This window comes from Mustela nigripes, chromosome 12 (genome assembly GCF_022355385.1).
Source record: "Mustela nigripes isolate SB6536 chromosome 12, MUSNIG.SB6536, whole genome shotgun sequence".
Taxonomy (NCBI): Eukaryota; Metazoa; Chordata; class Mammalia; order Carnivora; family Mustelidae; genus Mustela; species Mustela nigripes.
Genome location: NC_081568.1, coordinates 40,478,435 through 40,622,613, shown reverse-complemented (window position 1 = coordinate 40,622,613; position 144,179 = coordinate 40,478,435). Strand labels below are relative to the sequence as shown.

Below are 144,179 nucleotides of genomic sequence, written 5' to 3'. Positions count from 1 at the left end.
CATGAACTATATAACCCAAGTGCTTATCTCATTACTCCAACCAAATAGTGCATTCTCCAAGAGGAATAATTAGCATTTATACCTGAGATTGCAAGGCAGAAACCCTTAGGCTGGATTTAGCCTACAGGCAAGTTTACTTAAAGTATTGGCGCACACCATGTTTCAAGTACTATTTTGATTTATCTTTCCAAATTAAGATATGGGGGATATTTCACTTGAAGATGCGGATTCCTGGTTTCTATGCAAAAACAGAAGTTCTGGTCATATTTTACATCATGTTTCTCATTCTTTAACAGCTGAACAGGGCCTTTCCCCTTAGACTGGGAATGTCCTCTCCTATACCTTCAGGGCTATACCTCTTCCTAGTGTTTCCTTGACCTCTTCTAAAGCTGGTGTTATTCAGCAGCTCCACTAAGCTCTTGTAAACAAAGAAGTCTGCAGTCTCTTGTGGTCAACTATATACCAGGGAGACAATAAATGTTTGATAATGATGATGTACTAATGATGATGTAGAAAGGAGTAAAATTTCCATTTCATCTACTCTTTTCTTTGACAACTTCTCTTCATTTACTTGTTCTATCAATTAGTGTTGATGCCTCCAAATATAATTATGGATATGTCTTTTTCTTTCTTTCTTTCTTTTTTTTTTAGTTACATCACTTCACTTTATGTATTCTCAAATTCTATTATTAAGTGCATACATATTTTTGATTGTGTCACTCCTAAAGGTCAAGGCCTGAAATGTATCAGAAGAACTGAAGGACACTGAGGACATGATCAACCAACTTGTGGTTGATGAGCTGAAAGGTGCTATCTGTCAACCTGACTTAATTAACATATATAGAACCTGATGGCAAAGTTAAAAAAAAAAAAAAAAGCAAAATAAGCATTCTTATCAGATATACATGGGAACATTTACTAAGGTAATTTATATTCTGGGCCAGAAAACTAATCTCTACAAATTTATAAGAACTTAAATAATACAAAACATGTTCTTTGATAATAATAAGATTAAACTATAAGTGAGTAAAAGAAAGATATAGCAAAAAGCTCTAAATAATTAGAAATTTAAAAAATACACTTCTAAATAACCCATGGATCAAAGAAGGAACCATGAAGAAAATTCTAATGTATTTTAAGTTAAACAAATGGAAACACAACATATTTAAAAAAATGTGATGTAGCTAAAGAAATGCTCAGGGGAAGATGTATAGAATTAATTACTTATGAAGAAGGAAAGTCTCACAACAATGATCTTCACTACTACCTTAAGAAATTATAAAAGGAAAGCAGGTTAAACACAAAGGAAGCCAAAGGAAGGAAACAACGGAAATCAATGAAGTAAAAAATAGAAAAACAATAGAGAAAAGTCAATGGAACCATAATTTATAAATTTCTAGCAGTCTAATCAAGGAAAAAGAAGAGAGAATATGCCAGTTAGCGACATCATAAATGAAAGAAAGGACTTTATTATAGATCCTACAGAAATTAAAAGGTTAGTGACAGAATATTATGACCAACTTCATGTTGATGAACTTGAGAACTTACATGAAGTGGAAAAATTGCCCGAAAGACCGAAATTTCCAAAGCTCACTCAAGAGGAAACAAATAGGGATGCATGGGTGGTGCAGTCAGTTAAGCAGCCGACTTTTGATTTCAGCTCAGCTTATGGGCTCAGGGTCCTGGGATCCAGCCCTGCTTCGGGCTCTGTGTTCAACGGGGAGTCTGCTTGAGGAATCTCTTTCTCTCTCTGCCCCTCCCCAACTTGTGCTCTTGCATGCACATCCTCTCTTTTTCTCTCTCGAATCAATCAATCTTAAAAAAAAAAAAAAAAAAAAAAACCCAACAAAAAAACCCCAAAGAAATATAGGCTGAGTAGTGCTATATGTATTTAAAAAATTAAATTTGTAGCTATAAGATTTCCAAAGGAGAAAACTCCTAGGCCATGTAAGTTTGGTGGTGAATTTTGGCAAATACTAAAGGAAGAAATAATACCATTCTAGAGAAATTTTTCCAAAAAAAAAAAAAAAAAATGGAAGAGGGTAGAATATTTTCCAATTTATTTATGAAGCCAATATTAACCTGACACCAAAATCAGACAAAGACATTACATGAAAAGAAATCTAAATCCCAAATATACCTCATGGACAGAGATGCAAAAGTCCTCGGCAACATGTTAGCAAATCAAATCCAGCAACGTATTAAAAGGCTAACACTTAATGAACAAGTGGGGGATGCAAGGTTGGTTCAACATCTGAAAATCAATCAATGTAATTTACCATATCAGCAGATGAGAAAAGAAAAACAACTATTTCAATGATGCAGATGAAGTATTTTAGCAAAATTCAACACCCATTCATCATAAAATCTCTAAAGAAACAAGAAGCTATGAAACAGAAATCTGATCACAACATCCCTTTGCTGAAAACCCTATACCATTTCTATTGTTCCTGTCCCCTATAACTCAAGTACTTTGCCAGCTTCCTACACCAGCATTCACTCATTCATTCAAGATCTCTCAGTATCTACTGTGTGGGAGTCGCTGGGGGACACAGCAGTGGGCAAAATAATAAAAATTCTCTACCTTCACGGAGCTTACATTCTAGCAGGTTAATGCGGCTCTTCCTGGCTCCTCGCCCAGTGCTCAGTGGCCTTTCATTCCCTCACACTTGTCGTTTCCCTCCAGGCACAAGACCTCTAAGGAACATGCTGGTCCCTCTGGAATTCTTTTCCTTCCCTCCTTTTTTTTTTTTTTTAAAGATTTTACTTACTTATTTTAAGGGGTGGGGCACAAGCAAGGGGAAAGGGCAGAGGGAGAGATTTGCAGGCTCTCCACTGAGCAGGGAGCCTGATGGACGTGGGGCTCGATCCCAGGACCTTGGGATCATGACCTGATCCAAAGGCTGATGCTTAACAGACTGAACGACCCAGGCGCCCCTCCCTCCCATCTTTGTCTGTGTAACTCTTACTTATTGTTCAGATGTTAGTTGGAGTCACTTCTGTGGGGAAGTCCTCCCTGATACCCTAGCCTAGATGCCTCCTCTTTTATATACTCTTACTGTGCCTTCCTTCCCCCTCATTATAGCCCTTATTATATAATTATTTATGAGACACTCTGACCTCTAGGTTTCCGATGGATTACGGGTTCTGTGAAGGCAGGGGCTCTGTTTTCACTTACTAGCACCCAGTACAGAGTAGGTGCTCATTCAATATTGTTTAAAAGCCTGAACTTGTGCCAAAACTTCATTCAACTTTTTATTCAACTTTGGCCTGGAATGGGATAAGAACTGGTCTAAGAATGTACTCAGGAAATAGCATCCAAGATGTGGAGAAAGGGGAATCCTGATTCATGGTGGTGGGAATGTACACTGGTGCAGTCACCGTGGGAAACTGTGGAGTTTCCTCAAAATATTAAAACTAGAAATACTATGTGGTCTAGAAATTCCACTGCTGGGTACTTCCCCAAAGAAAAGGAACACAAAACACCGATTTAAAAAGATATGCACCCCTATGTTGCTTGCAGCATTATTTACAATGGCCAGGATATGGAATCAGCTTGTGCCCATCGATCGATAAATGGGTACAGAAGTGGTATTTACATACAACGGAATATTATTCATCCATAGAAAGGATGAAATCTTCTCATTTCTGACAATATGAATGAACTTGGATTGTATGATGCTAAGTGAAATAAGTCAGACAGAGAAAGACAAATACCATATGATTTCACTGATCCGTGGAATCTAAAAGGTAGAACAAATGAACACACATATAAACATACACCATAGAAACAGCTCTTAAATACAGAGAATGAACTGGTGGTGGCCAGGGGGCGTAGGGGATAGCAAAATAGATGAAGGGGATTAAGAGGTATAAACTTCCAGAAGAAGTCAGAGGGATGAAAAGTACAGCATAAGAAATATGTCAATAATATTTAATAACGTTATACGGTGACAGACGGTATCTACGCTTACCCTGGTGAGCACTGCAAAATGTATAAAATGGTTGAGTCTTTACGTTGTATCCTTGAAACAAACATAACATTGTATGTCAACTACACATCAATTAAAAAAAAAAAAAAAGAAAGAAAGAAAGCCGCGCCCAAGGAAGCATTAAGTAATTTATTAGTGGTCTTTAAATTAGTCATCCACCTGTCTAACCTTGTTTGGATTCAGCGCGTACTTTTTCCGCTTCCTTTGTGAGATCTCACGGGAGGCTTCTGAAGTTCAGCTCCTACGTCAGCTGCATTCTTCTGCTCTTCTGACTTATCCACAAGGCAAATGAGGCTCGTTTTGTGCAAGTAGATTTGCACATGCTCTTCCCAGACGGGGATGCTCCATCTCTAAGGCGCTGGGCTCCATCAGGGCCATTTCCCAGATCCCTTCCGACCAAAGCTTTGGGAGGAGAGGTGGGGCCCCCCACACTCACCAGTGAGGAGTCGCTCCCGGGTGCTGCTGGGGTTCACAGCCCCACCTTCACTCAGAGAGCCCAGAGAGGTGTGCCCAGAGAGACGCTGGGTGGGAATGGCTTTCTCATTGGCAGGCGAGTCAGTGTGGGCCCAGTCAGTCCGAGGGGAACAAGAACAGCAGCCTGGATGTCTGGGATGGTCTCTGCCCTCCTCCCTGACCCTGGCCTCCCCCGCATGAACCTGTGTATCTCAGTCCTAGAATGTGAGGAATGTGCCAGAGCCTGATAGGCCTGAAGCGATCTGCAGAGAGGCAGGGAGGAGCACTGCTCCTCAGTCAGAGGCCTGAGATGGTAAGGACTCTGGGTCCTGAGGGCTGGGCTGCCCCTCTCCTCCTCCTTGGGCCTCTTGCAGCAGCCGGATCTCAAAGGCTCCATTGTGCACTGAGCTGGCTTTGGGTCCCTCCCGTGTCTGCTAGGCGGTTGGAGAAGAGGCACTGTTAGAAAAGTGCCCCCACCAGCCTGTTCAAGCTCATGTCCCTTGGTCTCTCACCCCTGAAGGATGGTGTAGACACAGACAGTTGTTTCTGCCTCCCAGGAAGCAGTCTGTCCTCTGTCCGTTGGCTTTTACTATTTTTTTTCTTTTTTTCTTAAAGATTTTATTTATTTGACAGACAGATCACAAGTAGGCAGAGAGGCAGGCAGAGAGAGAGAGGGGGAGGCAGGCTCCCCCCTGAGCAGAGAGGCCGATGCTGGGCTCCATCTCAGGACCAAGGGATTATGACATGAGCTGAAGCCAGAAGCTTCAACCCACTGAGCCACCCGAGCACCCCTGTTTGTTTGTTTGTTTGTTTGTTTTCAAATAAGCAGCTGTGTAGTTTTATTGGTCTTCTCGATTTTTTCCCAGTTTTACTGAGATATAATTGACATACAGCATTGTAGAAGATGAAGATATATAACACAAGGATTTGACTTATTATCAAATCACAATAAATTTAAATTAAATGTCCATGTGTTTGTTCAGTTTCTGTGATTCCTGCCCTTCCTTATCTTTACTATTTTCTTTCCTCCTTCGCCTTCCTTGTTTTGTTGTGTTGCTTAAATAACTGATTTGAAACTGTCTTCTATTCTCATATAAGCATGTAATGTTCTGAAGTTCCCTTTAAGTACTGTTTTTGCTGTATCCCCCAAATTTTCATAGGTTGACTTCATTGCAAACTATTTTTTAATTTCCCTTGTGATTTCTCCCTCATCCCTTGAGTTATTTAGGAGTGTTTTGTTTAATTTGCACATATCTGGGGATTTTGCTGATATTTCTCTTTTATTGGTTTCCAATTCAATTCCTTTGTGTTCAGAGAACATTCTTGAATGATTTCAATTTTTAAAATTTCTTGGCATTTGTTTTTTTGTCTCAGAATATGTTCTTCTTGGTGAATGTTCTGTCTGAGCTTGAAAAGACTGTCTTTTCCAACTTTGGGGGGGGGCATTGTTATATAAGTGTCAATTGGACCAAGTTGATCAAAAGTGTTGTTCAAGTCTTCTGTATGCTTACTGATTTTTGGTGGTGGTGGTAGTTTTTTTTTTTTTTTTTTAAGATTTCATTTTTATGTAATCTCTGTACTTAACGTGGGGCTCAAACTCACAACCTGGAGATCAAGAGTCACACACCCTACTGACTGACCCACTCAAGTGCCCCAGTACATATACTTTTTTTTTCTTTTTAAGCAGGCCTCATACCCAGCATGGAGTCTAATGCAGGGCCTAACTAATGTCCCTGAGATCAAGACCTGAGCTGAGATCAAGAGTCAGATGCTTAAATGACTGAGCAACCGAATGTCCCAACTTTGAAGACTGATATGTTTTTAAAATAAATTAACCCCTTTATTCATGTTCCCTGGTCATGTTCCTTGTTTTGAAATTCACTTTAATTGATATGAGGCATTTCCTTTGATTGTCTTTTTTTTTTTGATGTGTTTTAGTATTTTTTTAATTGCTGTTTGAATGGCATTTATATTTTTATCCTCTTATTTTTAACCTAGTTTGTCTTTATATTTATATATTTGATTCCCTTTATCCACTCTGGCAATCTCTGAATTTTAAGTGGAGCGTTTAGGCCATTTTCATTTAATGTAATTATTATTTGTTTGGGTCTACTTGTTATTGTTGTTGTTAATATTTAGAGAGAGAGAGAGAGAAAGCACATGTACACACCCATAAGCATTTGGGGGAGGGGCAGAAAGAGAATCTTTTTTTTTTTTTTTAAAGATTTTATTTGTTTATTTGACAGAGATCCCAAGTAGGCAGAGAGGCAGGCAGAGAGAAAGGAAGGGAAGAAGGCTCCCTGCTGAGCACAGAGCCCGATGTGGGGCTCAATCCCAGGACCCTGGGATCATGACTTGAGCTGAAGGCAGAGGCTTTAACCCACTGAGCCACCCAGGTGCCCCAGGGAGAGAGAATCTTAAACAGGCTCCACACTCAGCACAGAGCCCAAATCAGGATTTGATCTCAAGACCCTGAGATCATGACCTAAGTGGAAATCAAGAGTTGATGCTTAACTGAATGAGTCACCCAGATGCCCCAATTATTATTTCTTTGGTTCCATTTGTTCTTTGTTCCTTTTTCCTTTTTTCCCACCTTCTTTTGGTTTGACTATTTTTTAATGATTATATTTAACATTAGGAATACTTCTAAAAATTTTAAAACACACCTTAGCAAATTTAAGAGAATCATACAATTTCTGCTGTCACACTACCATCAAATTAATCTAAAAATTAATAATAGAAAGATAACTGAAAAATCCCAGCATATGTGGAGATTAAACAACACAATTTTAAATAATACATGGATTATAGAAGAAATCTCAAGAAAAATTCAAGAGAAATTTAAAAAATATTTTGAACTCAATGAAATTGAAATCATAACTTATCAAAATTTGTGGGATGCAGTGAATGCAGGATTAGAGAGAAATTTATAACACTGAATGTTTAAAAAAAAAAAAAGGAAAGACTAAAATTGATATCTAAGTTTCCACTTTAGGAAACTAGAAAAAGAAGAGCAAATAAAATCCAAAGTAAGTAGAGGAAAAGGAATAATAATAATTAGAGCTGAGATCAGTGAAATGGAAAACAGGAGGTCAATAGAGAAAAAACAATGAAACCAAACACTGGCCTTTGAAAAGATCATTAAACAAATAAAAAGTAAAATAGATGAAAAAAAGAAGGAGGACACAAATCACTAATGTCAGAAATGAAAAGGGGTCATTTTTACAGATCCCATGGAAATTAAAGGATAATAAAGGAATACCATGAATAACACTATGCCCACAAATCTGATAATGCAGACAAAATGGACCAATTCTTTGAAATGAACAATCTGTCCAAAGTCACACAAGAAGAAATAGATGATTCAAATAGGACCATATCTATTAAAGAAATTGAAGCAATAATTAAGAACCTTCCAAAACAGCAAGAACCAGACCCAGATGAGTTCATGGGTGAATTGTACCAGATGTTTAGGTTAGAAATTATACCAAAGCTCTAAAATCTTTTAGAAGATAGAAGCAGAGGAAATACCTCCTAATTCAATCTATGATGCCAGCATTACCTCAATACCCAAACCGTACAAAAACAGGCCAATATCTTACATGGGCATAGATGCAGAAGTTCTCAACAAAATATTAACAAATTGAATCAAAATAGTATAGAAAGATATTTTTATCATGACCAACTGCGATTTTTCCCAGATATGGAAACAGATTTAATATTCAAAATCAATTAATGTAATCTATCCTACAGAAAAATCACATGATCATGTGAATAGATGCAGAAAACACATTTAATAAAATCTAACACTCATGCATGAGAAAAACTCTTAGTAAGCTAAGAATAGAGGGAAACTGCCTCAGCTTGATAAAAACTACATGAAACCTACAGCTAACATCATACTTAACTGTGAGAAACTCAAGACTTTCCTTCTAAGATCAGGTACAAGGTAAGCATACCACTTACTCACAATTCTGTTTCAACATTATACTGGAAGTCTTTGCTAATGAGTAAGGCAAGAAAAGGAAACCAAAAGTATACAGGTTGGGAAGGAATACTTAAAACTGTCATTCATCACCAATATATAATAAGTGATTATATCAAGGTTGTAAGATACAAGGTTAACATATAAAGTCAATTGCTTTTCTAAATACTAACAGTAAACAAATGGAATTCGAATTAAAAACACAATACCGTTTACATTAGCACCCACCAGAAGGAAATACTTGAGTTTAAATTTAACAAAATATGTACAAGTTCTTTATGAGGAAATGTGATAAATGAAATCATTTATCTGACTCTGATAAATGAAATCAAAGAAGAACTACATAAATGGAGATATATTCCGTGTTCATGAATAGGAAGACTCAATATTGTTAAGCTGTTCAGCTGTTCTTCCTAGTTTGATCTATAGATTCAATGCGATCTCAATTAAAATCCCAGCAAGTTATTTTATGGATATTGATAAACTGATTCTAAAACTTTTTGAAGAGTCAAATGACTCAGAATAGCTGACAAAATATAGAAAGAGAAGAACAAAATTGGAGGACTGATGTTACCTGATTTCAAGACTTACTATAAAGCTTCAGTAATCAAGACAGTGTGGAATTGGCAAAAGACAAATAGATTAATGGAGCAGAATAGAAAGCCCAGGAAATAGACTTGTATAAATATAGTCAACTGTTCTTTGATAAAGGGGCAAAGGCAAAAGAATGGAACAAAGATAGTCTTCTCAACAAATGGTGCTGGAATAACTAGACACCTAGACCTGTGTCTGGTGTAGACACAGACCTTACACCCTTCCTAATAATTAATCAAAATGGATGACAACCCTAAGTGTAAAACATGAAACTATAAAACTCCTAGATGATAACATAGGAGAAAGCCTAGATGACCTTGGGTATAGTGATGCCTTCTTAGATACTACACCAAAGACATGATCCATGGAAGAAATAATTGATAAACTGGACTATATTAAAGTTAAAAACAAAATGAAACAACTGATTTTGGGAAAGACAATGTCAAGAGAATGAGAAGACAAGCCACAGACTGGGAGAACACATTTGCAAAGAATGTATCTGATAAAGGTCTGGTGTCCAAAATACGCAAAGAACTATTAAAACTCAACAATAAGAAAACAGCCCAATTAAAGAATTGGCCAAAGACCTTAACAGACACCTCACCAAATAAGGCATGCAGAAGGAAACAGGCATATGAAAAGATGTTCTTCATCATTTGTCATTAGGGAAATGCAAATTAATACCACTACATATGTAGTAGAATGACTAACATCTAGAACACTAACACCACCAAATGCTGGTGTGGAGGAACAGGAAATCTCATTCATTGTTAGTGGAAATGCAAATGGTACCAACAATTTGGAATACAGTTTAGTGGCTTCTTAGAAAACTAAATATACTCTTATCATAAGATCCAGTAATTATACCTCTTGGTGTAAAGGTAGTTGGTCTAGGTAGTTGAAATTTTGTGTTCCAGTAAAAAATTGCACATAGCTGTTTATAATAGGTTTATAATTGCCAAAAGTTGGAAGCAACCAAGATGTTCCTCAGTAGGTAAAAGGATAAATAAACGGTGGCTCATCCAGACAAGAGAATATTGTTCAATGCTAAAAAGAAATAAGTTATCAAGCCATAGAAAGATTGAGGAAACTTAAGTGCGTATCACTAAGTGAAAGAAGTCACTCTGAAGTCTATGTACTGTATGATTCCAACTATATGACACTCTGGAACAGGCGAAACTATGGAGACAGTGAAATGATCTGTGGTTATGGAGGAGGAGGGTTGTGATGAATAAGCAGAACACAGAGGATTTTTAAAACAGTGAAAATATTTTATATGATGTTATATTGATGGCTCTGTGTCATTATACATTGTTGAAAGCCATAACATATCCAACACCAAGAATGAGTTCTGGGGCACCTGGATGGCTCAGTGGGTTAAGCTTCTGCCTTTGGCTTGGGTCATGATCTCAGGGTCCTGGCATTGAGCCCCGCATCGGGCTTTCTGCTAAGTAGGGAGCCTGCTTCTGCCTGCCTCTCTCCTTACTTGTGATCTCACTTTCTTTGTCAAATAAATAATAAGATATTTTAAAAAAGAGAATGAATCCTAAAACTATGACTTAGGGTGATTATGCTGTGTCAGTGTGGGTTCATCCTTGGTAAGAATTGTACCATTCTGGTTGAGTCATGTTAACAACAGAGGCCATGCATGTGGGGGTGGGTAGTGGGTATATTGGAAATCTCTGTGTCATCTTCTCAACTTTGTTGTAAACCTGAAACTCTTCCAAAAAATTTTTAAAAAATCAACAGAGCCTCACGGACATGGAAGACGATATAGAAAGGTGTAACACTATAGACTCCCTGCATAACTGGACTCCTCAAATAAGAGGAGAGAGAGAATGGGGCAGAAATCTTCTCAAAGGTATAAATTCAAGAAGCTCCACAAGATAAATTAGAATAAAACTATATCTAGTCATATTATAGTAAAAGCATTACAAACCTAATGTAAAATGAAAATATTGAAAGAGCTAGGGGAAAAGGCACAGGACATACGGGGGAATATGACAAACTCTACTTTGACCAAACTTGAGTCAAGCTCCTCTGAGTCTTCTTTCTGATTAGGTTCCAACCTTAGGCTCTGTCCTTGGTCCACCTACCTAGTCTAGGGTTAAGAAGAATCCTGCTGATTGGCTAACAGACACATGAGAAAATGTTCCTCATCACTAGCCATCAGGGAAATTAAAATCAAAACCACACTGAGATACCATCCTACACCAGATAGAATGGCAAAAATTAACAAGGCAAGAAGCAACAAATGTTGGTGAGGCTGTGGAGAAAGGGGAACCCTTTTACACTGTTGGTGGGAATGCAAGTTGGTGCAGCCAGTTTGGAAGACAGTGTGAAGATCCCTCAAAAAATTAAAAATAGAGCTACCTTATGACCCTGCAATTGCACTACTTGGTATTTACCCCAAAGATACAGATGTAGTGAAAAGAAGCGCCATCTGTACTCCAATGTTCATAGCAGCAATGGACACAGTCGCCAAACTGTGTCGAAAGAGCCAAGATGCCCTTCAACGGACAAATAGATAAAGAAGATATGGTCCATATATACAATGGAATAATATGCCTCCATCAGAAAGGATGAATACCTAGCTTTTGTATCAACATGGATGGAACTGGAGGAGATTATGCTGAGTGAAATAAGTCAAGCAGAGAAAGTTAATTATCATATGGTTGCCCTTACTTGTGGTACGTAAGGAATAATATGAAGATGTTAGGAAAAGGAAGGGAAAAGTGAAGGGAGGGGAATCGGAGGGGGAGATGAACCATGAAAGGCTGCGGATTCCAAGAAACAAACAGGGTTTTATAGGAGAGGGTGGAGGGGGATGGGTGAGCCCAGTGATGGGTCTTAAGGAAGGCACATAATGCATGGAGCACTGGGTGTTATACATAAACAATTCCTGGAACACTATATAAAAAACTAATCATGTACTGTTTGGTAACTAACATAACATAATCATAATAATAATAATAAAAAGAAGAATCCTGCTGTGTCAGTTTAGCAAAAATTTTTTACTTAGTATCTGATCGTCTGATCAAATTCCTTATCTACCCTCAATATCTTATCACTCTGGCTTGCCTTCAGCAAGAACTCTGTTGAGCAAGCTTAGCGAGAATCCTATTCCTGATGTTTTGTCTCAGTAATTTTCCACTTACTTCCCCCATCCTACCACTTGGCTGTAAGTTTTCACTTTTCTTTGTTGTATTTGGGATTGAGGCTGACCTCTCTTCCCTACTGCAAAACCCCATTATAATAGTCCCTTCTTGAATAGACCATTTCTTATCATGTTTAACAAGTGTCATGAATACTTTTTCATTACAAAATAATTCCAAAGACATCTGACTTCTCATCACAAAACATGGGGGCCAGAACCCTGTAAAACAACACTCTGAATCATAGGGAGTGATTGTCAGAACTAAAGAAAAAGTTGAGACCTAACAAATACTCTTCATGAGATATACACTTTAAACATAAAAACAGATTAAAAGCAAACGGATTGGAAAAGATATGTAAACCGTAAGCAGCAACAAGGCTGGAGTGGCCGTGGTAATGAAAAGATATGTCATCATTACTGTGTGGGCACAGTAATAGATCCTTGAAGTCCAAAGAAGCAATTGGGAGAATTCAAGGGAGGAATAGAAATTCTACATTCGCAGTTGGTGGTCTTAACACCCTTAGTAATGAAAAGAACAACAACAACAAAAATCTCACACAATTGAAAGAACACAAAAATATCAGTAAAAGGAAAGGTCATCCGAAAAACAATCATCTTGACATAATCAATGTTTAGAGAACACTATATCTTATCACCATAGATTTTTTTTTCCTCCTGCACTTGGTACTTTATAGAGAAAGACAAAATGTGTGGAAGAATATGACCCATACTCAAACTCATACTTCATCTGCATACAGTCTAGACACCACAACCAAATACATCATTGTAATTAATTTTGGCTATGACATTTACTTGTTTATAAATCTTCCATCACTTACCATTGCCTACAAGGTTAATTTAAATCTCTTCAGGCTGACATGAGAAATGCAGCCCAATCTGCCTGCCATGTTCCACCCCCTACCATCATGACTCATGATACTCCCATATAATTTTTTTTTGGCCGTAGCTCATATGGACTCTGTACTATCTGCTAAGCATACATTGCGTATTTGACTGCCAAGTCTTCATCCATTTCTTTCCCACTACTTTTGATACCCTTTGTCATGTTTTCACCTGGGATCATCTACATCTCCCAAGGTTCAGACTGCCTCAAAGGTATTTGGGGGCCATGTGAGAACGTCATGTGTTTCCATCAGTTCGCCAGCTGTATGACTTAGGACACATTGATTTCTCTGCCTATGCCTCAGTTTTCTCATCTGTAAAATGTGTATAATATTAATACTTGCCTAATAGGATTGTCATGAATCTATATGAGCTAATGTGTGAGACCCTTAGTGTGGTTCCTGGCCCAGTGTGTATGTGTATGATCAATACGTGCTAGTTCTTATTTTGTGGTTATTATTGGTGGTAACTTGAGAGACCATCCTAATTGGATGGTGGGACAGGTGTCAGATTTTATAATTTTCTTATGAGCTTTTGCATCTCGGACAGCATTTCCTTAGCATAATCTCCAAGCTGGCTGTTGCTCAAGAGTTTAGAAACATACCCACAGCTCTCTTTGCAGAAATGAGTTGGATCTAACCAGGTCTAATTTCATCAAGTCTTTTTTGTGATAAAATAGATTGTCTATACTGGCCCTCCAATATCTTATACCCCTCCCTGAACTTCAGTAAGTTAGTGCCACTCAATTAATTTATTACATTTTAGCCGGCTTAGTTGTAGAGGCTCCACTCTCGCCATGAACATTGCCTCCTGTACTGCAGTGGTGGCGTGAGAACTTCTCCTTATTTTTACAGTGTCTTCTGTTGCCTTCTCCACCTGGTCACCTGCGGCATCCCATCCCCAGAGACTGCACATTGCCTAGGGAAAGGGAGGGTGAGCCAGGAGATGGGGAGAGGTGGAAGAAGGAGGGGACAGGGAAACTGGCTCATTCCCCCACCCAAACATGCTCTAGATCACAGACCTCCCCAAAACACAGCAATAAGAGAAAAAGCCCACAAACCACATGACCACAAAGCCGCAGCCAGGGTGTAAAGGTTCTGGGAATCATCCTGTGGGCTATGCAGGTGGTCTGACCACTGGGTGTCACTGTTAGTCTGCGTTCCTTTGATTTGGTATCTGGTTTCTGGCATTTGCTGGTCTCCTTCCACTTCCCACAGGCTCCCTCCCTGTGCTGGTCTATCTCCCTAAGCAACTTTACTGACTGCATAGACAGTTCACTGAGAGTGAAATGACCCAGAAGTGGATTTCTGATCTGCACATGGGAAACTAGTCTGTCACAGAAGCAAGCAGTATCTAGTTTTACAATAAGGAAGTGAACTCTAAAAACACAGAACTATCTCATTGATTTTATCATTTATCGCTATTCTTTCCTCCTTTATATAGTATTTGTTTTTATCTTATTAATCTATAGTTCTTATACTTTTCTTTAGTTCTTTCATTCAATAAAATTGAACATTTAGATGAAGTAGAAATTAAACCCAGAAAGAAGGATTAGGAGGAAAGACCTGAACACATAAAGCCTTTAAAGAAATAGAAATCATATTTAACAAGACGTGTTATTTTTACTTACCCTCTTTAGAACTTGGTGTGCATTTTCAATCTGAAGATTCATGTCTTCAATTCTGGAATATTCTCCATCATTTTCCTTGTGAATACTGACTCATGAGTCCCTCCTGTGGAAGTTTTAGTAGATTATGCTGGACATCTCATTCTATCTTCCATCTTTCTTGGTTAATTCTTCCATTTACTTGTTTCCCCATGCTACATTCTGAGTGGTTTCTGCAGATCTGTGCTCGGGTTCATGAATTTTTTCCTCTGCTATGCTGAATCTTTTGTTTGACTTATCCAGTGAGTCCTTAATTGAAGGGCCTTTGTTTTTTGTTTCCAGGAGTTGAATTTTGCTATTTATCAAATCTGTCTCTTTCCCTTTCATAATAGTCTATTCTTTCATTATGGTTCCTAAGTTTAAACATATATATATATGTGTATATATATATATATATATATATAATTATATATAATATTTAAGTAGGCCATGCCGAGTGTGGAGTCAAACATAGGGCTTGAACTCATAACCCTGAGATTGAGATCTGAGCCAAGATCAAGAGTCAGACATTTAACCACTGAGCCATCTGTGTGCCCCAGTTTAAAAATCTTTTAAATTGCTTTGACCTGCTTATTCTTTCATTTCCAACTCTATTATTTCCCATTCTTGCAATGCTGATATATGGGCTGGATGCATTTGCTGGTTTTCTGTCTCAGCAGTTAATTTCCTTGTGTGATTTGTATCTCTCTGTGATCTATGGTTGACCCTTGAACAATGCAGGGGTTAAGAATGCTGACCCATTGCACAGTTGAAAATCTGTGTGTAACTTTTATATTCCCCAAACTTAACTATTAATTCCTACTATTGACCAGAACCTTTACTGATAACATAAACAGTTGATTAACCCATATTTTGTATGTTTTATGTATTATATACTGTATTCTTACAATAAAGTAAGCTTGAGAAAAAAAAAAACGTAGTTAAGACAATCATCAGGAAGGAGAAATGGTAACCCTAGGAAAGAGCGGGTCTCCTGCTAGGAGAAGGAGCCCTGAGGAAGCATTTATGACCTTCTACAATGAAGTAAAACGAATAGAGAAGAGAGACTTAGTTCTAACATCCAAAAATCAGCTTGAAAGACTGACCTGTTCTGGCTCCTCTAACTTCACTTTGAACCCATTTGAGGTTCTTCAGATGGATCCTGAAGTGACAGATGAAGGAATAAAAAAGAAGTTTCGACAGAGTTTCATATTAGTGTATCTTGACTGGAATCAAGATGATGTTGAGAGCACAAAAGTCTTTTGAGGCTGTGGACAAAGCTTACAAGTTGCTCCCGGGTCAGGAACCAAAGAAAAGGGCTGTGAATCTCATTCAAGCAGTAAAAGAATACACAAATCACACAGTGAGAGTGAAAGAAGCAATGAAGGACGAAGGAAACCCCACGAAGGTGGGGTAGGATTATTCTGAGTTGTTCAAACAAGCAGTAGATAAGAACAGATCAGGGGCGCGCCTGCCTTTTGGCTCAGGTCACAATTCCAAGGACCTGGGATTGAACCTCTGACAGGCTCCCTGCTCAGTGGGGAGTCTGCTTCTCCCTCTCCCTCTGCCCCTCCCCTCCGTGCGTGCACGCACATGGGTGCTCTCTCTGTCTCAAATAAATGAATAAAATCTTAAAAAAAAAAAAAAAAGAACAGACCATAAAACTCTTTGCTGACCTGGAAACTAAAAGGAAAGAGAAGTCAAAGAGATGCATGAAAGGAAGCAACAAAGGGAAAAAGAGATAGAAGCTGGAGAAGAAGCCAAATGAGAAAGGGAGTGGCAGAAAAACTTTGGGGGGAAAGTCGAGATGATCGTGTGGGCAGCTGGTGAACCTTCCACGCATATCCAAAGGCGTAGAAAGAGAAGAACTGACCCTTCCTAAGACCACCGAAAGTAGAAATGAAGCAGCGTGAACCACAGAACCTTCCCCCAACTGTCTCCCTCCTGCTTTGAAGGACTCGTGCTTTCTTCCTATTTCCACCCCAACATAGAGTAGTCTTTGCTTTTTAATTAGTCCACTTGTTTTCAATACAATTTAATAGAGATCAAAGTAAGTTCTTTGCACACTGAAATGAGGAGTTCGGTTTAAAAAAATAACTTTCCCCCACTCCTACCCTTGGACCAGCCACCACGATTGCTTGCCTTCCCTTCCTGCAGCCTAAAATGTACCATTTTGTACTTCACTGAATTGTGATGGTTAGAAATGTCATGTACAGCTTGTGAAAATCAACCAATTAAATGTTTTGAGTTAAAAAAAAAAAAGAGAGAGAGAAGGGGGCACCTGGGTGGCTCAGTGGGTTAAGCCTCTCTGCCTTTGGCTCAGGTCATGATCTCAGGGTCCTGGGATCGAGCCCCGCATCGGGCTCTCTGCTCGGCAGGGAGTCTGCTCCCTTTCCCCTGCCCCCCCACCTGCCTCTCTGACTACTTGTGATCTCTGTCAAATAAATAAATAAAATCTTTAAAAAGAAAAAAAAAAAAAAGAGAAGGGTGCCTGGGGGGCTCAGATGGTTAAGCATCTGCCTCTGGCTTAGGTCATGATCCCGGCATCTTGGGATTGAGTCCCACATTGGACTCCTTGCTCAGTGGGGAGTCTGCTTCTCCCTCTGCCTCTCTGTCTCTGTCTCTCATGAATAAATAAATAAATAATCTTTAAAAAAGAGAAAATCATAAGGAAGAGAAAATACATTTACAGTACTCTATTTATCAAAAATACACTTAAGTGTACCCATGCAGTTCAAACTTGTGTTATTCAAGGGTCAACCATACTCTGAGCAATCTTTAACATTAAAAAAAATTGGGTTTCTCATGAATCCTACACTGTGGAAGAGTAGGTTTTGTGATTTTGTCTGTTGTCTCTCTAGAGAATTAACATCCAGGGGCTAGTTTTTGCCCTTGACTGGCATACCTAGAGCCTTTAGGGTAAATTCAGATCTCATACCTTCTCAAGGAGCTGGACTGGGTTTTGATTTTTCCACACAAGTCCTCAGGCAGATGCATAGCTCCTCTGGGGGGGTCCTTGGAAGGTGGAAGGAAGTTTTCAAATCCCTTTTTGATGGAATAGCAACACTTCCAGACTTCAGGCTGTATGCAAGTAGCAATCTTCCAGCTATGCTGCTTGACCTAATCCCAAAGTCATCTCTAGGAAGGAGGAAGGGGAATTAGAATTCCAGCCCTAGCTCCGACTCATCTGACTGAGAACCCCCAGGGTTCCCATGGAATCTGCTCCCATTTATTCATAGGCCTTCAATTTCTATGCTTGTTTCTGGATCCTAAGGATTTCCCTTTCTTTCCTTAAAAGTAAGTATGTATTTTTAAAAAAAAGTACTGACTTTCCTTAAAAGTATGTATTAAAATATTTATCTTTGTCACATTTTTATCCTTCCTTGACCTTTAGTAACTCAGATTATCTTCTGGTTTTCTTTCCTTCTTCTTTTATTTTTTTCTTCCCCAGTAGAACAATCTAGGTTATTTATTTAAGCCATCTCCTGCCATAAGCAATGGGATGGAAGCTCAGTGTATGGGTCATAACTTGATACAAGTGAGGAAGTGAGCTTAAGGTCCCGTATACTTTACTGGTCCGTGGGCAGAGTAATGGTCCAAACCAGTGCTGTGGTCCCCACTGGGTAGTAGTCTGGGTTCTCCTTATTCATCTCCTCATAGCCAGTCAGAAGTGGATTCTCATGAGGGTTAAGAATAGAGTCTGATTACCATCTCCCCAGGGAAAGAGCTTGGCTCTCCTATGGAGACAGGGTAAGTGACGCACTGGGGTCTTTCCTGCTCTCCGTGATGTGACTTCAGGAAGACGTTCAGCACGCTCACCCCCATGCTGGAGAGTGTCACAGTGTAGGTGAGGGCCTTCTCCTGTGAGCTGACTCCTCCTCGCCGTGACTACCTGAGACACAGGAGCCCTAGCTGTGCCCTGGACTGACCTAGCAGCCCAGAAAGTTGGGACCCAGCTGCCGCTGCAATTTTCTACTTCCATCTCCCAGTTTTCTTATCAGAGGTCTTCAAACAGGGTCATGTGAGCTGTGGGGCGAGCAGGATGAGCTGCGGGGATTTCCTCACTCTGAACCCTGCCCTCTACCCTGCTTCCAACAGGGAAGCTCTTCTTGTGACGTACTCTATAGCAACCAAGCTGTGTGACCCTGGCAAGTATTTCATCCTTGTGTACCTCTGTTTCTTCATCTGTAAAAAAGGAACAATTACAGTGCTGACTTGCTGGACAGTTGTGGGAACAAATGAGATATACACAAAGCACTCCATGCCTGGTTCAAAATAAGCATGCAGTAAGTGAACTTTGTTGTTACTTATTGAGCTCCAAGTTATATCTCTTCTAAAAAAAAAAAATGATTCAAATCTAAAAGAAAAGTCTTTTCAGATAGATGGGGCTTTAAAAGCTAGATAGATATGTTCTAGACTGGGTCTTTCCTAAAAGAACTTCTAGTTCAAAATTTCTTTATTTCTATGCTAACTCTACCAGCAGGAAAGCTAATTTGAGCCCAGCTTGGCTAGCAAAGTTACTTTTAGCCAAGCTTGGCTTGTGCCTAGCAGGGCGGCATAAAGATCTCTATTGTTTATGATAATTTTCTTCCAGCCCCCTGACATTCCTTCAACCCCACTTCCCATCCCATAGTAATTCTTTCTTTCCTTAATGTTGCACAATGAACTTGTTGTAACAGCTGTACAAGCTTCCTTCTGACTTGAGTCAGCCTTGCTTTATGGTTTGTCAATGTTGTGTCACCCGTCCCTTGATTTTTTGCTGAAATTGCCGAAGTATAAAGAAATTGCATCTAATGGACCTTTTCTAACCTTTGCATATATGGTAACCTTTTCTCTATTTCTTATGAAAGTGGGGGCCATGTAGTCTCAAAAAGATAGGGTTAGGGAAAGGGCTTTGTTCTGTTTTCTAAGAGAAAGTGCTAGCGGGAGGGACATTTTCATTCTGACTTCAACCTACTTGGCAAATGTTCCGATGAGCTAGTGACAGTGCTACTTACTTGTGAGCATAATTATATTATGAATCAATGAGATGATGAGTCAGGATTCAGCCATGAAGAGTGAGGGTTGATGGTCTTCTACCACCTCCCATTGTGAAGGGTGAGAAGTCACAGGTCTGAGGCCTTGCAGTGACTCCCCCTTTTCTCCCCACCTTCCTTGAGCCTTAATTCAGGTGCAAGAAATGCTAGCATTTTCAGTGATGATGTGAGATGTTCTCTTCAGATTTTAGAAAATGACAGAAAATTGGAGAGTGGGCCTGCTTCTCTGTAGGTTGCCCATATTGATATAACATCTGCTACCAGCTGATTGTATGTTTCTAGTATCTTCTGAAGGCCAAGCTCTTCGAGATCAACAGGATCTTTTTAACTGTAAGTAGGGTTGTTCTAGTCCTATCCATGAATTTGGAGAGATGGTCACAATTTAGTCGATAACGTGGATAATAGTTGTTTGGTATAATTGTTACAAAAAAAACCAGGGTTACATAGAGCATGTTGTTTATACTTAGTGGAAGCCGGGTGAATAGGAAGCCAGGCCTGACCAACCTCTTAACTCTACTGAGGTTTGAGGATATAATGTGGCTGAGGGATCCCTCAGAAATGGAAGACTTGAATTACTTTAGCTCGGTTAGAGGGGTTGGTGACCACCTTAGCTTACCCTGGAGGGTCACAAGGAAAATGTGGGCTCTTTTATCCCAGGCCTTTTGAGGGCCAAAATTTGACACTTTCTTCAGAAGGCCAAAAACTGCCTCATTATCAAAATGAACCAATTTCATTAGTTAAAGGCAATGCTCTGTTTCCATTACTGTGAGTTAATTTATATATACAGTGTGAGGTAGGGATCCAGCTTCATTCTTTTGCAATTCTCCCAGCACCATTTGTTGAAAGACTATTTTTTTCCTCCATTGATTTGGTACCCTTGTGGAAAATCAGTTGATGTGGGCTCAATTCTATTAAAATGATCTATCCTTATATTAGTACTTTACTGTCTTGATTACCATTGCTCTACAGTAACTTTTGAGATCAAGAAGCACAAAATTGAGAACTTTGCCTTTTGTCTTCAAGACTGTTTTTGCCATTCTGAGTTCCTAAGTCTCTATATGAATTTTAGTGTCAGCTTGTCAATTTCCAGTGAAGAAGCTGCTGGGATTTTGATAGAGATTATGTTGAATCTATAGATTAATTTGGGGAGTCCTGCCATCTTAACAAAATTTAGTCTTCCAGATTCATGAACATAGATGTTTTTCCTTCACTGAGATCTTTAATTTCTTTCAATGATGTTTTGTAGCTTCCAGAGTATAAGTTTTGTACTTGAGTTTTCTTCAAATGTAAAAGGTGGTGGCTGGACAAGTGGATGGAGAAATCAGGGGTTTCCCAAGCCTGTGATGTTATATCCTGGCATTTTCTGCACTTTACCTGTCCCCCTTCCACTTCTGTTGCTAATTAATTTGTTGCTTATTTGTTATCTTTCTCCTCCAATGAAATGTTAGCTCCATGAAAGAAGTTACCCTGTCTGTTGACTCTACCACTGGGCTACTCTCCCCACCCAACCTAGATCCCAACCTAGTGCCTGCCCATAGCTTGTGCTTAATCAAACTCTTTTGAATGAAATCCTCAGGTCATCTTCAGGATTTCTTCCACTCTTCCTACTCCGGGTCTCTACAAATGTAGATTGTATTATTGTTTGCCAGATGAAAGATTAGGAATACTCAGTGGTGTCCCAGTCAAGAACCCAGCTCTGGATTCAGTCCACTGAGTTCTGAATCCTGACTCTACCACTTGCCAACTATGCAACTTTTGGAAATCTACTTGGCTTCCTAGACCCTCAAGTTCTTCATCTTTAGATGGAGACAATGACAGGACCTGCCCCTCTGGGTGGTTGTGTGTGTTAAATGAGTAAATCCTTTAAAATACTCATGTGGTGCAACTGTATGAAGTTGTCCATGTATGTTAACTTGCATTATCATTATTCACATATACCTACCCATGTGACAAGCCCGTCATCTCTCTTTTCATGCAGGCCTGCTGGACCTTCCTACAGTTTGTTTCTGTCAGCCTTTCCCTGCCTGGGAATGTTCCGAGAGCTCTGTTGTCCTGTGGATTGCAGGGCGTGGTCCTTCTCGGCCAATTACAAGGATGCTAAATGAAGCTGGTCTTTGTCCCCAGTTTCCTTCTCCTTGCAGAGAAGCACTCATGTAGGGACCTGGCTGAGGAGAGCAGGCCAGGCCTCCTTCTCAGTCTCCAACCCTTCTCTTGCAAATGCAATAAGCATTTCATCCTGCCTCTTCCTTTCACAGGCTTATGAGGATCTGAATGAAAGGGATTTCAAAGCAGCCTAACTTCATAGAGGAAGGCAACCTGGTCTTGAATTCTTTCCCTTTATTCCAGGATGAGATGAATTTCCCTCTCTTTGACCAAATGTTTCCCCCAGTTGTGTGGACTCAGTTTAATGAAACACACGCCATGCTTCCCAGTGCTTCAAATTAACAAAATGGTTTCAGGGATCTTTCTAGTTTTCTCTTCACAGCCACTATGGAAAACCATTATGTCAGGAGTTCCTTTCCCATTTGACAGCTGATGAACCCCACCCTCAATCCACCACAAAGCCTCTCAGTCTCCCGCTGAGGCAGGCACAGCATCAGGCTTGGATGTGGGGCCCCTCACCTTGGTCTACACTCTTTTTCACCTTGCTCAGCTGGATGCTGATAGATCAGGCTTTTAGGGGAGACCATTGAACTGTGGGCCATCTAAAAGCCCCGAATAATTGCTATTAAGAAAACAATCTTTTCCTTGCATCATTATGAGGATGTGAAGAAAGGGGTTAAGAGGAATAAAAATCTAACCTCATGAGGATGTTCACAATTGGACCAGGAAGGTGCAGGAGGAAGGCCTGGGGCTCTGCTGGGAAAATCATCAGAGGAGGAGTATCTTGGCTCTCTCTTCTCAGGGAATGGACTCGAGATCTGGGGAAGCAGAGGATCCCTTTGTTTGGAATTTTGTTTTGAACCTTGTTTAGATTCCAGGAAGCAAGGCTAACAGCTCTCATCCAGAAATAGGAAAATGTTAACCATCCACATGGCTAATCCATTGGGGCTCACTTGTTCTGACTTTGTGCAGGGGAAAGAGGAGCCCTTTCTGGGACAGCTTTGTCCATGCCTGTTGCTGGGGCTGCCCTCCTGAAGCCTCTCTTTCCCACAGGAGTTCCCATCTTTCTAACTTGTGGCTCCAGCCATGAGTCAAGCGAAACAGGCCAGGTCAGAATTGTCATTTTCACAATGGGGGCTAAGTTCAGGCCAAGAGTCAAGCAGGAGCCCATTAAGATATATGATAATATATATAAGATGATCCTCTAGGGGAATAAACTTATTATATATATAAACCATGTGTATTGAATCCACGTATATATAATTTTACCTGCAGAGATGGGATCAGACATGTGTTGTCTAGAATGCAGAACCAGACTTCGGAAGGATACTGCAAATTGCCTGTGGTTGCCTTTGGGGAGAGGACCGGGCTTTGGTTAGGAGCCAAGTGGTTTGAAAGTGGACTCACCTTTTTATTCAATACGCAGTCTGAACTTTTGCACACATACATGACTGTGCCTGTGATGACACTGTTTTAAACTGAGTACCTGACCTTCCTGCAGGACATCACTCCTTGCCACGCCCTGCATGGGCTCCTCTTCCTCCTCCACCGCTACAGACATGATCTCTGAATTTCCCCTTGGCAGCTCCCACCTTTTGGTTCACCCGCTCCCCCAAATCGTCCAAGCTGCTGGACGGTCCCTTAGGACTTTGTGACTTGGTCTGTCTGATCTCCTATCTTTGTCCGTCCCCCTGGGTCTCCTCATTGAGCTTGACTCCAAGGTGGCCTGTTTCAGTCACCATCTCACCAGTGCCCCGGATTCTCGCATGCTAGTGCCCCCTTACACCCTTGCTTTGCCAGCTCTGAACTATTGTGTGCTGTCCCTGCTCCATTTTGAGGCTCCTGGAAGAGAGACATAAAACCCCATGACTGGATGCCAGCGACCCACCCATTCTTTTCTGGTAAGTTTCTTATTATGCTTACCCCCCTGTGGACCCCCTTGTTCTCCTTCTCCCTGGTTACATTGTGGCCTTCGCCCATGACCTGCTCCAAACACACACCTCACTCCTCCATACTCTTGACGCCTCACCACATGTCCCACTTCAGAGGAACCCTACCTCCAAGACAGGCTCTGCGCCCACCCTCAAGGCCATCCCAATTTCCCTCCTTCTGGACTCTTCCACATCAGTGTTCTTCTCTCTGCATCTCTATTCCTCTCTAGTTCATACTGGTGTGACACAGAGCTCTATTCCGGGCTTTGCTTGATTTAATAGTCTCTTTCCCCCAATGCCTGAGGAAACAGAAGGCATGCGTGGTGAAGTTTGTGGAGTCTGGAGCGCCACCTATCATGACTGGCCCACTCCTTCCCCTGTTGCTGGAAGCTTTCAAGGTCGACAGCTCTCAGCCGATCCCTCTCTGGGGCTCACCTCGAAGAGAAGAGCACCATCTCCAGTCCATGTTCCCCTGGGGGGCAGCTGCCCTCAATGACTGGCCATTACGAGGGTGTAGCCAGTTCAGTGACTGGTTGTTAATCAGGAGACCTTGGCCCAGGATGACTCTGCAGGACCCACCGACCCCTGAGCTCCCTGTGGGAACCAGCTGGGGACTCTCTTGAGTCTTCTGTTATCCATACCGCCACCCCTAGGGGTCCTGTGAGCACAATTCCAGAAGCTTCCTACCTGCCAGTCTTCCCTTCAGGGTCTGCTTCTTGGGAATGGACCACAAGGCTTTTCAGGATTGGGGGAGTAATCTTGAACAGGGGTGGGAAAGATCAGTATTCAGATTGATTTCATCTGCTTGGAACATAGAGGTCAGGCTCAGAAAATTAAGAAAAAAGAACTAAGAGCTCTCTTAATTTTTTTTAGTTTGTTCATTCATTCGTTCTTCCTTCCTTCATATAAGAGGGCCTATTCTATGTCAGGCACTGTGTCGCAGCATGGTGGAAATAGGGCAGCAGAAATGTGAGGGGGAGATGATAAATGAACACCCGGACTTAGAACTATTAGTTCTTTTTTCAAGTAGATGCCTGGCCATATCTCTCACAACTTGTATTTGTACAACTGAGTTTTTTTTTTTTTTTTTTAAGCTACCAATCCAAAAGTTTACACTGATCCAAGGAGCTTAATTAATCTCGTAGTTCCAAATGTCAGAAGTCTGAAGTGGGTCTCACTGGGCTAAAATCAATGTGTAGGCAGGGCTGTGTTTCTCTTGGAAGTTCTAGAGGAGAATCCATTCTGCACCTTTTCTGGCTTTTAGAGGCTTCCCACACTCCTTGCCTTGTGGCCCCACATTCAGTCTAAAACCAACATTGTAGCAACATCTTCAGATTGCTTTCTCTGATTCTGACCTCCAGCTTCTAGTTTTCTTGTCCTGTCTTCTTCTGACTCTGACCTTCCCACTGTCCTTGCGGTCACATCTAGATGATCCAAACAATGTTCCTTTCTCAAGTTCCTTCACTTAATCCTATCATCAAAGTCCCTTGAGCTGGGTAAGGTAACATATTCACAGGGTCTGGGGGTATAGACATCTTTGGGGAGCATTATTCTGCCTGTCATGCCAGATAATTAATATCCATATTAAAGTTTGAGAAGCACTGGTCCATTGTATTTGAATGGTTTTCCTTTCCTACTTTCCCTACATGTTCACATATTGTTGAAACCTTTTTAAATTAAGAGCATGCATGATAAACCTGTTTTTCTCATTTGCTTGACCTCTGTACATATGTGGTTCTGTGGAGGTTAAGACAATTCTGATCTTTATTGCTAGACAGATGTTGCTGGAGGGAGGGGATGGGGGCTGGGATGCTGTGTATATGTGTCTGGTTATTTACTCCTGGCTGTCTTAAGTGGTGAAGCCTACTGTGTATACTGATGCTGGCTGAAATGTTTGAGAAAGCTATTTCTGTCAATTACTAGCAGTAAGACCTTGGAGAAGTCACATGACTGCCCTCACACAACTCTTTCATCACTTACAAAATGGCGGGTCATTAACATTAGTAACTCATGTTACTGATACAAGTGTGAGGATATAGTAAGATGGAAGATTGCATCAACAAGGAACTCTTGAATGATTATGTCTTTTTTTTTTTTTTTTTTGGTTGTTTGTGGATGCTGAACCTTGACAATGAGAGGGACTCTCTCACCTCACATTCTTTCCTTTCTTTCTTTCTTTTTTTTTTTAATCTGTTTTTTAAAGATCTACTTATTCATCTGAGGGAGAGAGAGAACATAGTGGGGAGGGAAAGAGGGGGAGGGAGAGAGAGAATCTCAAGCAGACTCTATGTTGAGCATGGAATCCAACTTGGGGCTCAGTCCCATGACCCTGAGATCATGACCTGAGCTGAAACCAAGAGTCCATGGCCCAAGTGACTGGGCCACCCAGTTGCCCCCTCACATTTTTTTCTTTGAGAGAGCCAGAGTCCCTGCATGTGGTCCCCCCTTATGGTTAAGGCTTTTAACTAACTTTGCCGTAGATCGGGGGTTCCTGGGTGGCTCAGTTGGCTAAGTGTCTGCCTTCAGCTCAGGTCATGATTCTAGGGTCCTGGCATCAAGTCCCACATGGGGTTCCTTGCTCAATGGGGAGCCTGCTTCTCCCTCTGCCTGCCACTCCCCCTCCTTGTGCATCCTTGCTCTCTCTCTCTCTCTGATAAATAAATAAATAAAAATTTTTAAAGGAAAAAAAAAGTTTGGCTTAGATCAGAAGATTAAGAAAAGGAGAGCTAGATGGACATTAAGACCCCCTGAAGTCTACACCTGGGCCTGTCCTTCATCTGTGTAAAAGAAACCCCTGGGGCATTATTTGCTGAAATCTGGATGCACATTAGAATTACATGGAATGGATCTAATCGGTGTTTCTGTTTCACTGGGCCTCGGTAAGATCTAGGAACCTGAATCTTGATAAATCTCTCCAAGTGGATAGAATGTGATCTCTATCTCCTGACTCCCGTAGGCTAATGTAAGCTTGGGATCCATTAGCAGAAGAACAATACATGAAACAAAGGAGGGGATAGTGCCTCAGAGCTGTGTACAGAACACACAGTTTTGCTGCACAGTAGGATGGAGATCTGGGGACCCCACTGCCAGAGGAACTTGAACAAAGTCATCACTGGAACAAGACCTGAATGGGTGGGGACACAAAATGACTTTACGTAAGGAAAGCCCAGGAGGGCAAATGGTTCACTTTCCCAAGGTCACCCAGTGAAATTTATCAATGAAAACACCTGCAAAAGAGACATATATTTCCTTTTGCTTGAAATTGATTTACTAAATCACAAAAACCCAATACCATAGTGATGAAAACAGTTGGGTATGTGGATTCATTTTTCTTTCCTAACTAAACGGCTTGCAGAACTTGTGTCTGTCAAAAACAATGGCCAGTCAAGAAGTAAGGAAAGAAATGCAGCTAGGGTGGCTAGGCTGGTTGCCTTTGCCTGAGGTAGTGAAAGGAATCTTCCTGATTATCTGAGGACAGGAAGACCTGGTTTTACTTGGATGCATTTCCTTGTAGGCTTTCTGATAGGAACTGAGATTTTGTCTCTGTTGTGGCTGATAGGTACATTCTACTCACCAATGATGTCCCTTCTTCCTCAGAGTCCAGACGCATGGACAACATTCCAAAGACTGATATAACAGTCATCACACACACACACACACACACAAGATTTGCACAAGTGAAAAACCAACACCTATAAACACCTTTTAAATCCTTACAATTGTTTTGTGAGACAGAACTTTTTTTGTGATCTCGCCCTGACTATCGTCATTGTTATTTGCAAAAGAGACTCCACACAAAACAGCATACAACTTGGAAATGGCAGAGCCAGGATTTGAACTTCAGTCTTCTGGCCACAAATTTAATGCCCAAACTGACCTCTGAGTGGTAACAGCACAGGAGTGTGGAGTTTCCTGGGGCTATCCTAAGAAACTGCCTGAAATTGGGGGGGGGGGGCTTCAAACAACAGAAATATATTGTCTCATGTCTATTGGGGGCTGGATCCCAACTCAAGGTGTCTGCATGACTCTGCTCCCTTTGAAAGCATCAGGGAGAAGCCTCCCTTGCTTCTTCCTGACTTCCGGTGGTTTGCTGGCAATCCCAGCACTCCTTGGCTTGTGGATGTGTAACTCTACTCCCCTCATTGTTTCTAGGGCTTCTGCTTCTGTGTCTGTGTCCTTAGAGAGATTTCTTTTTATAAGGACACCAGTTATTTTGGATTAGGGGCCCTCCCCACTCCAGTATGACCCCAACTTAAATAATTATATCCTCAACAATCCTATTTTCAAATAAAGTCACATTCTGGGGGTTAAGTCCTCCACATATCATTTTTGGAGGGGACAGAATTCCACCCATGACATTGTCTTCCAGCTTTCCCCTTGAGTTATAGTTCTACAGTGCATATTTTATTATCACAACTAGATTGTGAACTTCCCAGGGAAGAAAATTCAATTTTATATCCAAAGAGTCCAGCTGGCTGCTCTTGGGCTGGATCTGGACTATAGGCATGTTTGTCTGCTCTGAAATATTGACCTACACAGTGCTGTGGGAGATTTTCTGAATTAGTCTGTAAGGATTCATTTTTTAATTCTTATTGTTCTTACTGAAGTATAATTAACATACAGTAAAATATTAGTTTCCAGTGAAAAACATACTGATTCCACAGTTCTATACAATGCTCAAAATGGCGGATGCTTCATGAATGTGCATGTCTTCCTTGCATAGAAGCCATGTTGGTCTCTGTATTGTTCCAATTTTAGTGTATGTGCTGCTGAAGAGAGACTAGTCTATGACTATTAAAAAGTTTGGGAGCTTCACATGCAAATCTTGATGTTAGGTTTCCGTGACAAACCAGAATGTCTGGCTACTTATCAGAGCAACATGGCACCATAGTCTTCAGTGCCTGAAGCCTAGCAGGGGCTTCTTAGTTGGGGCAGTGACCTTCTTGTACCACAGATATATTTAAACCCGACTGATTCTGCTTCTCTGCAGAAGAGTCTCAGTTTACACACTCTTCACTCAGAAATATGTCTAATATCTAAGCCCCTTTTACGACATCCACTGCTGTCACTCTGGTGCAGGCCATCATTATCTCTCAACTGACCTAGCCTCCCAGGCACCTCCAACCTATTTTCCAAGTAGCAGCAAGGGTGACCCTTTAAAGCCATAAGTCTATTTATGATAAAACTTTACTTAGTAACCTCCATTGTCTTCCATCCCACTCACAGGAGAAGCTGAAGTCCTTAGATGGCCTTCAAGGTCTTATGCAATCTGGCCTACGGTTGCTTTCTCCAACCACATCTCTATACCCTGCCCTGCTGCATAGCCTCCAACCACACATGCTTTTCCTTTCACTTTCCACCCATGGTCCAGCCTCAGGGTCTTGGAACCTGCTGCTCTCTCTGCAAGGAAAGCCCTTTGTGCAGGCTAATCCATCTGAGTTACCCATATGTAAGACAGCACTAGTTTTCTTGCATCTCAAGAGAAGCAATGACTTTATCCAGAATGAACTTGCCACAAATGTGTGTCTCAGCCAACTGCCTCAGGGCGTCATCAGGGACAGATGGGCTTCTTTTCATTGGTCTTGGTCACATGCAATTTTGGCCTATGTTGCTGCACCTGTGTAAGAACGGTGTGTAGGCTACTCAAGGAGAAATGATGTGAGTATTGGTCATCATGTGCACATTAAACCATGCTTTCTCTTCATTGTCTGATTCTCATGAACCTCCCAAAATTTTGAGTGACTATTTTCTCAAGAAACTCTTGCTCTTTTATCTTAAGTCTGAGAAAATATCCTAAAACACTGCTTTGTGAGGGAAAAGGCATGAGGCATTATGGGAAGTAGATGTTTTAGGCAGATGTGCGCAGAACAAACATCCTCCACATGATCCCCATGTGATCGGAGAGAACCTGTCCGTCCTTCCCCCAACCCCCCGCCCCAGCCCACCTCTCCTGGGTCTTCCGTTGCGGTCAGCTCTGAGGGTTCACTTCAGATCATCTACTTGTTTTCATCATGGTCACAGAAAAGCTTGTATGTCGGAAGAGTAAAGCTCCTGATCTGTGGAATCAATGAAACGGGGCTCCAGCCCCAAATGTGACATCCTAGATAGTGGGGCTCTGGACAAGTTATATGCCTCTCTTTGTAAGTTTCCTCACTTAGGATAGAGCTGCTAGGGCCTTCATTATGGGGCTGTTGCGGGATTTAAATGCAGTCGTGTATAGTGAGTGCCTGGCCCGTGGCAAGCATTCAGTGCCCGGGAGTCAAGATGAGTCAGCACTGAAACTGAAGACGGACTCTGTCACCTGAGGCTGAGCTGCTGTGTGCGGTGGACACTCGTGACTGCTCCAGGGAGACTGACCCCTGGGCCATCCTTCACACCATCACCCCAGTGCTCCTCCCAGAATATAAACATGGCCAGGCCACCCCCCTCCTTAAAATGTGTGTGACACTGACCTCCAGTCCAGCCTGCACGGAGCCTGCACGCCAGCCCTTAAGATCCTGCATCTTTTGGCTGCCCCTCCTCCCTCCTTGGTTCACTCACCACCGATCTTTGCTCTAGGCATTAAGAAAATAAGTAATTAGTGACCCGTGAGCTTGGTCACTAAATCAGTCATGTCTCTGCTCTCAGTCTTGTGGACATTCAGCCATATTTTCTCTACCTCCTTTGAAAGATGTCACGGGAGGTTTTCTGTACTGTGTCCGCTGTATTCTCTGGCTCAGCTCCTTGGCCACAATGGGAAAGAGGCTGGTCTGGGGTGGCCAGGTTTTTGTGCATACTCAGAGCCTTACCAGACGTGGTCCTCCATCTTCTCATCTGGAAAGGTGCTGGGCTCCATCGGGGCCATTTCCCAGATCCCTTCTGACCAAAGCTTTGAGAGGAAGGGTGGGGCCCCACACACTTACCAGTGAGGAGTTGCTCCCAGTGCTGCTGGGGTTCACAGCCCCACCTTCACCCAGAGAGCCCAGGGAGGTGTGCCCAGAGAGACGCTGGGTGGGGTTGGCTTTCTCATTGGCAGGCGAGTCAGTGTGGGCCCAGTCAGTCCGGGGAGAATGAGAACAGCAGCCTGGATGTCTGGGATGGTCTCTGCCCTCCTCCCTGACCCTGGCCTCCCCCGCAGCAACCTAACTGTGTATCTCAGTCCTAGAATGTGAGGAATGTGCCAGAGCCTGATAGGCCTGAAGCGATCTGCAGAGAGTCAGGGAGGAGCGCTGCTCCTCAGTCAGAGGCCCGAGAGTGTAAGGACTCTGGGTCCTGAGGGCTGGGCTGCCCCTCCCCTCCTCCTTGGGCCTCCTGCAGCAGCCGGATCTCAAAGGCTCCATTGTGCATTGAGCTGGATTTTGGTCCCTAGTGTGCCAGGAAGGAGGCGGGAGGAGGGACACTGTCAGGAGGCTGTCCCCTCCCAGTGCTCTTCTGGCTGGTGTTCCCAGGGGCTTTGGCCTGGGGAGAATGATACACACATGGGTGGCTGCTTCTGCATTCCCGGGGAGCCGAGTCTGTCCTGGAGCCCAGGTGAGTTTCCTGAGGGGGAGGGGTGGGTTGGGTTTGGCCTGTGGCTTCGCTTGTGGTGGTTGGTCCAGTGAAGACTCAGGGATCTGCTGGGTAAGGAAAGTGACTTTTCTAAAGATGCCTCTGCTTTCTGACTCCCTCTCCTCCTTCCCTCATTCAGTATTTGTCATTCTGGCTTTGTAAAAACGGAGTAGACCCTGGGAAACTTCTACTTTTCCTGAAGAGAGACTTTGAGCTCACTCTGTGAGGAGCTGGTGCTGCTCTTGGCTGCCGCTCGCAGGGTGTGACTAACCCTTCCGTCTTTTCTTCCCAGGATTCCCTAGGTCAGGAAGGAACCTCGGGCAGGGAGGGCCTCTGGGGCCCATAGGTGGTCATAAATTTGGCCTCTGTCACTCAAACCTATTTTCATCAGGGTTGCTGTCACTAGAGAGAAACGGGCAATTTCCTACCTCCTACCTATTATAGTGTAATTTTTTTTTTTTTTTTGGTACGTCAACTTGAAGCCATGGAGACCTGTCGCCTTAAGAAATTGTCAAGTCATCTGGGACTTGACATCAGGTGATCCGCCATTCCAGTTTGCCTGGACCCAAAGACTTTCTCAGGGTGTAGTTACTGCTAAAACCAGAAGAGTCCCCACCAACTGAGGTGGTTAGTCACCCTAATGGAAGCTCCTTGCTTCTTTTAGGAGCAGGACCAAGGTGGGGTCCTGCCATCTTGAGTAGGGAATTTATCAGGATGTGTGGCAGCTTTGCGGGAAGGTGGCAGTCAGGGAGGACTTCTTGGAAGATAGGAGAGCATCACGCCAAGGAATCATTGCTAACCCTTGTTAGGATTCCATGTCTTCCTAGAGTACCATGTGGTTCCTTGGTCAGGGAACCCAGGAGAACCCCTAGCCAAGGCAAACGGATTTGCAAATGATGCCCTTGGCACAAAAGGCACAACCTCTACCTATGAAAACGTTTTGCTTCTCCAGATTTCTAAGATTTAGAAACTTTTAAGATCCTTTCGCTAAATCCTGTTGCCATTGTACCTCACAGGAGCAGATGCCTAATGGAGTGTGGGGGAACATGAGGGATCCCTGGTCTGCCAGCCAGGGACTTGAGTTCTAGATCTGTCTCAGTCTACCCACATTTGGGCAGGCATCATCATGGTGAATCACCGGGTCTTTAAGGCCACAGTGTCTGGCTTGATCGTGGTTCTTAGACTTGACTTGAGCAATTTACTTACCCTCTCTGTTTTAGTTCCCCTATCTGTGGATTTGAGATATCATTATGCATTCTTCATAGAGTTGTGGTAGGGATTAAGTCTATGTGTGAAACACTTAAAATGACCTGACACACAGTGAATTAAGCACAAGAAATGTCAAGCGTATTTATACTTCTATGACCCTAGCACATCAAGCTCTCTCTTAAGCCTTTGTTTGCTCATCTATAAGAGGAGGGATTGTAGGCGTGGCCTGCAGAGGTGCCCTCGGGAGCTCTGCTCCTGCTCTCTGAGCCCCAGGTGCAGATCTGCTTCTGTCTGACATCCTGTCCTCAGCCCAAGATTTCATGTACAAGAATTCTGTGGCTCAAAACCAACCAGCCAACCAACCAACACCAAAGAAAGCATCCTCAGAGTTCTTATGACATTATCATCCAGTGACTTCATGGTTTCACCTGGTTTGTGGCATCAATAGATGGTTGGCATCTCGAATCCACTATTTCTCTGAGTCAACTTGCCATTTCCTTTATCGAGGCTTCTCATGCCATGTCCCCAAACTGTTTTCTGCACTTGTCGGGGCCTTTCCCTAGGGAGGATGATAGGGGTGTTGTAGGTCTGAGGACCGTTGATATAAACACCCCCTGTTGCGCTCCCCTATTTATCCTAGAGAAATGGAACAAAGTATGAGATATCCTGGAGTGACTCCATAGTTCTGTGACTTTGGGCAAATCTCTTACATTCTTCAAACCTCAGTTTTCCTGTCTGTAAACTGGATTGAATGGTACTATCTGTCACATGGAGTTTTGGGTGAGGATTACATCAGATAATTCATCTCATGGATTTGGTGAACAGTTTGGCTTCTGATTACCCCTCAGTACTTGTGGGCTGTTTTATTGTTCCCTAGTAAAGACTATTCCTACAACCCTTCTCCCTATTCTGGCTCCACTGTGCTCCTGTTTCCGGCTGCTTCTGCCATTACATTACATTACATTTAAGGGGGAGTCAACAGCAGTCCTGAACCAGCAGTCCTGAGAACCAGCAGTCCTCAGAGGAAGGGGGGAAGGAAAGGAGGAGGTCCTTGGTAACACTGAGCCCTGGACAGATGCCTAGCTGGTTTGCTGCGGTGTCACACGATGATGAATGTTGGCTCTGGCCACTCAAGCCAGACACAGGTGACCTGCATTCCCACACGTGGGCTCTGCCTGTGGCATCTGTTCCCGGTAATGCTTCTCATTGGCTCACATAAATCTCCCCAGTGCACATGGTGAGAGGTGCTGGTTCTGGTCAATTGCCGTCATGTCTGTCTTTCTGGAACCTTGGAGAGTCTGGCTGCTGTTTAATAAAGTATAGTTGCTCATAGAGGATTGCAAAGTAAGTCATGTCAAAGTTCATTGACCTAAAAGCTTCTAGCACTGCCCCATAATCGTCAACACTTTCTTAAAGAAATTTGGCAGACCTACACTCCTAAACAGGGGATGTGAGAGAGAACATTTGCCTATATTGATCGCTGGTGTTTTTAACTTTCAACACTTTTGGTAAATGTGAATCATGAGTATAATAATAGGGAATTGAGGGAAAATGCTGGTAATAGTGAATGATGCCTCATATTTGAACTTTAGAAAGCTTGTGAGGCATTTTGAACTTACTGATAATAGAGAATTTCAGAACAATAAACCCACCATCTAACTCTAACACCTTTCTACATTACACCATATCCACTTCAGAATATTTTTATTTCATTCTCTTACTTAAAAAAAAAAATCAGGGGTGCCTGGGTGGCTCAGTGGGTTAAGCCTCTGCCTTCTGCTCAGATCATGGTCTCAGGGTCCTGGGATCGAGCTCCGTATTGGGCTCTCTGCTCAGTGAGGAGCCTGCTTCTTCCCTTTCTCTCTGCCTTCCTCTCTGTCTACTTGTGCTCTCTCTCTCTCTGTCAAATAAATAAATAAATTTAAAAAAAAAATCTTTGCAGGGGCAAGGAGGGTCTTCTGGTAGTTCTCCCCAGTCTCAGTTCCCTCCCTCCCTTCCTAGTGTTAATCACTTTTATGAATTCAGTGATTTTGTTCTTCTAGTACATGTCCATGTGCCCAGAATCACTGCAAATAATTTTTTTCTGAAGATTTTGATAGTGAAACAAAATGATACAGTTACGCATCTTGCTTCCCCCCCCCCCCACATGGTGATCGGAGAGACATCCATGTAGGGAGATGGAGCCATGGCTGTGATTAGCATCTGTCCTAACAAGGACAGTGTAGGTTTACATATTAAAACCTGCCGATGGTATGACCATCAGGACGAAGAAGGAAAAAAAAAAATGCATGCAGGGAAACCCTTCTTCAAGTTTTCTTCTTAAAGTTGGGGTGGAAGGTGGGGGCTCACATCCAGCAAGTTGCTGAGAGAGTGAGATGTTTCCAGATTAGCGACTTCGGACTTCAGAGATCGGAGGTCCGGTTAACGTTGTGATGGCAGCACGGTCTGACCCCCGGGGATCTGGAGGGCCTCTGACACAAACTTGCTGTGTGACCTTGGTAGAATCACTACTCCTTTGTTTCTTTGCAGTAAAATGAGGAGTAGAATGAAATGATCTCTTAAATCCCTTTTATCTCTTCATTTTCTCTAAGTATTGCCTCTTCCTTATTTTTATCCCTCACCCTCGATATGTCAAGATGCTTTCTCTTTTCTATCTTTAAAATACCACGTCGTTCACGATATCCCCTCCCCTCTCATTTGCCAAAATCGCAGCACACAGTCTCACACATACACTCCTGGATTGCCGTACAGATTTTAGCTGGCCTTCCTCCCTCTCGTCTTTCCTTCTCCCCTGTGCTTCTCGTGCCACCCCAGGTAGAATTTCCACTGTTATTATGGTATTCCCATGCTCAAGAATGCTTCATGCCTCCCTATTGCTGGCTGTATCTGTTCTAAATTCCTCTGCTTGCTTTGAAATGCCGTCCCTATCCTGACTTTGCCTTATTTACCAATTTTAGCCCTATGATCCCTGACCTCTCTGGTATGTACAGACTGGCTTCTGCTGTCTCTGTGTATGCAAAGTTCATTCCCCCTTATCTTGCTGATCTCTGTGCCAGTAATTTTGCTCCCTTCCCCATATAAATCTACCAAGAAAATGAAAAGGAAGCTACAGACTCAGGTATAATACATGAAAACCACACATCTGATACTTGTATCCAGAACACTAAAAACAAACAAACAAACAAACAAACAAACAAAAACCACCCTGGGATACCTGGGTGTTTTAGTCAGTTAAGCAGCTGCCTTCGGCTCGGCTCATGATCCCAGGGTCCTTGGATTGAGTCCCACATAGGGCTCCTCGCTCAGTGGGGAGTCTCCTTCTCCCTCTGCCTGCTCGGCCTTCTGCTCTCTCTCTCTCCCTCTCTCTGGCAAATAAATAAGATCTAAAAAACCCACCCTTATAACTCAATAATGAGAAGGTAAATAACCTAATGCAATGGAGCAAAATGTTTGTAAAGACACTTTCATTCAGAAAAATGTATGTATGGTAAATAAGCACATGAAAGAAAGGCTCAATATCATTAGTTATTAAGGAAATGTCAACTGAAACAGTGAGATAAAGCTACACACCCACAGAATGGCTGAAATTAAAAGGCCTGATACTTTCAGAGGTTGGTGGGGGATACGGAGTAACCAGAAACCAGAACTCTCTTACATTGCTGATGGGAATGCAAAACAGTATGTCTGTTTTGGAAAGGAGTTTGGCAGTTTTTAACTAAATGTCAATTTTTAAAACAATTTGTACCTTTTTCTCACCCATAATAATAATAAGAACAAAAATGAAACTAGCCTATACCAAAAGTAATTTGTTGATTCATAAATGAAAAGTCCAGGGGTTGTTGGCTTTAGGTATGGTCAGATCAAGATAGCCAAATTATATTATTAGAAAGTTAGCTTTCCTAAACTCCTAAAGTTTAACTGGGTTTGGCCTCAACCTCAGGCGCACCTTCCCTGGGGAGTAGGCCCCACAGAGCTGGCATAGCCACAGCTCCAGGTGCAATGGAAAGAAATCTCTTCCTGCAGAGTGATCCTGATGTGGGTCTGAGGACTAGTTCTCATCGGCTCCACTTTGGTTATGTGGCCATGGGATAACATAATGTGATCGGCTTATGCTTGAGTCCGGTGCCCACTTTTGGAGATGAGAATGGAGTCAGCCCCGCTTGAACTCCATGGACTGGGTTTACGGGGCTCATCTGGCTAATGAGGAAGCTCAAGGTTGAGTCTGGGACTGTGTCATGGCCATCTTAGCTCTTAGTCACTTCTCCACCTGCCTCCAGTGTTAGAAAACAAATGTGCGTTTATTACAGAATATTTGGAAAGTAGACAAAAGTAGACAGATAATGAAAAATGACCCAGCACTAGCCTCTATGGACCTTTTGGTCTCTTTCCTTTCAGTCATTAAAAAAATCATACATCTTTTTAAACATACTGTATTCTATATGATAGCTTTTTGCCTTGATTTGTCTCTAGTCCCTTTTTAAGACCCAGCTAAGTCTTCATATTCTTTCATGTTGAAATACAGTCCATGTGCCAAAAAGCTCCATAAACTGTGAATCCCTGTGCAGCCATTAGCTGTTCTTCCTATTATGTGGCTCACCCAAATTTTCCAGATTCCTTCTTGTCTCTCAAATGGCCGCCCTCTGGCTCATGGGTCCCCAGGCAGCTGGCACACAGGCTCTCTCTACTCTAGAGATTCTCACACTTTAAAGGACAAGAGAAATCCTCAAAATGCTCATTGAAAATGCGCATCTCCAGATCTACCCCTAGAAATTCGGAGGTGAAGTAGGTAGAGAAGAGCTCAAGGAATATTTCTAAAAGTTTCTTCTATTAAAATTTACCGTTTATACAGAACTATCCTCAAAAATCACATGTGTACCGCTCAGTGAATTTTCACAAGGTGAATATATCCATCTCTGCTGCTTCCTGGGGTTGCCGTTCATTTATTGTACTTAATGGTATAGACTGGCACTTACTTACCCATTCTCGTGTAGAGGGACATTTGGGCTGTTGCCAGGTTCTGCGTATTATCCATATTGCTGCTGTGAATATTTTAGTAGATGTGTTTTGGTGAACACATATACGTATTCTTTTGAGTATATGCCTGGGAATGGAATTTCTGGATCTTACCGCTTGCATATATCCAACTTGAACTGATAAGTCAGTTTCTCCCAAGCAAAAAATCTTCAAGCCTTACTCTCACACTTGCTGTATATGGGATGGGAGTTTTATCTGTCTTTTTTATTTTAGCCGGTCTGTGTGGAGGTGTTCCATCATAGTTTTAATTTTCATGTCCCTCATGAGTTTGAGAAAATTTTCATAAATTTATTGGCCATTTGGATATTGCCTTTGGTAAGTTTATTTGTGCCTTTAGTCCATTTTTTTCAAAGGTCTTATTTATTTATTTGACAGAGAGAGAGATCACAAGTAGGCAGAGAGGCAGGTGGAGGTGGCGGAAGCAGGCTCCCCGCTGAGCAGAGAGCCTGATGTGTGGCTTCATGTGGGGCTCGATGCAGGTCTTGATCCCAGGACAATGAGATCATGACCTGAGCCGAAGGCAGAGGCTTAACCCACTGAACCACCCAGGCGCCCCACCTTTAGTCCATTTTTCTAGTGGGTTGCCCATCTGTTTCTGAAAGCTGCTTAGAATTCTTCATATATTCTGGATTTGAGTTCTTTACATTCTATACATTCTATTATACTTTCTTCGACTCCCCTCACTTACCTTTCACCCTATTATTTGCATCTTTTTATTAACAGAAGTTCTTCATTTTATTTATTATTTGTATGTTTTGCTTGTATTTGTATGTATTTTTTTTTATTATGTGTATTTGTATGTATTATTTATTTATTATTTGTATGTGTGTGTGTGGAGGGGGTGGGTAAAGCTTTCCCATCCAGTTTAGGAAAGAGCTGGTTACTTCAAGTCATGCAGATATTCTTCTTTCTTTTTCTTTTTTCTTTTTAAGATTGTATTTATTTATTTGTTAGCTAGAGAGCGTGCGCATGAGCAGGAGGAAGGGCAGAGGGAGAGGAAGAAGCAGGCTCCCTGCTGAGCAGGGAACCCGATGTGGGGCTCCATCCCAGGACCTTGAGATCATGATCACTTTAGCCCAAAGCAGATGCTTCACTGACGGAGCCATCCAGGCATCCCTCTTCTCTATTCTTCTACCAGTTGGCTTGGACAGACAACTCTTTAAAAACCAGCACCTAGGTAATTCTGATGCAGTCTATAAATTATGGCTTGTGAAACCTTCCATTTTCTGCTCTAAACCTCACACATCTTTTCAGAGCTTTCTGCCCTGCCCTCTCCCTCAAAGCAGGGTGCCATGAACGTCCTTCTTCAAGGTGGGCATACAGGGTGGGCATTCACCATCCTTAAGCCATTGTTTCTTTCCATGCAGTCTTGCGATAGGGACTCTTTCTCAAAGCTCAAGGGGGCCAGATGGGAATGGGTAAATTTGACGGTGTGCAGATTGTGGTGGTCAGAGAAGAATGAATGACTGCAGAGGGACAGCAAATGCTTGGCTCCAGCCGACTGGGGCCACATGAGACCGAGGGTCCCAAACTACAGATCTTCCTGCTTTCAAAGCCAAGCCAAGCATCTGGGTTATGTAAAATATCCCAATTTCTGATTGATGTTGAGCAATTCAAATTCAAGCTTTGAAAATTCACTGGGTGGGGAAAAGAAAGAAAGAATAACAAAAAAGAACAAAAGAAAAGAAAAGAAAAGAAAAGAAAAGAAAAGAAAAATGTTGTTTGTGATGGCCTCTGGCCCCTTGTCTATCTAACTTTTCAAATTGTCATAGAGTAGAGAAGCAGGCAGCCACTCCAAGTGCGATCCTGGGACCAGCAGTAGACAACCCCATCACCCCCCCGACTCCAGGAGCACATTAGACATGCAGAACCTTAGGCTTTCAACCTATTGAGGCAGAATCTAAATTTTACCAATACTCTCAGGCCTTTCACACACACATGAAAGTTCGAGAAGCACCAGTCTAGATGTATCATTCCAAACACTGGCTCAAATTAGAATCGTTTGGGGAACTTAGAAGAATTTCTATGGCTGGGCTGCACTATGGACCACGTCAATCAGCCTTCCTGGAGATGTGGCTCAGGCGCTGCTATTTTTAAAAAGCAATCTGAGTGATTCAAACAGGCAGTCAGAGTTGAGAACCACTAACTCAGATCCATCTGTCATTTGCGAGTGGGAAAAACCCCTCAGAAAACGGATAGATGAAATGTCTTGCCCAAGGTCATTAACTAACGTATGGAAGAATCTGATTTGTGCTCAACCTCTTATCTCATGATTCCCAAGCCAGTGCCTTTTTGCTACAGTTACCTTTGGTTCCTGGGGGGCAGAAGTACAAAATGATCTAGTTCAATGATAGCTCATTACTCTCAGCTTTCCCGCTAAGCTGCTTTCAACACTGAACCCCTAATAAGACGAGAAGCTGTGAGCTGACAGGTCCTTCCTTCTGCCTGTTCAAGCCCAAGTCCATTTCATTCTCCCTATACATCACCCCAAAAGTGCTAACCGCTCTGACTGTGAAGAAATGGAAGGTCCTCCACTTGGGTGTCAAAACGGGTGACACTTGGTGTCAAAAATCTCGCTGCATAGGCCTGGAGCAGGGAGCAGAGGCCCAGACTCCTGGCAGCCGTGTGAGGATCTGGTGTCAGCATTCATCAGCAGTGAGTGGATGGAGTGGGATGGCTGGTCCCTTATCCGTCTTGGGCTGCATCAGTAGAAGAACAGGTCCACAGTGCAACATGGGTAGGTCTGCTGGACTCCGATCCAGCACAATTTTACGATCAAAGAAACTGAGAGAAGTGAGGGGCTTGCAAACAGTGGTAGAGCCAAGATTCCTAATCCCTCTTTCGAGGTCCAGGCAGTGCTTATAGTATTCTGACCACTCCCCCAACCCTGGTATAGTCCTTGAACAGTCTCATGGTCAAAGGAAAAGAGTAAATAAAAGTAATGTGTTACAGACTTGAGTTCTCTTGTATCTTGGGGATACCACGAGGGAGGCCCACATTTCATAGTGGTGCTTATGAAATTTCCCTTTATTCGTTTATATCCACTGCCTCATGCTTTACAGCTATACTCACTTCTCTTTTCAACTCTCTGCTGTCAAAAGTGCCTCCTTCCTAAGCCTCTTCTTCCTTCCCCTTTCTGCTCCAATTCGACAGCAGCAAAGACAGGAACATTTTGGAGATCTGAGGAGAGGCCCCATACAGGACTCCAGTGGGCAAACACTCTGGGGGCCATCAATACATTTCAAGTCCATTACAAGCATGTCCCGCCATCTCCTGCATGATGCCACCTTCCCTGGCTCTGCTCCAGCACTTCCATTATCCACCCATTACCTTAAACCTTGTTGCAGTCAAATCTTTAATGACCTTGTAGCTCCAGCATATATTGAGCATTTCAGTGTCCTCAGTCCTCAGCCGTGATACTCAGTCTGACCTGTGGGTAGGGATCTGTTTTATTTATTTACCTTAAATAAAACAGGGATACTCAGGCTACTGAAGAATTGAGATGAGGGGCATGACTGTTGAGTACTGAGTAATTATTAGGAAAGGGTGTTAGCAAGGAGAATTCTTCCAGGCCACCTGCCCTGGAGAAAAGATGGTCACTTGACAATGATTTGCAGTCCATGCTTATAACTTGCTTACACTCACACGAATGCTTTTTCATTTGCTTTCCTCCAGGTAAAGAAACTCCTTCCAAAGATCCAACCGTATCAAGTGAGTTTATAGCCTCATCTGAAGACAAGGAAAGATGTTGCCTGCCACAGAATATGAATCCAGGTATCTAAGCTCCTGAAGAGAAGTCCCATTTTTAAAAAAAATTTTTTAATTTTTTTTTTTTTTTAGTATTTTCCATGTAGAATACCACAGTACCCTCCTTATCTCTCATTTGCAGGCTCCCTTCCTTTTATCCTTTCTAGGCACCATCACCAAATGCATCTTTGTAGGCACAACCTTGACCATGGTATCCACTTGCTTTCAAACTTTCCAATGCTCTCCATTGTCTGCAAGATGAAAGCTTTTCGGGTGAACACTCAAAGACCTTCACAATCTGGGCCATATTAGGAGCTCCAGACAGATTTGCTCTACAAAAAAAGAAAATCAGCAATTAAATTTTAAGGTGCCAGAGGACAGTGTTAATTTTGGGGGATACTTCTATATTTATTTTACATGGTATCCTAAGGAGTTATTTATACATGGCTGGTTTTTCAGAACATGTTTGGTAAATAAATACACAAAGGGTTGAGTAAATATTTGCAGGTCATGTTTGTAGTCTATATACAGTACCTTATACATAGCAGGTTCTCGATAATCGCTTGTTGAATAAATGCGTAAGTGAATAAAGGGTTGAATATACGGGGTGAGAGGCGACCAGCAGAAGAGCCCCTGTATGAATCTTTCAGAAGCAGTACAAGATTTTGAAATTAACGTGAAGGAAATCTTATTCTCAAGACATGTCTTTCACAAGGTTCCGGGTTAGAGACCTCAGCAGAACTGGCGGGAAGTTGGCAGCAGAAGGCTCTATACCCGGGTTGAACTTTGTGCCAGAAGCTCTGGGGATCAACCTGTGGAAAACCCAGCATCTGTCCTACAGTAACAGGGGCCATTTTGGGGGGCAAGTCGTGTGCCAAGTAGGTGCTAAATGACCGCCTCTCATTCTCACGTGCACACGTCTAAGAGGTGCCCCCAAATACCCCATGTCTAAGGTGCCAGAGTCTTAGAGAGAAAGGCAACCTTCCCATTGCCACAAACAGGGCAGGTCTGTGATGAGACACGGGTTCAAGCCCCCGTCCTTGTTCATAGCCACCATGTTTCATTACCCCTCCAAACACGTACTTCTCTTGGGCAGACAAACAATTGATTTGTGAAAAAGATTTACATTAAGAACCGTTCAAAGGACAGAAACCAGGTAAATAGATGGTGTGTCCATGTCCTACCAGGTTCCTTCCTTCCCCAGTTGCAAATTCAGTCAAACTGCTGGGCTGGCCATGAGAAAAACCTTGCCCTTTCTTGTTCTTGTATCAATCTGCTTCTTTGCCTGTTAGCTTGGGCTGTCCTTGACAAAAGGTGACGTGCCACCTTTTGTTTCCAGAAAGCAGTACAGTCAGCATTTTGCCTTATCAGTGCATGAAGCCCAATGAACAAATGAGAGGCTGAACTTGTCTGTCTTTTAGCATTTTCCACTGTGATGCTGTTTCCCGGAAAGTCACTGAGTGAGACGGGGACATTCTACCCCAGCCTCCAACCTCTCCTTCATGCGGAAGAGTCACGGACAAAATCAATCAGATACATTAGCATGATTAAACCACCGGTATTCAGAAGGACTTAAAAAAATGGCAAAGTGTATTTCATACTAACGCTGGAGTGAGCTTGATTTATTTCCCTGTCTGGTCATGCTGAGGGGACCACTGGATTCCATAGTGGGCCCAGACGGCAGGCTCTGAGTGGCAACTCTTACATGTCGAGATCTCAAAGGCAGTTTGCTTATTTAAATTCAGGTCTTTTGAGTGACATATCCGTGGATTCATATTCAGGGCAAGGAGATCCACTCTGAAGGCTGTCATTCACTGGGGACTATTGTGAGAGATTCTAGAAGGGAGTTTGGATCAGGCTTCAGAAGGACAGGAAAGATGGATTTGGTGAAAAGAAGTCACAGTCAGAGTCAGGGTTGATTACAGGTATGACAAGATGAGGGCAGAGGGACAGTAATCCCTGCAGAGCTGGGGTGGGGGAGTTTGTGAGAGTCAACAGCTAACTCTTAATGTGTTAATTGAATATTTATTATGTAGGAGGCACTGAACAAAAAGCTTTATACGCATAATCTCCTTTGTAAGCCTCTTAAAAGCCCTGTGAAATAGATACTTGGCAAGTCATTTTGCTAATGGGAAAAGTCAAGTGTAGAGAGATAATTAACTGTTTAGCACGGGCACAGTGAGCGAGGGCAGAGCCAAGCCTTGAGCCCAGGTCTGTGTGACTCCACCTCCCTGGCTTCGCCTCCTCTGTAGAGGTCGGTGTGCTGATCCGTGAGGCTACCAGAGAGAGGGCTGGGTGGGACGGCTGAAGATGGACGGCTTGGCTGAGGTTAGAACACAGGCCAGGGAGAAGCAGAGTGGAAGACTTCTGCCCGCAGTTTGCACCCATGCCAGGCCAGTTGCGGATGTCCTATTGGAGTTGGATGGCAGCCACAGCATTTTTAGGACTTCTAGGTTAAAAATGGGCTTTTTAAACATAGGAGTCCAGGCTGCTTTGTGTTACCCAGGGCAGCATGAAAAGGACTGTCTTTAATCTCAGGGATCGGCAAAGTCCCTGGCAAGTTAAGGCTTGAAGAGAGACCTCCATTATCCAGTCCAATGACTTTTTGGTTCATTGTGTTTGATTATTAACAAGATTGCTACTTATTGTCCAAGAAGATGTGGCAAAGTGCAGTTATAAGATGAACCTCCTCAGGGTGGCCTTTTCCAACAGCACCGTCCGAGGTGCACCCCTGCCCCTTGCAACCACTGCATCATGCTGTTTACCTGATTACATTGCTTTCCTAGCACTTTTTTCTATCTGAATGTATTGTGTTCATAGAATCAGTTACTTGCAAAGAATACGAGCTCCATGAGAACAGGGACCATGTCAATTTTGTTTCCTGCTGTATCCCAGAACCTGAGACAGCTTTTGCTCATAGTATTGGTTGAATAAATGTGCATTTCAAAGAAATTAAACATAGACTTTAGTACATTAAGCAACTATCCTGGAAAACATTAATGGACTCATCATTAGAAACAGTTTAGAGAAAATTTATGGTGTATACATAATGCACAAAGTATAGACCATCTATTACATATCATAGATTTGACATATAAATGATTTCCACATATATAAATAAATTAGTATTTATAGTATTTATTAGTATTAGTATTTATAAATAAATTAGTATTTGTTCAAAACTTTCACAAATCATCCACAGGAAGGTGTATATGTCTAGCTCTTTTTGTTGGCACTGTCACCTTGGTGCCAGGCAGCCTAGAAATATACCTTGTTCAAAGCAGAAATAACAACAGCAACTCCTGGGATTCCAGAACATTCTCAGGCTTCAGCCTCTTCTTTCTTTCTTTTTTTGCCCTTGGAGGTCATTTTAAAGGAGGTGCTCAGGAGATCGTGAAGATTACTTATAATCTCTAAATAATGAGGGCACCAATTTAAGATTTAGGTGTGGGAAACATTGGATGTCTAATTCTTTTTTCCCTTTTGTTGCATTTCCAGCCTGCCCTGATTGGCATTCCTGTCTTTTCTCTTTAAGATCTGACGCTCTCCTTCAGTGTGAAGAGCCGCTCCCAGCGGTGTGTAAATGGCCTCCTGCAGGAAGCGGCCAGGAGGCGGCTCTGGGCGCTGGAGAATGAGGACCAGGAGGTGCGTGCCCTGTTTCAGGTGAGCTGGGGTGGCCCCATGAGGCGCTGACCCTGCCTTGTGTCCGTCTGCGGCAAGGCTCTCCAGCACCTAGGACAGCGCCGGGAACAGAGTAGGCTCTCAAGAAAACAGCTAAAGGAAGGAAAGAATGAATGAAATCTACACATTTGCTGCTCGGCAAGAATAGGCACTACTCAGAAGGGGGCAATCTCTGGGGTTGCAGAGTCAGAGAAAAAACGGTTTAAAATCTGCCACTCATGGCTCTTTGACCTTCTATAAGTGACTCACATGTCTAGGACGAGAATTGTTAGGATATTTACCTCATGAAGTATAACTCTTAAAAAATGTGATAAATTTGAATTTTGTTGTTTTTTTCATTGTGATAAAACAGACGTAATGTAAATTTTCAGTGTTAATTATTTTCTGTGTACATTTCAATGGCATCAATGTACTCACATTGCTAAGTACCCGTCACCACTATTCATTCCAGAACTTTTTCATCGTCCCAAACTGAAACTCTCTATCTACTAAATAGTAACCCCTTCCATCCCCTTTCCTCACCACGGGTAACCACTAAGTATACTTTTTTCCCCCTGAGGTACCAAAATTGCCAATCAAAAATTAATAACTATGTATTTTAGAATGAGAGGAGAAAAAGGCAATAAAGTAAATAAACCAGTCCTTCCTCTTTCATAGTGGGTAGCTAGTACCTTCAGTTGTTTAACCAAGGAAGAAGGATATGACCAAATTATTTACAGTTTAGGAGGAACTTTTTTTTTTTTTTAATTTAAGAACTTATTCATTTATTTGACAGGGAGAGCACAAGCAGGAAGAGCAGCAGAAAGAGGGAGAGAGAGAATCAGACTTTCTGCTGAGTAAGGAGCCCAACACGGGGCTGGATCCCAGGACCCTGGGATCAAGACCTAAGCTGAAAGCAGACACTTAACTGACTGAGCCACCCAGGTGTCCCCTAGGAGGGACTTACAAAGAAAACCAAACTCAGAAATGGTTAAAAGTTGTTGCAACTAGAGATGGGAGAAAAAGAACATTACTTCATGTAATAAACTAGTATGTTCTAGTTATTTTTATAGTCTCTGAATTAATTTGATACAAATTAAAAAGGGAAACATGTTCTATTAATCTGTCATGTTAAAAAAAAAAAAAAAGACTGGTTTGTTGGGAGGAGCCAGTGAGTCAGTATCTGGAGAGAGCTTGGCACTTTGCTTGGGTGGTGGCATGTTCTCCCTAAACAGCAGAGAAATTATAAATAGTAGGTTTTTTTTTTTTAATTTCCAGAATTCAGAAAGTTGGAGGCATGAGCTGCTAACTGGCACCATAGTTCTTTTAAAAATTTGAGTCACTTTTGGTGTGGGCCAGGGCTGGGTTTGATTGAGTCAGGTGATCTGTTGGGCTGAAGGTTGATCTGGGCCAGCTTGTGCAAAGGAGCAGAGACCTGGAGCCAGCTGGATCTAGGCTCCTGTCAGGGGTCACCTAAGTACAGGTGACCTGGGGCAACTGCTTAACCTGTCCGTGCCAGGGCTTCCTTGGCTATAACACACGGATAATGCCATTTTCTATTAAATCTGAGATGCTGCTTGATTATAAAATGCAGCAATATTTTCTATAACTTGAAGAAGGGGAAATAAATACTGTCAATTAAGTATGATGTCACACTTCTTTATCTTTAATTTCAGAAATGATTAAGTGTGGTAAAAGTGCATCTTGAATGGATTAAGTAGTGTAATTGTACTCTTTGCTGCAGTAGGGTTATTGTGAGTTAAATGAGGCATTGTTGGTAGAGGAGTGAAGTGCATAACAATGGATGAATCTCCGGGAAATGAGTATTTATCCAGAATCCCTTCCCTTATCAACAGGATCTGGGGACTCCTGGGGCCTGGTATGGGTTCTCTTCCTTCCTCTCTTTCCATCTTCTTCTTCTTTTCAAAGGGTTCCCCCACAACAGTGTTCCAGGGGTTGATCTTTGATGGCAGGACCTGGAGGAAGGATGTTCTGACCATCACTCATGATAGTCAACTCTAGAAGCTTGGATAAGCAACAGAGAAAGATTTTAGGGGAAAACCAAGTCTGTACAGTAGGTCAGGTCTATTTTCTCAGGTACTTAAAAAAAAAAAAAGGGAGGGGGAGCATGCAAATTGACACAGTACAGCCTTTCTAGAGGGCATTTTAGGATGGAAAACATGAATATCCACATTCCCAACTGCACATCTCAGAATTACTTGTGTCAAAACCTCAAAGATGTGTACAAACATTTAGCTATAGGATGTTTCTCACCGTACTGTTCAGGATGGTAAAAAAAATGAAAACATCTCAATTGTCTCACCCTAAGGAAATGCTAATAACTTTGTTAATGTAATAATGGCATGAGTAACTGTTACAAATACTGTAAATTGATTAATGATGTGGGAGATGGTTCATTTCCAAAGATTACAAAACAATTTATAGAACGTGATTCTATTTATATAAATAGAATCATGCATAGGAAAAAGGATTCAAAGTTAATACACTGAAGTGTTAACCAAGATGAGCTCCCGGAGGAGGGACTGTGGATGATTTTTGTTTTTTTGTGTAATTCTCTTTTTCCGTTTGTCAACTTTATAAAAATAATCATTAGACATAGATTCACGGTCAAACTTGCTTCCAATGTGCCTTCTCTTATTTCTTCTTCACCTTCCCCCATCCTCCTTTTTTTTTTTTTTTTTTTTTTTAAACATGAAAGGTAGAATTCTTTGCACATAGTTCTGAATCCTGGTTCCTTCTGTTGCTGCTATTGTTCTGTGTAGCTGGGTATTTTTGGAGGCTGCTTCAGAGCACAAAGAATTTCCTCACTCTCTTTTACGGCTGCATAGTATCATAATATTCTATTGCATGGGTGAATCAGAATTCATTTTATCCAGTCTCCTATTGATGGACTTTAAGGTTATTTCCATTTTTTTCTTTTTCTATTTTGTGTGTGTGTGTGTGGTATAAGAAAACTTCAGCGCTACAATCAAGAAATTTATATGAAGCATTTTGCACTTGTCTGAGTTTGTTAACAGGAGACGGTCATCCCAGGCTGATTCACTCTTCTCTTTACCCAGGACCTCTCAGCCAGGCTGGTGGGCATCCAGTCCCAGAGGGCTCAATTCCTCATCACCTTCAAGACCATGGAGGAAATCTGGAAGTTTTCCACCTACTTGAACTTAGGTATGACACGGAGTAGGCAGGTGGAAGAGAACCTACATCTTGGTTCCACCCATCAGGAGGGATTGACATTAGGGATTGACATTAGGTCTGGATCTGATAATTAAAAGAGGTAAAGCCCTGACACAGATGGTTAAATTCTGAAATATCACAAACTGCCTGGAACTAAATCTAAAGCAAATATTAACTATTACTCTCAAATGCTAGCAAATCTAGATTCTGTTAGATTTGCTAGCATTTGAGAGTAATACTAGCTACTCTCAAATTACTCTCAAATTACTTTGTTTTCAGGGACAGACTACTTTCTTCAACAGTCAATCCATTGGTAAACTGTTCTTGGTGATCACTAAATTTGATGGATGAACTGAAAGGCAGATTGATGGTTAAAAAAAAAAAAAAAAAGGAACCAGTCTTGAGTCAGATCAAAGTAGCTGCTCAAAATAGTAAAGTTGTGGATACTTTAGCCTATGTTTTTGGACAAGAGTTAAAGAAAGGGATGGGCGAGTTATCTGCTAAAGGGGACTCAGATTGCAGGATTTTCTAGAAAATGACGACATGGGGTGGAGGGTCAAGATGGCTCTTGGCTATAAGGTAGAACTTCTCTCATAGTCATATTGATTTCCTGCCCACCACACTGTGTGTCTCCTTCCGTGATCATTTAGAGACCTGTCTTTAATTCAAAGTGTGCTCCATGGACCAGCACTTTTGGCATTGCATGGAGTTTGTTAGAAAAGTAGAATCCCAGGCCCCACCTCAGACCTACTGAACCAGCATCTGTATTTTAATAAGATCCCCAGGAGATTTGTGTGCACAATGATAGAAAACACACAAGGCCTAATCACAACAGTCAGAATGGAAAGAAACAGGTTTTTGCATCTTAAGAAAGAGGATGTCTCAAAGGAAGCAAAATGTTAACACAAATAACTCGCATTCGTAAGAATGCTTAAAATACTATCCGTAATTGCAATTTGCTTAGTATCTAGTTTGGTTTTAACAAGGGAGCACACGCTGGGCATTAATGATGGAAAGAATCACAGAAGGGATGATAAAGCCAATCCTGACTCCTTTGTGGGTCATGGACAACCCTCTAGCCACTGCATCGTTAGGGGTTCAGGAATTTTTTTTTTTAATCAACATATAATGTATTATTTGTTTCAGGGATACAGATCTGTGACTCATCAGTCTTAAACAATTCACAGCACTTACCAAAGCACATACCCTCCCCAATGTCCATCATCCAAGCACCCCATCTCTCCCACCTTCTTCCCCTCCAGCAATCCTCGATTTGTTTCCTGAGATTAAGAATCTCTTATGGTTTGTCTCCCTTTCTGGTTTCATCTTGTTTCATTTTTCCCTCCCTTTCCCTATGATCCTCTGTCTTGTTTCTCAAATTCCTCATATCAGTGAGATCATATGATAATTGCCTTTCTCTGACTCCCTTATTTAACTTAGAATAATACAGTCTAGTTCTATCCACATGGTTGCAAATGGCAAAATTTCATTTCTTTTGATGGCTGCATGGTATTCCATTGTATATATATACACACCATATCTTCTTTATCCTTTCATCTGCTGATGGACATTTGGGCTCTTTCCATAGTTTGGCTATTGTGGACATTGCTGCTATAAACATTGGGGTGCATGTGTCCCTTTGGATCACTACTACATTTGTATCTTCAGGATAAATACCCAGTAGTGCAATTCCTGGGTAATAGGGTAGCTCTATTTTCAACTGTTTGAGGAACCTCCATCCTGTTTTCCAGAGTGGCTGCACGAGCTTGCATTCCCACCAAGAGTGTAGGAGGAAAGGTACAGGAATTTGAACCTCAGTCAGGAAAGGGAACCAGGACCCCCCAGAGCTCAAACTAGAATCTCAAAATTCCTCTATGGATGTATTAGAAGAAGGTAATTAGGTTTGGTCATCTTATTATCCATTATGGAGACCCATAATGTGTTGAAAGGAGTAAATGTCATTTAAAAATGACTTGTGTTTCCCAACAGATGCTGAGAAGAATCAATTTACTCTAGAAATTTTCTAGCTACCTCTCTATGCTCTTCTAATTTCAGTTAAATGGGATCAGGTTGGGGACGAAGGTCTGGGAGGGACCTTCAGAAAGGAGCTTCCTCACCCTTTTCTGTGCTCAGTTTGTGGCAGAAATCATACTGTTCAGGAATCATGTTGACTTGACCTCTTAGGCTATGTGTCTGCATGTCTGGAACATCTCCTCTTTGACCATAAGTACTGGCTCAGCTGCAGATTGGTGGAAGATACAGAGATCCAAGTGTCAGTGGATGAGAAACATCTGGAAACAATATACCTGGGCCTCCTGATACAGGAAGGTGAGCATGGGGGACGGGTGGGGTGGGGTTTTATCTGGGTATTTATTATCAGAGCCCCTGAAATAATTAGGATACAAAAGGAGGCAAAAAAATGTTTCCAAGGTGAGAATATTCATAAATGGACCCACCTGTTACAATATTACCCCAAACATCTCTGTCTGTTGGACACTGATATTACATGAACAGGTGTGGGTGAGGCTCTCTGATTGTCTGATGTGAGACCCCCTTGTGGAGTTTGGAGAAGATGCTCCATGCCAAGTTTCCACCCGGGGCCAATTAGATCTCCAGAGATGGGGACCTAGGCTCTCGTATTTTCTAAAAGTTGCCCAGATAATTCTAACGTGCATCCACGAGTAAGAATCTCTTTTTATAATAGAATATGATTGTGAAATAAAATTGCAAATCTTGCAAAACCTGCAAGATTTCCTGAGATGGAGGAAAACAGTGTTGGAGAACTTCTTGGAGCATAGGCCAATCTCTTTACAAGGAAGGATCCGACTGGGGCTACAACCAACCAGCTAAGGACCCATGACATCGCAGGCACAATGAAAGAGTCAGATTTGCTTAGAATGTTTTGCATTCTAGATTCTAGATTTGCAGTGCAATCTAGATTTGCATCTTAGATTCTGTTTGTGATCATGTTGAACAGATCACAATCGAAGGAAAGAATGTCATACTGTGCTACTATAAAACCTGGTTAGAGAAACATCAACCAAATTTATTCTTTTTTTTTTATTTTTTTTGGCCCTAAGACTAAGCAGAAGGTTATAGTTGTAACTAAGTTTCTGTTAATTTTTGTTTCTCCCCCCACCTTTATTTCTTTTTTGGTTCAAGGTAAAGTTCCAATTCAACCTTACTCTCACAAACCACTCTGAGCTTATGGTGTCTAATTTAAGAGAATTCCCTTCCAGTGGCTTTTTTGTCCCCCCACACCCCTGGTCCAGTTTTTCTGGGATCACAAAGATTTCCTGTGGTGCTTCTCCCTTGGCCATGTCCTTTACTCCTAGGAAGAAAAGTAGCCGGGCTTCTGGTTAGAAATGTTACGTTGTGTGATAATCCCTTTTTACCTAGTGCTACTCCTTGGAGGGGCTTTTCTCATTATGTACAGGCCACTTCTTCTGCAGAGCCATGTGCTCCGTGGCTCCGCCAGCTGAGAAGGAAGGAGAGTATTTGACGCTGTGCAAGAAGGAGTTAATCTCCGTGAAGATCACTGACAGCGAATCCGAGTGGGAGGGCATATCTTTGGTGACTGGTCAGCGTGGTCTGGTGCCCCTGTCAGCTCTGGAACCTCTGCCCCTGCCTTTCCACCAGTGAGTAACCAACTACATCTTGGGAGTGGGTCCCAGAGTAGACTGAGATCTGCACAGTGCATGGGAGATAGGTTTATAGACACGGGCATCTATGGTCCTACGGAAGGAACAAAATCTGGGTGGGTTTTTTTTTTTTCCTTTTGTCATTCCTTTATTTTTTTAACAGTCAAAATTTGTACAATTTGGTGAAGTATGAGACAACTCAAAATTTCAGATGGACATTGTACCTACTGCCTGGTCTTCAAATGCATTGTTTCTCAGTATGGGGACTGGGGACCATTTGTATCAGAATCACTTGGGGATTGACTACAAGTTCAGCCTGCCTGGCCATCATCAGGCTCTTTTGGGATCAGATTCAGGAATTTGCCTTTTCTATAAGCTCCCCTTGAATCTAAGGGGATGTATTCCACACTTAAGTTTGAGAATCTGGACCTGAAGGCTTTGTAACCTCAAACTTCCAGAGGGGCCATACACATGATCCCAGGCTGTGGACCCTGTGGTTGGCCATGGCAGAGAATCTGACAGTGAGAATGGAAAGAGATCCTCTGTCAGTCATTTAACTGGCAAACTAATTTAGAGCCAGAAAACATCGTAGGCCTGCTGGACTCTCCTTTTCACAGCACCTGATACAAAGGAAGTTCTCAATAAATGTTTGTCATAGTTTTAATAAGAGTACTAACCATGATACTTATGATCATGGCCATTGTTGTTATGCTAATGAACTATTCTGCTCGCTGGTATCATTTTTTGAAATCCATCTTTGCAAACCCCGTGTTTCCATTGGCAGATGGTTCCTAAAAAATTATCCGGGAAGCTGTGGCCTTTCCAGGAAGAGGGATTGGACAGGCTCCTATCAGATCGGTATGACTGAGTTGAAGACAGTATCTTCAGGAAGATAATACCGTCCGGCCTCCTAATTTTATCTGCAAGTTTGGAGTCATTTGGTGTGAATTCCTGCCTAGCTTGTGCTGCTGGCTGGACGTGGAGAAGCCAGTTGCTGCTTCTAACACAGGTTTCCTTGCCTGTGACGTGAGAGGTCTCAATCCAGGGCTGCTGGTACAAAGGTTCACAGACAGACAGACATGCGTGGCAGACAGAACACACACATGCGTGAGAGCCTGGGTGGGAGATGTTAGCGAGTGGTGGGGACCATGGGGATTTAATGATAGGTCAGGTGAATAAAAAGCCCAGTGTGAGCCAAACGTGGCTGCAGACTGCCTATTTTCGATCTCGGGTCAAAATGTTTTCAATTTCCTTAAAATTTTGTGAAATTGGTCTTGAATTTTGGAAGAGTACGAATGCCTGGCCCATGATGGATAGACTCAGTTAATATTTGTTGAATAAATAAGTGAAAGAGATATATAAAGGTATGCATTATATAAACATGCATGTATTTTGGGTAATCTCCATGGCAATGTATATGTTTATGTGTACAGAGGCACATACATACATATGCATGTGCTTCTGTAAGGACATACGTATCTACGGAGATGAACTTCAATGTTCTCTAGTATCTGGAACATATATTCCTTTCATCTTCATCCTTAGAGCCCCTCCTACCACCAACCAGCCTAGCTCAAGTGCGATTTTGTAAGCTGTGAGCCCAAATAACACTTATTAAAAAAAGAAATAGAGGGAGGGGCACTTGGGTGGCTCAGTCTGTTGGGTGTCTGACTCTTGGATTTCGGCTCAGGTCATGATCTCAGGTCCCAAGATCGAGGCCTGTGTTGGGCTCCATGTTCAGCCAGGAGTTGCTTCAGATTCCTTCTCTCCCTCTCCCTCAGGCCCTCCCCCTGCTCATGCACTCTCTGTCTGTCTCTCTCTCTCTGTCTCTCTAAAATAAATAAATAAATCTTAAAAAAAAAAAAAAAAGAAATGGAGGGATTAATGGAACCCAGATAGGGCTAATAAGTTAACTCACCGTAAACAAGATTTTTGGCTATCTGCGGTAAGATAGCATTCCTTGGAATTATGAATACAGGGCTGTGAAATTTGTTCTTGGTTCGAATTCTGGCTCCACACCTGAAAACCAGTGTGACCTCGGCCACGTGAGCTCTCACTATGCTACAAGTTTCTCATGAGTAAAACATTACCATAAAACTGGCTTTGAATGCTGTGAAAAATCGATTGAGTGACATCTGAAAATCACTCAGTACAGTTTTCTCACACTGCAAGGGTTCAATGCTATTTGCCCACAAAGTGTAGAAGTTTCTGCTCTTGAGGACATGATCCATAGAAGCTTGGTCAAAAATGTCAGGGGGGGAAACAAAGCCAGTAGCTACAGCAGAGAAGTTAAAGGAAACATGGAAACCAAGACACATAAGAGCCATTATCTCCAGGAAAGCAACATTAGTGGAAAGAAGGGTTAACCGGCAGTTGGTTAACCCAGCTCCTTGGACAAATCACAGATCTTCTCTGTTCTTCCACTTTTTTAACCTATAAGAAGGAGAGTGTGATGACAGCTCTACCTACTCTTTAGGACCTTGGAAAGATTTTAAAAAATGGGCTTACAAGTACTTTGTAGGCTGGACAGCACAGAGCTTGTAAATATGTCATTACTAGATCTTAGCTGGCCAGCTCACCACGTTGAGTCATGACCATAGTCAGAGGGCGAGTCTTCCAAATCCTTCTGGGACCTGAGAAGTTTTCCGTTTACCAGTAATAGGAGGCTAACATTTACTGAAGGTTGGTTAGGTACCAGGCATGGTGCACTTAATCACTTTGACTTTTCCTAATATCTATGAGACGAGTATTCTTACTGTTCCCGTTTTACAGTTGGGGAGACTGAGGGTCATAGTTGCCAAAGGACTGGAAGGAAATGGAGAGATCTCACACTGTTTCTCCCTCTGGTCTGTGGATTTGTGCTAACCATGATGAAGTATTTACATAATAATGGCAAATCAGACACAGTAAGGCAATATAGTAAGCTTTCCAGGTCTCCAGGAGTGAACTTTATTCAGTTTTAGGTATTCTGAGGTGAGCTTTCCTCCATTGGTTAACACATCTTTTCTTTTGTAAAGTGTTGGTGAACGTGGATGGTGGTTCCTTTCTTTGAATGTCCCTGTTTGGCAAAATTAAAAGCCAGTTACCCTATGCCGATTTCTTCTTTTTTGTGGGAGGGGGTGATGATACTGATCCTCAAAATTCTGAATTCTGGGACTCCATTTCCTATTACACCAGGAGCAGTTTCTGCCTTATTTGGTTGACGATGTTATTTCTCCACAGGCAGAGGAAAATGTAAGGCCTGGAAGGAATACGAGAGGGAAGAAAAGGATGAGCTGAATTTTCGCCGGGGAGAAAGCATCGAGATCATCGGCTTTGTCATACCCGGGCTTCAGTGGTTCATTGGGAAGTCGACACGCTCAGGAGAAGTGGGCTTTGTTCCCACCAGGAACATAGATCCTGAGTCGTATTCCCCGATGTGAGTATGGCGGAGGGGTCCTCTGGGCTGCCCTGGGGTGGGGCGCCTTCCCCAGGGGCCCCGCCCCATGCTGAGCGGGGCTGCAGATGTGCTTCAGGGTTTCCCAGCAAGATGGGAGTCAGAGGAGCACGTCCTGACTGCCAAGGCTGCCGCAAGGGGTGCTGGGAAGGAGAGGATGAGTGATCCGGGAATGAGTCAGTTCAGTTCTAACCAGCAGATGGTCCCTGAGGCCTTCTTGTATGTGAGGAGAGAGGCACAACCCCAAGCCACAGGGCCTGCTGTTATCCCTGCAGGCGTGGTATCAGTACTTGTATTCTGCCTCTCACCACAGCCAATCAAGGGGCTCCATTAAGGGAAGGGCACACACAGCGGCCTATAGATTACAGCTTAGTGAGAGGAGACACCCACCCATGGAGGTCTGAGGAAAGCTTAATGTATGGCGACAGTGTGGGCCAGGATGATAGAGGGCATCCTTTCCTCTTTTCTGCCTGGGGTCTGGAAGGGCTAGTTCTGAGGAGCAGACCCATCCATGGGACCAGTGAGGAGCAGATGGCCAGCTTGGGCCGCCCACCCCTCATGGAGGAGCAGAGCTCAGGAATATTGACGGTGTCTCTGGGGTGGGCTTCCTGCATGAGGATAGGAAGTTAAGAAGAAACCTGTGCCGTGTAAGTACCAGACAGAACACAGACTTGGCTGCTAGCATGGAGACGCTGGGAAAATATGGCCCCAGAATTGTCTAAGGCCTTGCACACCCAGATTAGAATGTCTTCCCTTGTACAAAAGAGCCACCGAAGAGAGTGGGCCAAGGGCAGAAGCTCCCTCGAAGCCTTGTCCTTTGTAGAGGGAGGAGACAGGTCATTTTCCCTACACAGAAATGTGGGAACTCAAGTGACCTTAAGCAAGGAAGAGCGCTCACTGAGCCCCTAGAGGATTATGGAATGAATGGGAGATTATAAGCAGGAAAAGGGTGTCAGGAGAACTTTCATGAAATAGACAATATTTGAGTTCAACTTTGTAGGATGCATTTCAACAGATGGAAATGGGGAAAAGTGGTTACAGGTGGGAAAGCGAGGGGCTGTGTGACGAATGACTGGTGTTGGTTGAGAGGCAGGTTACCAGGAGGCCATTGGTGTGACAAAGGTCGGTGGGGCCGAGACGAGACGTGGCAGACAGAGAATTCCTGTTCAGGGCCTGGCAGAGAATGAGGAGCCACTGAGTGGAACCTTGGCTTTGAGTAAGGCGTGCAAGAGCAGGGGAGAACCTGGAGGTAGGAGACCAAGGAGAAGATGAAGGCTGGCACTTGGGAAGGGGCGGGGGAACGGGAAGGAGAGGGCATGGCTAAGGGCCAATCCATAGGAATCTAGAGATTCCAAGAGGTTCACAAATATGGATGCTGGTGGTCTGTCCCCACAAGTTCTATCTCATTGCTGTGGGTAGGGCCTGGCAGCCAGGGTTATAGGAGCTCCCCAGGTGGGGCTAATGGGCAGCCAAGGTGGGAACCTCTGCTCAAAGTACCCCCTCATTTACCACAGGGGCAAGGGAGGACCCCAGGATGGAAAGGGCTGAACCCAAGGCCTTGGGTCTGGAACTCCAGAATCCTGATGTGAAATCTAGGTTTCTTTTTGGCCAGTTCTGCAGCTGAGGTCCTGGTAAGAGAGAGAAAGAATAAACACAGAGATTTGGTGAGGAAGAACAATTTATAGAGCAGAGGAAGAAAGAATGTAGCCAAGGAGACAAAAGAACAAAGGAGCCTCACGAGTGGAAGGATGGGGGTTGGGAGGGCCGTTAACACTGTTGCAGACTGCAAGAGGTAGAACAGGGCTGCCTGCTGGAAGGCCTTGGGGACTGGCCCCTGGAAGGTCACTGGTCATTGAGAGGTCAGTGGCCATTGGAGGGAACCTGGTCATCAGGGGGCAGAACAGCTTAATAATCAGACTTCCAGAGCCAGACTGCCTGAAAGACATTCATGGCCATAAAAGCACATTGTGTGTCTCCATTGGCTTACCAGCTTGGAGACTTCGGACATGTTAATTGGTCTCTTTATACCTCAGGGTTCTCATCTGTAAAATGCTTATGATATTAGTATTTGCCCATAGGATTGTCAAGAGTTGACATGAGCTAACACATGTGAAGCACTTAGAATGGTGTCTGGCACAGTGTGTGTGTATGCGACCAATATGTTCTAACTCTTCCTATGGCCGTTCCTGCCTTGGGGGGGGGGGGTCTTCTTTGAGAGGCAGTTTTAATAAGCGTCAGATTTCATAAACTATATTCAGACCTCCTACCTTGTCCCAACTTGCAATAATTTATACCACTAAATTTGATTATCGTATTTTAAGAGGGGATCTACTCTCGCCATGAAGAACATTGTGCCCTGTACTGTAGCTGTGGTATGAAAACTTCTTATTTCGACAGTGTCTTCTGTTGGCTTCTCTACCTGGTCACCTGTGGCACCCGGTCACCAGAGACCACACATTTCCTAGGAAAGGGGAGGGTGAGCCGGGAGATGGGGAGAGGTGGAAGGAGAGGAGAGGGAAGCTGGCTCATCGCCACCCCCACCCCGTCCTCCCAGTACTCTTTAGATCACACACCTCCCCAAAACACAGCAGTAAGAGAAAAAGCCTACGAACAACCTGGTTGCTGGCAGTGGCCAGGGTGTGGAGTCCTGGGAATCATCCTGTGTGCTATGCAGGTGGTCTGGCCACTGGGTGTCGCTCTTAGTCTGTGTTCATTGGGTACAGGGTTTCTGAAGAAGGTCCAGCATTTGCTGGTCTCCATCCTCTTCCCACGGCTCCCTCCCTGTGCTAGTTAGTATATTATTCCTTAAAGTGTACCCATTCATTCACGCACTCACTCACTCACTCCCTCACTCACTCATCCGTCCATCTGTCCATCCGTCCGTCCATCCATCCATCCATCCATCCATCTGTATTTATTTAACCAAATAGAGTAAAATTTCTCAGAAGCTGTTTTGTGAGTCAGATTTAGTCTGTGCCTCTGACACATGGGAACGGGATCCTGTTTTTCCGTGGCAGCGAAGTTGTGGGTTTCCTTTTACTTACAGCCCGTATTTCAACACCAGCTACCTGGTTTCACAGGAGCAGCAGCTGGAAAACCAGTTGCTAAAAGGGGGCAGGCATTCTGTCTGACTAGACAGGGTATTTGTTTTGGCCAGAGTGACTTTAGAGATTTAAGAGTTACTGATGGTGACAGTAGGCCACACCTTTCCTTTCCTTTGGTTTTAGGCTTTTAAAAAGTATTTGATGTGTGTGTGTGTTGAGGGGAAAATGTCTTTAGATATAACTGAAGACCCCCTGTTACTCGTTCCTATTTTCATCCTGTGACCCTGCTTCTTACTCCAGGGAAGACTGGTTGAAGCTGATAAGTAACTTCCTAGTCATCATTCTGAGACATTTTAGAAATGGACATTTGTAAAAAAAACCAAAACAAACAAAAAAAAAACAAACCAAAACAACACACACACACACGAGTATTGTGTATTTAAAAATATATATACATGTCTTTTTTTTTTCCTGTAACTGGCATCTTTTTTTCAGTTACAGTAAATTTAAGACTTACTCACATTGTAGTAGATATGGTCCCTTTAAATAAAGTGTTATTTAAAGGAAATATATGTACTTAAACTTGTAAATTAAAAAATAAAGAAGATTTGAAAAATTAATGCACTCAATACCAGAAAAAAGAACACAGGAGATTAGCCTGTAATTTATAGTATTAAAAGTTTGAAAAATTCTATGTTTCTTATATCCCCTCTTTAATTCTTCCTGTTGTTTATCTCTGTCTTCTTAATGATTCCATTTCTTGTGGCATCTATTTTTGCTGATGAGAAGTTTGCTGTTAGTCTCATAGCCATTTCTTGGCAGGTAGGCAGCTTTTCTCTCTCTCTCTGTCTCTCTCTTTTTTTGGGGGTGGGGGGTTTCTTACTGATGTTTTGTACTATGATACATCTAGATGTGATATATTCTATTACATATTTATTGTAAGGTGTCTCCTGTGTATCGTTTAGTAGTTATTTCGGTGGAGATCTGTGAGTTGCCACTACTCTTGGTCTTCCGTGCTTGTTTGTCTTAAATATACTTAAAATATACTTGTGAATGATCATTCAGCTAAGTGTCGAATGACCTTTTAAGTGAAGGGGAAAATAACCATTAGTATAAAATTTCAAATCTGTTTTGCCAGGGTTTTGTCCTTTTCATTAATCCTTAGAGAAAAACAATTTTTCTTGCGTTGACTGTCTATTGTTCCTTTGTTTTCTGTCTCACTAATTTCTTATTTATCTTTATTATTTTCTTCTGCTTTGTTTTTATTTCTTTGATTTATGCCTTTATCCTTTCTGTTTAACTCTTTCACCGTGTAAATTGAACTGTCAAGTGGTAGATCACTGAATCCTGAAAGAAGGACCAGGAGAAATAGAAAACATGAAAAGAAAGGTTAAATCTAAAGGAATGGAGTCATGTTGAAATGATATTATTTTCATTTATTTTGCTTAGGACGTGGTGTACTTCTTCAGTTTGAAGACTCATGTCTTTCTTCAATTCTGGAAAATTCTCAGTCATTCTCCCTTTGAATATTTGCCTCTCTCTCATTCTTTTTAGTCTCTCTTCTGGAATTCCTAACAGAAGTATGTTGGACTTGCCATTCTAGCCTCAGTCTTGCTTTATCAGTTCTTTTGTATTGTTCATCTTTTTGTCCCTCTAGGTGCATTCTGGGTGATTTCCTCCAAACAGTCTTTAGTTTCACTAATTCTTTCCTCTACTTGGACTAAACGCGCTGCTGACCTCACTCATGTAGTTCTAAGTGTCCATGCCTTTATCTTCATTTCTAGAATTTGTATTTTGCTATTTTCCATGTATACTTATTTCTGCTCACCAGGTTCTGTATTTTCCCTGTAGCTTCTAGCCAGTCTTTCATTTCATAATTTTAACCACGCATTTTATAAATTAATCTTTAAATTGTTATTTCTAGTTTTCATAATGTTGATTTACCTATTTGTGCACCCACTGGCCTTCACTGTCAGTAGTTCCCTTTTTGTGTGTTTGTAGTTTTGGTTATGTGAACGAATTTTCAACATTTTACTTTTATTTTAATTTTTTTAAAAGATTTATTTATCTATTGAGAGAGAGAGAGAGAGAGAGAGCGCTCACGTTCAAGTGTGCATGCACATGGGGGGAGGGACAGGGGAGAGAAACTCAAGCAGATTCCCCCTGGGCGTGAGCCGGATGCAGGGCTCCATTCCATGATCCGTGATGAGATCATGACCTGACCCGAAATCACAAGTTGGACACTTAACCGACTGAGCCACCCAGGCACCCTGCATTTTCAACTTTTTAAAAGATGGTCTTTGCAGGAAGACCGGACTGAAGAAAATACCCCGGTAGAGCAGTTTTGGCATTTGCTTTCCTTGGAAATTTAGGAACTCAGTGATCCAGGGCTGGATTTTTAATGTCAAGTTCTTTGATTGTACTTACACTGTCCAATATAATTCAGAGCCTACACCTTCTTCTTCTTCTTCTCCTTCTCCTCCTCCTCCTCCTTCTTCTTTTTTAAGATTTTATTTATTTATTTGACAAACAGAGATCACAAGTAGGCAGAGAGGCAGGCAGAGAGAGAGGAAGGGAAGCAGGCTCCCCACTGAGTGGAGAGTCTGATGTGGGGCTTTATCCCAGGACCCTGGGGTCATGACCTGAGCTGAAGGCAGAGGCTTTAGCCCACTGAGCCACCCAGGCGCCCCAGAGCCCATACTTTCTAATGGTGTAAGTCCAGGTGTTTGATTTTTTTCCTGGGGTCTCAGACAAACGGTAAGTGTGTCATTGACCAGTGAGTTTTCCCATCTCCTCTTCATAGAAGCTGCAGTTCTTGCCGCGGTCAGGCAATAGCGAGCTCATAGCTATGTAAGGAGCTCAGTTCAGCTTCCCTGCTTTGCCTGGACCCAAAGTCCCATGTCCTGTCCCTGGGTAGCTTTACAGGGTGAGCCCCAGCTCTGAGGGCCAGTGTCCCAGCTGAGAACTCCTGGGAGCCTCTGGGCCATCTGCTGGTGTTTACAAACTTGACTTTGGTTTCATCTTTTGTTTCTGGCTTTCAGGCATTTCCTTTTCTTTTCTTTCAAGTTAAAAACGTATGAAAATATTTATCCTTGTCACATTTTATCTACTATTTGTCTGTGTTTGTGGGTGAGAATAGCCCCCTGTGGAAAACCTGTATATTTCTAGAAGTCTTATTCTTCTAACCTCATTATATTCGGAACACCCTAATGTAATTTGTCAGGCTTCTTGGACTCTTTCTAAATACCTGGGACTCAGGACATGAGCAGATCAGTTGTGAGGCAATGGGCCACAGAGGCTGAAGATCACAGTTTCTGTCTCAGCTTGACTGCTTGCTTGTTGTGTCATTCTTAGCACGCTACTAAATGAAATAGCAAATTCAGGAATGCTTTGCAAATTTTAAATGTTCTACAGAAATTCAAAATCATATAATGATTTTATATAATTATATAATGATGATTTGAAATCCTCTAATGATTTCTTTCGATCTCAGATGAGCTTAGCTGTAGATTTCAACCAGATGTTCTTCTGGGGATGGCTGCTCTCACGGTACTGGGAGAGTCTGGAGATCTGAGGACAAACGTAGGTGGCAGAACATGGCACTCCCATCCCTGCCACTCCCTTAATTCTGCTTGAACTAGAGAAGTTTGTTTGTTTGTTGTTTTGGGCTTTTTTTTTTTTTTTAACCACTTCCTAGCTACCAACTTTATTTTTCTGTGCCTCCGTTTTGTCCTCTGTAAAAAGGAGTAAGAATAGTACCAGCCTCATCAGGCAATTGTGTAGATTAAATGAGATAAGGGTGTCTGATTCGTAATAGGCTCCCCTCACCCTTCTAAGGACTAGCTGTTGTTACCTCTTGGGCTTCCAAGTTATTTTTGTTAAAAAAATGGTTTCTGAGGTTAATCCTCCACCCCTCCAACTTTATTTAGGCCTGAACGAGATCTTAGAACTTGTTCAGGTGGACATTCTGGATTGAACGTTTTCTGAGGCACTTCTAGTTTTCGGATTTTTTGATTCAATGACAAATGACAAGTAAGCAAATTAGTTTTAACAACGAGTTTATTCAATACAGTGAGTATAAAGATCTCTATTATTCGTAGTCATTTCTCCTACCCCTTGACCTTCCTTCTACCCACTTCCCATCTCCCCTCTGAATGTCACATAATGCTTTTGTTTTGTGCCATGGAATCAGAGGTCAACAGTTGTGAAAGGTTCTTCGGACCAGAGTCAAACTCTCTCCATTGCTTCTCTAGACTGTGTCACCTGTCCTAGTGTTTTCTTGAAATAACCCGACAAAGAAACATCTTTTAATGGCCTCTTTTCAATCCTTACCTTGGGGTAGCGAATTCGTATTTCTCTATTAGAAATGGGCACCAGGTGGTCTCAAAGAAAGGGTATGGATCAAGAGAAGGAACTTTGTTTTTCTCAAAAGATAGAGTTTTAACAAGGAGGGGTGTTTTCATCCCCTTTTTGATCTGTTCAGCAGCCAAATAGCTTGTTTCTTCTTGATGGGGTGCTCAGAGCTCTTCTTCCCGGGCAGCAGAGATAAATACATTATACAACAGAGAGATGAGGAGTTTGGCTGTCACTTTGGCAAGCAGGTCCATGGCTTCTCTGTCCTTTACTGTGTCCTGGGCTGGAGAGAGAATGGGTGTGTCTGGAGCCTTGCACTGATCTGTATCCATGTCTTTTGTCTCAACACAGGAACAAGAGCTCTGCCTTTTTCAGTGACGAGGAAAGATGTTCTCTGTGGGTCCTGGGAAGTGACAGGAAAGCTGAGTGTGCCAGCTTCCTCCACAAGCTTGCTCATACTGATATAGCGTCCGTCTATCGGCTTAGTGAGTGTTTGCTCCTTGGACCCCTCTGAAAGCTCAGTCCAGTGCTAGCATAAGAGGCCAGCCCTACTGAGCCTTCTGTTTTAACCTTGGAGAAGAAAACCTCCTGAGTTGAGGCTGAGGTCACCTCTTCTAGGGCTGAGGGAGGCCTCGGTCCCCAATGACAAAAGCAGGACCATAGAATGTTACAGCTTCTAAGAGGTGATTTCTCCTCCCATTTTACAGATTGGGAAACTGAGGCCCTGGTGAATTAGTGCCTTGCTCATTTTCTAGTCAAGATAATCCCTAGTCTACCACACTGCGCCCAACATAGACCGACGCTGGACTGTCGGGGTGTGTTGACTTTGTGAGGGCTGGGACCTCAGTGCCACCACTTCTCATCAGGGTCTCAATGATTGATTGAGCGGATGAATGCCACTCCCTTCCCTTACTTTGGGAGGGCCCACTGCACTGAATGCACTGTCAGGAAGTGCATTCACCTTGTGACAGTGGCTGGAGGAAGGACTCGTGTTTCTCCATCTCTTCAGCAATGGCGGTACTGTGTCCCCACGCCGTGGGGGCAGATTAGATGGGGCACAGTCCATGGGCACAGAAGAAAGAATCGGCAGAAGCAGCGTCAGGTCCGCTCCCTGGGGCAGAGGTGGGCGTCAGGGTCACCATGCACACGGGGCATTTGCGAGGAGCACCTAGATGCGAACTTTCTTGCCACAAATAGACCACACCAGCCACAGGCTGAAACAGGAAGCTGAAGCTACGGGCACCTCCTGGGAGGGAGAGTTGGGTCTGAAAATCCCGGAGGAATTTGGGTGTGCCTCGGGCATGGGCAGGCCACAGGCTTGGATCTAAGGGGTCCACCAACTGCTGATCCAATGGTAGGGGCAGGTTCCAGGCAGCCCATTGCTTCCTATGTAAAGACCCGGAGCGCCGCTCTGATGGATGCAGGGCCGAGACTTAACGATGACGACGCAGGGGTCTCCCGGCACCATGGCAACCAGCAGAGGGGCGTCCTATTGGTAAACTCCAGCTTCGCTCTGCCCCGGGGAAGGCGTGCCCTTTATAATTCTTCCTCCCAGAGGGAGCATCTTTTGTAACTCATGCCCATTGCGTCCTTGGTGGCCCTGGCTTGGAGTGAGATTGGCACGTGTTCTCAATGTCAACGAGGGCCAGGGCACAAAGCCAGCTCCCTAGTTCTGCCATGTTTGGCGGCGAGCCCTTCTACCTTTGCAGGTTACAGATCTCAAGTAGCTACAACGACTCTTAGAGCAGTAGGCTGAGGCTTGACCTGGTGCCGAGGCTTGACCTGGTGTCCGCAAAGCCCACCAGAGAGCCCAGAGTGAGGGCATAGGCGGCTGTCGCTTCTTGGTCAGGGAGAGGTAGAATCTCATTTCCAGCAGCCCCTGTCCTGGGAGCCGGTGCGGGGGCGGGGGCGGGGGAGGGAAGAATTGGGGGGCGTGAATCTGGCCTTCCCCTCCAAGGTTAGGCTTCACCTCCACAGTTACACTCAAGAGGGTTCTGTTCTTTGCTGCCAAACCCAAGGTGTCTTCTTGATTCTCACCTAGCCTTCTGCTTCTGTAACGTTGGGTGGCTGTCGCAGAGCCACCTTGATCTCTGTGTCTTTTCTTTCCTCTCAGAGTGTGCCTTTGCTGCCTCGCAGCTGCTGGGAAATGCTGGCGATTCTCCGACTCCTTCACAAACTCCCCTCCCCCAGCTGCTTTGCCTTCTTGCCCAAATGCTTCTCCTACGACTGGGACCCATTCCTCAGGACACGCTGGGGTTCCTAAATCTGTGTTCGCAAATCTCAGCCTTTTCCCTCTGGCTACAGATCGACTTCCTTCTCGGCCTAGAGCTCCTGTGAGTCCCTCAGACGCAGAATGTCTGAAACTCTGCTCCAGACTGTCCCTTCTTCCACCTCATTCCACGAAGTCACTTCAGGGGATGGAACTGGGACCCTTAGATGCCCCTTCACTCTCTTGTTCATTAGTCACTTTTGCTCACCTAGTCCTGTGTCGTATTGTGTCGTATTGCAGTCCCTGGCAGCTGAGAGGATGGATGAGGCGTGCATGGGGGCGGGAGGAAGGAGGCAGGTACACATGGCGATGGGAGGTGATGCCACAGGTTTTTTTCATGGCTCTGCTGGCCGCTAGCTGGGAGATTTGGGCCTTCGGAGTCCGTCATCCTCCTCATACCCCCACCTCCTGGAAAAGAGTTCGTGTTTCTAGCCTCTCTGTTTTTCTTTTCTGGCTCTGAGTCTTAGTTCTCCCTCAGTTCCCAACTGTAAAATGAGCGGCTTAACCAAGAAGCTCCGCAGGTCCCTAGAGCTGTTAAATTGATGATGGAGAGAATTCTGCTCAGTTTCTCAGAGAAATTTAAACACAAAGTGTCCCCAGGAACCACGGGTCTGGGGTGCATCGGCAGGCATGGGCATGGTGGCCCATTCTGACCTAACACCAGCTCTGTCTTGCATCTCTATCCAGGTGGGTTTGAATCCATCCAGAATCTTCCAAATGATCTAAGTGGTGAGTAGAGATCATGCTGAACCTGACCTCCCGTCCTTCAGAACAGCATCCTGTCCTCTTGCCAGGAGCTGGCCGCCACAGTTGCACGTGCTCATGTTGCTCAACTCTGCCTGTCCCTTACAGCGTCTCAACCGGAAGGCTTCAAGGAGGCCAGGCCTGGCAGAGCCTGGGAGGAGCATCAGGCCGTGGGCTCCAGACAGTCCAGCAGCTCTGAGGACTCCAGCCTGGAGGAGGAGCTCCTCTCAGCTGCCTCGGACAGCTATCACTTGCCTGAGCCCGATGACCTCGATGACCCGGAACTGCTCGTAGACCTAAACACTGGTCAGGAAGAGGAGGAGGCAGAGAACTTCGCCCCCATGCTGGCTTTTCTGGATCACGAGGGTTATGCTGACCACTTCAAGAGCCTCTATGATTTCTCCTTCTCTTTCCTCACGTCTTCCTTCTACAGCTTCTCTGAGGAGGACGAACTTGTGGCCTACCTGGAGGCCTCAAGGAAGTGGGCCAAGCGGGGCCGCAGGACCTGGGCCCACGCCCGGCTCTGCTTCCTCCTTGGCCGGCTGAGTGTCAGGAAGGTCAAGCTCTCTCAGGCCCGGGTGTACTTTGAGGAGGCTATGTACATCCTCGATGGGACGTTTGAAGACCTATCCCTGGTGGCTGCTCTGTACACCAATCTGGCTGCCATCTATCTGAGGCAGAGGCTGAGGCATAGAGGCTCGGCTCTGATGGAAAAAGCAGGGGCCCTGTTGGCCTGTCTGCCTGACCGGGAGTCTAGTACCAAAAATGAGCTCGATGTGGTGGCCTACGTACTACGCCAGGGTATTGTGACAGGCAGCTGTCCCTTGGAGGCCAGGGCCTGCTTCCTGGCCATCCGATTGCTCCTGAGCCTGGGCCGCCATGAGGAGGTCCTGCCCTTCGCTGAGCGCCTGCAGCTCCTTTCTGGACACCCTCCTGACTTGGAGGCTACAGCAACCGTCTTGAGTTTTCTGTACGATAAGAAGTATCTCCCGCACCTCACAGTGGCCTCTGTCCAGGAACGTGGCACCCAGAGCGGCCAAGGGATGTCCCTTCCAATTTGGCAGGTCTACCTGGTTCTCCAGAACACCACCAAGCTCCTTGGAGTTCCCTCTTCAAGCTGGGGTGAAATTTCTGCCCTGGCCTGCCCAGCACTCAGGCAGGCACTGGCTGCCTGTGAGGGGCAAGCCAGTTGGAGCACCCAGAGGGCCCTGTGTCTCATCCTGTCCAAAGTGTACCTCCAACATAGGTCTCCCGATGGGGCCATCCACTACCTGAGGCAGGCCTTGGTGCTAGGGCAGCTGCTGAGTGAGCAGGAAGCCTTCGAGTCTTCCCTCTGCCTGGCATGGGCATATCTCTTAGCCAGCCAGGCAAAAAAGGCTTTGGACATCCTTGAGCCACTCCTATACTCCCAGAAGGAGACAGACAGTATCACCCAAAAGGGGGTGGTCCATAACCTCCTGGGACTTGCCCTTCAAGGTGAAGGCCGGGTGAACAGGGCAGCCAAGAGCTATCTCCGGGCCTTGAACAGAGCTCAGGAAATGGGGAATGTGCGTAACGAGGCGGTGACTTTGGCCAATCTTGGCCACCTGACCCTTAAGTCCTGGGCTGAGCAGCCAGCCAAGGACTATTTCCTGCAGGCTATCCGACTCTATTCTGAACTCCAGACCAGCATGGAGACAGACATGGAATTAGTACAGGTCCTTCTCTGGTTGGCCCAAGTTCTGGTGCATGGACGCCAGCTGGCCAGTGGCCGCCTTTGTTATGAAATGGCATTGCTGTTTGGCTTAAGGCATCGACACCTAAAGAGTGAGTATGTCCTGTGCTACTGGGAGCTTTAGAGAAAAGTGTGAGAGCACGCTTTGCCCTCATCCTATCTCAAGCGATCTCATTCATGTCCCCGCTTTATGTTCAGGTCAGCTTCAGGTCACCAAATCCCTCTGCCATTTCTACAGCTCTGTATGCCCAAACCCCAAGGCCTGCATCACCTACCACGAGCACTGGCTGACCCTGGCTCAGCAACTCAGGGACCGAGAGATGGAGGGAAGGCTGCTGGAGTCCCTCGGGCAGCTCTATCGGAACTTGAACACAGCCAGGTGAGTCGGGGCTTGGGGATGGGCCTAGACACAGCTCATCTTCCTTCAAGAGAAATAGCATTCTCTTCCTCTGGAAGTAAAGTTCTCAGGCTCATGGTGTGTTTATGGCATCAGGGAAAAGAGCACGGGCCCTGCGGCCACTGCACGGTGTCCTCTCTCACTGATTAGCTGTGTGCCTCTGAGCAAGCTACTTTGTTTCACCCTACCTCAGCTTCCTCATCAAAGACAATAATGGTGGCGTCTACACTCTAGTAGTCACGTGGGGAATAAATGAGTCAACTCCCATGGAACACTTGGGACAGGGCCTGATCCGTAGAGGTGGCTTGGTGACATTGGCTGGGTTACAGCTGCTTGGGTGTGTCCGTAACCAGTATCATGTGACTCTGGCTGAGGGTCCCTAACTCGGAGAGGTGCCAGTTACACCTAGGCTGGCACCCTCAGGAGGCCTTGGTTACCTGAGGACAGGTGGGTATTAGAGGAACAGCCCAAAGTAAATCGATGCATGGGCAGGTGGGGACAACTTCATTGTAACGAAGTTTGATTTGGAACCCTCCCTCTAAAGTGAAGCCAGAAATGACAGAACTGAGTTTATTTCTACCGTTTCGTGAAGAGACTTAGGTGAGAATGGCAGCCCTGTGGTTAAGTCACAGATTCAACTCCCAAAGGAGCACTGACTTTTAGCTTGGGTTGGGCAGAATTGCCTAACAGCTCCGTGAACGATCCTTTGTGATGGACTTTTCAGCCCTCTCTTCAAAAGGCTCCTTTGTGCAAAATATACCAAAATGTATCTGTTCCACTGAGCAGCTTCTTTCAACCTCTTGATCTTTAAATTATTCCCATGTGAAGTATCCTGCCATGTCCTGCTGCCTTTCTCTTCTCTCATCTCCTGCTGGCTGGGATCTGCTTACCCCTCGTTCAGTTCTGCTTCTCAACAGGTCTTTAATTGATTCCATTACACTCTGCATGGTTTATAAGATGTCCGACTTCATTTGGCAACAGATTAGTATCGTGGCATTGTATTCATAATTATGAAGGACATCTAAAACAGAGCCGGGATCATTGCTACCAGAGAGGTGGTTGAGAAGAAGCTAATTGAATGACAAGTGTTGCTTTTCTAGGCAATGTGGCAACCTTGGGCCCCCGGACAACCAGACCGCTAATAATCAGATAACAAATTCTCTCTCTCTCTCTCTCTGTTCCCCTCACTCTGTCTCCCTCACCCTTTCCCTCTCTTGCAAGAATCAGGTGTCCTCCAGATCTCCAAGTGTCTCTGCCTTCTGCTCCGGGAAGGGAGTTGCAGATTCTTACAGCATGGGAGGGGACAGGATGTGTGGCCCCAGTGTGACACTGCTTTCATTCTAGGACACCTTTTGAATGTCCTTTTATGGGGAATGGGTTTTTGGCTATCCTCATTCCATTGTTCTGGAAGTTGATTCAAATGGGGATCTTTAACCCTAATCTTCTAGAAGTCTAATCTCTGAGGTTTTGCTTGTGTAGTTGGGAGGACGTAAATCTCCCCTGCTCCTGCTTTACCCCTATGTGAGTGACCCGAAGAAGTAGATGGAGAAGTGCCTCGGGTGTCAGAGGAAACCCTGCAAACAAAAGGTCCTTATTCCTTTACGAGAAGCTCGGTCCATCAGGGAGAACGTGCTATGAGTCTACACTTACTTAGCATGTATAAATCATCTCCTCCTACAGGGTGCCCGGCAGACACAGGTAAACAGTATTTGCACACACCTGGAGGGGTTACTGTAATTTCACTGTAAGTTTCCTGGTAGCTGAGGCAGAAAGGGGAAAGCCACAAGAGGTTCTCGCCATCTGATTAAAAAAAACAAAAACAAACAAACAAACAAACAAACAAAACCCCAACAGAAACAAATGTATTTGTTGGAGCAAATGTTTTTCTGGCCCTGATTTCTAGGGGATATGCATAAAGTGGGTCTTGATATACAGACAGATTTCTTCAACTAAATTCTCCCAGTGAGGTTTCCATCCTCATGAATCTCAAAAGCAGCAAACACTCCTGGGCGAGGTGGCAGGCATCTGCGGGGGCCGATGTGGAGGGAAAGAAGAGGACACTTTCAGCTGAGGGTTGGGGATCGGTCACAGAAGGCTTCCTGAAGGCGGTGACATTTGAGGAGAGCCATGAGGGACGAGTAATATTTTGGAAAGTGGAGGAGGGTAAGAGAAGAAGCATTTTGGGTGGAGGGACCAGCAATAGCTGTGGAAAGGTGGGGACACATTTGGAAGGCATTCTGTAGGTTTGAGGAAGGAGGGTGTTCAAGTGGATGTGAGTAGTGGAGGAGAGAGAGGCCTCCAGCCCATGCCTGAAGAGGGACTATGGGGGTGGGCTGGGGTGGGGAGCAGTGGGCCTCCGGGCTGGGATAGCAAGCAACCATCGTGAAAATGGCGGTCGTAATGGTGACTGATGCGTTCAATGAGCACGTGGCGTTTGCCAAGCAATGTGTACTCTCAGGATAACGGTGTGGGGCACAGGGAACTGTAGGAACAGAATGAAAGAAGATGATGTGGCCCAGCCTTTGGGGTTTTGCCTTGGAACACTTTGCTGTCCCTTTGTCCAGTACCTTTAGAGTCTGGCTCTCTCTGCCTCCAGGGTGACAACTGTAGGAGCTGGTGTTTTTGATCTCTCAAAACACAGACCTTGGGGATCTTGCTTTTTGTGTTCAGGTGACATAATGCAGACTGTACCTTGTTCTAGAGCTGAACCAGGTGGGATCCATGGGAATTCTGAAGCGCTATTGAATAAATGCAATAAGAATTTACTGAGCATTTACTATAGCCCAGACACCTGACAGAGAGATATGGTCCCTAAGCTCACAACGCTTACAGACTAGTTCAAGAAATTGACAATATTTATGTCCATATTCACCAAAGGTATCCTATAAATGGCGGTAGGTGCCATGGAGGACGTGCATGTTATCTTTAGAAAGAAGACATGCCTGGCATGCAGTAACACCTCACAAAGTAATAGTTCTTTGCACATGAATATAACCGTTGCCCAGAAGTCATTAATCCTGGCTTTTATTCTCATTCTTACGCTCCTTATTCCCTTGGAACAAAAAAGGGAAATGCCTCACCATTTGGTTTTCAGTGTAACGAACGCAACCAATCACGGACATTTCTGTAATCCCAGGCAAGGAAAGAACTGCTTTCACTGATGTGTCCTCCTTTGCTCACGAGGCTAGGACGCACTTCACCACCACTTCTGTAGGTGAGGAAACTTTGTTCAGGGTTTGAAGTAGCTTATGTTCTTCAAAACTTCCAGGTTGTTGGACTGGTAAAAGAAGAAGAAACCTGGGGCGCCTGGGTGGCTCATATCATGATCTCGGGGTCCTGGGATTGAGCCCCGAATCGGGCTCTCTGCTCAGTAGGGAGCCTGCTTCCCCCTCTCTCTCTGCCTGCCTCTCTGCTTACTTGTGATCTCTCTCTCTCTGTGTCAAATAAATTTTTTTAAAAATTAAAAAAAAAAAAAAAAGAAGAAGAAGCAGAAACCTTACCATAGGCTGGTTTCGGAGCCCACGATGGAGCCCTGCTTGAAGGAGTGTGTGGGGTTTTGGAGTGAGAGTCTCAGGGTCACACTCTGGTTTAAACAACATTTATTACCCACTCCTTGTCACTTACCCTTTCTGAGCCTTATTTTTCCCACGAGAAGAATGGATGTAATAATGTTACTGCTCGCCTTGTGTTGCTGTGATGATTACATGCAATAATGCATGCTGAATGCTCAGTAAGTATCAGGGAACAATTACTGTCACGTATTACGAGACAAAACCGCAGAGGGCTCAGCGTGAAGCTTTAGAAATGAACAGTGCAAACTTGGACAAGATAAAAAGTCCCCACTGGGTTTCCTTATTTGTATAATGGGCTAAAGTCCCTCATGGTTTAGTGTTTCTGAGGTTTACATGGGAGGATGTGTACAGGTTTTCAGAATGTATACTGAAAATTCGTATGTCAACCCCTGGCACAGGGTCAGCGCTTGGCAAGGAGCTGTTCTTATTATGGCAATGGGGCAGGACCAGTGAGTGAGGGCTGGGCCCAGAGGTCAGACAGGCGCTCATTCGGGTGGGGCAGGGATCTGGAAAGCCCCGGTAGGGGAGGGAAAGAGGAAGTCTGGGAATGCAGGTACATCAGAGTCACTTGGCCACAAGTTCATGGCTGAGGGCCAGGTGGGAAGGAAGGAATAGGACCTAGCTGTAATACTAGACCAAAACTTAGGGAAAGGAGAAATGGGAAACAGAGGACTCAGGATTGGAGAAGAGGAGAGACACCCTGACAGGGCCTAGGCATAGGTGGCCCAGGAGTGCACATTTGGGATGAAGGCTGTCACCCCCTCCCCCACCCCCGCCCCAGCAGGCTCCTTACTTCTTCTGATTTGGGAACTAAACCACACCTAGAGCCTGCGGCAGGCAGGGCTGAAGGAACTGGGATGTTGAGCCATTCCAGGCCAAGCTGGTGGGTGACATGCCATGGGCTACTGGCATATGCAAATGAATGGGGTGACAAAGGCTGGCGATGGCTGGCATGACAAGACCAAGGAGACTGGAAACCACCTCCCATGTCCAGAACTTAATGTGTGTTTTTATTGGACATCATGGGTCAGGTGTACATGCTGGTGGGAGGCACCTTGCATGCACAAGGAGTCTTGATGGTGCTGTGTGAGTAGCTAGGCTTCTGTAAGTCCTGCCTGCCTTTATTGGGGGTTTCTTGGAAATACTGATCTCTCATCCGCAGTCATAGTGAGCTCGGAGAGAAAAGGTCTAAGAAGCAAAGTTCCTCTCTTCCTCTGTAATTGGCTTCTTTGCTATAACCCAAATCTTGCTCCCTGGGGGTCTGGAGAAAACAACCATAGCCTAAGGGTCTCCCAGGACAGCAAATGGTAATAAAGGAAAGCAGAGCAGGAAATAGGAGGATGAGATCTATGTGTTCTGTCTTCATCAACTGTTCCAGTGGGAGTGGGAAGAGCAGTGCTTGGAAACTGTGCTTGAGGTCTGGGAGGGGGCGGTACAAAGCAGGCAAGAGAAGAACAGGGCTTCAGTGATAAAAAGAGGCCCATGTTTGTCCTAGCTCAACCAGGGAGGCCGGCGAATAGCCCAGCATTGCCTGCAGCTTTCAGCTCCTGGCGTGGTCTCAGCAGCAAGTCTGACATTCTAACACTTGAGAGAGGGTAGCCTGTGTCCATCCTGGATGTCATACTGGGAGCTGGGCAGTGGGGAAAACCTGATTTCTTTCTTCTCAAGACTCCCAAGGGCCAAACAGCTGGCACTTTCTCCAGAAGGCCAATAGCTGCCTCTTCATCAAGATAAATCAGGACTGCATCAGTTGAAGGTGATGCTTGTTTCCATCAGTGTGCATGAAGGGGCTGGGGTTGAGCTGTCCATCATGGGGTTCGGTGAGGACCTCCTAACTCCGAGTGTTTATACAGTCAGTTGATGAGGACCAGTGTTTCTAGAAGGATCTGTATGGTTTGGAGTAGTGGTTCTCAGACTTTAACGATAACAGACAACCTCAGTGCATTACAAATCAGATTCAGGGCTTGCATCTATAATTATTAGGACTTAGTGAGTCTGAGATAGCTCTAGGGGTCTGTGTGTTTTTTTGTTTGTTTGTTTTTTTAAGATTTTATTTATTTATTTGACAGACAGAGATCATAAGTAGGAAGAGAGAGAGAGAGAGGGAAGCAAGCTTCCTGCCAAGCAGAGAGCCATATGCGGGGCTCGATCCCAGGACCCTGGGATCATAACCTGAGCTGAAGTCAGAGGCTTTAACCCACTGAGCCACCCAGGCACCCCAGGGGTCTGTGTTTTTAATAAACTCCCAGATAATGCTGCTGCTGGAGTGCCATGAGTCTCAGAGAAGGATAGGCACTGTGGGATGAGGTCTGGGCTGGGACTGAAGAGAAGGGAATTCTACCCCTGAATCTTCCCCTGAAGTGTTGTGCAACCTTGTGCAAATTACTTCCTACCCTTGGGCCTGTTTCCCTATAACATAAGGGGTTGGGTTGGATCTTGCAGTTAAGTTGTTACTGAGCTTTGACAAAATGCTCCCAAAGTCTCCTAGCTACCATGGCGTGTCAATACACTGGGGTCACTTTGCCTGTGTTGGTATGTTCAAAGATCTGGGTGATTCTAATTGCTGCTGGAACAGAGAACTATGAGATGATGTTCAATGTTCCTTCTTGTTCTAGAATTCCGAATATGTGCCACACTACATTACCTGTGCCTCATATTGTCATTAATGCCTGTCATGGGAGAAGAGTTTTCTAAGACAATTTTCCAGATGATTAGAGTCCTCCATTAAGCATCAACCTTTTGAAACTCTTGCCCTTCTTTGGTTTTTTCTTCTTTAACAAAACATTAGCATTTTTTTGAGCATTTAAAGTTACCACCATAGTCATTTGTTCATGCGTTTGTTCAGTAAATATGCATTTGGTATCCCCTATATGTTATAGGTGCTTATGGGAAAATCATCGTTTTTCCCATAGTGCGGTTGAAAGATGGATGGACCATGGGCCTTACTAATGAAAGTGACAACTAACATGAGCATTCATTACTGTTACTTACTCTGTGGGAGGCACTGTTCTTGGCACTCCAGTTTCTCCATCCCATTTAATTCTTCCACCAATCCTCTGAGTCAGGTACAATGATACCCTCATCCTACATATGGGGAAACTAAGGCACAGAGATGTTTTTCTGTTTTTTTGTTTTGTTTTTAAATATGTTCTCAAGGTTGCATAGATGTTTGAGGCAGAGCCAGGATTCAAATCAGGGTCCAACCTTTCTGGATGACCAGGGTCAATGTCGCTCCCTCCCAGAGCTTCAGTTTCCTATGGTGCTGAATGACTCCAAGGCCCCTTGGAGAGGTTCCTTGACTCACAGCTAATGGGTCTGTGTCTGTCACCCCAGGTCTCTCAGGAAGTCTCTCACCTGCATCAAGGAGAGCCTGCGTATCTTCATTGACCTTGGGGAGAAAGACAAAGCTGCTGAGGCCTGGCTTGGAGCTGGGCGACTCCACTACCTCATGCAGGAGGACGAGCTGGTGGAGTTGTACCTGCAGGTAGGACTTCTGCAGAGCTTACCTGCCCACCTGGGCCAGGGTAGATAGATCTACCCTCCAAAGTGACCAGATATAGCTAGAGAGTGGTGATATCCATGCTAAGGCCTTGGAGGGTCGACCCTGGGATGTTCCATGGGCAGAAGATAGAGACCAGGGTGGTCTGGTGACTGGCAGTCCCTGAGTCCCAGAGACCTGTATGAACTCTCTAAGAATGTGGTAGGAGACTCAGTCATCTGTCATGTCAAGTAGATCTATTTTTGCTGAGCTCAATACACAACTTGACTTTGGGGTTTTGCTGCAATATGAGGCAAGGTTGATGTGTGCAAGGCATTAACATTATCGTCCTCTTCCAGTCTTTTTTTCTTGTGTTCCTTTAATAGCTGAGATACAGTAGAGTGTAGTGATTAAAATTCTGGGCTTTGGGGAGGGACAGGCCTGGAATCCAATAACAGGGCCATTGATTCTGGACTGTGTGACCTTGGGTTTGCTACATCAGCTGTCATGGGACCTCAGTGTCTTCATGGGCAAAGCAAACCCAGTCTCTTAAGGTAAGGTTTAGGTGCGTCACTTGCATAAATGCCTATGCGAAGCAAGCATTTACTAAATGCTTGGGACTTAGTAAATTCTTTTTTTTTTTTTCATTTTCTCATTGTGCTTTATTTAATAATTCCCCAATGACAAATCATGTTATGTGCCTTTTTGTGTCCTATTGACCATTTTTATACTTTCTTTTATCTGCTCAAGATTTTTTCCCATTCTTTTATTGATGCGTTTTTATTATTGATTTTTAAAAGTTCTTTATATGTCATTCATGAAACCCCTTTATTAGATGTATGCATTGTGAATGTTTCACAATTACTTGATTTTTTCTTTTTTTTTTTAAATTTCTTTTCAGCATAACAGAATTCATTGTTTATGTACCACACCCAGTGCTCCATGCAATACGTGCCCTCCATAATACCCACCACTTGGCTCCCCCAATATCCCACCCCCCACCCCTTCAAAACCCTCAGATTGTTTTTCAGAGTCCATAGTCTCTCATGGTTCATCTCCCCTTCCAATTTTCCCCAACTCCTTTCTCCTCTCCGTCTCCCCTTGTCCTCCATGATATTTGTTATGCTCCACAAATAAGTGAAAGCATATGATAATTGACTCTCTCTGCTTGACTTATTTCACTCAGCATAATCTCTTCCAGTCCCATCCATGTTGTTACAAAAGTTGGGTATTCATCCTTTCTGATGGAGGCATAATACTCCATAGTGTATATGGACCACATCTTCCTTATCCATTTGTCCGTTGAAGGGCACCTTGGTTCTTTTCACAGTTTGGCAACTGTGGCCATTGCTGCTGTAAATATTGGGGTACAGATGGCCCTTCTTTTCACTATATCTGTATCTTTGGGGTAGATACCCAGCAGTGCAATTGCAGGGTCATAGGGAAGCTCTATTTTTAGTTTCTTAAGGAATCTCCACACTGTTCTCCAAAGTGGCTGCACCAACTTGCATTCCCACCAACAGTGTAAGAGGGTTCCCCTTTCTCCACATTCTCTCCAACACACGTTGTTTCCTGTCTTGCTAATAAATGGTATTTTAACATTATTATTAAAAATATATTGTTAAAAATCCCTTGGATTTTTTCTTTTTAATAACCGTTTCTGTTATCTGCATAATGCTGACATTATGATGTTATATATTATTTGTTCCATTGAAAATCCACCAGTTTTCTTCCTTCCCATTTCTTATTTACTCCCTTATTATTGCCCTTATTACTAAGCTCACACAAACCCACGTCCACAGAGTAGTAACTATGGCTGTGTGACATTGAGTGCGAGCTCACTGTGCACAGGGCCTTTGCAAGCATGTCACATACCTGCTGTAGTTGAACCCTCATTCCAAATGCAGCAGGAGTTTCTACTCAACCTCCCATTTTATGGATGTGGCTCAGTGAGCCCGAGTAACGTACTCAAGGTGATACGGCTGGTAAGTCGTGAGAACTGCACACTGACATTGTGACATAATGGCTTTGCTCTCAGTCTCTACATTCTTCTGCCATGGGATGTTAGAGCTGCAAGGGATTTCAGAGAGCAGATAATTAGGTCTCACCTTTCCCTCTCCAGGAGGAGAGGCCCAGAGGGAGCCATGGGGTCGTGCGTTGCTCAGCGGCAGCACCTCCAGATGGCAGGATCCCATCTCCTCGCCTGTTCCACTGTGTAGCCATGCAGTAACATTTACAGGGGGGTCTTGCCCCATTGGCTCCCTGCCCAGGCCCGGTCCCAGGCCCTCACAACCCCAGATTGCTGCCTGCTGTTCTGTAGGGCCATTCTTGACCTCAGGTTCTCTGAGGTCCCGTAGCGGTGCTACAGATGTTCTGGGGTCCATCCCCCACTTGAACTTCATCTCCAAATTCTGTTTAGATGCAATATGGAAGTGCCTGAGAGAGCAAGAGCTCCTGGGTGCCAAGAGAAGGGTATGGGGCTGGAGGGCACCAGGATGTCTTTACCACTAACTATTATGTAAACACAGTTTCCTTTGCCTTTCTGAGCCTCAGTTTCTCCACCTGTGAAGTGCAGGTGTCGGATGAGATCACTGTTTTCCAAACTGCAGTCATTTGTAGGCGAAGTTCATGGCTTGGCCACGTTCATGTATTTTCTGTATTGTTACTATTTTCTTTGACTCAACTTCAAGTCAACTTAGTTTTTTACACTAAGTAACACTATCTGAAGTCACAGGTGTGGATGTATTATTCAGCTTTTCCTCTAAAACACATCAAAGTAAATACTGAACTATTAAAACATAAGATGTTTGTCTATGTACTGCTCAAAACTGTCTCTAGGTCTCCTAATACCATCATACCATGATGGGGAAATGCTGGACTAGGAGGTTGCAAAGGCTTCCTACTGGTCCTGTGAGCGTGGAAGACAATTCAGCATTTGGAGGATGTGAGCAGAGCATTAAACCAGGTGGTGAGGATGTCACTCTGGCCACTCCTGTGCATATTTGGAAGGCCTCTCTGCCTTTGACACCTGTCTCTGTCCCATCCAGGCAGCCATCCAGAAGGCCTTGAAGTCTGAGGAGCCCTCTCTGGCTCTCAGACTCTATGAAGAAGCAGGTGATGTGTTCTTCAATGGGACACGCCACAGACACTGTGCCGTGGAGTATTACCGAGTAAGTCCTGGGCTGTGCCATGCACCCACCTGGACCCTGGAACAAATGTGGGCAGGGTCATGTGGCCTGGGGTCCCTGTCCCTTCTCATGCTGGGATCCCTTTTCCTTTCCTTTCCTTCCTCATCCAGTGCCCATGCGCTCTTCCTTTTTCCAATCAATAGGCTCTCAAAGAAGCGGTCGATAAACTCTGTCATTCCTAGATTTGATAAATTGTCCTTTCTGGGAAAACACACCAAAATAATTACACCTCTTGGGTATGCTGTACTTCACCATTTTTGGCATAGTTCTGTGTTTACCAGAATGTTCCTGTGTACCACTGGTGGCATGGTGGGAGATGACGGTTCCCCAGAGGAATACTTTTGTTTTATTATATTTTTATCAACATATTCACATATGTTTTAAAAATTGAAAGTATGTAACACCAGCACATCAAACCCATGACTTCACAGATATTATTGACAAGGATGAGGTAAAGTAGTAAAAGAGAGTCGACTTAAAAATAATAGTAATTAAATAATTGTGCATATGTTAAGCAGATATGTCAAAATTGTAATTGTTCATCACTGACTGAAGGTTGGAAACCTCATGATCTTATTTGACCCTAAAATTTTATTTATGCATTCATTTGCTTGTTCAGATCTTTATTCAGTCATCAAACATTAATCAAGCACCCAGTACATGCCAGGCACTGACCTAGGGGTGGGGAGAACAAGAAGCATGTCCCTGACTATTGAGCTAATCATTTTCATATGCACTTTATAGATGAAAGAATTAAATCTAGAGAGATGAAGTGACCTGCCTACAATTCTATCATAATAAAAATAATAGAAATGACCATTTGTTGGGCACTCTCTGACACCATGGGCATACCCCACAGATGGCACTGTGGGTGCTAATGGATCACCTGGTTGGGAGGTGACTACATTCCCACGTGGCCTCAAGAAATGTCATCTTAGGAAATGTCTTAGGAGGTCTCATGACCTTCAATTCTCCTACTTCTAAAATCTGGGCAGAGCAACCAAGAGCAAGGACCAGGAGAGTGAGCTGTGAAGAGCCATGCATGGAAACACAGCCATCCCCCCAACCCTTACCAGCAGAATATAAGCCTCCTAGAGTATGGTCTATACCGAGGATTCTTAGCTGGACTAAGCTTCCATGTGCTTCTGTTCTCAGGCTGGGGCCATTCCTTTAGCGAGGAGGATGAAGGCCATGAGAACAGAGCTCCGGGTTTTCAACAAGCTGACAGAGCTGCAGATCAGCCTAGAAGGCTATGAGAAGGCTTTGGAGTTTGCCACCCTGGCAGCCAGACTCAGCACGGTCATAGGTAGGTTGGTCCTGATGGTCGGCCATATTGAATGAGAGGGCTAAAGGCTTATCCAACGGGGGAATGACGAAGCAGTAACAACAGAGGCTCTGGAGTCAGACCATGTGGGTTCGCATCCCGGGTCCGACTGCAATCTCTGTTGTAAGCAAGTGTGTCATTTGCAAATGGGGATGGTTCCTCTGTTGGGTTTATTCCCAGTTCAGGGTAAATGGTATGTTATCCTGTGCACAGGCAGTGCCCCTGTTACTAGAGGCCTCTGCCCTAAATTTTTAATGGGCTGACGGTTAGTCGAAAGCACATTTTCCACGTGGAATTGAAAAGTAAATGAAGATCAAACTCCCGTGAACCTAACTCACTGTGTAGCTGAAAAAGCTTGTAATGACCACAGACGCTGGTAGGAAACAATGTGTGCCATTAGAATAGGAAAAAGGCAGAATTAAAAAAAAAAAAAAAATGAAAAAACCCCGTCCTCTTGAATGTTGGTCTTGAGGAAAAGCAGGTTTGATTAGAGAAGGTTTGATTCGATGTAGGGGCAAATGGAGTCTTCTGAGAGGATTCTAGAAGGGACTTCTGGGCATTCTCAAGGGCTTGAGATGTGAATGGCACTGGACTTTATTGTGTCTAATTGCACTTCAGAGCTCTCTGTCTGTTTTTCCTACCTTTTCCTTTACTGCAGAAAATCTTATCTGAGTGCCAGTCTGCTATCTCTGGAAAGGCGGTGGGAGCCCCAGGCAGCTCCCGCGCTGAACACTCTTTGTCCCTCCCTGGACACAAGCTGAAAGGATATACCCACCCTTTTCTGTACTTCCCTGTGACTGGATTTTTCCATATCAGAAAATTTTCTCTCCCCTGGATTTTTTCTTTTATTTTTGGCTTTTGTCTCTTTGAAGCTTAAAAGTGATGTTTTTCAAATTGCATCAAACAGCCACCTTGCGAATATTCCAGAAACACAATGGGAAGCCTTTGTTCTCTCTGAAAGGCCACTGTGTATTAAAGGAGTTGGTTATTAAAACCACAGAGCCGCCAAAAATCAAAGTAACAAATCGTAGACCCATTAGAAACAGGGTTCTAAACACAAGTTAAAAGTGGCAGGGAGAGGGGGTGGGTTCTCTGTAGTTATCTGAGACCTTGGGCTGGTGCAGGAGCCAGAGGGTGATTGCTTCTGGGGGTAGCCCCAGGAAGCTCTCTGAAGGGGGAAACTTCCATGTGGTGAAGGCGTTTGTACTACAGAGTCATTCATTACAAAGAATCCTTAGCTACCCCATCAAGCTAGTCTTGTCTCATTACAGGGACTTGGGGATAATTATTTCCCAGAACCTTGAGTTACAGAGATTTCTGTAATAAAGAGAAAGTTTTTTTCAGGGCATTGTCCTCGAGTCTTGAAGAGCACACGTGCTCTGAGCAGTCACTCCCAGAGCCTGGCGTTTTCTTACGCATCCCTTACCACAGGTGAAATTTCGCCTTTGTGTGTGAGGAAGTGTGAGATTATTTGAGGAACTTCTATGTCCCAGGAGACGATGAACCTCCCATGAGGGTAGGGATCTCTTCTGCTTTGTTCTGTGCATCCCAAGCAAAGTCCCCGATCCCTAGAAGACCTTCAAAAAATAGCAGCGCCTGGGTGAGTGATTGGATGTCGGCAGGTGTCGGCTGCGAGATCTCTCCCTTGGTCTTCCCATTCCTAGGAGATCAGAAGCAGGAGCTGGTGGCCTTTCACCGTCTGGCTACAGTCTACTACTCCCTGCACATGTACGAGATGGCTGAGGACTGCTACCTGAAGACTCTGTCCCTTTGTTCCCCCTGGCTGCAGAGCCCCAAGGAGGCCCTGTACTATGTGAAGGTGTATTATCGCCTGGGGCGACTCACCTTTTACCAGCTGAAGGTAAGAGCCAGGCTTAAGACGAGGTCCTGAGAGAGAGGCATTCCCACCCTATTCTTCCCTGGACACAAAGACACACAGTCAAGTGGCCCAAGATGGGAAGTCACAGCTCATAGGGTGGGGAATGACTCCTCTGGAGACATGATGGCTATTTTCACTTAGCCCTATGGGAGATCTCAAAGATGCTCCCGTCCGATGAGGAGAGAGATCCTAGCTCTTCTTTCTCCCTGCCCTGCTATGACTTCTGGAGCCACTTTATCTGGCAGGGACCATGAGGACCTTGCCGTGTGCCTGGGAGTTCCTGAGGGGCCTTTGGAAATACACAACACACGAAACAAAGGAACTATAAGCTCCAACATTAAAATAAAAAATTAATACTTAACGGTGCGTCTTCAAAATATTACAGGGTAACTAGTCAGTCATCGTGTACTTCTTATAAAGTTAAATGAAACTCTAGGAGAAATCTGGGTACACGCTACCACGTTTGAGATCGCGAGGTGCGGTCTATAAAAGTAGGCGTGCCTCTGTCCTAACCAGGCCTCAGCCCTGACCCTCCTGTTTGTTCAACAGGAGTTGAATTTAGAGCTTCTTATTTTTCCAGCCACTTCTAGAACTGTGTTGGTGGTCTGGAAGTTTCTGTTACCATTCTGGCCCTCAAACTTTGTCTCTGGCCTTGGCTTCCCCTTACCAGAGGTCCCTGTCTGCACCAGTATGGCCCTTAATCTCTTAATATCCTTCTGAGTCACGCCTGTGTTTGGCCCCCAGGGGAACCTCAGGGCAACTCTGCTGTCCTTTTCTTATTTGCCAGACGTTGTTTCTGGCCTGAATTAATTATTGACTTGTGAGGGTTAATGGGAACCAGACATCCCTTTTTGAATCTCACCCAAAGAAGCATCTGTTCCTCATTCCTACCATGTGGGAAGGGACCACGGGGTAGTGAAGGACTCGCAGCCATCTTGCTTCTGTCCCATAGCTCCAGAGAAATGGTTCAGGGACAAAGTGCATCTGATCAGGTTCGCCCAACCAGGGAATCTAGGGATTGCCAGGCGGAAGAACGCAACTCAAATTAGCTTAAACAAAAAAGGCAATTTATTGGCTCAAGTGACTGGCAAGTTTGAGTATAAATTCAGGAGTTTTAGGGAGTTCTGGATGCTGGTACTCAAACATCATCCTGGATTTCCTCACCTTTTCCTGTTTCTCTTTGCTCTGTATGTTTCTACTTATCTGTTTCCTGGGGGTCCTTTGGGTCCAGCTATTAGCCTGTGGCTAAAAGGGGGAGGGACCATTAGCTCTGTGGGGTTACACTGAGAGGTCCCAGGAAGTGACTGGGCTAGGTGGCCTGGGTTATTTAGGGATCCCTGAGGTCCCCGGCCCAGGACCATGCTGCTTCATGATTGCCTGAGGTAAGGTGCCTGGGTAAGGTACCAACCCTGTGACCATGGCAGAGGGCCACTGCAGGGAGCACTGTCACCTGTCCAGTCCACAGTAGAGTGAGGTGGGAGCTCTCCCAGGAACCAGGGGCAGGGGGGTGGAAAGTGTGTGGGGCGGACCAAAGCTTGAGTTCGAGTCCCCAGCACTGCCTCTTATCCTCTCCCGGAAATGTTTGCTGACCACTGTCTCTTCTCTGCCCCCTTGCCATGGGGTTTAGGATGCCCACGATGCCACCGAGTACTTCCAGCTGGCCCTGGCAGCAGCAGTGCTGCTGGGTGACGAGGAGCTGCAGGACAGCATCAGGAGCAGGCTGGACCACATCTGCCGGAGCCCTCTGTGGCACAGCAGCCCCTCCGGGCGCTCCTCAGAGAGGGCACGGTGGCTGAGCGGCGGGGGGCTGGCCCTCTGAGGACCGCTGGCCCAGATCTGACCGGGGGGCCATGGCCAGAGCTGCCTCCCTTCCCGGGGTCCTCCACCCTGACCTGGAGTGTCCTTCCAGGGGATGAGCACAGCTCAGAAGGACAGGGGCTCCTTCCAGGAGGGCCACAAAAGGAGTGGATGATAAAGCGGGGATTGGAAGTCCTAGCTTTGTGTCTAGAGTGTTTCCAGTGGACTCTAGTCTGCAGGTACATCCGCTGAAACGTACTTTGTCAACACACAGTTCTCCTAGAGAAATGGAGAAAGCTTGCCCTGTGGGGAGCCTCTCTCCTGACCACAGTGAGGACATCAGGCACTACCCTGGAGAGTCTGGAAGCCAGACTTTGTTCCCCTCACTGACTTCTCTCAGGGAAAGCCCCTTCCCCTTGCCCCAGAGAAACTGGTAGTTTCTTGCTTCTCTTTCTTCAGCCACAGGAGGTGCTCCTCCTCCTGCTCCTGGGGCTGGTGGCTGGAACTCACCATGCTCTCAGCTCAAAAGATGGCCTTAGAATGGCCAGGTTGGTGCAAAGGTCCTGGGGCGTCTCATGCAGATTCACCTCTCCATCCTGCCTGAGGCTCTGTTCCCCCATACCTTCTGGAAAGTCCGGGAGGCTCCCCAAGGGCCAAGGCTGAAACAGCGAACACTAAGAAAATTAGCACATTACATGTAAATAGTGTATATTATTAAATATTGCTCATCTACATTTATGCATATTTGTGTCCTTTCTGAGGAGGGGGAGGCCTGAAAGTTGGGTTAAGTACCAAGGTGCCATATGGATTTCAGGGCTGCTCCTCAAAAAATCATCTCTATTAGTTTTCTGTCACTGCATAACATGTGTGGTGGTTTGAAACACCCTTTATCTCACAGTTTCTGTTGGAAGGCCGGAACCCAAGCGTGGCTTTGCTGGTCTTCTGGCTCAGGGCGGCTCACAAGGCTACAGTCAAGGCTTGTCAGCTGCAGTCTTCTCAAGCTTAGCTAGCAGAAATCTCTGCTTCTAAACTCACACCCACGGCTGTTGGCAGGAGTCAGTTCCTTGCTTGCTGTTGGCCGGAGGCTGCCCCCTGATCCCCACCATGTGGGCCTCTCCACAGGGCAGCTCACAACATGGCCGCCAGCTTGGTCAGAGAGCAAGTGAGTGAGACAGAGCCGAGTGAGAGAACAGAGTCTTGGCAGAACCTCATCTCAGAAGTGACATCCCATTAGTTTTGCCTATTCTGTTCATTATAAGGGAGTTGCTAGGTCTAGCCCGAAGGGGGAGGGAAAGGTATTTACCAAGGGTGTAAACACCAGGAAGCAGGGAATCACTGGGGGCCTTTTCAGAAGCTGCCTACCTCTGTATCTGAGTGTTTAGAGAACGGAATCAGGAATTCCCTAAGGCAGCGAGCTCCAACTACAGTCCGCTGACTAGACCAGCGGCAACAGCCTCACCTGCGTGATTGTTTGAAATGCAGATTCTGGGCCCCCCCAGGACCTCTGAATCAGAATCTCTGGAGCCCTAGCTTTTGCCTTTCTTTCTAGATGATTCTAATGCACACGAAAGCACTAGAAACACTGCTTTGGAGCCACGGCTCTCAGATAATGTGCAAAAGAATTGTTCACAGAACTTGCTGGAAATGAACTTTTTGGTTCTGACTCCAGGAATTCTGATTTGGTAGGTCTGGGAGATGCTCCAGGTACATGCGTTTTAAAATGAGCAACTCAGGTGATCCTGATGCAGGGGGTTTACCCCTGTTCTGAAATATGGGAACGTACTAGACGATCTAGCCATAGCTGGCCACAGATGCCCAGCAGCTTAGATTTTATTGTTGGAATCACTGCCCTTAATTTCTAGCTTCTTGGGCCCACCAGACGGTTGGTAGTGTGGTGGGTTGGGATTGGGGTGAGGAGTTGAGTCCACATGGCATCTTCTAGTCATTAAGGTCATCTACGCATCAGTACGTCTTATTTTCCTTTGGATCTCAGTTGGTTGTCAAACGCTCTCTGTTCTAGAATAGTCTTCTCCAAGAAGGAAATGAAGTGACCTAATCCACGACCATGTAAAATAGATGTGATTTTGTTCCCACCACAAACCGTAAAATCCCTGAGCGGGGAGGGATGTTGTGGATGGGTCTGACCTCCCACGCAGCGTCCTTCCCACAACATTCCTGGGAGACAGACAGGGGCACATGCGTTCCAGAACAGTTACACATCTTATTTTGAAGAGAGCTTGTTTGGCCCTGCAACCCATGCCATGAACCGTTCCCCATTTGCCGCAGGTTACAGTCCCTCTCCCTTTTCCCCCGACCTATTACTCTCCTCTGGCCGGATGCCAGTTTCAGCTCCTCTGCAAGTGTGCTTCCCACAACCCACCAGTCTTCAGAACGGGCTTGTGGGGAGGGTACAGAGGGAGGTTACTGTACTTAATGCAATTTAGTGTTGTAGTCTAAGGTTGCAATAAGATATTTCTTCTCTCCAGCAGTCACATCTTTCCTCTGGCTCACATTCAGCTTACGATCAGTCGAAACCTCCTTCCATGTGAGCTTCTGTTTCTCTAGATCTTTCTCAATTGCTGCAAATCTGTGTATGAGATATATATATATATATATATATATATCCTCTATTTATTTATTTATGTATTTTTATGGGAAGGGCATTAATCCACCCATTTTATATTTCATTGGGAATTTTGGCTACAATTTTCTGGTTCTACACACTTTGGTTCATCTGTAAACCTGGTACATTTGCCTCTACCCAGATCAGTTATAAAAATTTTCTACGTAGGGGGTGCCTGGGTGGCTCAGTGGGTTAATGCCTCTGCCTTCCGCTCAGGTCATGATCCCGGGATCCTGGGATCGAGTCCAGCTCTCAGCTCAGCGGGGAACCTGCTTCCCCCTCTCTCTCTGTCCTCTGCCTGCCTCTCTGCCTACTGTGATCTCTCTCTGTCAAATAAATAAATAAAATCTTTAAAAAAAATGTTCAACATAATTCCAAAGTTGAGGGTAGGATTAATCTTTAAATGAGAAAAACATTGTATGGTATCATTGCCATTACTACATCCTGTATGAAATTGCTCTAACAGTCTTTAAAAGTGTTTAAGAATCCCATTTAAAAAATATGAAATCATGTTGATGCTCTCCCTGCCCCCAATCCACAGAGCATGGAGTGGTGATTGGACCTGGTCCATATTTAAGCAGGTTCTCTTACAGTAGAGAAGGGGAATGAATTCATTATGCTCTTTATCCTAATCCTCCCCTAAAAGTTGTGAGAGCCACCCAGCTCCTGGCTGCCTGTACCTAACCTGAATAAAGATTAAGAAGGGAATTGCACCATTGTGGAAAAACCCGTAATGTATTTTCTCAGCTTTCAGGTGCATTTTTTCCCTACCCAACAGTGTTACCACTCTGAAATCCGATATGCTTTCACCCTTTTCTTATTTGCTTCTTGGTTATTTTAAGATGTCTTCAAATTGTTTCTCTGTGTACATGTGCGTGTGTGTGTGTGTGTGTGTGTATGTGTGTGTTTGCTTGTGCTTTGTAAGTATTATGTAACTCTTCTGACAGAAGTTTACCTGGGGAGGGAGTGTATAGGGGTGGAAAGTGTCAGAACTAGGGGGAGAAACAGGTCACCAGGTTAGTTGAGACCTGTATTTTGGTCTTAAATTTGACATTAAATTGCACTGTGACCTTGGGTAAGTCCCTGAGACTCTATACCTGTCAGATCTCTGATATGTGATATAAAAAGGATAATCAGGGGCACCTGGGTGGCTCAGTGGGTTAATCCTCTGCCTTCGGCTCAGGTCATTATCTCAGGGTCCTGGGATCAAGCCCTGCATCGGGCTCTCTGCTCAGCAGGGAGCTTGCTTCCCACCCTCCCGCCTGCCTCTCTGCCTACCTGTGATCTCTCTCTGTCAAATAAATAAATAAAATAAAATTTTAGAAAAAAAAAAAGGATAATCACCTCTGGGTTCCTTCTCAGCAACGTTGTTTCCATATCATATGAAAGCAGGAAATGAGATTTGTATCTGGGAGATGAAATCGTATGTATTTTTTATGACCCTATTTTATTCTCTTCTTTTGTGGGTGAGTAAACTGAGAAATAAAAAAGTAATTTTTTTCCCTGTTACAGAGGATGTTAGTGGCAAAGACAGCAGTACCCTGGATCTCATGACCCAAGGACTTTGCGGCACTAATAGTGCTTCTCTTGCTCAGAGCAACCTTCCTGCAGGGATGCGCATGTGTATGTGTGTGTGCGTGCACGCGCGCGTGTGTGCGCATGTGTGCCTGTGTGTGTGCGTGCATGTGTGTGTGCACATTTGTGTAAGCACTTCAGCAGTTCTCACTATTATGTGCCATCCAAGCAACCATTTCTCAAACTTCTTCTAAATTGATTTGTTTTCTTTACTCATATAAATTAATTTTATAAAGGATGACTGATCTGTATAGAAGGAAAACACAAGTTGTGCTTTCCAGAAATAGAATTTCATAAATGAAAACAAATACAGTGAAAACAAAACAGTGCACGACATTCAAGCTAGCTCCTGTTGCCCATGGCAAGAGCCTGGCCCCGGCTTGATCTGGCATTATTATTTGACAATAAAAAGATGAACAAGAGGCAGGGAACATTGCAAATGACTAACACGCTTGTCTTGGAGCAATCAAAGAAATGCAGGCAGCAGCGCAAAGGACTAAAATCCTCACAATGACAGTGTTATTCAGTGCCATGCCTGAAACCTACTTCCCACTTCAGGGAAGTGGGGGTTCAGTGTTGAGAGATGGAAGGGGAAAATACAAATGTGATCCAGGATGGGAAGTTCTGTGGTGGAAGCAAATTATAGGGTGTTATGGGAACTCAGGTGAGGCCACCTCATCCACCATGGGACCCAGGGCATCAGGGAGGACTTCCTGGAGGAAGTAACAACTGAACTGAGTCAGAGAGAGAGATAGACAGAGATCTACTTAATTCCAGTTGCAAGTTGTGGGGTATGGAGTTGACAGGCATGTGTCAAGCAAAATTCCAGAAGGTGGAGAGGACCTGCTGTTTTCTGAAAATAGCACTGAGTTTAGTAAAGCTGGAGGAGAGTTAGGGAGGTAGGGAAGCAAAAATGGGAGAAGCTGCTAGAGGGGGAGCCGAGAGTGAGTGGGAACCATGGAAAAGTTATAAGCAGGAGAGCAAGACATGGTCAGATTTGTGCATTAGAAAGATGATTCTGGAAGCTGTAAGGAATGGCTGACAAGGCCGCAGGAATGTAAGGACCTATTTAATCAGAGCGACTCCATCTTGGTTAAATAGCCTTTTTGTTGTTTGTACAGTAAACTTAAATTGATCCTCTCCCCCAGAGAAACTTACTTAGAAACAAGTCCGAGAAACCAGTAAAATGTAGTCAGCTAGTTCCTGATAACAGAGCCCAGAATACAAGGACGAGTCAGGCCAGATAGAGACATCTAATCAGTATGAAGTACTAACTGTAACAGGGAGAAGGTCTATCCAAACCAAAATGACTCCATCTTGGGAAGGACGACGACCTTACTGTTCACACTGAATATGTTAGCTGACTAAAGCCTTCCCAGAAAATACTGTTTGTAACAGTTCCTAATATGGAGTAATCTTAAATAACACGTCACCAGACTGGATGAAACGAGCCAATCAGCAAGAGACACACAAACCCAGTGGGTTGAGATACCAAGATATGGGTTGCAGTTTTACCCAATAAAAGGTAGCCTGTAAGAATGGGAGGGGTCGCTCTCTTCGGAGGCGGCCCTGACTGGTCAGTCAGTCAGTCAATTCTTGAGCCTATAAACTGGGAATGGTCACTCTCTTCGGGGACAGGCCTGGCCAGTCAGTCTGACTTCTAATGCTTGACATAGAATAGAGCTTTGCATAACTTGCACCTTGTCTCAGTCTCATTCCCCTGGCCGATCAGTCTGACTTCTAATACTTGGCATCAAATAAAGCTTTACATAACTTTCACTCTGTCTCAGTCTCATTCCTTTGATAACAGACCCTAAGAGGGAAGCAGCTGGTAAGCCCACTAGGACCTGGCGATGACAACACCACACTCCAACACCACAGTCTTTACATAGATTTCACCGGTTTCCCCACCAAAGTCCTTTTTTTGTGATCCAGAATCCCAGGGTACCACGCTGCATTTCACTGTCACGTACCCCTAGTCACCTCTGGTCTGTGTTAGTTTCTCAGTCTTTCCCTGTTCTTCATGACTTGGTTGGCCCTTGTGACCTCCTTCCTGTTTGATAACTGCTCCCATTGAAATGTGTGGACCAGGGGAAGAGAGGAAGGAGAAATCCCAGGGAGCGGGCCCGGCCCTCAATCAAGCAGACAGCAGGGCGCGAAGGCGGCGAAGGAGGCATTGAGTCAGAAGGATCTGGTTCTTGCGAGCAGTGAGACCTTCAGCAGGTTAATTAAGTTCCCTGAGCCCAGCATCGCCAGAATGAGATGAGATGACACAGAAAAGTCCCGAACACACAGTGGCTGGCACCTGGTATAACACAGAGTGACAGGACAGGTTTGTTGACCTGCTTCCGACTCGTAGACAAGGAAATGGCTGAAGCACATCTCTCTTTGGGGGCAGGCCTTTACCCAAGGAAGAAACAAGTTTGATTCAAACGCAAAACAAACGAGACTGTTTTTAAAGGGGTTCATACAAATGGCTTATGTTATAAAAAATGCCTGACTTCATCCATCAGTTTTATTGTAAAGCCAAGATTTAAACTTTCTTATTTGCCGCTTTGTAATCCAATCATGTGTTTCTTGATGTACGCCTTGAAGTCTCCCCAGAGAAAGCAGAGACAGCTGGCCGCTCGGGGGCTGGGGAGGCTCCGTGATGCCCAGGAGGGTCTGAGGTAGGGAGGGGTGAGGCAGGGAGAAAGAACATGGGTGGGGGAGACTCAGTCATCCGGCTGCTTGGCTTCTGGAAAGTGGGTGGGAGGGAAGGACACAGCATTTTCCAAATTATTTTAGAGGTGAGAACTCCAGCTCCCACTTCTGCGGGGGCCTTTGACTCAGTGCTCAGGGCATCTGGAGAGCTCCCGGGAAGAATTCCCTCTGGGTGAGCCTTGGGAGAGGGTACAGGGAGGGTGACCAGGTCACAAAGGGCAAAGAGAAGCAAGGCTTCTTTTTGTGAGAAATCAAGCGTTCCAGTAGGGGGCAGCAATGTCTTCTTAAAGAGTACAACATTACCAAAGAATGCATGTAATAGTCCTGGATAGGCCTCCAGCAGAGGCTTTCAGACATTTCCTCCCCTGCACTGTGACACACAGTGAGAAATGCATTTTTACTTTGTACCGCAGTATGCATATGCGCAAACATACGTATAATACAAGTTTTGACAAAACATCGTTTAGTTCTTATAACGTGAGGTGCACTGACCTACTCTAACCACTTTAAAACTCTTTTTTTTTTTTTTTAAAGATTGTATTTATTTATTTGACAGAGATCACAAGTAGGCAGAGAGGCAGGCAGAGAGAGAAGGGGAACCAGGCTCCCAGGATCCTGAGAGCATGACCTCGGCTGAAGGCAGAGGCTTTAACCCACTTAGCCACCCAGGCGCCCCCCAAACTCTTCTTTTCTAATTGAAAAATATTCAGCTTATGACTTGCTAAATTGGTGTCTCACAGACTCACTAATTTGCAGTTTGAGAAGTGCTGGCCTGGGGGACGTCTCAAAGAGCACAGGAGAGCGCTGGCTTTTGTTCTTCCTTACGTATCATTTGATGGACACCTTTACTGAGACCAGGGAATGAGCACATATCAAAATAAAAAGAAGGGTTGATATTTTTGAATAAATATTATGCAGGAGGACCTATTTTCTCATGTAATCCGACAACATTTGGAGGAGGATACAATTGCTTTTCATCTCCATTGAGATCGAAAGAATGGAAGTGGCTTAGTCTATAGCTATTAAGTGGTGGAGGTGGGATTTGAACTCGTGTCTCCCTGATACTGAAACAAGAGCATTAACTGATTACACTGTATTATGGGTCCGTATCAGGTGACACGTGTCTGGGACAGACACCATCACTAATGAGATCACCCATAGAAGTGAGATGAAGAGTTGTTTCATCGGCCTGGAATCTGGGGCTGAAATCAACACAGTGAGTCTGGTGGGTCAGAAAATTAATTGCTCCAGAACAGGACTGGAGAGAACTGATTTTCTAGGAGGTCTTAAGAAAAACATGGAGGTTGTCATTGACCAGTCAAGTAGCAGCTTAGAAGAGAGGATAAACTGCCTTTCCCAAAAGGAAAATGAAAGGAGGAACACAAAGTTTACAATGGCATAGTGGCGATCGGTCAAAACAAATTACAAATTAGATTTTGGAGATTGCAGGTGAAGCGTGGGGTAAGTGAAAGGAATTTGCAGGATAGCTCAGAGCCAGCATTGAATGCGTGTGGACACCCGAGCAACGGAGGCTGCCAGGTGGAGCCTTGAGGGCTTCACTCATCATGGTACCAGCAGCTTGAGTGGCAGAAATGAGATATAGACATGTGTTTTTAAAAAAAATTTATTTAAATTCAATTTAGTTAACATATAGTGTATTACTAGTTTTAGGGGTAGAATTTAGTGATTCGTCAGTTGCATACAACACCCAGTGCTCATGATATCACGTGCCCTCCTTAGTCCCCATCACCCAGTTACCTATTTTTCCCCACCCACCTCCCCTCCAGGAACCCTCAATTTGTTTCCTTTAGTTAAGAGACTCTTATGGTCTGTCTCCCTCTCTGTTTTTATCTTATTTTATTTTTCCTTCCTTTCCCCTGTGTTCATCTGTTTTGTTTTCTAAATTCCACAGATTGAGTGAAACCATATGGCATTTCTCTTTCTCTGACTTATTTCACTTAACATAATACCCTCCAGTTCCATCGAGGATCGCCTACTTTTGATATCATGAAGGAGCTCTTGGGAATACCATCAACCTCCAGACCCATCTCGTGAAACAAACACGCTGGGGAAAGCCACGCTCGAGTGGAGATGCTTGAATTCTTATGGATAGAGAGTGCTAGAAACAGTTTTTCACGGACTGAAAGTATTTAGAAATGTTTATCTATGCTCTTAAACTTCTATTTTATTTGGGATTATGAAATTTCACTGATTATAAATTATTTATCTATGGAAAGAATTTTTTAAAATAGGCGATCTCTTCTGCCTTCGATTCTAACCTTTCAGATCTTGAGTATCATATTAATAAACACGATGCGGGTGACTCTCAACTACTTTACCGTTCCTGCCTGGGCCAACTACTGTGTGCAAAGGTGAAATCTTTGTTTCTGAACTTTCTTGTAAATTAAGGACTTTTGCTGTTTGTTCGTCTGGAGATAGATCAGACATTTGCTTTATAGAGATGCTCACAGGAATGCCCCTCACTTCTCTGCCCATCATACCAGACGGCAGTGACACCTGCTACATCTGCTTTCCTCCCGGGGGACCTGCCGTGGGACAGGCTAAGTAACAGCTGCTTAGTAATCCTGGGGACCAAACAGCCACTTATTCATGAAACAAACAAAATGGACTTTTGTCTGTCCTAGAACACGTAGCTTGGACACTCTGGTGGTGAAGGGAAAGAGAGCCAAACAGACAGATGACCTGGAGGATTTGCACTTTGGATTGTTTTAAAGTTCTAAGGGATTATGTAGACCAAAATCCTGACACTCTTTCAAGTCATATGGCTTTCCTTACTCTTCTTTCCAGTTAGGGAAAGTCTGTGTCTCTTTCTTTCTTCTAGTATTCTTAGATTAAGTACTCTCTTTTGCAAGCATTCAAGGATCCCTGTGCTTTTCCTTCAGAGAACTTACCACAGTTTATCATTATAGTGTCTATGTGGCTTTAAAAAAATAACCACACCTCGTTGGAAGCTCCATGAGAGTAGGGACCTGGTCTGGGTCATTCAGCTCTGTGGTTTCAGAGTTGTGCCCAGTGTTGACACATTGTAGCATCCCAGTAAAGGTTTGGTGAATGGGTTCATAGAAAAATGAATGAATGAGAATTTGGATTCAGATTGGGACACTTCTTATCACTTACGAGAGGGAGAGATTATTAAAACAATAATCTACCTGTTTATTGCAGGTAGATTCAGGTGACTCAGGACTTGGGTGATAGGGCTGCTTACATTCAGAGCAGATGCTTAGTTGGTGTTTATTGAGAATAGTCAGCATAATTTTCATTTGTTTAGGATGAGTTGCAAAATACGAGCTGGTGTCTTCCCAATTTTGAAGGAGGTAGCAGTCATGACCGGGGTAGTCTTAATCTGTTACTGAGCACCTGTTCTGTGGTGGGCCTTGTGCTAAGCATTTCACCTACAGTATAGGACCTCTTCCCCCAAATGGCTTCACAGAGAAGGTGTTGTTGTCTCCACTTTTCAGGTGAAGGAATCAAGGCTCAAAGTCATTAAGATACTTGCAGACATATTCTGACCTGAACATCAGTGCTTTTAATAACTATGTAATTTTGGCTTCACATTTTCTTGTTTAGAACTTAGGATCTCCCAGAGAAGTATTTCTCTTGTGAGCATGTGCTGGTTTTTCTTTGTCTTAAGGAGGAGCAGTGACCAGGAAACCCGGGGGGCAGGACCATTGGTTTATATAAACGTTATGCCATCACCTGTGGCCACAGGTGTTTCAGTGCTGAAGGCTTATGGAGTAAAGAGTGCCAGGTGAGAGGTGACATCCTTAAGGTATTTTCTGGCCTAAGTGCGTAGAATAATGTTTCAGAACCCCCAGGCTCCTTCCTTGGGAAATCAGAATTTGGGGTTATGGTGAGATGAATGACAAAAAGCCCAGTCCCAGATTTGGAATATCCATTATTAGTCTGCTTGGAGGAGACTGGATACACATGTGAAAAGCTTTAGGAGGGAGGGTCATAGGATAGCTCCTGTGGGACAGACAGCAAACCATGCTTTACTCTCTCAACCTCCGTCCAACCAGCTAACCACTAACCAATCACCCAATCATCCAACCAACCAATGTTCAACACCTCTCATGTAGTAGGCTTTATACTCCAGTAAGCAAGGTAATCACAGTCCATGACCCATTGGAACCTGGGGGCTCCTGGGTGACCAGGGTCCTCTTATGAACTTCTCCAACACTCTTGTCTTCACAGCTGAGATTTGAACACTCACTCCAGATACTGCGCTAAATGTGTGCTCCCACTGTATCATGGACTCCTCCTAATGGTCTCTCCCCACCCAAGAAGTAATTGCATGTGATAGCTGTTCATACAGTACATAAAAGAAAACAAGTTCAGAGAGGTTAAGTAAGATATGAAATTTTACTCAAAGTCCTATAGGTAGAAAGTAGCAAAGTCAGGAAAGGAGTCTAAGCCTTGCCCATATTGTTATTGCCAAAACTGAAGTTAGACTTTTGCTGAATTTCCTGGGACTTCTGCTAGATTTATCTTGTTCACCTACACATTCTTCCCAGGATGATGGTGGTACCAATGCACAACTCTATAGCTTACCAAATGTGTGGCTTCAGACAAATTTTTAGGTCTTGGTGCCTCACTCTCTTCATTGGTAAAGTGAGGGTACTAATAGTACTTATCCCATGGGGGTTCTTGTGAGGGTTAAATCAGTTAATGTATGTGAAGTGCTTAGACTATTGCTGGGCCTGTGTCATGTATGTGGTGGCTATGATGGCTGTTGTTCTACTGATAGACATTTCAGAAGAGTATGGGTTTGGGTGAAGATCACGAATTCAACTTGGAGACCGTGGAACTTATAGTTTGCATCCAGTGGGATGCAAACCAGTTTAATGCCCATATTGTCCCCTTGACCTCATATACCTGAGGTCAGAGATCTTCTGGGTCACTGATGCAGCCACAGTATGAGAACTGCGCCTGATCCATCGAAGGTGCTCAGTATTGATTGATTAGACCAATGATTGAATGAATAAATAAATGGACCATGGACATTATTTGTGGTATAGATTATACCTAGATAACATGATGAAATAAAGAAATATGCCCTTGGTAGGACATCAGCAGACTTGAATTAGAGATGTATGTGAGTGAGTAAGTATGGGCTTCCTGCAGAGCCTCTGTACGACATGGGGCCTCCGGGAAGAAGCAAGGTCATTCTCTTTCCAGTTCTAATATGAGCTGTCATTCCAGGGCTCTGGGAGGTCCTGGGCCAGACCTTCACAGCATCCCGAAGTTCTCTCCCCGCCAAGCCATGTGGCCAATCCCCACCCCAAAGAAAAGAACCTTTCTTCCTGTCCTTTGACTTCAAGCTGGGGTCAAAGGCATTAGGCTGGTTGGAAAATAAATAAAGTCCCTGGGTAGACAAAGGCCATTCTGAAGCCAGACCTCACTGTAAACACTGGCCTTCCTTTTCTTTGGCCTGAAGCTTCCAGGTAGTTCCTTGGGCCCACCATGACCTCACTTGGCTTAAAGGCCTGGTGGCCACAACAGATTCTGGTGGTCTTGTGGGAAGAGCTGGAGGGGCTCCTGAGGGAAATCAGAGGTAAGTGTCTAACAGCTGATTCTCTGAAAAAGAATATGTGTGTGTATTTATGCATACTCAAGTTTATCATAAAATTTCCTTTTCTAAAGGATGTACAACAACAATTTACAAATAATAATAAATATGAGTATTTTCATTGTAAATTTTCATATAGCCAATCGATTCTCAGACAATGAATGCATTCATTGATTTACTTGGAACTCTTGTACGTAGAGTCAGCTATGGTTGCAATCAGATAACAAGCATAGTTGTGGTATGAATGTTAACTGGTATTTCCTTTAGAAATAAGATAAAGGAGGTCTGAAATCACTTGTCAATAGCGTGAGTGACTTTTTGGTATTTGAATTTATTACTTTTTATAATTTTTAAAATTTTTAATAAACATATAATGTATTTGAATTTGAAAGAATAATGCCTCAATTTTTTTGTGTGTGCTCATCAAATGGAATGGCTACAGAAGCGACCATTTTAAGTATAATCTGCATTATTAGCATCACTTTCTTAAATCTAGACAATCAATGAAGCCATCAGTTAAGTCCCAATTTTTAGGATTTGCAAATTTCTGTGGTGTAAATACTCCCACCTTGGCTGATTTCAAGCTACTAATGTGATGTTGCTGAGTCTAGCCTGGGGAAGATGTGCACATGGCCATATAGGATTTGTACCACAGAGATGATGGGTGTGAGCAAATTCCAGAGCACATCTAACAGCAGAGACTACTAAGCTAACTAGGAAGTGAGGAATACTGAGTATTTATGAGCTCTTTTTAATGTGGTACATGAAATTGTAAGTTTGTATTCTTTGTGTAATTTAGCTGTAAATAGTGACTATGTTTAACAACCAGCTCACAAAATTCCTGAAATCTAACAACTGGCTCTTGGGAGTAGGTTCAAGCCAGCTCTAGCCTACCACTGACCCCAGCTCCACCAAAGAAGATGAGGTCATGAGAGTGAGTGGGCCAGCGGTCTGGTGGATGAGCCAGTGCCTAGTATTGGAGATGACACGGGACAAGTAAACTGATGGGGCCTTCCAAAATGCAAAGAAGGAAGAGACCCCTCTTGGTCAGAAAGTAAAGTAAATTCTCCAGGAACCCTCCAGAAGGGCTTGGAACGTCCTTCACTCACTCACTCATAGCATATATTCTTTGGTGTTTCACTTTGTCCTTTACCTTGTAGGGTTAAAGCATGTGTGAGAAGAATGTAGTCCATGCCAGATGCTTGGCTCTTCAAGCGAGCTCTGCAAAGGCAGTGATTAGCTCAGTTTGCCCCTCCTCAAAGCCTCGCCTACAGGTGACTGCCTCCTTACTTACCAAACACAGCTATGAGAAGCTTTGTCCTCCTTACCTTGGAGTTTCCACTTGAGCCCTTAGTTTAATGTTGTAGACACTTTAATTTTAATTTTTTGGTTTTTTTTAGAGAGAGAGAGAGCAAGAGGTGGTTGGCAGAGGGAGAGGGAGAGAGAGAGAGAGAGAGAGAGAATCTTAAGCCCACTCCACACCCCGGACAGAGACTGACACAGGGTTCCATCTCACAACCCTGACTGACATTATGACTTGTGCCAAAATCAAGATTTGGACGCTTAACTGACTGAACCACCCAGGTGCCCCTAACATGGCAGACATTGTGGCCTCTGTGATTTGGCACTGAGGTTGCTTTGATTCCATACTCGTAACTACCATCATTTAAAGGACCAATATATTTTTTTAAGATTTTATTTATTTATTTACAGACAGAAATCACCAGTAGGCAGAGAGACAGGCAGAGAGAGAGAGAGAGAGAGAGAGAGAGGAGGAAGCAGGCTCCCTGCTGAGCAGAGAGCCCAATATGGGGCTCAATCCTAGGACCCTGAAATCATAACCTGAGCCAAAGGCAAAGGCTTTAACCCACTAAGCCACCCAGGCACCCCAGGGCTGAATTTTTGTCAAGAACGTTCTTAATTAGCTCTCATTAAGCCATTTTAATTTCAAATCGATGTTCAATATAGTGCAGTGAAACCATTTCTACTTCTTGCCATTTTCCCTTTTCTCTGATCAAAATCATTTTATAGAGATTAATTCTATTGCATGTGAGTTTTTCTAAGAACATCTTAACTTACTGAGTGTGATGTATCTGTATCAGATTTAATTGTACCACGTTTTAGCTTCTGCCCAAGTGAATTTTGCATTGTGGTTTTACTCTGGTGAGTCCCATTTCCCTAGTTCACATTCAGTTGGTCTGAACTGTGTCAAGACGATTTGAGTCTTTCACCAGTGTTTAGTCTTCAATACATGTTACTTTGTGTGGTTTAACTGTTGCCTGTCTTATTTTGGATTGATTGCTTCAAGCAAAACACCGGAACACAAAAGCCCAGATGCCTTTAGCTTCTATGCAGGGATGCAACCAGGCACAGTCTGACTGATCATGTATTAGGGACGTGCCATCACCTAAGTTTTCATCCAGAGTGGACAGGTGGATCAGCGAGTAAATATCAACAACAAGAACTTAGGAGCAACAGTAAGATGCAGAGGCCCAAGGCTAAACTCAAAGATATACATGAAGCACAGTGACTTTCCAATGATCCCCAAAGCCTGTGAGCGGCACATGGGATCCCTACCAAGGCAGCTAGACTCTGGCAGGGTTTGGGTGTTCAGAGGGAATAGAGTGAGGTCAGTGTGATACTGAGCTCCAGGTTAGGTGCTCCGGGGTCTGAACCCAGCTCTGTTACTCTTTGCTCTGGTCCTCAGGCAAGTCCAGTTTCCTCTCGAGGTCTCAGTTTTACCAACTGCCAAAGGATGGATTGGTCCTAAAAGCTCATAGACCCTTTGGAAAAATCTAAGGAAATCTATGAGATCTGCCTCAGAACTGTACACACACACTCACATTTTGTACATATCTTCAGAGAGCCCCAGGACCCTTTAGCGCATGCTTCAGGAGGATGAGTTAGGAACACCCGGCCCAGGTGATCTGCTAGGACCTGTCCAGGGTTGACATGCCAGGACCAAGGTAAGGAATATATCCGCATCAGTCAGGTGATTCCTCAGAGGTGACACACACACTGTTTATAGATAAAAATGGAGAAATCCAGAAAAGAAGTATCTGGAATACTTTGTATGCATGGCTGGTTCATTAGTATTTTTATTAATTCTATAAATGGTCGAGAGCTTAGACCCTAGGATTATAAGGTTCACGTTAAAATCCCCATTCTGGGCATGATATCAGGCAAGACACTTAACCATTCTGGACCTTAATTTCTGCATCTGTAAAATACGACTATTAGAGTATCAACTTCAAGGGGCTTTTGTGTGAGCCAGCTAGATGTTTGATTAAATCACCTCTTATCACCTCTTATATGAACAAATCCTCAAAGAATTTTATGTCATACAAGTGGTGAACTGCCAAAGCCTGTGGGGCTTAGGAAACCATCAAATTCAACTCTTTCATTTTAGGAAGGATCAGAAAAGGGAGGAGCCTCACCGTACTCACCAATGTCAGTTCAAGGTTGCTTTCTGACACTCCCCTTAGAGACCGGAAAAATTTGGCAACTAACATGACGTCATCAGCATACCACTTCTCAGTGCAAGAGGAGGCCTATGCCTCAGACCAAGTCCCATGTGATTATCTGCTGTATGTATAGACTTTTCCAATTACCAGCTGTTTCTGAGAGTGAGCACAGGATGATTCAGGGCAGTTGAACACCAGTTGAACACTTCTGCAAAAGCAATTTGTAGGAGCCTCTCATTCCATGGAAATTAGTGACACTAATTCTAATTACAAGGCTTCAATGACCTTGGCTTCCATAACTGGCCGCCCCTTCCAGAATAGGCATTTAAACCACCCAACTGCCATATCTGGGGGCTCTTAACGTCGCCACTCCTGAAAGGACTGGAGCCTCGAGGGGAAACCCTTCTGACCCAATCACCTTATTCTCTGACTCAAGGCAAAAACCGAGGTAGAAAGCTGCTTGAGAAATTTCTGGATTCAACCAAGGCACTGGGACATACAAGATGATCCCATAAAGATGGGGTTGACTTTGCTTTTGAGGGAACTGTGGATTATCGACCCTGTAGAATGACGTGTGTGTGTGTCTGTGTTGACAAAGGCCACCCCACTTGTGAGGGGGTGTATGAACATTTACAGACAAGGAAACTGAGGCTCTGAGAGTCACACACTTGCATTGCCAAAGAAGGACTGTTGAGTATCTTCATGTGAGTACATTTTAAATGGCCGATGTTCCAGAAGGAAAGATGAACTGCAGATGTGGCTAGACACAGGAATAAGTAAGAAAAAACAAAAAACAAAAAACAAAAAAACAAACAGAGCAACCCACCCACTCCCTGTTCCTGTATCAACTCTCACTTCAAGGCTGTCAGGCTGTCTGATTCCCCCACCTGGTCTGTCTATGAGAGAAAGCAGAGCAAACTGGCTTGAAGGGAGACAGCTTGCAATGACTCAGGGAAGAAAGCAGCCCCCACCCCACCCAACACACACACACAGACACAGGCACACACACACAGACACACAGAAACAGACACAGACACACACAAACACACAGACACAGGCACACACACACACAGACACACAGAAACAGACACAGACACACACACACATATACACACGCACACATGCACACATGTGTACCCACACACCCGCTCCAAGAACGAATTCTTTTCTGTTTTTTATCCTATTCTTTCCCCAGTGGTCATGGGTCATTTCCTAGTGATAGTTCTAAGTATTCTGCTTGCTACTTAGCTCTTCTGCTGTAGCCCATTCCAGCTGCTTCTGAGTTCCAGAGGGTTGAATCTTGTGGGTCTCTGTGACTATTGTGCCCCTGTCCAAAGCCCCCTGAATCGGTAATGCCCAGCATCTGTGTCCTTGAAAGATGGCACAAACACTTATCGGTCAGAGAAACCACTAGGACACCCTGGGCAATAGAGAATTGTGCCAACGGTAGTTCTAATATAAATAAGCAGTTAGAAAACGTTAACACTTTGCAATCTCCCAAACTCAGATTTAAGTGCTTCCCTTGGGGTGATTCCCAAGGTTGCACAGTTCTGTTGGCCAAGCTATGGCTCCTTCCCAGAGATTCCATAACTCAGGATTGATTTCTGGATGTGTGGGATTTCAGATATGTTTTGTTCTGCTTAAGAGGAGGACCTAGGTTCAGATCCCAGCTCAGGGTACCTAGTATACGTGAAGTGTTAAATTATATCCCTGTCCCCAGCCATGATTCTTCCAACTGTAAAGTGGGGTAATAAGTATATCTAAAGCACTTAGTGTGGTTCCTGGAATATAGGAGATATTACCTTATGGCTCTGTTTAAGCCTATATATTTATCTGGGGAAAAAAAGACTCATAAAGGGCATTCAATAATTCCAAAGGGAACCCAGAGAATCATGAAGAAAGTAAGTTACAAAATAACCTTGACCTCCAAGGTCTTCCATGACCCAGCGCATTGTTTTATGTGTTTATCGTAATGTGCAGTTGGGGGTTCTTTTTACTTCCCTCCTCCTTGGGCCCACTAGGGCCCAACTAGACCAGATAAATCAGCACCCCAAATCCAAAGAAGAAAGCAAAGTGTCAAACCTGGGAAATTAAGAGTTATAGGGCTTATAATTCTTTGAACTATAAAAGGAAATACTTGAGCTGACCTAGGATTTCTGTACGATTCTTTGGTGTGAGAGGCAGATTGGATGCAGAACTCTAACTTCCAGAAAATTCCTGTGAATTATGGACAAGATTATTTGAAATCATGATAATTTGGAAAAACACAATTATAAGAGTTATAGAGCCATAGTCACAGACATGCATTGTAGCCAAGTCTATAAAGTTGGTCTTACGTTATATTTTTTAAAATTTAACTTCATTGTTCCATATCTAGTGCAAACCTTTTCAAATTTAATAGGAAAGAAACCCTAACTTCAAAATTTAATTTGAGGCATTTACAACAAAATCAGCTGTTTGTGAACCTCTGCTAAGAAAGGGCAGAGTCTTAGATCGTGCGTGTGAGTGACTTGTGAGGGCAGCTCAGGGTCCCAGAAACTTGTGAAGGGATTTGAGGCAGTGTTCCAGTTATTTATAGCAAGCCACTCCAAAACACCACAATACCTTACTATCTCGCTTTGTCTGGTGGGTTAGCTGGACTTATCTGGGCAGTTCTCACTTGGGTCTCTCTCAGATGGTGGCTGGGGCTGGGTCATCCAAAGACCAAAAAGGGCCAGACCTCCAAGGTGGCTCCCTTGGGGGGCTGGCGGTTGATACTAGCTGTTTACTGGGAGCCCAGCTGGGGCCATGGTCAACTGCAGTGCTGAGACATGGCCTCTCCATTTAGCTTGAGCTTTTTGCAGCATGTGACTGGGATCCAAGAGTGAGCATTCCAAGAACTGACATTCCAAGAGACTAAAATGGGAGCTGCAAGACGTCTTATGATCTAGGTTCAGAAGTCCTACAGTGTCACTGCTGCTGCCTTCTGTTGGTTGTATAGGCCCGGCCCCGATTTGATGTGGGAGGGCATGAGACCTGGGACGGGTGGTTCCTTGGGGTCACCTTTGAAGACTAGATATCAAAAGGCTTTTTGAGATCAGATAGCACTGTTATCTAGGTAGTATTTTTGAAAATTATTTTTGTTTCCATGGAAAAGGAGTAAAGATGCTTCACTGCCTGTTTTTCTTAAAGTTCTGCTGGTTATCTTGAACCTTCCATCATGCAGCTCCTAGCATGCATGCACAAGTGTTTATTACCTAGTGAGGCCAAAAGAAACCAGCCTTGTCCCAAAGAGCTGCAGAAAGTGTAGTAGTCCAGGTATCTTCTCTGTCCCCAAGTGGGCAGGCATGACTCTCTCCCCAAAGGCTGGTGCAACAGAATTCTCAGATTTTTCTTATGGGCCTCTGGAGGAGTAGCAGAAATGTAGATGGGCTCAGCTTTGGGTGCAGGGTATATCAACTTACTCTAGGCCACAGAGTGGAGATTTTTGGGCGAGAAAACCTAAGGTTTAAAGAACCCCCTCAGTTTTTGAACGAAGTCTCCAGTCAGGACGTGACATGGCGAGCTTCGCACACTAGTTAAGTGATGCGGGAGTGACCAGAACTGTGTTCTTATGAGTCTTAATCTGATGATCCTCACTGAGTCACTCTAGCTCCCTCCCTGTAAGGTCTCCCTTTGTTTCTGTAGTGGTTCCTGGCACTTAGTTATTTCAGGGCTTGTATGTAGTGAGGCTCTCAGAAAAGGACCGTAAGTTAGCCTGAGCTGAAAGCCCAGCTGAACACTGGTGCACCCATGGAATATGCCTGAGATCATTGATGTAAAGGCCGCACAGGTCTCCTCTGGGACAGGTCTGGGGGCTGGAGGCCCAGTCTGTTCTCTCCCTGAAGAAGCCATGGGAGGGTTTCAATGTGAGTAAATAACCCCAACTTTATTTATGCACTCAGCCAATAGTTATAGATTTCTCCCATGAGCCTAGCACTGTCCAGGCTCTGGAAATAGACCCATGAACAAGGTCTATCAAGCCCTTGACCTCCTGGAGCATAGACTCAGTGATGGCAAATGGTACTGACCTTTGTTCAGAACAAAGATGGTTGGCAATTTGGGGTTTCTTCTCCACACTGATGGGTTACAATGGCTAAAGCTTAAATTAAATTTAGAAGCATTTCCTTCACATATTATTTTTTTTTCCTAAAAATTGAGACTGGAGCACCTAGGTGGCTCCCGTTGGTTAAGTATCTGACTCTTGATCTCAGCCCAGATCTTGATCTCAGGGTTGTGAATTTGAGCCCTCCACGCCCAACTTGGAGCCTACTCTAAAAAAAAAGGAGACTCATAAAACAGTTATGGAATGGATCTAAAATAAAGAAGTTCAAGTTAGAGAATTAAGAACAATGAATTCCCATGAAGGAGATTAGTTGACTGAGTTAATTCTTCGTTTTCCAAAAATCATTTCCTAAACAATAGTTCCCTGGCATGGAATGGGGCTCTTTGGAAACTCTGCCTCTCCTCAGAGTTCTTGATATGACCTCATCTTATTGCATTGTTAAATAATCTCAATCCTTTTGGGTGTAACTGATTTAACAAGTTAACACTTGATGCTGTTTAGACAACGTGTCCCTCAAAGGAGCAAGATGGAGCAGGACTAAGTGATTACGGCATGGGAATGCGATTTGGGTCCCTCACACCTGGCTGGCTGAGCAGTTCCTATGCTTTGGTTTGGTCAGTAACACCCACAGGGCACCCAAACAAATGGCTTCAAAATGTTGTCAAAGAAGATATGCGTTATGGAGCCAAACTCATTTAATCAAATGAATAACTTGATTGAAGTCAATATTCCTAATCATCACTAAAGACATATTTATTGAGGACCTATTATGTACCAGGCAGTACAGCTATTAGAGGTGCCTAACCTGGCAGAGCTTAACTTCCAATCCGATAGGCGAAGACAGTAGAACAAATAAGTGAAGGTGGGAATGAGGGCCATGCAGGTGCACAGGGAGCTGTGATAGGGAGTGGCTGGGGGTTATTTTAAGTTGGGTGGTAATTTCATCATGGTGGAGACTGGCCTAAAAACTGCCTCTGAGTGAGTGCTGGTCAGACCAGCCTTTAGAAGAAGGTTGTGCAGAATAATGAGAACCATGTCATAGGAACAGAAGTTTAGATTCTCTAGCTAGCCTTGCAATGGTGACTTGGTGTGACTTTGGCCTTGCACAGCCTCTGCTTCCTCTCTAAGACTGTCATTAACAGCTATGACTTAGTGGACAATGTCAAACGTTCTTTTAATTCTAATATTTAAAAATCATGTGGTCTGTACTTTAGGTTTTAAGGACATTTGGGCTTGGTAAGTTTTCCCATAGAGAGCTAGACTCACTAGCAAGGACTGGTTTTTCTAATATTGGATGCTTAATTACTTTCTGATTCCAGACCTCTTTCCTACATATTTTTCTCTTGATCCTCACAAGAATGCTGAAGAGCCTAAGGTTTAAAGCACAAAGCAATGTGCCTGGTTTCACATGGGCAGTGAACATAGAGTCTGTGGGACAGGGTCTTACTGAGTGACAGTTGATTATGATCAGATCAAAATAACCCTACTCAGCTCACAGTATTTCCTTCTTTTTTAAGGTCGAGTATAATTGTGTATCCAATTATATATATGTCACATTTTCTTTATCCACTCCCGTGTTGGCAGACATTCCCGCTGTTTCCATATCTTAGCTGATGTGAATAATGTTGCAGCAAACATAAAGACACCTGCCATTTACAACAACGTGGACAAACCTGGAGGACATCAGGTCAAGTAAAATAAGCCAAACACACAAAAAACCCAAGTACTGCATGATGCCACGTCCATGTGGAATTTAGAAGAACTTGAACTCTTAGAAGCAAAGAGAATGGTGGTTAGCAGCGTAAAAGTGTGGCGAGTGGGCAAACATTGGCCAAACGGGTGGAAAGTTCCAGATTTTCAGGATCTGTAAGTTCAGAAGATCTAATGCACAGCTTCGTTACTGTACTGTCAGTACTACATTGTATACTTGAAATTTGCTAAGAGACTATATTTTAATTGCGGTTACCAAAAAAAAAAAAAGTTAATTATGTTGGAGGCGATGGTATATTAATTAACTTAATTGTGGTAAACATTACACAATGCATACATATGTCAAACCATCACCTTGTACACATTAAATATATAGAATTTTAATTGGTCAATTATACCTCAATAAAGCGGGAACCCCTCCCCCCCACTCAGCCCTACCCAAAAATGTTAAACCAGTGACATTTGATACCCTTCCAAACCCAAAGTTCTACTTTTGTGTCTTCTAAAAAAATTAAAAAACAACATTGTAGAACTAGGATGCCACAGATACAATGGAGTAATTGAGTGATATCTATAGGCTGCTTTGCTGCTAAGGCAGCCAGGAAGTTCTGTAAGCCTTGAAGCCATTGTGACAAGTAGCAAAACATAAAACGAGATTCACCCACTGGAAAATGAAGGTGCGCACATTGCTGCCGGGAAGGTAAAATGGAACAGTTGCTTTGGAAAATGCTTTGCCAGTTTCTTTCTTTTTTTTTTTTTTTTAATTTAAATTCAATTAGCCAACATATAATACATCATTAGTTTTTGACGTAGTGTTCAACTACTCATTGTTATGTATAACACCCAGCGCTCATCACAGCATGTGCCCTCCCTAATGCTCATCACCCAGCTTGGCTGGTTTCTTATAAATAAATATACAGTTACCAAATGACCCAACAGTTTCACTCCTAAGTATTTGTAGGAGAGAAATGAAAATTTTTGTACACAAAAACCTGTACACAAATGTTTATGGTGACTTTATTCATCGTTATCCCAAACAGGAGGCCCCGATGTCCTTTAACTAGAATGGATAAAGTGTGGTGTATCATGGCAATGGGATACTGCTCAGTAATAAAAAGGGATGACTTGCCAACACAGGCAATAACTTGGATGAACCTCCAGCTTATTATGGTAATTGAAGGAAGTCAGGTGCATAAGGCTGTCTACTGTATGATTCCATTGATGTGACAGTTTGGAAGACAGATATATGATGCGTACCAGACTTTGGGAGTTGGGGGAGGAGTGTATGATCAGGGAACCCAGGGAATTGTTTGAAGTGATGGGACTGGGTTTTTGTGTTTTTGTTTTTTTTTTAATTTTATTTTTTTTTTTCCTTTTAGGGAGAGAGAGTGTGAGCAAAAATGTAATAACATATACTTGTGTGCGTTTTGATTTTAAAAAGTTTTGAATTACTAGTCAATCGTTAATGTCAGCAAGGCATGCCATTTTTACATCATGTCTATTTCCTGAGGATGTCAGATGGGCTCAGAATTAATAAAATTTCTGTCAGAAAGAATCTGAATTATAAGATCAGTTTGCCCAAGTTGGAGGAACCATGAATACTAGGTTAGGCATAATCAGCCAGGAATCTTTATTGCCGTGGTCCCTAGGACTCACATCTTATCCTCTGTTTTGTAAACTTATAGAATGTGACTTCTATAATCCATTATGTTTTGAGCACTGTCACTCATTCTAACCAGATATAGTTGGCAAATTTTTTGAGGTCAGGGACGTGAGTGGCGCACAAAGCATGCGGCTGAGGCAGATTTTCTCTTCACAGTATAAATTCTGTGAGGACAGCTCCTAGAAACTGATTTACTTATGGGACCAAGCACAGTTCTGTGAAGGCAAGAACGCCCGCGAAACCCCTAAGCAAATGTGGATGTACATCACTCTGGGGTGCATACTGACGAGTGCTTTCCCGTATCCCCACCTGAAGGACCACGCCTTGGAAAAATATGAAACACTGCCCAGTCCAGAGTGAGGCAGAGGACTGAGTCAGGGGTTTCATCTTCATTGAAGGGATGCACCATGTTACACATCTTCTTTTCTGTCTCCTGGCATTCCTTCCTCATGAGTTGGGAGCCTCAAGAAGTTCTTCTCAATATTGTCCTTCATGACATCACTCTCAGGCTGCTGGAGATGGCATTGGTCTGCAGGTTCTTCTAACTGCAAGAGACTGAAAGTGAAACCTATAGAATTACAAAGGAAGGAAGGAAGGAAGGAAGGGAGGGAGGGAGGGAGGGAGGGGAGAAGGAATGACGGAACAGATTTACATGACTTAAAAACCAAGTCAGTTCCAGGAACAGGTTAACGGTATCCATGATGTCACCATCTCTTGTCTCTGCTTCCCTCCATCCCCTGACTTCATGCAGTGTGAGCGTGGTGATCGGTAGCTCCACTTTGCACTTCCCCTCCCCCAGGTTTGAATGCAACAGCAAAGAGAGCATCTTGTTCCCAGTGCTTTGCACAAGAGCTCCGGGTCTGACGATCACTGTGGCAGGGAAGGAGGATTCTGGAGTCGAGCCAGCCTGGGACACCCAGATCCAAGGATGCAATACGTGGCCTAGGGACAGTGGGGGTGGGCGGGAAACCTCCCCAGTAGAAAACTAGGATGTTGTTACTGGAAGTGGAAAGGTTCACTTCGGAGAGATGAAACCCATGTGTCTGACCTCATCTCAGATCTGATGACTCAGAACAGGTCAGCCCCCAGGTATGCGGAAGTGGGAAGAATGGAGCTGAGTTTGGTTTCTTGGAACATCCCCTGGGAAAACGGAGGCCAGGTGTTTAGCATGCACTTAAGTTGCTGCTCCCATCCTAGGGAATTTGTTTCTTGGTGCTCCTTGCTGTCTCTCTCTTTTTGGGGTCATCATACACTCGGGATCTGCGTGTTTTCTCCACCAAATCCTGGGCCATAGTCAACTTCATGGCCCAGGTGACCTTCAGCAGAGACAAGGTGAGTGTTTTTCAAAAGAAGCCCTTACTAAATAGGTGAGTGGCAATTAAAAAAAAAAAAGGAAACAAATGAAGCAGAGTAAAATAAAATGCAGAGTTCACAATGCCTTAACAGGATCTATTTTACAGAACATGTGGTTTAATTCAAATTAAGTGTCATCATAGATTAGATGTCAGAACATCAGAACAGTCAGAGACCTTTAAAAAGTCCCCTAGCAGGGGCACCTGAGTGGCACCTAGGCTTAGTCAGTTAAGCATCTGCCTTCAGCTCAGGTCATGATCTCAGGGTCCTGGGACATGGGCTCCCTGTTCAGTGGGGAGACTGTTGCTCCCTCTCCCCTTGTCAATCCCTAGCCCCTCCGCAACTTGTGCTCTCTCTCACCCACTCTTTCTCTCTCAAATGGATAAATAAAACCTTTTTAAAAAAAATATGAAAAGAAAAAATTCCCCTAGTCTACCTCATTATCCTACAAATGAGGGTACTGAGGTCCTGGGAAGGAGTGACTTCCCTAAAGCTCACATCAGCATCAATGTCGATATCAATGTGAGTGTCAGGTTGACCTAGGACCAACATCTTTTCCTGGCACAGTTCTTTTTTCAGACACAACACTTCTGCTGCTCCTTCCTCCTGAAATGATCTTTCATAGGGTCCACACATGTGGAAAGAGCTCATTTTTATCTAAAAAATATCTTTTGGCAACTTATGTGAACAGATAATGCATTGTCATGGTTCCCAAATCAAAAATTAATAGGGAATGGTAGGCATATAAACTTCTCTCCCTCCCTGCCTCCATTTCCCTTACCCACAGGCAATGCATTTTATTGTTTCTTGTGTATTCTTCCAGGAATATTTTGTACATATGTGAACCATCCCATGACATACTTACTCCCTATTTAAAAAAAAAAAATGTTATAGCACACTATATGCTCTCCTTTGTATTTTGCTTTTTCCACTCAGGTGCTTATCTTAGAAAACTTTCCATATGAGTATCTGAAGCACAACCTCATTCAATTTTACAGCTGCGAAGTTTTCCATCGTGAGATGGGGGTCATAGTTTATGAAACTGGTCTTGTAATGGCGGCAATTTTGATGACATTCAACATTTTGCTATTCTCAACAATGCTGCTACAAATAACTTTATAAACACGTCATTTCACCTGTCTGTGATTGCACTTGTAAGATAATTTCTCCCAAAACAAAATAGCAAAATCCTAAGGGTACATCCGTTTGCTGTTTTCGTGGATGTGATTGAACTTGCCCTCCATAATAGTTCTGCCTCTTTCTTCAGGTAACAATTTGTTACCAAATGTTGTATCTTTGTATATATATATATATTTTTTTTAAAGATTTTATTTATTTATTTACAGAGAGAGACAGTGAGAGGGAACACAAGCAGTGGGAATAGGAGAGGGAGAAGCAGGCTTCCTGCTGAGCAGGGAGCCGGATACAAGGCTAGACCCCAGGACCTTGGGATCATGACCTGAGCCAAAGGCAGATTAATGACTGAGCCATCCAGGAGCCCCTATCTTTGTATATTTGATCATGGTGAGATGTTACCTCACTGCTTCTCAATTCATACTACAGAAATATAAGTAATCACTGAATGCCCATTTCCCATTTCTTCCGAATCCCATTTCTGAGATAAATTTCTATTATCACCCTGGTGATAGGGCTCTCAGTTGTTTGCAGCTTTTTTTTTCCCCCCCCCACTCAAAAGACATCATTGTCATTACCCAGGATGTACAGATCTGCTTGTCAGTCATCTGATAGCTGTTTCCGGAGCAACTATCCGGTTTTAGATCCTGGAGATAAAATCCCAAATAAGACACGTTCCCTGTCTTGTGGAGCTTATACTCTAGTAGTGAAGACAATAACAGAATGGATGAGCAACAAGACTGCCATCCAGGAGAAAGTCAAGTGCTCCGAAGAAGAACACCGGGACGTGGTAGAGGGAGCGGAGGTGGGGGCAGAACCACGTGCCCCCCTCCCCAGATATCATTAGGAGCAAAATGGTCAGTATGTAAAGTGAGCAAAGTGCTCTCACAAGCCTACTGTTAATAATAGTAATTTTTTTATTTATTAGTTTTGGCCTGAACTGACCTGTTGCTTTGGTGTTACGTAAACGGAACTTTCAGATTGCCATCAAGGCTGCCCCGGGGGCACTGAGTGAGCGAAAGAAAACGCCATTCTGGTCCCCCCAAGTGGGCTGGTGCTAATTCCAGAGATCACGAGTGAGAAACAAGGAAAAAAAAAATTGTTTCCTCCCTTTCACCAAGCACTCCAGAAACAATGCATTGTCTCTTCTTGTAGGTTTAGAAAATCCTATCTGGATTAGGAATCTGGTTCACTTTGCCACATATGGATTAGGAGGTGCAAAGAGCATTGCACAGAGAATCTGGTAATGAGGCCTGTGTTTCTGAGGCCACCCTTGCTGCCCACGTGACCATGGACAAGCCTCCTCGGGAGACTCGAAGACTTCTGGACACGGAGCTTGAAACGTCAGCTGCAGTTTGACTTCAGCTTTTGTGTGGGTCGTGGTTCCCTTTTCAGAAACCAGCCAGATCTCCACCTTGGACTTCAGTTCTGGTCTAAGTCTTGTCTCTCAGAAATGCCGGAAAATTTGCTGGCCACCGCCAGCTCCCAGGAAGACAGTTCTGTGTGTCTGGGACCCTGAGAGTGCCTATCTCTGCCTCATTTTGCTGGATCTCCATTAGGCTGCCCCCTCTCTCTGGCTAGCGCCCGGACTGTCCTTCCTCAGACATGGCTTCTCTTTCCCAGAGGGGCCTTCCACTGCCTATAGCTTGGCCAGCTTCTTCTGTCCCCAACTCAGAGGCAGGTCTAGTTTCTGCCTTCTTCCACTCTGGCCCACACCGTGGCCAAAGGCAGTGTCTTCCCACCATCTTTATCCTTCACACATGAACTTTTAAATGGAACCCCAAACAGAAGACAATAAAAAAGGAAGGAAAAAAAAAAAAAAACATAGGCTAATTAAATCTTCCTTAAGAGAAACACATCATGGTTTTACTGAGCCAAGAATCACCACAGACTCTTAGAACCCTCAAAATTCAGTTTAAAACTCTGAACCAGGTGATCTAGTCTATTCCTTTCTACTTTGTAGGCTGCCCCGAAATTTAAGGCCCTCACCCAGATCACATAGTGAGACTGGCTGGATCCAGTCTCTAGGATACATTACTTTCAAATAAAATCCCGCCTCTGGGAGCGTAGAGACCTTCGCTGCCACCTGTCACTCCTGTGGCCTTGATGTACCCTGCAACACTTGGCTTCCTGTAGGACCTTGATCAGTTGTGGTGAATGAAGAACGAGTCTTGTTGAGGAGCTTTCATGGGCCAGGCTCCCTGCCCGTGGCTCTGGGGCTAGAACCATGGATGAGGCTGATCAATAAAACTGTGGCTCCTTCTCGTACCGAGTTTAGGGATAAACCAGAACTTGGACCTGAAACAGATTACCACGGAGGTTTGTGCAATAATCACAACTCTCTAACTCTGACTCTCGGAGCCAGGCAGGCCTCTGGGTACCCACGGGGTGCAGAAAGGAGGAGAGGGCAGTAGGGGGTGAAGCCTGACCCTCAGACCCACCTGCCCTCTACTAAAACTTTGTCTTGCTTTGAGAGCTGCGCGGAGTCATCTTGGCCAAGGGTGTGGCTAGACCGGCTTGGGAGGTGGTGACCTCAGCTATTCAGCTGTGGGAGCCCTGCCAGACTCTGTCACACCTACAGTGAGGGCTGCCTCTGCCTGAAGCCCTGGGCTGGGCAGGGACAGGGCAGGGACTGAGTCTCCACCCGCAGCTCTGTGTTGTGTTCCCTAAGGCCTCCCACTCGGTCAGCCTCTACCCAGTTGTTCTTTCTGCCTGGGGAGATCGCTCCACTTCTCATCACCCGAAAAAGTTCTTCCCATGCTTCGAGGTGAAGTTAAATACCACCTCCTACAGGAAGGCTGCCCTGATTACTCCATGTACCTCTTCATCCAGGAGGATGTGATTGTTCTTCTGGCCTCACACAGGGCTTAATCTCTCCTTTTCCTGTTGCAGCCACAGGGGCAAATTATGCGGTCCTTGGGGTGTGTTAGATCATTCATCTATTCATTCCAGAGCCATGTATCAAGTACCTATTTTTGGCTGGGGGTTGTCAACAATGTCCCAGTTTTCATAAAATTTCCTTTTTGATAGGAGATTCAGGGGGAAAAAAGCAAATTAAAAAAAGAAAATATTTTCTGTTGATAAGGGCTAAGAAAAAAAAGTATGATAGATAGTTTTGGGGTGGAGTGTGTATACCAGGTTAGACAGGTCAGTCAGGGATGGCCTTGCTGAGGAGGTGAAATTTGAGGTGAGGTATGAATGAGGAGAAGCAGCCAGCCAGGGGAAAGAGCTGGAGGAAGGGCATTCCAGGTAAAGGGGAGAGCAGGTGCCAAGACCCTGAGGCAGGAAAAGGCTTGGTGTGTGTGAGAAACAAGAAAAGGCTAGTGTTGTGGAAATGAGTTGGGGAGAAGGAAGAAGGGTTTGGGGGGATGGACAGGACCTGGCAACGTGTGGCTTTCTGCTTGGCTGATTCAGATGTTTGATTCGTCAGGTTCCGTGTTCTTGGGAGTGTGGTCCCTGAGCCCTGCTGTCTCACCTGAGAGCATGCGAGAAACACAGACTCTGGGGTCCACCCCAGATGGTTGGACTCAGAATCCACATCCCCATTTGATTTGTGTTTAGCTCTCAGGATCGAGAAGGACTGACCTAGAAGTCATCTCAGCATGGAGGAATAGCCTCTCACTAACCACGCTGAGAGGAGCTACTAGGAGCTCAACACTTCAGAGCGGTGGCTAGTGACCTTATACATTAGTGCTTCTCCAAACTCTAAAGTGTAGACATATCACCTGGAATCTTAAGACGCACATTCTGACTCCATAGGTCTGGAAGGGGACCCCAACTTCTGCATTCCCAACCAGCTTGAAGGGGCTGTGTTTGCTTTAAGCCCAAGGGGCCTGGAACCTTGCAGGACCCTTGCGTGAGTCCACTTGATTTTCAAGACCCTGTCCTATTGTGAGATGTTTGTTCGCATGATGTGGATTGGGAGACACCCTCGCAGAGCTTAAAATGAAGCTGCGTGACCTCGAACAGGGAGCCAGCCTTGCTTTTCTCATCTGTAAAATGAGGCTGATTAAAATGATCTGTAAAACTATTGCTTTAAGAGGGTCTCTGGCAAGAGTATATGAAAGAGCCATGTGTTTAGCTCAGGGCTTGACACACAGCAAGACTTCAATATTTGGCAGCGCTTTTGTTTCCTGGGATTTGAGTCTGGGTTATCTGAGTCTAAAACTGGGGGTCCTCTCCCCCAGGTTACTAGAAGACTGGGTTTGGCTCAGCTAGAAGATGAAGTTAAGGCTGAAAAACGTTAGCAAGAATTGAAGATGGTTGGAGCTGGTCGGGTACCTTTCCCAGGGAAGTAGGTCAAGTTCTCCTTCCCACTTGAGATATTTGTGTCCTTGGAGCCGGTTGCCTATCAGGACCTCCCCTTCCCCTGCCTAGATGGGAGATACACGGACCACATATTCTTTATTCTCTTTTCTCCCTTTTGACCCACATGCTCACAGCTTGTCTGTTCCAACAACCAAGCCCTTAGTTGAATCACAGAGATCTGTCTTGTTCCGGACATGGCATCTTGAAGAGACGCCCTGATTCCTGGCTGGCTTCAAGCATGTCTCCATGGCCACCTCTGTTTCAACAAGGAGGCCACCTCTGAGACAAGGTCATGGCTCCATTCACAAGTGGCTGGGCTCCTGCTTTCGATCTTGACATTTCTGGAAGTGTTCCAAATCCTGGGGACGTGCTCTGTCAGTAGAGCCTTAATAAAAATGGTCGATAGGGCCCTCAGTGACTTACAAAGCACTTCGTCTTATTTCAGTGCTTTGAAAAGGACAGAGAACTGATATAATCCATTCCGTAAGAAGAAAATGAGAGAGAAATAATTCACCCACTCACACCCGTGCGGTATCTGCCTTCCTATGCCGAGTTCATTAGTTCAGCCGATACTTGCTGAGCAGTCAGGGCGTGCAGATCGTGCTAGAACATGAGACTTTGATATGGAGAAAAACAGACAGGTCCTTGCCCTTGTGGAGCTCACATTCTAGTGAGCTGTGATGAGCTGTGAAGGAGAGACACATGTCCCTGTGAGCACCTAACAGAGGGAGACCTGACATAAAACAGAAGGCTGATGTGGCTGCTGAGCTGACACTTGAAGATGAGCAGACGGTGGATACTGACAAGGACCTGGGACTTTACCCCCACAGTCCTGTGATGCTGCTGGTGGGGCTGAGCAGCCATGATAGGTCAGGCATGTGTTTTTCATAGAAACTCCTTAGCACCAACCTTACAGCACCTTTTTCAAACTTGGCTTATTCTCCTGCTTCCTTGAGACATGTTTGAAGATAGAGATCAGGTCTTCAGCAGCATGAGACCCAATGGGGTTACACTGGAGTGCGGTGACTCACTCAAGGCCATGGCCAGGCATGGCATCCTCAGGGAAGACCTCAGAATGCGGGTGGCAAAAGCCAACATTCTCCACAGAGAACCGAGTGGATGATATGCTTGAAAATGGGAAGACCAAAGACTCTGGAACACCCTGTCTTACCCATCCTTTCATGGAAGGTCAGGCATGGGCTTGGCAGATACCGGGGTTCAAATCCCAGCTCTGTGGGAACTGTTCACCTGCATAACTATTTGCCTGGCGACCTCCCAAAGTCACATCCTCCCAAAGCCTTTCCAGATTTCTCTGCGTGGAACACTTACTCATTCAGTGACCCAACATTTACTTTGTGTGTGACCCAACATTGCCAAGTCTGTTCTAGACATTGAGGCTATAGTTCGTGCTCTGGTGGAGAATGCATTTTATTTGGGGGAAAACAGACAATATGCAGTGTACAGTTCAATAAACAAGGTCATGTCAGATGGTGAAAAACGCACCCGGGGGTAAAATGTAATGTGATAGGGCTTTGAGGAGGGTGTATAATCGAAGCTGATTGATGGTAAGGAGCTGGCCAAGTGAAGAGATGGGGAAAGATCATTCCAGGCAAGGCAAGAGAAGGACAGAGGCACAGAAGGAGGGACAGGGATGCCAATGCTGAGTGAGGACAAGAGCCCTGTGACCTGAACTGGAGAAGCAGGGGTTGCCAGATCCTGCGGCCTCTCTCTGTCACCCCTGGCTTGCTTTGATAAGAACTCTGTGAAGTCTTTTCCATGCTGGAGTGCAACTGTGGCACCGAGGACTGAGCCCTCCCAAGCCTGGAGCCCCAGCACAGCATCTGGTTCGCAGTCAGGACTCATTAAATGTTGCCTGAATGAGGTGTCATTAGAGACGGGGATGGAGAGTCTGGTATGGATTCTAGGTGGTGCAGCATGCCTGAGGTCATCTTTGCTGAATCGGCACCCTCAATCCACTTTTCTCCAATTAATTCCGGTAGTCACTGGGCATAGGCCCCAAATTTGAAAAAACGGTTCCAGAAGAAGTCCCGCTTCTGGTTGAGATAAACATAAATCACTGTCTCTCCCAGAGGCAGGCAGAGCCAGACGGGAGGGGTTCTGGAAATGAACACTAGTGGCTGATCAAGACCTAATCAATTTCGAAAGAGAGACCGGAACTGAGTGCGGAGTATAAATGACGTAAGAATAAGGACAGAGGCGTGGCCTCCCCAGGAAATCAAATGCCCTGGCAGGACGTTGAGCATTGGCAAAGAGGGAATCCAACGGCTGAGCCCGACAACTGGAAAAATGTCAGACCCAAGCAGGATGAGTGCGTGCCCAGGAGCGAGAGTCTGAGTCACCGCTAATGAAACATGGATCCACACTCAGCTTTTCCTGCCCGCCTAGTGAAAACCGTTTGCTCAAATCCTGTTCTATTTCAGGAAACGCCAGCTGCATCGTAGGAAGTCCAGCTCTTTCCACATTAGGAACGAGGGTCACTTCTCTTTGCTTTTGGGTGCTCTCACGGCACCAGCCCCGAGGCCCCAGGGTTATGCTACTCTGACACTATAGATGGCTCCAGCCTGTCCTGGGCAGGGGCGGGGGGGCGGTGAAGCAGGAGTCCTGCCCTCAGGGAAGGCAGGAAAAAGCTGAGCTTAAGAGCTGTCACCATAAAACATGGATTTCAGTTCACCCAAGCAGGCTTAACATGTTTCTACACCTGCTTCAAAGGAAAGAGGAAAAAGTGGCCAGATTTCATGAACCGTCATTTCTCCCTTTCCATCCCTCCTGCCCCGCAAGAGGAACTTTGAAGCCCTGTTCACCTTCCCAGAGAAGCCACATGAGCAAGGATGCTGGAATGCACCCTCCTTGAGAGGCTGATGGCTTCTGTGTACTGCGATGTCCAATTATTTCCCGGGGACTGTTGCCGAAAGCTGTTCTTGGAGGTGGACCGAGGGCGGGCAAATTGTAGGTGGCCTTCTTGGTGGGGCAGAGAGGATTTTTTTCTCCCTTTATCTCCTAGGCCTGATTTAAAATGTTATAGTCGACATGTGGTGAGGGCCTGAGGACAGGATGGGCTGTGGAGGGTTGTACAAGACAAAGAGTCCATAGGGGGTGGGGCTGACTATTCTCTCCCCATTTAATTCTTTTTCAAAGCAGGTTAACTAGGGACACTGTGTGAACACTGGGATGTTCAGAAGTCTCGACACACTTTCTAGGTTTTACTTGGGATCTTAGTGGATATTTCTACTACAAGGACCTCCAGAACACATGGAAAATGAGGGCAGGCACAAAACAGAAAAAAAGAAAAAAAAGAAAACTTTCCAGTTTTGCTAATTTTAGATGAATGAACTCTGGTTTCTTCCAGTCGCAAAGTAAGGTGGATCAAGCCTGGTCTCTGGTCACGAATTGCAAACAGAGGGATTTGTTTAATGTTGGTTTGGTGGTCTGCTGCCCCTTGTGGTGGAGCATGCTGGTCTGGACAGAAGACAGGGACTTGGGGTTGGGTATCCACTCTACCACTCAGTTGCTGTTTGCCCTTGGTCAAGTTGCCACCTGTCTCTGGCCCCACCTTCCTTTGGAAAATGAGAAACCTGAATTAGATCACGATTCCCTAAACACTGTGACTAATTATCACAACATTATAAACCATTAAGTCACATAGTAGAAACCTCTGCCTAATCTAATCCTTTCATCTTTCTGATTAGGGAAAGGAGAATGTCTCAGGAGTGTTCATATGTTTTTAACACCTTTCAACACCTCCTGATTTTGTTTTTTTTTTTTTTACAAACTGAGAGCAGACTTCGGGCTTAGAGTCTTCCTTGGACTGCACAGAACTATCTGGATGAGAGTTTAATCGTACTGTGTTGTTTTCCTCTTATTTGTTTTTATGGCTACCTTTTACTTATTTTCTTATTTTTTGTTAACGACAAAGAATCTGGGTTTTCCATTTATGGCAGTGATGTGGAGTTTTCCCCTTAGAATAAAAGGGTTGACGTAGACGAGAGCATTTAGAGAAATAGATCAAAGCAGTATTGGCATCATGGCAAAACCCATGAGGTTGGTAGGTAGAAGGCTGCCCGGTGGAAAACTCTCGTTGAGATGACCTCTCAGTGCCTTTCCAGCTCTGAGGGTCTGTGGATGTGAACACCCCAGTTTCCGCATGGAGCACACACTGCTGGGCTCCAACTGTCTTAAATGTAAGCCTTGTGTGTGCAGAGACTGTAGGTGGCCTTTTGGCCACTGTGTCTGAAACAATGGGTTCAGCAGGTAGCACGTAGTTGGATTTCAGCAAGTGATTTTGAAAGAATGAATGCATGATTCAGGTGGCAAAAATGGGGTTGTGACATCTTAATATGGTCGGGAACAAAAGAGAAAGAGAAATGCATGCATTTCACACTGTGCTGAGCAGTGATAGGCACAGGTGGGCAATTGTGCCCACATGTGCAAAAACACGTTACATTTTGGACATCAACCTAAGTTGAATTTTTGTGATATCATTGGAATTTGTAGAACACATGTAATCCTGTTTTAAAAAATACATATAATTTGTCTCTTGAGATCTTAAGGATCCTCTCCAGAAAAAGGCAAAGTTTAAATAATGAATGAATGAACAAAAAAATACATACATTTACCTTTTCTTTTCAGTCTTCTTTGTTTTCAAGTTTTCATTGGTTCTCTGCTTGGAGCACTTTTGAACTGACTGGCTGTTTGGTTCAAATTACATTTGAAAGTTTTGGCGCCGGCTACAGACCTGGTGTGTTTGCTGAGTTGGAGTTTGGGCGTGTCACCAAGTTGCTTTGGCTGGGTGACAGCGTAAACACAGCCAAACAGCTGGTGTAGCCGGGACAGTCATCGATGGGAGGAGTCCCCAGAAACAGTGTCCTGGCCTGGGCATCCCTGCCCCTGCAGGGGACATCTAAGGGGCCAGGTGGTCTCTTCAGTTCTGATGGAGACACTGGATTCAGGGGAGCCTTGCGGACCCCTCCCCACCTCTGTTTTCCCTTTCCTTCTTCCCCTGGAGCCGTCATTGACGCTGACTTCCGGTCGTCATTGGGAATGGCTGCCTCTGGAGCCAGAGTTGGTGGAACCGAGAGCTGGAGACTGGACTGTCTCAGATAGGAGCATCCTGTCCCCTCTGCCCAGCTCTAGCCATTCGGTTTCCTTTAATAGCCTTTTCTGAGGGCAAAGGAACATCAAGGGCATGGAGGATGGAAGCAGAATTATTGCAACGCACTGAAAAGCGGTCCAGCTGCTCAAGCAGCACAGATCGTTATTACAAAAAGAATAGAGTGCTGTGCTCCCCAGGGCTGTCACGGCGATGAACTGAGACAATGTGGATAAAGCTTTGTGCCCATCAGAGGCACTCCATAAATAATAACTGGGATTTTTTCCCCTCTTCACGTAGTAAATGGCTCCCACTGGGTCTCAGTATACGATTGTGGAGTGAGAAAATGATGAGCTGGTTGCCTTCGAGGGAGGAAGCCAGAGGTATCCAAACCCAAGATGTGTATCACTGAGTTATGGTCTTGGACCTCCCATCAAACAGCAGAGCGGGAATGAAGTGAGCTCCCAGACAAGCCTGAGATCTGCTGCCCATCAGCTGTGCTGATGTCCTTCAGGGCAGGGTGGCTTCTACGGGCCAGATAACTGGAGAAGGACTTTCCATGTACCCTCTCTTTTCTGCAAAATTGATTTTGAAGGCAGAATATGTCTTCAGGTGAGGCCACTGTGTCTTCGGAAGCCAGAGTCTTAAAAGACGGAGAGAATGAAGTCTGAGTCAGGTGCTCTTTCTGAGCCATGGTCTGTCCCATCCCAGATACTGCTGGGCACTCAGCAGACTGGGCTATACGAATCATGGTCTGTAAAATCTCTGTAAGATCCCCAACCAAATGGCCTGTACACTCAAGGAACCTCAAATCACAATTCCCAAGGGGAGGGGGTCTCAGCGGTCAGGCATGCCATAGAGGTTCTAGTGCCACACAGGAGCACAAGTGACAATGGAAGGTACTAAGGATTAATAAAAGGCTTGCTCTGAGCCAGGCAAGATGTAGATGTCTCTACCAGCCCTCTGAGCTGCCTGTGGCAGGTGCGCAGTCGTAGATGTAGATGGTGTTGTTTATGGTCCCAGGCAGCTTTCCCACATGCCTAGAGCCCCCGGCTTCCCTTTAGGAGTTCTGTCACGTTCAGTGTTTATGGTCTTGCTGGGGGTAAATCAGATGTCTTCCCCATCCCTCTTGCGCCTGGGGTTTTCTTCAAGTCACACTGAGGAGGCAAGGGTAAGTCCAATGGGTATTTCTTCCAGGGCTTGGAATCCGGGGTTTATCATCTGGGAGCAGAAGAAATCCTCAGGACGTGTTGATTGTAGCTCATTTACTTACCAGATTGTCAGATATTTCTGCGGCTCACTCTGAGTTTGTCCTGAACCTTCTCTTGTCTTCCCTCTATGAGCTGCCCCATGCCCTCCAGCAGATTTCTTTTAAGCCAAAGTCTTGGGGGGATTCTGAGTTCAGGTCTGTCTGCCCCTAGAACCCACGAACCTAACTAAGCATTACACAATATTGCTGCCTCTCTTGTTTGCTCCTAGGCGTGAGGTTCGAAGCTCGTGAGAATCTGAGGATATAGGATTCTAATAGATGATTAATTCCTTTTTCTGTTCTTTCAGAGCTGGTCAGTGTGCACACCTGCAAACCCCCTCCCAAATTAGCCATCGACAACTCAGTTGAGCTGACAACTGAGTCAGCAGTCAGGCGGGGAGGCTGGTGGACTTGGGCTCGGCAGACAGAACACATCCCTTTACTCATACCAGCCTCACCCCGGGGCTCCACATCACACGGCCCCACCAGTGGAGGCCCCTGGCTTGTCCCAGTTCCCTGGGAGAAATCTGCAGACTACACAGAAGAAATCTGAACTTGAGAACCAAGGTGACGATCCCAGGAGCCGGGACACACCAAAAGTTTTTGCCCCATGCTGTCCCCGGTATGGCCCCAGGATGGTCAGCCACTCTGCAGGGACGAGCTGGCCCTCGTGGAGGCTTCAAGAAACACTCGACAGTCTACTTGCAGCTGCACCATGAGAAATGGTCCTCTGCATGGCCACTAGGCGAATATAAACAGATCCTCACAGCTAAGTGGCCACAAAGTAATACTCATTTCCTCACTGTTATTCTTCATTATCAACGAAGTAGATGGTTTGAATTGTGTGAACCCTTTTCCCACACGAGACACAGCAAAGCTATTTTTACTCTGAACAAAAATTTGGCCCAGGTTTTCCTGAATTTCCCTCTGCCAGAGAGGTTGCTTACCACAAGCTAGCCTCTTTGCTTCTTCGGCATAAGGACTTGCCTTCTTCCTTGTTTTAGGCACGGTGGCTGGCATAGAAGTTTCCAAACGTTTTTTTTTTTTTTTTAGCAACAGGATCAGTTTTTGGATCATAGTTGAGTGAGGGACTATAATATACAAAAGACCTCAGACGGAGTCGCTTTGTTGAAGTCACCCCTGACCTGCGGCATCTCCTAGAGTTAATTCTCCTCTCTGGGTCCCGGGGGCATCTCCGAAGAGTCACAGCTGTGGGGAAAGCATAGGACAGGGAAGCCCTGGACACCTGCTGGCCCAGCACGTGCCCGATTTGAACTGAATTGGGTTCAGTGGTCATCGGTCTGAATGATGCCTGAGCGAAGATGTTTGCATCTTATTTTCTTGCGTTTCTGTCTCACCCCTCTCTGCCCCTAGATATGGTTTGCCAGCAAAGGCAGGTCAGTGTATCTTTTAAATCTGAGGCTTCGGGAGGCCAAGGGCAGAGGCCGGATAATGGGAGAGGTGAGCTGAGCAGGAGAGGAACTCAAGGCGCCTCAGATTTACAGGAACTGGTGGGAAGAACAAAGAAGTCAGTGACTAGGTGAGGACAGAAGCTCAGAAATGGCCAAGGACAGGGTGTCACACGCTGAATTGTCTGAGGCCTGGGGCGTTTGGGTGGTGCCTGGGCTTCCTCAGAGGCGGGTCAGACAAAGATTAAAAGGGCCTTCGTCCCAGCAAGGAATCTTGTTGAGTCCTTCTGTTTTGCGTCTGTCCTGGGCCAGGGCTACCTTGACATCTCTCTAAAAAAATACTTATGATAACTTTTGAGTTAGTATTTGGGGCTATGGAGCCCAGAAACCGGTCAAGGTGACATATATGTAGTTTTATGGTTTGCACAGTACCTTTCTACACACGACCTCATTGCTTCTCTGAGGAACTTAACAGAGGTCTGGATAAAGAATGTTCCAGAACACCTGATGACACAGAGCACTGGTGATGCCCTCTCTATGCATGGGAAGGAAAATATTAGCGAGGTAGGAAGGGAAATACAGCACAGGCCCGCGGATTGCTGTCTTTTCTCTGTGAGGCCTCTGACATACGCCCGGCCACCCAGGCAGGATGGTAGCTGCAGTGCATTCCATTTGTGATAGGTCACACTGGCTTTGTGCTAAGTTTCCTGGATTGTGTCACTCACAGGTGTCATGTATACTTGGTTGTCAGAGCACGTTGCTCTTCTAGGCCAGAGGTCACAAACTCCTTGCCCCCAAGCTGTGCTGGTCTCCAGATGGGTTGGGTTTGGTCTGTGTCAGATTTAAAATTTGAATTGATAGCTGACACTTAAAAATGAGAAGATAAAAATAGCTGCATTTCTGCTTCACTTGAAAAGTGGGAGGATCTGACTATACTGGTTTTCGCAACTGCCCCCTTCGAATGAGTCAGCTGTTGTCCACACTGGCCCAGACCCCACCCAGCCTGCTTCACTTCTCTACTTGTGTAGATTCGTCTGCACCAGAGCTTAAGACCTTTAGCCAAGGTTGTTGTCTTATGTAACTTGCCATGTAGCGCAGGTGTTGGCAAACTGTGACCTGTGGGCCAAATCTGGCCCTCCACCTATTTGTATAAATAAAGTTTTATTGGAACACAGTCACACATATTTGTTGACATATTGCCCACAGCTGCCTTCACACTACTCAGAGTATAACATTGCAAAAATGTTATTATATTGCCTACAAAGCCTAACTATTTACTTTCAGGGGATTTATAGAAAAAGTTAGCTGGATCCCTGATCCAGACCATGGCTGGAGGGCTGACTTTTCATTACAAAATGGCCCATCAAAGTGTTTTCTAAACAAAAGTTTTCTCCTCTCAGAGGGATTCTACCACTGTTTCTTGAACTAACTTTATTTTTTTTTCTCCCCTCCAGGCTTTATTTATAACCTACAAACTGAGAGGGGAAGTTGGTGACCGATTGTTCCCTGGGTCTGGGTTATGGTGAGGTCATATAATGTCAGTGTTAGTGGTCAGGGTCATGAGGCAGTTGGCTTCCTTTCATTTTTCCCTTGCCTGCCACATCCATAGGGAAGGAACAGGACTACCTAGAATTATTGGCATCCTGCTTTTCTGGAGACTCTGCCTCCAAGCCACAGGGGTTAGCACTGCTCTTATTATTATTTATGAGAACAGTATCTTCAGTGTGCATAGGTATGTTTCGTATCATTTGTGTACCTTTTCTCTAGTTTCCTTCCCAAGATATTCTGCAAGGCAGGTTGGTTGCTCATCCAACAGCTCTCTTCCTCCCATCCTCTCTGCCATGGAGCCCAGTTGTAGGTAGTGACTGAAAATAGTAGAAGCCTTCTACAGTGACAAGGACAATCACATAATCTTATTCTGGCTAGTGTCAGCTAAGGGAAGTCTTCTGGGAGGTTTCTAAGAAATATTTCCTTTCTTCATAAGAAAGCAATATGTTCAAGAGAGATCCCCATGTTCCTTCCTTTCTATTTCTGGGTGTGAGCTTGTGAGGATGTGATGCTTGGAGCTGCTGCAGCCATCTTGGGACATGAGGGGAAGCATCATTGATATGCAGAGGATATTGGGAGGAAGGATGAGAAGATTTTGAGTTCCTGGAGACATCTTGCCCTTCAAAAGTTTCTCACTATAGAAGTCACTAATAAAGCCTTGTTAAAGCCATTTGTCAGGCATTCTATTACTTTATAGCAAGTATCTTCGTTTAAACAATCAGGTACTATTAACTCAAGTTTGAATAATTTTTTAAAAAGTCTAGCAAAATGTATATAGTTCTTACCCTGTGTCAGGTATCTGGGTGCTTTCCAAGTAGTGACCCATTTCGTCCTCATAATGACACTATAAAATAGGTATTATTATCTCAATTTTACAGAATAGGCAAGTGACACCCAGTAAATGCTAATCCCACAAGAGATCATGCATGGAGTCAGAGCAGAGCTAGGATTTAACTCCGGGAAGTCCAGTTCCAGAGTCTAATTGCTCTCTGGTGTCCCCTTTGTAGAGGATAGGAAATGGTTTGCTCCATGTCACACGACACAAGTTACCTCATAGTGTCTGGCGCCACACTGAGCCTGGGACAGGCGCCGGAACAGTCTGTTTGGCTGTCCATCCAGCTCCTCACCAGACAGTGAGCGCTCCCTCACTCCATCTTTATCACCCTGAGCTTGCCACCATCCTGGATCTTAGTGGGTGCTCAGTCCTCGGGCCGGATTTCCAGCCTCCCTACTGCTCACCCACTCCTCTTCCTTCCTCCCTCTCAGAAGCAGACACCTCACCATCAACAGCCTGGATGAGGGGATGGGACAGAACTTGTCCCCTGAACCCTGTATCCTACCGAGGGACATGGCATGGCGGTCCTAGGGCCTGGGTTTGGAGTCAGGCAGAGTTAAACTCAATTATGGTTTTGTGACTTCTGTCTGGATGACCAAGGCATCACATCCTCACAAGCTCACACCCAGAAACTGTCTGAGCCTCAGTGTACTCCTCCATAAAATGGCATAATAAGGACCATCCCAATGAGGTGGTTTTGAGTAGTAAAGGACAGGCACCTCAAATTCTTCACAAACTGTCCGGCACTGAATGGTCCCCCAGGAAATGGTACATACTGTTGTTAGTGAGATTGCTTTTTCCTTCTTACTGTCAATGTTTGGGGTGCTTTCTGGGCTAAATTGTCTCAAGAACTCTCACCGTTCTGTGTGAGGAGGAACTGACAGCATGCGGCTTCTTTGGGAATGAGGGAGCCGCACTAAGGGGGAGGAGGTGCTCTAGGCGTCCAGAGACCAGGGGTCTATTGCAGCTTTGCGATCTCAGTGGCTTCATTCTTCCTTCCTTCTGCCTCCCCACCTGTGAGTGCCTGTGTTGTCTGAGATGGCCCCCCCAGGTCCTGTTCCAGTTCAGACAAGCCAACCCGGCCCACGCGGGCTTTCTCTCCAGACTCCGCACAGCCCAGGAACAGCTACCCTTCCCAAGGGCTCTGATTCGGTCTTCTCTCCAATCAGCCAAGACTCCCACGGGTTCCTGTCCCCTCAGCCACCAGCGTGCCGAGCGCCCGGTGACAGGCTGCGAGTGCATGGTCAACAGCTCTGAGCTGGATGAATGAATGAACCGCATTGAGCTGGTGAGTGGCACCTGTGGCCCCTGAGCGTTGGGCAGGTTTGGTTTCTTGCAGGATCAATATTTAGAATATGACCATGATTACAGTTTCTGGCAAGAGTGAATTACTTAGTCACGCTCATGGCCTTGAACCTAACAGAACTGTGAGCTAGCACCAGAATATACTTCACTGAGCCTCTTGGCTTCAGGGCCAAGGAAAGGAAGACGAACTTTCCATTGACCCATGAGTCAGGTCTGGTTTTAGAAAAAAAATTTTTTTTTACAAACCAACTGCTAGCCAACCTGGTCAAACCAGATGCTGTCTTGCATTTTCTTCTAAAACACTGAACCGGAATGTAATTAGACCCTGAATAATCCTTATTTCTCATATTGCGCAACATAGGCAGATAATACGATGAGCTAGCATTGCAGGGCGACCCCTTTGTGCTCAGGGCATCAGCTCATTTACTCCTCAAACAAACCTATGAAGTAGGTACTATTTTTATTCCTGTTTTACGAGCAAGGAAAATTGGACAGTAAAGCAGCTCTTTCCAAGGTCACATGGCCATGAGAAGGCAGAAGCGGACATTTGAACCCTGGTCCGTTGGGTTCTTGGCATCAGGCACAGCGACTGTTTGCTGAGTAGGCATGAGGAGGCCGTCAGTGGGTTGACAATTCCGTGTGCATGAGCCGTTCATTCGGAGGGCAGTGCTGTCTGGACAGCACCGCTGCAAGCTCCACTTAAGAGATGAGGAAACAGCTTTTTTTTTTTTTTTTTAAGATTTTATTTTATTTATTTATTTATTTGACAGAGAGAGAGATCACAAGCAGGCAGAGAGGCAGGCAGAGAGAGAGGAGGAAGCAGGCTCCCGGCTGAACAGAGAGCCCGATGCGGGGCTTGATCCCAGGACCCTGGGATCATGACCTGAGTTGAAGGCAGAGGCTTTAACCCACTGAGCCACCCAGGAGCCCCAAGGAAACAGCTTTTGAGAGCTTATGTAACCTGCCTGCCTCATGTGGGTGGTGGAGCCAAGCCATCACCACGGAATGGCAGAGCTGGGGAAGCCCTCGGGAGCTAGGAGGGTGGAAGGACTTGACCAAGGTCACAGGGTGACTCTGCGATTGAACTGAGGCAGGGCTTCACGGAAGACTTTTTCGATTCACTGCTGGGAGGGTGTCATTGCCACAACAGTGGAAGGCGGGGAGACCTGCGTAAGGGCCTCCACTGTTGCCTTTGCCTTTGTGACAGGAAAGAGTCCAGTGAATTGGAGTGCACACTTTGAAGTCAGACAGACCTGTGTTCAGATCACAGCTTCAGAACTAACTTGCTGGGTGACCTTGGGAAAAACCCTTCATCTTCCTGAGCCTCTGTTTCCTCTTCTGCAAAATGGGACAGCAGCCGCGCCTGCCTCCTGGCGTAGCGGGAGCAGATGAGAGAACACACAGGAAGTGTCTGGTACAAAGGCCGCCACGCCGTTAAGCGGGCCAGCTGTTGTTACTGTTACCGGCGTGATCTGCCAGCCAAATCTGCTCCAAGACCCACAGTTCCCATGCAGAGAGGCCCTGAAATCTGCTTTATCAAGACAACCTACTATGATGGGAACGACCACCAAGGGCACACAGCATATGTGGTGTGTGTGTTCACGTCCATGTGCCCACACGCACACGCACACATACTACACCGATGACTATTGCTCGCACGTGTTTGTGTGCACCCATGTGGTTGTGCACGTACACACATCACACATGCACACACTCCCCTTTTTTTGTCTAATGAACAGCTACTCATCCTTTACCTCTCAGCCGGGAGGTCCCAGTCTTGGGGAGGCTGCCTGACCTCCCAGGGGAGCCGGGACCACTCAGGTTGCGTTCTTCTGGCACTTTGCCCATTTCCTCCCTGATCCTCCTCTCCTGTGTCCTCGAATAATGTAATAAGCTGCTTAATTCTGCCCTTCCTGCTTAAGTGGTAGCTCTGCAGAGAGCAGGGACGAAGCCTGACTATTTTCCACTGAAGCATGTGCCACAGCCTGCCACATAGGAGGCCTTCGATGGACAGGTGCCCTTGACTGAACAGAGCCACCAGGATTCCTTTTGCATGCAAGCTGGGGGAGAAGCTGCTGCATTGCGGGGCCACCTTGGACAGGTTGTTTGGCCCTGCGGTCTATTCTGGTTCGCAGGTTCACCCAGAGAAAGGCAAACCTCAGAATGCTTGGAAGTGGTAAGAAAGAAAATCCAACTTGCAAGTGCTTCCCCGGAATAACAAGTGTTGGTGGCAGATGGAAAGCCTGAGAAGTCTGGCACGCACACAGCTCCTTACTGCTTCTGGCTCTGCTTTCCCCGGAGAGACCAGGGGACACCAGCGGCTGCCACTGGTAATAATGTTGATGAGTTGTTACCTGGGTTGGGACGGAGCGGTTTTCTCTCCCTCACACCAGATGGTAGCAGAAAGCAGGCGCCTTTAGACATCAGAGCACAGAGGCTGATGGACTGATGGGGATGAGAAAGGCAACACTGGGCGGTGACACACAGGTGACTCGGGTTAGAGTAATCTACCTGCCTTTATTTATTTATTTATTTATGGAATGGTTCTGGGCACCTTTTAAGTGCCAGGCACTGAGCTGGCTGCTGGGAACATGGAAGAAAAGGTGATGTACCTGACCTCTGGGTGCTCTGTTCTGCCAGGGAGTGCTGTGTGATCAGGGCTCTGATGGGGGAGTCTGACTGAGGGCCTCCTGGAGAAGATGGCGTCCAGGCTAAGACCCAGAGAATGCATAACCAGGTGGTGAGAGGGAAGGAGAGTGGTCTGAGGGAGAGGGGTCTGTGGGCAGGCCCCAAAGGAACAGAGGGTACAGCCTGCCAAGGGACATGGCAGACATTGAGTGTGGCCTCAGCTGGTGGGTCTGGGCTAGGGCAGTTGGAGGGCATGGGCAGGCAATGGTAGCTTGTCCATGTGGACTCTGAAGCCCCCAGCCCCTAAGGTGGTAGCAGATAGGTCCTAGGACTGAGGTACTCAGAGGCTGAGAGGGGAGTTTGCTGAGGAGACGCTGAGTCCTTCCAAAGAACCGGAGCTTCGTTCGAGGCTGGGCCTCCAGGCTGGAGCATCTCCGCAACAGTGAGTTCTCCAGGGCTCAGTATACAGGATGTGGGAGCCAGTGCTTTGCTGTTCCCTCTACACGAGCTGCCAGTCTCTGGGGGTTTTCTCATCTGTCAGATGGACAGGAGGCCTAGATGACCTTAAAAGTACCTTCCAGCAGCTGTCACCCGAGTGCCTGTCGGGCTGGAGAAGCTGTGGGCTCCCCTCTCTCATTCTCAGGTCACTACAGACCTCACAGCTCCTAGTACCCTGTGGCATCTGCCCTGGCCACCCTCGTTGTCTCCGTCACTACTCAGAAGCTGTGTCATCACAAGCAACTCGTGTCACATCTCTGGGCCTCAGTTCCCACATGAATGTCCCAGTCGTGGGAGTAATAATGCCAGCCTACTTCTGCAGCCTCATCCTGCGGCCCTCTCTACCCTAGACCATCTGACCCCCACCTCAAGCTCACAGAACTCTTTGCCTAGGATTCTTTGCCTTTTCCTCCTCTCCCACCCGCTCTTCACTTTTGCCTTGCTAATTCTTTCTCCCCTTTCCCATCTAAGCTTCAGAGAAGCCTTCCCGAAGAGGGCCCAAAGATTACTGAATGCCCCCATCCCCCTAAGACAGAAGCGTTCAGGGGATACATCCCACGTGCTCCCTTTTACCTGACGCTGCCTCAGACATGTATTAGGCAAGGTGATTAGTTGTTGAATGGAACCATGACGATCTCATGGATTTAATATATTGTGTGTGTATGTGTATATATATATATATATATATATATATATATATATATATATAATTAACTATGCTCAGGCCAGGCCTACCTATAAATTTATTTAAGTTGTTTTTCGAGGACCATCACACACCATGGGGACATATCCTGGCCACTAGAGGGTGATGTGAAACCATAAAGCTGGGTGGCCTCCGGGACCCCGACCCCTTTGGAGAAGGGGAAGGGTGATATTCACTCATTTTCTCTTCTGACCATACCCTAGACTCATCAAATAAAATTTAAAAATATATAGGCTGTTATGACTTGGAAGGCCCACCAGAGCCTGTTTGGTCCATTCCTGGATACTGAAGCCTGAGGGAGAGAGCGTCTCCTCTGCCTTCATTGGCTCCATGGCATAGACTTGTTCCTAGCTGTGGGTAAACCTCTCTCCTTTTCAATATTGCTATTTTCCACTATGTAGGAGAGACAATTGTAAATTTTGTCTATCTATCCGATTAATATTTACTGATTTTTGTAGTCTGTGCTAAGCACTATGCAAGGCGCTAGAAAGTCCAGTGTGTAAAATAGGTCCCTGTCTCATGGAGTCCAGTGCCTAGTTGTGGAGAACGTGGAGAAATGATGCATAGATACCAACTGTGGTTCATTCAGAGAAGAAAGGCGGAGCCTAAAGTCAGGAGGTAACAAGTGCCCCTGATTGTTTCTTGTGCTCCCTCTCAAAGGAGGGCCATTTCGTGGAGACCCAGAGACTGAGCGGCCCCTGGCGGAGGGATCAGAAGACAGGGCCTCTGCCCACCTGCCCTTCTGGGCTGCTCGTGCTGTTGAGCAAGTCCTTTTCTCTTTTTCTCTTCTTCTCCCCCATTTGTATAATTGCAGAGCATTTCAATCCTGAGCTTTTGCCTGTAGGAACTTGTACCTTAGATACCTGTGGTGCTTGTGTATGAGGTTCTCAGTCACAGGAGCTTGGGGTCCAAATCTTGGGTGATAAAGGGCATCAGAATTGATGGCCTCCGACTGAGCGTGTGTGAGGGGCTGAACTTCCAAACTTATAAGCTCTGGAGAAACTTGGTTCAGGCGTAGGAGGATGGGCCCCCTTATGACCTAGCCCAGGTCTCTGACCGTGTGGCTCAGATTGCCTGCTTCCCATCACTGGGGATGTGGCAAAGTATGCACACTCTTGGGCCTCATCCCTCCAAATCAAGATCAGGTAGATCTAGAGGAAATCCCCCAAACCTGCACACTAATGAAATCTCCGGGAGATTCGGATGCACGTAAAGGTCTGGGGATTGCTACCATGCCTGCCATATTTCTGTAGAGAGGGTTTATGACACTCAGCCTTCCAGCTGACCTTGGTTTATGTTCTATTATATGTATTCCAGAAAAGCTGCAGCTAAACTGAATTTTTGTCATTCAAATTATATTTGCAACAGGAATAGGGATCTCCCTTTAAAGAGTCAACCACTTGTGATGTGAATTTTCGCCCTAGTACTGCTCTTTCATGTGTGTTAATTTTCCTAAACGAGGGTCACATTTATTTATGCTTCATGAACTAATTAATGAATTAATTTTAAATACCTAGAATTTAGCTTTGCGGAAGATTGGCAGTCATAGTTTTGAGCAAGGGGAGATGGGGATCATTCGTGGCGGAAGGCACAAGAAATTAAATCTCAAAGCCTACAGTTAAGCTCCTCCAGGTTAAGGTATTTATTTATTCATAACCATTAACCACCTGGGACAGGTGAGCCCTGGCCCAGCGTCCCCTGGATGAAGCTGAAAACCTGATGCCCTTGAGTTTGCCCATGGTTCCTGCCCAGGACAACCATCTGTGGAGTTAGGGAATGATCTGGTTCCCTTCATTTTGGGCTAAAGAAAAGGAGGGGGGAGTCTCCATCATGCCAATGTCTTGGCTTTTGACAAGGGATATTTCCCATGAGAAACCTTATCCCCTTGACCTGACCCTCTGGTCGCTGGCCCATCTATCCTTTCTCTTTCATGAGACCATGGCAGGGGGACAGCTAGGCTGGCCGAGGGTGGGACAGCGATCCTCAGAACTGTGGTCACCCTCACGTGGCTGCCTCTGGTGGGTTGTGAGAAGAGAGGTCTAGCAATGGAGATGTTGACCCATTCCTCTTTTGCCTGTTGTGGAGGACCAGAGATCTCTGGGGAAGAGATGGGGAGATGATGAGGACCCGGACCGCATAGACAAGCCAAGAAGTGGCAGGTGCATCTATGCAGGGGGTTACTCCGGGTCATGCCGAATCAGCGGCCAGGCTGTTGGATCCGAGAGGACAATTTAGAACCCAACCATCTGTAATTGGCATTGATGGAGAGGGAGGAGATGGCATCCAGAGGGGCGAGGAAGACAAAACAGACATGAACAGAGGATCAGCATTGATGGAACCCAGGATGTGTGGAAGGAAAGAAGGGAGAAGAGAGTGTTTCAATGCTAGGGAGATGTGATGATTTTAATTTTAATTCTTCGTGGGTTTGTTGACATGTACACTTTATGTGTCCTTTGCCTGTGTACACCAGTCTTGTCCGCTGTCTCTGCTCAGATCCCCCACCAGTGCCATAAGACAGGCTGCTCATTTCCTCAGTCCCAATGGGGAGACTGAGGCCGGAGATGCTACTTAATGGCGTGACCAGGAGCAAGCCAGGGTCTCGGAATCTGTGTCTAAAGCTGTTCTGTCAGGAAGTGTCCCAAGTTTGACAATTTATGCAAGGAATACTTGTATTGTAAAGACAAAGTGGGCCTGCCCTCTTGGCAGTAGAGAGCCTGTTGTCTGTGCCTGTGGTTGTGTTCTCTCATGACCGTACCTCTGCACACTTCTCTGTCCTGCAGCCCAGCACCTCCACTCCCACTGCTGGCCTGAGTCCAACAAGAGCCCCCTCAGCCTCCTAATGCAGGGCCTGGAGACCTCCTGCTCTGCCTCCTCCTGTGACGGGGAGGAAGGGTCTTCACGCAGAAGCCAGATGCTGCCTTCATACATGTACACATGCTTGTACTGAAAGTGTTGCTTGTCTGTGTATGGCCTTCCCCTTCTGCATTATTAGGTGCACTGTTCACTAGCTCCTGGATTATCTTCATTTGGGTTGGAACATATTCTAATATCTCCCTTCTCAAATTAACCAGCAAAAACCTGCCATCTTGGTGTTATGTCCCCGTTGAGTCCAATGGTCTCTTCATTCCAAATGCCCTGAGACGATCGCCCCTTCCTGATTCTTCTCTGCTGAGTTGCCTCGGAGAAGCTGTGTGCCTCCCCTCTCTTCTTGAGGCCCCACAGTGGAACTCCCTTTAGAAGTCACCACCTTCACTGGCGCTTTGCACCATCGGTCACCCCGAGCCACTGGCACTCCTTGGCAGTGGGCAGGGTGTTGCCTTCCATGATGAAGGCCGAGCATAGGCACTTTAACCTGGTGAAACATGCAGGAAAAATCGGAAAGGAAAAGACAGGAAGGGGTTGGCTCAAAAGGAAGTTGACCGTTGCAAGAGATAAGGCACGGGTTGCAATGTCTTATCCGGAATCATATTCGATTGTTGTAGGACGAGCAAGAGAGACTGTAGAAGGGAGTGGGTGGTCAGCTCCGAGCCTGGAGGAGTCGTGCCCACAATGCCCAGTTCAGAAACCCCCTGCCATTGGGGTTGAGAGCAGGGGCCCTGGAGTCAGACAGACTTGAGTTCAGTCCCTGCTCTGTCACGTTCTCGTTGGTTCTTTGGATCAGACACTTCAGCTCACTGAACCTTAATTTCTTCATCTGTGGAGTGGGAATAATAGTGCTGGTGAAGATTAATTGAAATCATTCCTATCAAAGTACCATCCATCTTTTTCAAAGAAATGGAACAAATAATGCTAAAATTTATATGGAACCAGAAAAGACCTCGAATAGCCAAAGGGATATTGAAAAAGAAAGCCAACGTTGGTGGCATCACAATTCCGGACTTCAGGCTCTATTACAAAGCTGTCATCATCAAGACAGCATGGTACTTGCACAAAAACAGACACATAGATCAATGGAACAGAATAGAGAGCCCAGAAATAGACCCTCAAATCTATGGTCAACTAATCTTCGACAAAGCAGGAAAGAATGTCCAATGGAAAAAAGACAGCCTTTTCAATAAATGGTGCTGGGAAAATTGGACAGCCCCATGCAGAAAAATGAAATTGGACCATTCCCTTACACCACACACAAAAATAGACTCAAAATGGATGAAGGACCTCAATGTACGAAAGGAATCCATCAAAATCCTTGAGGAGAACACAGGCAGCAACCTCTTCGACCTCTGCCGCAGCAACATCTTCCTAGGAACAACGCAAAAGGCAAGGGAAGCAAGGGAAAAAATGAACTATTGGGATTTCATCAAGATCAAAAGCTTTTGCACAGCAAAGGAAACAGTTAACAAAATCAAAAGACAACTGACAGAATGGGAGAAGATATTTGCAAACGACATATCAGATAAAGGACTAGTGTCCAGAATCTATAAAGAACTTAGCAAACTCAACACCCAAAGAATAAATAATCCAATCAAGAAATGGGCAGAGGACATGAACAGACATTTCTGCAAAGAAGACATCCAGATGGCGAACAGACACATGAAAAAGTGCTCCATATCACTCGGCATCAGGGAAATACAAATCAAAACCACAATGAGATATCACCTCACACCAGTCAGAATGGCTAAAATCAACAAGTCAGGAAATGACAGATGCTGGCGAGGATGCGGAGAAAGGGGAACCCTCCTACACTGTTGGTGGGAATGCAAGCTGGTGCAGCCACTCTGGAAAACAGCATGGAGGTTCCTCAAAATGTTGAAAATAGAACTGCCCTATGACCCAGCAATTGCACTATTGGGTATTTACCCTAAAGATACAAATGTAGTGATCCAAAGGGGCACATGCACCCGAATGTTTATAACAGCAATGTCCACAATAGCCAAACTATGGAAAGAACCTAGATGTCCATCAACAGATGAATGGATCAATAAGATGTGGTATATATACACAACGGAATACTATGCAGCCATCAAAAGAAATGAAATCTTGCCATTTGCAACAACGTGGATGGAACTAGAGCGTATCATGCTTAGCGAAATAAGTCAAGCAGAGAAAGACAACTATCATATGATCTCCCTGATATGAGGAAGTGGTGATACAACATGGAGGCTTAAGTGGGTAGAAGAAGAATAAATGAAACAAGATGGGATTGGGAGGGAGACAAACCATAAGTGACTCTTAATCTCACAAAACAAACTGAGGGTTGCCGGGGGCAGGGGGTTTGGGAGAAGGGGGTGGGATTATGGACATTGGGGAGGGTATGTGATTTGGTGAGTGCTGTGAAGTGTGTAAACCTGGTGATTCACAGACCTGTACCCCTGGGGATAAAAATATATGTTTATCAAAAATAAAAAATTAAAAAAAAAAGATTAATTGAAATCATGCTTCAAAAGCTCTTAACACAATAGTAACCGCTCAATAAGGATCAGCTACGGCCATCATAACTATACTGAATAATGTGACTTACACTGAGTAATGCGAATTATTGCATAATGTAATCATGCTCCTATCTCCTCTGATTAACAAATTCTTTCCCCTGATTTCCACCCTTCCGGACTACCGCTGGAGTCGCCTCTCCCTTTCTCACCCAAATTACTTTTATCATTTTTTTTTTTTTTCCAGATTCCATTCACTGAAGAAAAGATTACCCTCATTTTGTAGCTAAAGAAACTGATCTTAGCAAAGTGCGCTAACACTAAGTAAGGTTTGTGGGCACGGCCCCTGGGTCCCAGGCTGTCTGGCACTGCAGAACTTGGCCACTGTGTGTTAGCAGGGAAAGCACAATAAACGCCTCGCTGGGGTTGTGCAGAGCAAACTAGCCTAAGGTAGGGGATCAGGGAGGCTTCCCTGGGCGTTAGCAATGCTGCAAGGGATCAAGGTCTTTCACTGGCAGGATGCCAGAGCTGGAAGCCAGTGATTCCTGAAGCTGGGCTGGGCCTGCTTTCAGGGGTCTGGCATGCGAGAATGATAAAAATTGTAATAATTCCGTGTTTCTTATGCATTTTAACACAAGAGGCTCTGTTTTGACATTTATGGAGTGATAGAGAATTTCCTTTTTAAATGTATAAAGAGCGACATTGAGTCAAAACTAGTCATGATGGTGCTTATGTCTGGCAAAAACCATGATCACGGAAGTCCTTGGAGTTTGGCAGACTGAGTTTGTTCTGCGTTGTTTCTCTCTGGAAGGGAAAACTGAGGCTCGGGTGCTAAATGGCTTGCTCACTGGCACACAGTGGGGGGGGTGACGAGTTTGGTTGTAAGAAAATGAACTTCACTTCTCCCCCATCCTAAGATACTGGGGAAAATGATGCACTAATATCTGCTGACCATTTACTATGGGCCAGCCAACATTACATCATTAATTCCCAATAAAGATGACAGCATAGTACCTGATATCTAGAAATAAATGGTAGTTTCGGATTAAAATGCTATTCAGAGTAGAAGCAAAGAAGGAGGGTTTGGCATCAGGCAGACCTGAGTTCAAGTTTGAATGTTTCCAGTATCTAACTTGGGCCAATTATGTAATTTTTCCAAGTCTCTTTTTTCTCATCTGTCAAACAGAATTCAGAATAGTACTTAACTCATCAACATAGCAGAAGCTTGATAAGTATTTTTCGGCTACATGACCATGGCAGGAACCTCCGGGGGTTTGAGAAAGAACGGGAACAGTGGTGCCGAAGGCCAGCCCCTCCCACGGCACCTGGCACGTGCCGCCAAGGCGTGAACTTAGCCATGCCTTCTACTGAGCTTACCTTTCCTCTGGACATCTGCCAACGGAGTCACGGCTGGCTGCTACTGGGATTGAATGGACAGCTTCCTCCCTAACTCAGAGGCCGCTTTCTCTTACTTCCTTGGCATCGTCCTTGGGACGGCCAGGTCTCCCCTGCTCCCAAACTCCCTTCCCAGAGCTCTGGATCTGACTGGCAGGGAGGGCTTGGTTGGGATCCTTCTCCCAAGTACCAACTAATGGGGTCTGGAGCTGGGGGGCACGGTGGGTGTTTCCCACTTCCCGGCCAGCTCACCGTGCCCTATGTATGCAGTTCTGCCTCCTTCCCTGTCCCACGAAGCTTGATTTACCACCTTGCGGCAGGGATCAGTAAGCTGAAAGCCCTCACTGGGTCAGGCACTCTTGGGGGCAAACTCTATGTAGGCTCAGTCATGCAGTCTTTACGCCACTTCCCCCAGGAGGAGTCATTCCTGTGGCCCAGATCCACTGGTCACAATGATGCACACGCCTTCTTCAGCTTCTCGCTGACTGCAGCATCTATCACAAACTTTTAGCTTGGCATTTCAGATGCTTTGAGATGGAGTTCCAACAGAACTTCCCTGTTGTATTTCCTTTTTAAATTTCGCTGCATCTTAAAATTAACTTTTACTTACATAAGTCATACCCAATTTTGTTTTCATTGTAAAAACTTAATAAAGGTAAATTTAAAGTTTTTTTTCTTAATTGCTGCCCCCTCTTTCCCCTCTCTCCACGGTGCCTCCCCAGAGGTAATACTACAGATGTTTCCAGATAGTTCTAGATATTTTTAAAATCGATATATTTATGGATACCTCGAAAGAGTACACAAAACTGTACAAAAGAAATCAAATGGTTTTATGTTTCTTTTTTTTTTAAAGATTTTATTTATTTATTTGACAGAGAGAGATTACATGTAGGCAGAGAGACAGGCAGAGAGAGAGAGGAGGAAGCAGGCTCCCTGCTGAGCAGAGAGCCCGATGTGGGACTCGATCCCAGGACTCTGGGATCATGACCTGAGCCGAAGGCAGCGGCTTAACCCACTGAGCCACCCAGGCACCCCGGTTTTATGTTTCTTTAATAAGCACACAGCACTACCTCCAAAATCCTTGGCTAAGACCATCACGAGGCTCCTCCGTTCGAATGAAGGAGCTGTGCATGGAGGGGACAGGAGACATCAGCATTATCCTCTTCCCAGGTGTCTGGAAAGGGAGGAGACCAGGGTGGACACTAGCAGTTTCTACCATAGATGGTAATTTTAAAAAATGTCCTTTAAAAATAAATTTCTTTCTTTCTTTTTTTTTTTTTAAGATTTTATTTATATATTTGACAGAGAGAGATCACAAGTAGGCAGAGAGGCAGGCAGAGGGAGAGGGGGAAGCAGGCTCCCTGCTGAGCAGAGAGCCCGACTCTGGGCTAGATCCCAGGACCCTGAGATCACGACCTGAGCTGAAGGCAGAGGCTTAACCCATTGAGCCACCCAGATGCCCCTAAAAATACATTTCTTGAAGGAAAAGCGGAGCCATTTAAAGAAACCATGACTGTAAGGAGTGGCATGGAGGGCCTATGCTTCTGACAAAAATAGAGAACGTGGTCTAAGGCAGACTCTCCAGCCTGCAAAACTGTCATTCTATTCTCCTATGGATTGTCAGATTTGGTGACAAAGGCCATAGGTCTCTTCGTGCAGAGATATCCAAGACCCTGCAGGTGCCCCCAGGCAGGCTCTCTGTAGGAGACCCAGACTGGAGGGACACGGGCCTCAAGCCACCTTTCTTCTCCGCTCAGAGCCTTCGGTTACCCAGCCCCTCCCAGTCCTCCTCCAGCTGTCCATTTTAAGACTCCCCCTTCCCCAAAATGCCTGGAGACCTTGGCCTTAGGTAATGGCCTCTCCCCTATCACCAGCAGCCCCAGCACCTGGCTGACTCCTTCCCACTTAAGTTTTTAATGGCTCCTGAAAATGTGATAGGGGACCACCAAGAGGCTCACGTGTTGTTTGGCAGGGTGCTGTTTCAAGAAGCCTTGGAATGCGTCCAGAACGTGGAGTAGCTGCAGGGGGCAGAAAGGGAGACGGGAGAAAATCCTGGCTGCTCACGCTCTGCTCTTCATGTTTCTTCCCACTCCTTATATTTTATTTTTTAAAGAGTTTATTTATTGTGAGAGAGAGAGAGAGAGAATGAGCACATGAGTGCTTGTGGAGGGGCAGAAGGAGAGGGAGAAGCAATCTCCTCACTGAGCAGGGAGCCCAATGCTGGGCTTATTCCCAGGACCCTGGGATCATGACCTGAGCCAAAGGCAGACACTTAAGGACTGAGCTACCCAGGTGTCCCCCACCCATTATATTCTAAAATAAATAGCCACTTTGGGCCTATGTCCATTAGGCAGCACGAAGGAGGCAGCTTTGCAGGAACTAAAGGATCTGCGGATGGAAGGGTTGCTGTTCTATTCCACTGTTGGCTCCAGACCCACTGAGCCGCCTGTCAGCCTGAGGAGCCTGGAGGAGGGCCTCTGCTGGTGGGGGAAGAGGGAAGGGAGGGGGGCAGAGGACAATGGGGAGGGTGGGCATGAGCTGAGACTTTGGGCCTGGGCTGGTTGCCTGTTAAGTTCCAGAGGCAAATCACTTCTTGTCACCTATTCCCATGCGTCTCTCCATGCTTTAGAAAGAACTGGACAGAACCAGACTCAGAGGATGTCAGAGGTAGAAAAGGCTGAGCCAGCAGCTTCAAGTCTAACCCTCCCATTTACAAGTAGGTGCAGGGTGCATTGGTTTCTGCTGCTGCAGTAACACATTGCTACAGACTTACTGGTTTAAAACAACACAGATTTATTATCTTACAGCTCTGTAGGTTAGAAGTCCAACACGGGCCTCACTGGACTACACTCAAGATGCCAGCAGGGCTACATTCCTTTCCAAGGGCTGCCTGCATTCCTTGGCTCGTGGCCCCTTTCCAGCTTCAAAGTCAGCAGCATGGGATGAACTCTTCTTCCATCACAGCACCTGACCTCCTGCACCTGTGCCTTCCATTCTCAGGGACCCTTGCGATTACCTTTGGCCCTGCTAGATAATCCAGGATACTCTCCCCATGTTAAACTCAGCTGATCAGCAGCCTGAATTCCATCTGCCACCTGAATTTCTCTTTGTCATGTATCAGAATGTATTCACAAGTTCCAGGAATTAGGATGTGGACATCTTTGGGGACCATTAATCTATCTTCCCAGAGAGGATTAATGATTCACCTGAGGCAGGGCTAGGGACAGATCTGATACTCAATATTTTTCTATTCCCTCACGCTGTTTTCAGCACAGAAGGCAGACAGCAGGGTGGTAAAAGCATGGGCTTTGGCCTCAGATCTGGGTTCTGTGATCTGGGTGCAAGGTCTAGCTCTGTTTTTATGAGCTGTGAGTACCTGGGAAAATTACTTCAGCTCTCTGGACCTCAGTTTCCTCATCTGTTAAATGGGAACAACAGCAACAACTTCATGTAAAAATCCATGAAAGGTGCTTAGCGTTGTTTTTGCACACAGCATCCAATAAATTATATCTCTTAGTATGATTTATAATTAAACACCATACTCAATCATAAGCCCCTCATGAGGCCAGCATGTCAGCTATCACAGCCATTTTATAGATATGGAAATGAGCCAAAAGAATTAAAATATCTGGAGTCAGATCATTCAGCAAGTCCCTGATTGTAGTGAGTTAGGAACAAGATTTATGGATTTCTAACCTCATGCTCATTAAGTGGACACCTTACCATTTTATTTAACCTCTAGCAGGTGATCCAAGAAAGATATTAACCTGATTTTTTTTTTCTTACAATAGAGGAAAAGAGACTTTCATCTTTTATTGGAATGTCCTGTAGTTTTCAGTCTCAAAATATTCTGGTGAATTCCTAGTGCAAAATCCTCCAAGGTTAAGTTCACTGGCTTCTCCCTTGGGTAAACATGCTGTGGCTCACCACTAAGGCGACATTATTGAATGTTGAAGCCGTAATTAAATTGAGGCTTCTGTCCATCATCCCTGCTGAGCTCAGGTAGAACCCCCACTGAATTATACAGCCATAATTCCTATGGGGAGATTGTATCTTTCTGATAGAGCAACACACTGTTTCTCTGACCTTTATTTCTCCCACAGCAATCACTGGTATTCTTTGAGTTCTGAGAAATTGATACATTAAGATTACAACTGGTAAGCCGGGCTGCTTGCATGGGGAGTAATGGGTTTCTGGCTATTCTCTCATGCCTGCAGGACGGGGCCACCGCAGTCTTCCTGGCAGGCCCAGAATTGGCCACACTGAGCTTCCTGTATGACCTCCAGCTCAGACTAGACAGTGGTCCTCTGTCTGGTGGAGCCCGTCCCAAGAAAAGAGAGGGAGCCCAGAACCTAAGTCTGCTGCACTGACCAGTCAGATAAACTCCTTCTTTTGGAGCAAGCTGAGGTCACCGGAAGCAGACATGGGGACGGAGTTTGGGGTGTGAGATGTTTACACGGGATCAACACCTAGGTAAGGGAAAGGGCAGACTCAGGGCTGGGCAGAGGCAGAAATCAAAATCCCAGAAAGTGTGATAGGGAGCTGGAAGTGAGCATCGCCCTGCAGCGTCTCCCCCACAGTGGGGCCCAATGCCCAGGCCTTGGGGATCCCCCCACACCACTGCTGGGTGGGGTCCGGGGCTCAGGCAGCTGGGCAGCTGAAGCAGACCCTAGGCGGCTGGCAGTAGGGTCTGGGGCCGTTGCTCCGTGTGTCTGCCACAAAGGCCCTTCCTTTCCTGGCCCTCTGCCCACTGTCTCATCCTCTGCCACTTCCTGCCTTTTCCTTCACATTCTAGTCATGCCTTGGGGCTGAAGTGCCCCCAGATCTCATGCCTTTCATGCCTCTGGTCCTTGTCTTGAATATCCTTTCTGCTAACTTAGTCTCGCTTCTAAAGGTTCAGCATGGGCTTCATCTCTTTTCAGAAGGCCTCCAGACGGCCAGACTGGGCTAAGCACCACCCCTCTGTGGGCCCCTAGAATTCTCTGCGCATTGCCCAAATGATTCCACAATTCCTGCGGACAGACCTGTCTCCACCAAGACTGGGTTGGTCTGAGGAATTGTGTCATGTTCACTTTTGCACCTGGATGGTCAGTACGTTCCGGTTACATGATCGGTGTCCCACAGACGTTTGTCCTCTCATGTCCCCATCAAGGCCATGTCATCATTCAACAAATATTCACCGAGCATTTTTGTGCCAATGTTCCATGGCACTCAGGGAGGGGGTCACCGTCCTCGTTCCTGTAACCGCCATGGCCCCAGCAGAGAATCTTGAACATTGGAGTGTTGGGAGAAATACCATTTTAAAAATCAGACCCTATTGCTCTTGCCAAAATGGCTTCAATGCAGGATCTAGAAGCAGTGGGGGGCTTGAGCAGGGTTTACCAGACCACCCCCACCACCCGCATGAGCAAGATCTCTGGACAGTATTTGACATAATCCCAAAGGAGAGGAAACTGCTAGGCAGATGCCCTTCTTGATTTGTTTTCATCTGTCCCAGGGAGGAATTACTCGGGGTTCCGTAAAGATAAACGAATCCTGGACTCATAGATCTGTAAATGGTTTTGGGGCGGTGAGAGGGGGACAGGAGTGGAATTTGCACCCAGTGTCCAAGATCACACATGCCCCGAGAAAACCAAATAGGGAGCTGGAGGGAGTCTGATGCTCTTACTCCTTCAAATCCAGTTCTGGGAGGGAATGCAAACCTCATCTCATGAAGTGCTCTGGAAGAGCTGGGGAGACAGCGAGATGCCCTCCCGCACTCCCCCCCTCGATTGTCAGGGAAAGCTGAAAACAAGCGCGCCTTGTTCCGCCGGCTGAGCCGTAAAGCCAGCACGGAGGTGCGAGCTGACACGCAAAAGCAAATTAGGGGCTTCAAACCAGCCAAACGGGAAAAGGAAAGGCCCCTTCAATTGTTTAAGGGAGAAGAGGAAGACCAAAGGCAATATTATCTTTCATCGGCCCCTCCCCGTGAGGGAATGAGCTTTCCAGAGAGCACAGACTTTGCTGAGTCGGGCAGGGAGGAGCGTCCTCCTCCCTCACCAAAAGAACCTCAGTCTGAGCAGATAGCAAGTCGATGAGCACTGGCCCTCCCTGGGATCAAAATCACAGTCATTGACTTGGCCCTGAGAGTCTCCTCTGTCCTGTCTGGGGTGCAGGGGCAGGAGCTGCTCCCATTTATGCCACAGGAGAGCACCAGGTTGGTGAGGAGTCCTGGCTTCTGGGCTGTGAGCTGGGGACCTAGACAAGATCCCAAGCCAGTTCTGTCCCCAAGGGGACAGAGGCCGGTTGGGCAGACAGCTGTGTAATGACGATGGCCTCAGCAGTTCTCACTGCCTTGCTGAAGGCTTACTAGGGCCTGGTGGTTATCTCCTTTATCCATGTGACAAGGCTGCAGGATGGGATTCCTTCCAGGAACCCCCCCATCTCACATAGGAGGGAAGAAGCTCCCAGGGTGTGATGACTGATTTGTAGTCACCAGGACAAGTCAGTGGCTGCAGGGGACTCAAACACAAATCTGTGTGACCCACATGCAACGGAAGGTGTCTTGAGCCCCGCTGGCCTCTCTGGAGGACACCTGCCATGTCTTGGAGGGGTTCGTGCTTGCCACAGTGCAGGAGGGGGTGGCTGCTAGCATCCATTTGTTAGAGGAGGGGAGCACTATTAAACATTACGCAGTGCGCACGATGACCCCGCAACCCAGGTATTGAACCTCAAAAGTCAAGGCGCTGAGGTTGAGAAGTGCCGCTCCAGGCCGCTGTGTCCATTGTACCCTAGACATGGTCTCTGCTCCCCGCCTCCATCAATCTTTTTTTTTTTTTTTTAAGATTTTATTTATTTATTTGACAGACAGAGATCACAAGTAGGCAGAGAAGCAGGCAGAGAGAGAAGAGGAACCAGGCTCCCTGCTGAGCAGAGAGCCCAATTTGGGGCTTGATCCCAGGACCCTGGGATCAGGACCTCAGCCGAAGGCAGAGTCTTTAACCGACTGAGCCACCCAGGCACCCCTCCAACATTGTTTAACTCCGTTCCTCAGTGTCTCGTTTATGGTCCTCATTGAAGTGTATTATTTTGTTACTGTTCCTTTGTGATTTCACTTGTTCTCTTCCTCCCCCCCCCTGCCTCACAGCCACCGGAGGGCAAAGGCTGCCTGCCTCTTTCCCTGCTCTACATCCAACACCTGGCAACCATGCCTGGGACACAGGGGCTCAATGAGTATTTGTTGGATGAGCACCAGGGCAAATGAGCGTCGAGAAATTGACCAATCTGTGCAAGGTCGCAAGAACGAAGTGGCAAAGATGGTATTGAGTCCTAGGTCTGTCTGAATCCAAATGGCATGGCCCTAACCCCCAGGGCAAAGGGCCAAGACAATTGGGTGTGATGGGACAGAGGACTATCCTTCAGGACCTGGCAGTCCAGCAGAGAAGAGAGAAAAGGACAGTGGGTGTCAGGTCAGGGTTGGAGTCAAATTCAAACTGGGAAAGAAACAAGGGGGTGAGAGGAGACAGGAAGAACTTGAGGGTTCAGCCCATGGCCCTCACACTCGAGATGAGTGAGGAATCAGTGGAGAGTTTCCTCTATATTAAAAAAAGTCTTAACATGACCAGAATCAATCTTTCTCCCTTTTAAGCAAAGATGGGTAATATCACATTTATCCTCTCCTCGTCCTCAGAGACCGGGTCTCTTATGGTCCCCCAAAATAATGACCACTGGCTCCATAAATGCATGTTCAAGTCCTAGAAGTAGCCCGAAGTCGAGAGCCAAGCCGGCTCCATCTGGCACATCCTGGCCCTGGCAGCGGCGCCTTCTGCTCTGGGCTCGGTCTGCCTCTCCCTGCCTGCCAGCCTGCTGGCCAGAGGCTCTCGGCAGCCAGTGCGGGAGCGAACTCCCATGACTCATGGCTGGGACAGCGTCGGGTGAGGGGAGCCGGGGGCACATGAGGGCAAGGGCAGGGAATGAGGGGAAGACAGTAGGAAGGGGCCGTGGAAGGAGCGAGGGGATCAGGGTTAGTGACAGAGCAGAGAAGAGGGAAGCAAGAGAAGGAAGGAGGGATGAGGGGCGAGAGAAAACGGAGGAGGAGGGAAGAAAGAAAGTATGAGTAATAACTACCATAATGGACCCTTTCTGAGTGTCGAGCATTGCCTTGAATGGTGTGAAGCCTCTAGGGAGCATAATCACCCAAAAAGAGTCCTATGGGGCAGATGATTTCGTAGTGTCCTTTTTTTTTTTTAATTTTTTTTTTTAAGATTTTATTTATTTATTTGACAGAGAGAAATCACAAGTAGATGGAGAGGCAGGCAGAGAGAGAGAGAGAGGGAAGCAGGCTCCCTGCCGAGCAGAGAGCCCAATGCGGGACTCGATCCCAGGACCCTGAGATCATGACCTGAGCCGAAGGCAGCGGCTTAACCCACTGAGCCACCCAGGCGCCCCCGTCGTGTCCTTTTTATGGATTAAAAAACCCGTGCGTTACAGAGATCTTAATCGATCTGAGGACACCCTGGTGGTGAGTGTTGGATTCGGATGGATTCAAATGGATTCCGGTGGGATGGAGGAAGGGACCATGAGAGGGAGGACAGAGGCTTTTCTAGGCTTCAAAGTTCCAAAACATTTGGGGCAGACAGTAGGGTCCTGGAAAGTGGATTCTGGCTCAGCGTGGCTGTCTTTTTTTTTTTTTTTTTTTTTTTAAGATTTTATTTATTTGACAGAAAAAGACACAGCAAGAGAGGGAACACCAGCCTGGGAGTGGGAGAGGAGGAAGCAGGCTTCCCACCAAGCAGGGAGCCCGAAGTGGGGCTCAATCCCAGGACCCCGGGATTATGACCTGAACCAAAGGCAGACACTTAACGACTGAGCCACCCAAGCACCCTCCCCCTCCCCCGCCCTTTTTTTTTTTTTTTTCCAAAAGAAATGTGTCTGTCTTTAAGC

The 144,179-nt window shown here is 45.1% G+C and overlaps 1 protein-coding gene, 1 non-coding gene and 1 pseudogene across 3 annotated transcripts; 2 read left to right on the top strand and 1 right to left on the bottom strand.

The window, feature by feature from the left end:
* The first annotated feature begins 15,695 nt into the window (after positions 1 to 15,695).
* LOC132027516 (dnaJ homolog subfamily C member 8-like) lies at positions 15,696 to 16,682 on the top strand (annotated as a pseudogene).
* Positions 16,683 to 28,477: 11,795 nt separating this feature from the next.
* Positions 28,478 to 28,580, bottom strand: LOC132028995 (U6 spliceosomal RNA). The gene has a single exon (XR_009407639.1). It is a non-coding gene; the product is annotated as a U6 spliceosomal RNA (small nuclear RNA).
* A 2,315-nt stretch (positions 28,581 to 30,895) lies between these two features.
* SH3TC2 (SH3 domain and tetratricopeptide repeats 2) lies at positions 30,896 to 83,702 on the top strand. 2 transcript variants are annotated; one of them, XM_059416519.1, is made up of 17 exons: positions 30,896 to 31,308; positions 41,245 to 41,343; positions 44,852 to 44,961; positions 48,057 to 48,162; positions 50,356 to 50,499; positions 51,608 to 51,809; positions 52,597 to 52,670; positions 55,035 to 55,230; positions 62,997 to 63,130; positions 65,602 to 65,643; positions 65,767 to 67,464; positions 67,571 to 67,751; positions 74,675 to 74,825; positions 77,867 to 77,989; positions 79,163 to 79,313; positions 80,996 to 81,192; positions 82,838 to 83,702. In XM_059416519.1, exons 1-17 carry the CDS (start codon positions 30,954 to 30,956, stop codon positions 83,027 to 83,029), a joined length of 4,155 nt encoding a protein of 1,384 aa, XP_059272502.1. In that variant the 5' UTR covers positions 30,896 to 30,953; the 3' UTR covers positions 83,030 to 83,702. The 2 variants fall into 2 exon arrangements, with proteins under 2 accessions (XP_059272502.1, XP_059272501.1); XM_059416518.1 differs by having other exon boundaries at positions 44,852 to 44,979.
* Positions 83,703 to 144,179: the final 60,477 nt, after the last annotated feature.

What these genes read in the sequence shown, in the direction of transcription:
- SH3TC2 (XM_059416518.1), top strand. Translation starts at nt 30,954, where the DNA reads ATGTGCCAGAGCCTGATAGGCCTGAAGCGATCTGCAGAGAGTCAGGGA. An exon ending in TTCCACCTACTTGAACTTAG is followed by an intron (nt 48,163 to 50,355) that starts GTATGACACGGA and finishes TTGACCTCTTAG; the next exon opens with GCTATGTGTCTGCATGTCTG. An exon ending in GACAGGCTCCTATCAGATCG is followed by an intron (nt 52,671 to 55,034) that starts GTATGACTGAGT and finishes ATTTCTCCACAG; the next exon opens with GCAGAGGAAAATGTAAGGCC.